Source organism: Anopheles coustani, chromosome 2, assembly GCF_943734705.1.
Source record: "Anopheles coustani chromosome 2, idAnoCousDA_361_x.2, whole genome shotgun sequence".
NCBI lineage: Eukaryota > Metazoa > Arthropoda > Insecta > Diptera > Culicidae > Anopheles > Anopheles coustani.
The window spans coordinates 20,631,219-20,773,221 of NC_071289.1; the positions used below are offsets into that span (position 1 = coordinate 20,631,219).

Below are 142,003 nucleotides of genomic sequence, written 5' to 3' on the forward strand. Positions count from 1 at the left end.
CGATTGAACAGTAAATCGGGAACACGATAACCTCTTTTTCTTTTTTCGTTGCGGGGAGGAAAAAACTTGACACAGCACCACAGCATCGATCGGACGTGGTGTTTATTTTTGGCGCCATTTTCACCGCGCCCAGATGTCGCCTATTGGAAAAACATAATCTCGCAGCAGCACACGTGCGCAAACACGCTATCGCAGTAGGCAGTAAAACACTTGTTTTTTTCAATTTATTTTTTTGTTACGTCGATTCAAGCACTTTGACATTAGTTTGGTGCATTTTCTTTTTATGTATCGTGTATTTGCACCTTGCTAAGAATTTTAAATGGAGTACGAAGCAAACGAGAAGATGCGAATGGATTTCTTCACGGACCATGGAACGCAAACATCACTCGAAGATCATCATCTCACACGCGAAGCTGTAAACACAAACATGCTTACACACCCTTTTCTTTTATTCTCGGTCTAACGAAATGGTTTACTTTCATATGAGCGGAAAAGCGGAAATGAAACAAAGCACGCGGCGTTCGCGGAGACGATAGACTCTTTTGAATTACTCATTCGTTGCTAGTCAGTCACATCCGGCACAGTGACCTTTCGGCGGGGCGCAAGAAAACGTTGCCGGTGGCCACCGTTTTGTTATGCATTTTATTAGTGTCGCTACCGCGGGTCAGCGTTTAACCACACACCTATACGCACACGCATAAATACGACGAAACAGAAAAAAACGCCAAGGAAACGTGCACTGGTCCTTGCGCGGTGCCGGAGGGTGGTGCTTTTACTCTCGATGAACGATCACTTTTTGTAATTTGTTTGTTTGACAACAAAACACATTGCACTCGCTACATCCCGCTCGCGCGCTCGGTGAACCATCGGTCGCTCCGTCTCACTCTTCACCCGCGCACGATGCAACAATCAATTGACGTTTGTTATTGTGCTTTTTTTTGGATGTTTTTTCCCTACCTTTTTCCACCGCACTTTGACATATCGTGTTGTACCTTTTTTAATTTTCCTCATTTCACACCCTCTCGGTGTTTGTTGTTTTTCGCAAGATCGGTGGACCGGAAGAACACACTTTCGTTGCACGTTTTCATCGGGAATTAAAAATATCTCAGGTTCGCACCCGGGTTCTTCAGGCAATATAAACATTTCGCATTCGTCAACGAATTTTCATCCACAGTTGCTGAAGGTTCGTTCCCAACGAAACACAAGGTGAGGATGGAAGAAACTACATGGACGGTAATAAAACAAACTCACGTCCAAGACGGAAAGAGAAGAATTACGAACGACCACAAAACCGCCCTAGAAGAAGAACCACTCTGAAACAAATGTGTGAGGGGGGAGGGATTGAAACGCTGCCCTCATCCCACTTTTCCCTTCGCTTCGTTACACGTGCTTTACGTCCCACCCACCAGCCCCATGACCCGAACACCACCAGCTCACCGACAGGCTTACCGATTCTTCCTCCTTTTCCATGCCGCTCGGCATCTGTGGGACCGCCCGGTTGATAGCAGAGTACTCCGGCAGATCCGGCAGGTCCTCCGCCAGATAGATCGGTACCGGTTTCGACGGATCAAGGGCTCTCGCCCGAAACGAAAGCTTCGACATCTTCGCACGCCGATTTTATTATTCTCCGCGCGGTTCGTCCTCAGTGCTTCTGTGCTCTGTTTTGAAGTTTCGCTTTTAGCCTTCCCGGTTTCCCGGCTGGTGCGGTTGTTTTTTGCCACAGTGTGCTTTGCTTCGGTGTGCTGTTTCTAAAGCCGTGCTTTTCGTTCGCGTCCGCCGACCGGACCGTTTCCCCCTTGCGATGGTTGAGATGAGTCGTTATGTTTTTTTTTTTGTTATGCTTCTGTTATTGCTGCCTTTTGGCCTATTATTGGTCGGCTCTCTTTTTTCCGCCTTTTCATGCAGCATGCGAGATTTCCCGCATTCGTTCTTTCGCACCCGTGTGCGTTTCTATTCTGCCACCCTTTCCAAGCTACTAGGATCTTCTTGGCGGCTCCCTCGGCCTGCTTTGCTTTTCTTCGCCTGCTTTGCGTGGTGAATGAGCTCCCGCCACCGCCGCCGCCGTCGTCGTCGTCGTTCTGATCGTTGTCGTCTTCGTGGACGTGGTTCTTCTTCCCTGTCGTCGGCGTTGGCGCGCTGCTTCTTGCCTTCTCGCTTTCGCCCCGTGCTTGCGCTTCCCGTTTTCCCGGACCCACAGGCACCAGCACCCCTTGGCAAGGAGGCGCAGCGTGGTCCGTCCGAAGAAGGAAGACAATCCGTGCGACGGACCAGGGAAAAGGCTACAGAAAATCACGCACACACCCGAGCATTCGAAGGATCGGCGAGGATGACAGCGTGGATGTGTGCGTGCGAAGGATGGTTGGCGCGCGCACTTCTCGCCCGTGCATGGGACGCGATGCTGCTGGTGAAACAGCTTGGCCCACGACGGCAGGAGGATGGATGTTGTTGAGCACGATGCAGCGCCCTTGGCGGCTCCGAAAAATAAAGGTGGTAATTATTTCGGTGTCACCCGACGCCTAAAAACAAGCTGCTGGGCCGCTTATTGCTTCACAAAATTGCTGGCAGCGGAAAAACGGCGGCGAAAACCACGACGCGCTTCGCTTCGCCTCTCCACCGCCTCGCACGATCTGACAGGCGGAGAGGGCACAAAAACACTCGAGGCGCCCTTTGCCTCCACTGCACACACAACCCTTACTTCCACACTAACGCTGCACCGCTCACGCACACGGCCACCACACTCCCTCTCATTCGCACTCGCGCACCACACTAGCGCTCTTTTTTCCCTTTACTAGCCTTTTCTTTCACACTCGTTTGGCACTATGCTGAACGCGCGTGTTTCGATACTGCTGCCCTCTCGCTCGTGCGCGCGCAATCCCGGGCAATAATAACGACGACGTTCGACGGCAGCAGCGACGGCGACGTCGACGACGACGAAAACGGTTTGCAATGGCGACGATGACGACGTCGAACTGCGGAGGGAGGGCGACACGAACGGCGGGCCGACGGGGCGTGAGTGAAGAATCTCCCGTGCAAAAGGAGTGAAAAACACGCGAAAATTCCTACTTCCAAGGTCCGCCTGGCGGTCCAACGGGACCGAAAACACAACCCGCAACGCCCTAGTTCATGCCGGTGGCGAAACAGTTCACGCACTCTGTCACAAGAAGGAGAAAACGAATTTGTAACTTTGCCTCCGGAGCGTGGTTACAGAAAGCCATAATGGCGGCTCAAGTCAACTACTGAAAATGAAGCATCTCGATCTGAACCGATTGACGAACCGGTTACCGATTGACGTGTCGTCCGGATGGTGTATACACTGTAAGCACGTGCAACAATGTGCGTGAAAGGTGACTTTTTATATGGCATCTCACGAATCCAACTGCAAACCGGTTGGAAACGGTTCGCGTTTCCACAACTACATTCTCAATTTTGCCCGAATCGGGAAAGGAGTGCGGTCGATGCCGTTCGTTGCGGCGAAATCGTCGATTTGTTTTTTCGTTCTTTTTGATGAGAATTTAAAATCAATTCTTGTAAATTAAATTCACAGGTTTCAGTGTAATACAAGTGCAAATGTATTACAATTTTCGACGGAAAATGACAATGTTTTGCGTTCTTTAATCAAACGCAATACAACAGATACAAGTGTAACTTTTTTTTAATGTGTAACTGTGTAATGTGTACAAGTGTAACTTTTAATTTGACGTCCGCATTTTTCGAATGTGTTTTGTAAGTTTTTTCTAAACTAGAGGAAAATAATATCATTTAACAGATCAATGTGGAAAATTCCGGGTTTCCTGAGTTCTACATTTTTCAACGAAATTGTTCTTCATAGAAATGTATGGAATTGTACAGATCAAGTGGTTCTCAACACTTCATGAAGCTAGTTGACGAACATCATCATAAGTTTTAAGATACCGCTAACTTAAAATGCGATAATAATAAAGTAATCTGTTTTTCATGTTACATTTCCGTATAATAATAATTGGAAGTTTTCAAATTATATTTCGCCCTGAAACGGTAAAATCAAACGTTTCGTCAGGTTTTAGTGTTCTCACTGCACGTCATAAATGACGTCGACCAGGGTCTTGTCTGTTTACACTTCGAATTTAGAGATTTACAAACTTGTTCATTAACAAAAGGCATTCAGTGTAAAACAAGAATAATTTTCAAGTGTTTTTTGTGATAAATCATAACCTTAAACTAATAATTACGACACCATTCAGAAGTTTGAATAAACGGTAATCTTAACGAACCGGTACACCGGTACAACCTGTGTCAAATAAATGGAGAATAAACGTCAAAAATATGATGAAGGTCATTTAAACTGTAATAAGAGGTCAGCCAACCGGGAAAGTTCGAGATTTGACAGAAGTGTTGCTGCTATCTCTTTCCCACACAGGTTTTTTTTTGTGAAGTAGTGATGGGGAAACTGAGTCTCTACTAGGATTCGAATCTTTCGATTCAAATCAATTCTAATATCCGGATCTTCGAATCCGAATCCCAATCATATTGATGAAATTGACCAAACTTACCGATTTTGTATATCATTTGTTAAAGTAACAATTAGACAGTCAATGGTTGAATTGATCCAAAAGCTAAATCGATTGTGCGAATGGTCCCCATGACCATCAGGATCATTATCCCTATCCGCTAATTTCATAAACTAAGAATAACGGAAGAGTCTTTGTTGCACAGAGATATCCGGACCAGACCCTCCCCTGTACGAAAGGACTGACTATCCACGTACAACAGGGAAACAAGTCTCCTAAATCCTTAACGGGCAGTCATGATCAAGAGGTCACTACGCCAAGAAGAAGAAGTAGAAAGAACCACCTCGGCTAAATGAGTTTTGGTTGGGTAGAACAACTCGGATAATCGACATTCTACTGTATTTCTTTGTAAAAAATAGAACAGAATTTTTCTAAAGCCTAACTTACAAATCGCGCAAAAAACTCAATCTATTCAATACGTCCAATAATCCATTCTACCTTGCGTTCGATTTGAGTAAACTAAAATCAATTACATTGTCCCTAGATCGACTCGTTAAGTGACTAATTCGATTCAAATCATTGTGAGTCGATTCAAAAAGAATAGGAACAAGTCTGAATCGAATCAAATCAAGTCCCAAACAAATCAAATCTGATTCGAATTTATAATTTTATTCAAACAACACGAACAATCTAGTCCTTTTTGGGAACATGCAGACTAACAGATTTACCCGAGTTTGTTCCAAGAAGAGTAGCATTTATTATGTTTCAAAAACAATTATGACAGCGTTATCATTCAAATTGAATCCATCGTGCGTCACTGAAACAGTGAAGCAAGTCCTTTTGATGTTTTTCCACACTTTCCCTGCGGACACTTTATCGCGGAACGAACATGTTTGATGCTCTGATAACATTTTTCACAAATAGCGCCTCAGACATGGCTGATATCATGTATTTAAAGCTAGACAGGTAAGTAAACTGGTGCTTTGCGTCCATTACAATATATCTAACGTATTTGAGATATTCAATTGGCCCATATGAGCTGTTTTATTCACAGGTTCAGGGTTTTCATGACCCACCACTAGCTCACTTTTTTCGCCGCTCGTTTTTGCCGGGAAACGGCGAATTCTCTCCCGAATTTTGAGAAATCCGGGCGAAATATGCTCACGACCTCTGCGCACCGGGTCTTGTTCTAGCAAATGACCTCTAAACGCTGAACCGGTAAACCGGTTCGGGCGAAACGTTGTTTCTGTACACTCACGCGACACAGTGCGCGAGAGGAAATTGTCCTCTCTTCTCTCGACAAGAGCTGGTAGAAGCTACTTTACTCGCAGGTCAGTCCGGTTTTTGTCGTTCGTGGTGCAAGTTGTGTAAATATTTTCGAAATGGTCAGAAAACTGTAAACTTTGTGTTGGCGTTAGGAATTCAGCTGAACGGCGAAGACGTCCCGAAACTCGACACAGAAACGGCGGTAGGTGTGTGCAGAGCAGTGAAGAAAATGTAGTTTCTCGTTGGAAATGCGCTTTGCTGTGGCGTTAGTGTTTATTTCAGCGTTGCAACAACGCCACCACCAGAATTCGGCGATTGCGAGTCTCAGCGAGTTTTCCATTTTCCCAAATATAGCGTGCATTATCCGTTGCCAGTATTGCATTTTGAGAAAACTCACCTCCGCATCTCGTCAAATTCGGCTTCAGTTTCCATCTTATTCCTCATTTTAATACAAATGATTGAAATTTTCTTCGTAGATTTTGACAAGTAAATTTATAAATCCTAGGTAACCAGCTATCTTTCGTATTCACTTTTTCTCCCTCTCCGGCTTACGAATTTCGAGTGATTCCGGGACATTCGAGAGCATGTGTGTGTGCGCGAGCGTGCGTGTGTTATTTTATGTTGAAGATTCTTCAGTGACGGAAGAATCCTGGTGTGTTTTGGTCGATGCTTCGAGCATCGGAGTTTCACTTCAACTGCACCGAGAAAAGTTCAATGAAAACCGATCCCTCTCTCGGAAATTATGTATTGCGGTGCCTTCTTTGCGCCTGTGTATGTGATAATTGTTGGTGTGCTGCTCGGGCGAGGTCGTGTGCATCTTTCTGAAGATATTGTACACGGCATGCCCAATTTTAGAAGAACATGATTGTTCTCCACCAACACTCCAATACATCCCTTGAAAACCCATCAGTATCCTTTTGTAAATGATCGCAAAACTAACAATCCTACATCTTAGTAGACTGGAATATCAAGAGATCTAATCATAACTTCCTATTTTCAGCATCCGCGGTGTGTGAATCCAGTGCATTTGGTTAAATTCCGTGATATTTGGTAAAAAGTTTGGAATTTTATTTTCTCCGTGTTGTGCATTTTGTGAGTGATGTTTGCCAATGTGGGAGCGTGAAGAAAACCCCAACGAAACAACAACAACAACAAATTATCCTGGGTGGGTCCGCCTCTGCATCCATCGAAGGTGACGGGGGCGGTGTGTGGAATGCGGCGCGAGTGAAGCGAGTGTCACGGGGGGGGAAAAAGGGAAAACGTGAAAATTTGTGTCCATCCTACTCCGTGGTGTGGCTCGCGGATTGTGCGTGTTGGTGCGAAAGCGGGCAGCGGGAAAATCTGCCGCCTACTCTCTTGGGAAAAGTGCTTGTCGGATTTCAGATGTCTGGATATTTTTAGCGCGCATGGAGTGAACGAAAGCATTTCCGCGCACCGAAAATAGTTTAGTTCGCGAATATTTTTGCTACCCACCCACCTCGTCAAGTGGAACACTCCATCGTTCAAGAGGCGATCTCTTTGGCGAAGAGGATTAGCAAGCAACCAGCTGGATCAGAAAAGGTAAGTGGTCTCGAGATTAGATTCGCCCTTTTAACGGTACGATTGTTGTGGTGGTACGACACTAACAACAGATGTTCGTTGATCGTCCTTTCGGGCGAATGGCTCTCTTGCAGGTCCTTCATACGTGACTCCATTGAATGCTTTTCTCTATTTTCCATACACTGAGAACGAGCCTCATCTTCCTCTCTTCTTTGGGAAAATGCTCGCAACCGCGGATCCTGCGGCACCAATACATGCTTGGCCCGTTCGGGTCAAAGGTTACCGCTTCGGTCGTCAGCATACTTGCCGAGGAATTCGGCACCGTTCTCTTTGAACGTGCAATTTTCCTTGTTTTGGGAAAAATATTTTGAATCTCCTCCAATTTGACCCGAAGCAAATCCAAGCCGTTCAAAATGTATCAAAACAATGTTCGATTGAAGTTCAACCACACACGCACACGCAACTGAAGCAACCATTAATCAGACAATCATAAAACTCCAGTTGACCTCATTCGAGACCGATTGATCTCCTAATCTACCGCCCGTTTCCATGCTTCGAGGAATTAGCTCTTTACCGCATAAGCAACCATCAATCATGAAATTCTTCGATCATGTATTATGCTGCCCCTCCTGGAAATTACCCCCCGGCTCGGCTTTCCCTATCAGCCGTTGAAGAAGGACGAAGCAATCACTCTAATTTATTGCTTCCAAGCAACCAAGAGCCTTTCCTTTCTGGACCGCAATTGGTAAAATCCGATTCCGGTTCTATCACCGGTGACACACTTGCATGGCATGAACGGGAAAAAACATTGGCAGAAATGGGACACCAAGCGGAAGGCACAAATCCTTTTTGGTCCGATAACCTTTGACACATCTTGTGCCTCCCGGGCTATGTCTTGTCTTGTCTTGGGATGTTGTCGTCCACGATTCGCTTATCACTCGCTAAGAAGTGTGAATTGAGGGGCTAATTGGGGTGGAATTTGTCTGCCAAGGGGTGGTCTACCACCAAGGGTAACTTTCAGGCTTCGGAAAAGTCGTCCTGGTTGGTTTTGAAACTGTGTTGTTCCCTACTCTTAATTTTTTAATACTTTCTGTTTCACCTCTCTACGTTTGAGATTAATATACAGCTATTTGTATTGCTAAGATAATTTTATATAATAATAATAACTGTTACCCATATATGTAGATTTCTCCATTTAATGTTGTTGAAAATGGTAGTATGTTTTTGTAAGTGATAAAAATTATGATTTTATCTAGAAATTAAAAAATCACACGAACTTTTTTGCTGAAGCACAATTTTTGCTGTTGTTTTATCTTCACTTTTTTCAAAGTGTTTTTTTCGGCTTTCGAATTTGTTATCAAACGGTATTGTTTGCACTTGTTTGTTTTCGTCTAAAGTTGAAGTAAAATCATGTACGAACAAAACAAAATATCTTTTTTTTTATGTTTGTTATTTCAAACTCTCAAGTCGTGGAACAATTTTCGTGATCATCCCATAATTCAACCTTCACATGAATGCAAAAATGCTTTCCAAGGTTGGGAAATTGCTTGACTCAAGCTTTGCACCCCTCTGCAGTTTGATGGAAGATAATTTTTGAGTCTAAATATTTTGGATGAGTAAATTCCTTTTGCTGCTACCGCAAACTTGTGAGATATTTATTTACCATTTGTTCCTGTCTCGGCTGGAGTCCATCGCACCAAAACGCTAATTAGTTGCTCAACAAACACACACACACACCAGGCCGAACAGGTGAGCAATTAACGTGACTAATTAGTTCGACGGGGGCACGCGATTCGCATAGAGTGGCCAAGACCGGGAGGAAAGCAAAAATAAATTTGCTTCACGAAAGTCCGATGCCGTAAAAGCTGCCCCAAGCAGCTTTGTGCTGCGGGAGAAATATTATTAAAATCCAGTTCTGCACCGTTTGTTTGTTTTTTTTTTCTCTCTTTCATTTCATTCCACAGTACGGAAGCTGATAGGAAGCTCCAGGGTTTCGGAACATATAAAAAGGAAAGAATCCGGATTGCAAAACCCGTCCTGAAAATTCCCCCATGCAATTCAATAACGTATTACGAGCGTATTATCGAACGCGCGCAATATCGACGGATTTTTTGCGTTTTCTGCAAGTCAGTCCGCCGCACGCTGTTGAATAAGGGGATTGCATAAGGAAATAATTGCTGGATAAGTTATGGTAATGATCGTTACCCTTTGCTGCTCATTTGACCAGCAGAGCTTCGGAGGATGCACCGATTGGGAGCAGGATGTATCTTTACCTTTGCCGAAGCGTTCGAGGCTGTTTAACGGAAGCACTTTGAATACCATCGCCCCCGGTTGGCCTTTTAAAAATGGTCGCAATGAAAAGACAAATACCTCTATAAAATGTGCAGAAAGATGAGCAATTTAATATCTTTTAATGGAGGGCCTTTTCTCCCCACCCGCTTGGGTTGGGTCGGTCTTGGCGCTTCCGTGTCCGGCTTAACCCGTCGATCGCGAAGGCAAAACGGAGTAAAAGACGACTGCCCTGACGCCTTTTTGCCTGCGCATTATTGCGCCAACCTGCGCGTAATTAAATAGTGTCCACCGCGTGCGGCCCGGGGTCTTCTATCTATCCCGTCCGCGATAGGGGCCCCGAACGAAGCGTTGGGCACGTCCGAGCTGCGGGGCACGGCGCAGCACGAGAGCATAATAATCATCCACCACCCCACAACTTTTCACCTTCCCCCAGCAAAGACTGGACACTCACGACCCACGGCGTCCACGACGACGACGACGACGCCCGGTGCTGGCGATTTATTTCCGCGACAAAAGCATTTATTATGGTGACATTTTTCCCGACTTTGGTGCGGATGCGTGTGCTCGAAAGGCATTTGCGATTCGCTTTCCCGAGCCTTGGTGGTGCTTCTCCCAAGAATAAGTTCCGTTTGGATGGAAGGGCGATTTCGTTGGCATTTCTCGTGGGCCGCGAAAAGAATCGATGCCTATGTCGAGCTTATTACAATCTGGACTGGGCTTTCTTGTTGCGTCCCCCTCCCTTAACCAACCACCTCGCAGTAGGTATGGAAAAATAGCTAAGTAAGTCCCTCGTCTTTTCCACCGCCCACAACCCACCTGGCAAATGCGAATAGCGATGATTATTATTAATGGGTTTGCAATTTTGCTGCTATCTTCGCTGCACTTAGCCTTTCCTTCTACGGCGGGGCAATTGCTGTGTTATTTTTTTTTTCATTTAATTTAATTTTTATCATCCAGCCCAGAATGCGCTCAGAATGGGCACGTGATTTAAAAGATTCCTGTTCAAATTGATTTCCCTGTGGGAAGTTATCTTGGCAACACATTTTCTGCCATTCCTACCAGCCCGTTGTTTAATGACGGCTATTCCCATGGGGTTAAAGTTGGGAAGGAAAGCTTACGCTTGGCTTTTTAGTGACTGTGATGCGTTAAATATTGTTGATGCACCTGGATGTCATAACGATCATCCATCATATCCCGGCGGAACAAAAGTGAAAGGTGCTAAAAGCTTATTGCATCTGTCTAGGGGTTGTTTATGTATACGTTGGATATTGGGATTTTGGAACAGTTTGAAACTTCTATTTATTGAAAATTTCCTCCCGTTTTCCCGTTGGTTTTACTTTTCATTTTCTTACGGATGCGAATGCCCGGCTTGCACGTTGCTCGGATGCATATGACGACATCCGCTCCACACGCACATTGCCGTCACAAAACGGACATGTTTCCTTGGCATGGCGACGTGCTCCCTATACCCCCGGGGGTTCGTGAGCGTCGTGTGTGTATGTAATTTTTTTTGTTAGTGCCCACGGCTTGCACCGGTTCGATTATGCAACGCCAGCAGCGTAGGGTTTTTTTGTTTTGGGGAGGGTCGTTTTGTTTTAAATATTGCTACTGGTTGTGCGTTACATTGCATCCGCCGTTGCATCGAGGTAACTGGAGAGCGGAGTGTTGTGGTGTATGCAAATTGTGCGTAACAATGGAAAGTGCATCCCTCGAAATATGGGGAGAGGCTCGTAACGAATCATTCGATCGCAAGCTCGCAAGGTGAAAGCGAACGGCTCGAAATGATCTGCGGGAGCTGGATGCAAATTTGTCGAAAGTTGTGCAAGATAGTTTGCAACCGAAATGAGCGGGAAGTTGGCAAGAAACGCTCCCATCTGTACAGTGTTACGAAGCGATAGAGCCGACGCAAAACCACCACTCAGCCAACCTAATTGGTACTTGAGCGATGATGTCGATTCGGTCGGGGAGAGTGTGTGGACCCTTTATCAGTCGGACAGGGCAGAAGGCTGTCCAGCGTCCGTGTCAAGTGGGGGTTTAACTTCTTTTTAACCAGCAACCCAGCCCCGAGTGACGTGTGCAAAAAGGTGCATCTTTCTCCTATTGCCGGTTTGCTGTACGAGTTGGCACGAGTTGCAGAATCTGCAACATGTTTTCCTCCCGGACACCACCAAGGTGCTCGCCAAGGTTTCTAACGAGTACTCCACTGGGAGGACATGACGAATGGGTTCGTTGGAGGAAGAGGAATACCGAGAACCCACCACCGAGCCAGATGTCTTCGGCCTACGTAATTTGCAGTCCCATCGCTTGACAGTGTGCTGGAGAAACCTGCCAGCTCTGGACTCCGGAAGCGACAGAGCGAGTACCCTTGGCAAAGGGTTATTGATGGCCATAGGACACAGCTTCTTTCTGCGAACCCTGCGCCGTCTTGTTACCGTTACTTCAGATGTACGGAACATGCTGCAATCGCAATGGTATCTGCATTATGTCATTTTGAAATATTTGTCAGTCGTTGATTTATACTGCAAATCGTATCGTATCGGAGAACACCTGACCAGCACTCGGGAGCAGGTGAGGACTAATATCTAGTGAAGTTCGTACTGAGTAATAATGAGTGATTGAGTTGAATCTTACTACTGAATGATTGATTTAAATCCTAACGAATAATTTCTGTCGCTCCTTTATGATTCGAATCTCAGAAGTGTGAATGAGTGAGTCAAAGAGTTGACGACTTGCAACTATAGAGATTCGAATCCCAAGTAAGCATTCGAATTCCAAATAAGGATTCGAAACACAAAAGTGAGTAAAAGAGTTGATTCGAAGCTCTAATAGCGATTAGAATCCCAAACTGGGACTTAATATACGAACGAACGATACGAATGTATGAGCACACATACAGTTTGGGATTCGTATCCCTATTTAAAATTCGAATTCCAGTTAGGGATTCGACTCTGTGATGGCGACTAGCAACTCTTTTACTCACTATTGGGATTCGAATCCTTATTTGGGACTCGAATCTCTATCACGACTAGCAACTCTTCTACTCACTGATTCACTCTTTTGGGATTTGAGTCCCTATTAAGCATTCAAATCTTCTCGACGACTAATAAATCATTTTACACGATTAAAATCACAAAAAGTGACTTTATGTTTCGAATCATCGTGATGATTAGTCACTCTGATTAAAATCTTTGAAAATATTTGTTATACTCATCACTACTAATATCGATGCAGCATGTGGAGGAATTTCATGTGGGACTTAATCGTACGTTTGATTTAAATACCACTTTTGTAGGGAAAAAAAACCTTGAAAGCATGAAATACCCTCGACGGCTTACATAATTTGACTAATTCTAAACGGTCTTGATGCCCATTTGAACGCCGATTATATTCATCCTTGTTGAATCGGTGCCGCTTAAGTTTTCGGCACAAGATTTATTGGAAAAGTCCGGCTGGGTGCTCAAGTGCTGCCTTGTTGTACATTCTTTTCTTCACACTTTATTAGCTGACATTTTCCGGCGATTAGAAATCGTTTTGTGGATAAATTTTGAATCAAGAATCTCCTCGTACCGAATTGTCGTTCGTTTGCGTGGCGTGCCCTTCATAAATTCAACTAATCGAAAGGTTTCACCGGCAACACGTCCCCATTCTCGGCCATATATCGATGTCTGCTACCGAGGTCTGGCTGTTGGACCATTAGATCGCTGGCCAAGAGCGGAGGTTCAACACCACCAACGACCCGGCCGACGGTGAGAGAAAACATAAATAAATAAACGCTGCATAAAACAAAGCACTGTTGGGTTTGTTCCCCGTGTGTTCACGGTCGAACGGTCTGTTTCTTCGCCTCGAAACCGAACAGCAGCAGCAGAAGCATCAGGGACCGAACCTGGTTGAAAGCTGAGAAAAAATAACCTACACCTAGGCCGCCGCCATCGCTGATAGGATCTACGATGATTTTGACCCCTTTTTTTTAACTCCTCGATGCTGTGCACCACGAGCCAACAACCTCCCAGCATCTGCATCTTCCGCCCGTTCGCATAAGCATATTCTGATTCTCGATCGTTTTTTTTTTTTGGTTTTGTTTTCCGTCCTCGTCTATGTTGTTATTTTTTCCCCTCGAGCGGCGAGTTCTCAACCTCACACCGGTGTGGTGTGCTGAAAAATGGTTCGGTTTTTTTCCTGTGTTTTCCCGTTGTCTACGATGTTGTTGCGCCTACCTATATGCTGTTGCGGCATCAGTTTTTTGGGAGAGTTTTATGTTGCATGGGACCAGGGCGGCCAGTTTGCCTGAAACTAATAATAATAATAAAAGAAACAACTACATCCTTCCCCGATGAAAGATGATCCCTACGAATTTCGGGGTTCAGTAGGGTTTTTTCCGTTCCCCACCGCACCCTTTCGTGTGTGCTGTTTGGGTAATGTTGATATAAATTTGTACCGCTTGAATTGAAACCCTTTAGTTTTCCTCCTCGCACAGTGCACCTTGAGCCGGTGGTTCCTCCAAGCCAAGGGCTCAGGACAGGCGATTCCAAATACCACCGAAGCAACGAACGTAACGTGAAGCTGTTGAATTGAATTCTCACTCGATCAGTGTCGGAAAATTATCTCCCATCGTTCCGTCAGCCAGCGGATTTTTCCGCGCCAAGGTGACACCGTGTTTTAAGATACGAATCGATGGATGGATGGATGGGTCGATGTGTCGTAGGAATGGCAATAAAGATAAAGACGCGACGATCCTTCGGAGTATCATTGACAGCTTAAGAATTTGATATCGTTCGATCGTTTGTGGTGTGTGTCAATTTCTTGGGGTGACAGTCGATGTCTTACGTGGGAGAGGAGGAGGGGGTTTCAGGGATTAATGTATCGAAAGGAACGCATCTGCACCAGGGAGTTCAACGAAACACAGGCCAACTCCATTTTGATTCGCATCCATCGATTCGCGAATGGTGTAAATGTGCATAGTGATCTGTCGTTTCCCCCCGGTTTGCTAAACGAGGAGCTTTTAAGCGGATTTGCATGTCGCTGGCGAGATGGTTGATACTGCGATGGTGCACCCTCGAGAGGCCAGAGTTAAGCGCAATTTAGCCTCATTGCCATTGGAAATCCTTAGCCTCGGGTTTCGTGGTCCATCAGCGTTCTACACAACAAGAGAGGTCCACGCCTTCAATGCACTTGATTGAGTCCAAGTTGGCAGTCGGTACGTCGAATTTATTAATTCCGTTGCGTCATCCTCCCCACTCGGATCGTCCTCTCTTCAATGAAAACTGTCTTCCATGCTGGTCGTCTCTCGTTTGGGCGGATCACAGACTTCGGTGCGTGTCTGTTCATTTAATCAAGCAGCTCGATCGAGTCTTCCTCGCAGCTCGGTGGGTAGAGATCCTGCTGAGAGGGAAGCCAACCCCATCCCCGGATGAGCATCACCTTTCGATCGTGTAGCGGGCGTTAATGAGCTCGGTTAGATGCAGCTCACGTCAACGGCGTCATCAATCCCGCCGGGCGTCTTTATGCTAATATCGAGCTAATATGCGCGTGTGCCGATCGTTCGGAGATCGTTCTCGTTGTCTGTGGCTGCCTGTGGATTTTATATTTTTGAATAAAACTGATCGTATACACACAGACAGCGGTGGGTGGGGTGTGATGCTGCTCATAATGCAAAAAAAATATCACTCCTTGGAAGATCTCTAATCTGCCAGCTCCCTTTCTCATCCTATTTATGTGAAGCGAGGTTGTGCCTTTTCCGTCGTGGTGGATGTTTGAGACGAAAAATTAATTCAATGTTAGCCCAAGTTCACGATCATCACGAAAAAGGCAAATGTGTGGCGTGAGTAGAAGCAGTGGGTAGACATATTTTAATTCAGACACATGCCCCTCCACCTGCCACCCGCGTTCGTTTGGTGCTTTTTTTTCAGTGTGTTATTCACCCGTTTCACGAGATCACCACCCATACAATGTCGCTTCTTTCCGCACGCTTCCCTCGCGGCCACCACTTATCATTACCATGACCTAAAACTATTAGACAAATCGCGATGCGAACATGTTTGGGTTTTTATTCTGCGACTGATGGTATTTTTTTTTTGTATCCGTGTGTTTGTGTTTGTTTGCTTCCTAGGTTTAGAAGACTTGTTTCGATCGCGTGCATGACTCCCGGGACGTGGAAGATCAGGAGGTTCGGGTGTTGGTAGCATTGCGGACCAATTATGTACATGAGCGCAACTTGTAGGAAAAATCGAAAGCCATAACCATAAAATTGGACAAAATATGACTAAACAAACCACCCGTCGCAATGCTTCTCGCCCTCTCCGGACCTGCGAGCGAGTTTCGTTCCTGCATAACTATCAACTGGGTCTCTCGCCCAGACATCGAGACAAACGATGCTGCCTTTCTTTGGCCTCGAAAGTTTGCTCGGCCACGGAATAAACCGGCGTGCGGCGATGACTGAAAACGCGAGGCCTTTTCGAAAAGTTGGTGCTGCCGATCGTAAATTCAGTTTGCTCGGTAAACACGCAATAGTTAAACGTTGTTTTCCCGGTTGTGTGCTGCTTCTCCTCCGTTTGGTTGTTCGACCAAGTTCAAGTTTGTCGCCGCAGTAGCAAAACTAATGGAGCGGTTATGTGATAACTTTCGTCAGTGGAAACCTGACTCTGCTCAATGTTGCTTGCGAGATGTTGTGGTTAATTCGAGATTCGGTCTATTTGGTTTCAACGTGTTCAATTCGATCCTACCGACAAATCGTTGGGCGAGAGAGGAACGGGTTCGAGGAAGCGAACATAAACGAACGTAACATTCATTGCGTGACAATGTAGTGAAGAAACGGGAATAGAACGCACCATCAACGCACCCGCACCGTGCGTCTTCCGATCCGACGCCCGTGAAAACAATTAGCGAAAGGATAATGTATGTTCACGCAAAAATATGCGCTTCTAAAACGTTCGGCACCTCGCGCTCGCGGGGGACCTCCAAGGGTCGATAAATCTTGGTGTAATTTAGTGGGCACAAGGCTTGAAATAGGCGAAGGTAGGCGTATAGCAACCTGCCGCTGAAGAGGAGGAGAAGCAGTTTTGGCGTCACTAATGAGTCCGGTGAGGGTTTATCGTTCGGCAATTAGCAGCATGCTATTTCTTCCCATTTTTGGGTCGCCGTGTTCTAAAGGTTGTTTTAGGCCGTCGACAAAATTGTAACTCATAGTCTTCAGGGCTTATCCCCCTATACGCACCTGCGGAAAGGTGCTTAGAAGCGAAAAGGGAAAAATCGCGAAGCAAAATTGAAGTTAATTAAGACACTCTCGGGCATGGTCAAGTGAACATCCTGAGTCAGTTTTTCGTTTTTTGACGTCAATTGATTATTTTCCGTTCTTCACGTAAAGAACGATTAGACGAATTGAAAGCATTCCAAACAGGCGAGTTTTATGAGGTGTGTGCACAATAAAATCAACCAAAAATATGGTTTAATAAATTATGAATACCTCTGGATAGTTTGGTTTGAAAAATTTGCTCACTTGTTCTTGGTATCGATTTGATACTAACATTTGATTGGTTATTTGATTTCCCCATACCTTGCACCTTTTGGTAGAGGTTTGAGTGATGGGCGTCTAATTTGTGTTCAATTTGATGCTCGAAAGTCTCAAGCATAATTAAAGCGTATTACCCAGTCGTCCAGCCGATCGCGGGATCGCACTTGAAATGAGTAGGATAATTAACGCCGATTACGCGCCGGTTATGTTTTAATGCGCTGGAATAAAATTAGCATGATGATTAATTTTCACCCCGCGGCTACTGGGAAGCAAACTGAAGATACATAGTCTCAAATTATCTCTGCCAGACTGAAATTACTCGCCGATAGTAGGTAGGTAGGTAGGTATGTTTTTCCTACCACCCGCCAGCTAAAACCCCCCGAAGGGGCTCAGGCTTCTCCGGCGTGGAGGTGTTTTTATGGCCACGAATTCTGACCGGCCGTGTAGCCCGCTCCCAGCGGGCATTCCAGCAGGTTGCAGGTGCTCGCGAATGTTGTGCTGTGTGCGTAAAGTTTCGCGGTGTGGAAGCGGTTGGTGGAGAAATGTTTGGAGCGGAGTGTGGTCTGGCAGGGTGTGGAGCGCGATGGATTACGAAATACCAAGCACATGCTTTTCGTTTTCCTTACCAGTTTGGCGAAGAAATCCGTAACAAGTTCCGTAGGTTGCTGGGGAGGTTTGAAATTAAATGTCTTCGGTCGTAACATTACGCTCATTATTAGGGAAATGAATTTGTGTTTAAATATCTGTGTAAAACAGAGTTTCTGTTGAAATAAACGATTCGCTTATGGTTGTGCTTCTACTCCAGATTTCCCACAAAAAGGGATCGAGTAAAGCCATAAAACATCCAACCATGTCCAGTTTTGCTTGGATGCAAAGTTTTCGCTAATTTCAGCAACAAAAACCGTCAACAAAGCGAAGAACAAATTCGTGTGACGGTCTTGTTTCGCGTCCCATTTCCCAATCCAACCGAAACCCGGAGCCAGAAAGTATGTTTCATGAAATGAAAAGGAATGGCGGTCTCGGGACGATCGTCGTCCTGGTGAGGATGTACTTGAGGCATCTTCAAATTCTCCCTCAAGGATGAAATGTAGGTCACCCCACACAAGCAGACCCGGAAGGGTTGGGTTGTGGTTTTTGGCATGCTGAGGAGAGGGATTAGCTGGCAAAGTTTTTCCCGCGTCGAAAATGTGGCTTCGCCCATGGTTTGAAGATGTTCGGTGTCCTTTCGGTTTTTGGTGTGTGTATTTTGGTCCGCGCAAAGTTTGCACAACTCCTCGGGGCGTTCCCGCGGATGACGTCATGGTTTATGTTGTGCAGATCAAATCCGCGAAAAGGTTCTTCTCGAATTGATTTTAAAGTATGACCATAACTAAATTGAACCAAGGAAAGCGCGCTACTGTAGCGCCTCTAGCGGCGTCAGCCAGAAACTAATATTTTTAGTAGAATCAGTAAATAGTAACAATGAAGTTGTGAAAGTTTCAGACCTGTACTATTTTTTTTCGCGAAATGCCGAATAATGGAAATTGATCGACCGAAAATAGCTCCGCACAAATCACTGGAGCGCCGGTGGACAGATTGACAAGGCCTGGAATCCATAATAAAAGCAAAGAAAAATTAAAAGTATTTTTCTTTTGCACAGTTATACATAAGGTTAGTTTTAAAAATAGGTTTTTACTATTTACATGTTCCCTGTTCCTATAAACTCACATGAAGTATTTTGCTGATTTTTCGACCTGCCATTATTCCAAGGTGGTCTTGGAGTGGTACTGGACCAATAAGATCCACTTGGTACCAAAACCAAATTTCCCAGAGTTTCACCCCATCGAAAAACTCTGGGCAATCACAAAACTTCATTTTAGACGAAGTGTTGGAACAGTTAGAGATGTTCTTGGCAAGAAGAAGTGAACGGACGTTGCGAAAACGGTGTCCCTTTCCACGATACGAGCGCTAATGCAGGAACCAAAACACATAATACGTGAATTTATAAGAACAGTGAACACTAGAATACTAAAAACCTATTTTTATAACAATCGTTATGCATAATTGTACAAAAGAAAAATACTTGTCATTTTTATTGTTTTTTTTTTATGGGTTCCCGGCTTATTTAATTTGCTCAATTGCCTTGGTTTTCCAGTTATTTGTGCGGAGCTATTTTTGGTCGATCAATTTCCATTATACGGCATTTAGCGAAAAAAAATAGTACAGGTCTGAAACTTTCACAACTTCATTGTTATTGTTTACTAATACTACTAAAAATATTAGTTTCCGGCTGACGCCACTAGAGGCGCCACAGTAGCGCGCTTTCTTTGGTTCAATTTAGTTATGGTCATACTTTACAACACATTTTGTTCATTAGATCTTACAATCGTTTAATTGTTTTTCATTACTTCGAGGTTCAAGTGATGATTTACATACATTTTATATTGAAAAGGTTTCTTCTGGTTGGATAAAGTATCTTGCATAATTCTCCTAAATGTTGCTATATTTTTGCGTTCGAGTGCACGCCGTCGAAATTTGCGAACTTGTTGAACCCCTGCCTTCTTCCACCGGTTTGCTCATGGCGTTTTTGAAACTACCGAAACACACGTTGTCTAGCTGCAGCAAAAACATCGCGTGCTTCAGAGTTCATTCGCGCGTCTCCGTGGTGCGCATTGGCGCGTTACGCATCGCTGCCTCCTCTCAGGTCGTTCGCACGCCTAGAACAACGGTGGCAGTGTACTTGGGTGTTTGTGTGTGTGCACGTCTGTGTGCAGGGAAATTACTCATCGTCGGTACGGTTGGGTCGGTACGTGGTTTTTATCACCAGTATTCCATCGGGACGTTGAAATCCCTCGAAGGGGGTTAAATGTTTTTCGGAGCCAACTTTTGAATCGCTAGCTACCAATTCTGGAAGCCTAAGAAAACTTACCGACGTATGTGCTATTTATCGCTTGCTGGCGTTTTTGTTCAGGACATTTAATTCCTTACAGTCCGCAGTCCAGAAGCACAATGGAAGTCCGCGTTGTTGCGCGTTACGGACTGTTGAGTTTGTTATTGGGTTTTTTGTGGTTTGGTTGATTGTCCTATCGCCGATTCGATTGTTTTATGCAAAGCCCGTGTATTATTGTCGTCGCCATACGAAAGAAAATGTGGAAAACTAGCAGTAAACAAGAAATCGGACGAATGGGGACTTTGGAATACTTCTTGTACCATGGGAAATCTTGTTTTAAAATCTGTGGTTTTAAGTTGTTCGATAAGCTGGTCGCTTTCTAGCGATTGCTGTTTTTTTTATAAACGTGTTGTTTCTCTGTTATTGTGTGAACAAAAACACCGTTTTTCTGTTGAATAACGTGAGTTACATTTCACTTCGTGACCAGATATACACGGCACCATCCGCAGCATGTGGTCATAAAGTAAATAAGTTATCTGGAAAGGGTTGCGTTATCGTTTACCTGCATCATCTACCTAAGTTTTTTGCCGATAACCACAGCACTTCCATTTGATTTTCCAATACACTGCGTCCCAAAATGATAGCCTCACCCAGTTTTTTCGCTCATATGCTATTTTAAATGATCGCAAGGTAAAATAAACGACAGAAACATATTCCTTAATCTAAAATAAATGTGTTTCACTTCTGATTTATCAGAAAAAAAAAATAAATTATAACATTTTGGTCAAAAATTTAAAAAATGGAGTGTCCCATAATGATAGCCTCACTTCAAAAATCATTCAAGTTAACAAAGCAACCCAGTTCCTAGCTACGTTATCAGTTGCCAAAAGTAATTTTTAAGTTCTCTTACTTTAATTTGTAATTTAATTTGAATATTGGAAGCAGAAAACAACTCTACGAACGAGAAAAAAGTCAAATTGATGCTTATCGCTTTAATGGCAAGTCAAATCATGAAATTGTTGTGCTAATAAATAGATTCACAAACGTCATTAACGATTATGTAAAAGATTCCAGTTAATATGGGCTTCAGAAGTCTCCTGGTCGTCTTCAAAATCTTTCCTCGCGTGATAATCGGAGGATTTTTTAAGTTGCTTTCAATGCAACCAAAGGTTGCCATAGGACAAAAAACGATTTCTGGTTGAATGTGCACAAAAATGGTGTGTTGCGAGCTTTGAATTCATGTTCTGATATTGTAAGAGAGTCCATGAAGAAAGTTTCTGGCCTCAAACTTCATCAAAAAGTCGCTAGATTGGAGTTTGCTACAGAACATATGACATGGAAGAATGAGTGGAGAAACGTAAGTTGTCACTTTATAGTCTTGTTCAAATTTTAAATTATTAATTCATGTTAGGTGGATTATATTGATGAAAAAAAGTTAAATATTGATGGATCGGATGGTTACATCCATTACCGGCGAGATTTAAGACGATAGCACGATTTTTCTACCGTCGCAATTTTGAAGGTGAATCAGTCATAATTTGGGCTGCGTTCAGCGGTCTTAGTAGAAGTAAATTGGCCATTATACCAACACGTATGAACAGCGATATGTTTATCGACATCCTGGACAATAATTTAAAGCCTTATCTGGAAAATCACAACACTCAACAGCTCATTTTTTAGCAAGAAAATGCTGCCGTGCACGCAAGCAAGACAACAAGAACTCACCATGCACGATCTAGTATCGAAACAATGTCTTAGCCAGCCGTTTCCCCAGACCTTAATCCAATAGAGAATGTTTGTGGAAGGCTAGTTCAAGAGATTTATGAAGATGGGAGACATTACGAGACCCTAAAGGACCTTAAACTTGCTATCCGAAATGCTTGGCGTTCCTTATCAGTAAATACGTTAGAAAAATTATCGGAGAGCATACCATCAAGCATTTTCCAAGCATAAATCGTAATGGAGAACCAACTGATAACTAAATCATGGCTTTTTAATCCATTTATGCTATTTTTGTTGATAATTCGATCAAAATCCTAAGTGAGGCTATCATTTTGGGACACCACTGATTTTAGTTTTTTGGACCGAAAGGGATTGTTCATTCGTTTTTTTCAACAATATTTACGCAAAGTAGTCGTTTTATACTTACAAATATTTGTGAATTTTTTGGAAAAATTTATATGATCGGTATTCGCCCTGCACAGAAAAAACTAGGTGAGGCTATCATTTTGGGACGCAGTGTAGAAACATCCAGAGGTTTAAATTAGGCATAAACAACGCCCAACTGGTCCCACGCGCGCCGTTTAATCCCTTCCCGGTCATCAATGGCCTGATAAGCTGTTATCAGCATCTAATCAGGCTACCAAACGCCTACCGTTATCGGCAAATATAATTTAGCGAACTGTTTGTTGTACGAGATAAGGTACGAACCTCGTATTTCAACCGGTCTTGTTAGTCACTGGTATTAAAAATAGCAAAAAATGAACGTACCTTCACTCCTCCATTAACCACTCCGCTGTCATGTGATATTGACCTTCGGTGGTTTGATGCATAACTGGCGCGTCGAAACTTCGTCATGGGTATTTCTATGAGTCTATGAGACGCTCACCTACACCACCGGTACCTCTCGCATTTTGCCATTTGCTAATCGCACGAAAATCGATTGGTGGAATTATGGCGATGAGTCATGGAAAAACACTTGCCTCATACGAAGCCTTGATCAGGTTAGATTTATTGCTGTAGCCTTGGACTAAAAATATAGAAGGACCAAAACATGGAATTAAATGTTATTTTAATAGTTACACAGACAGGGTATGAGGTACGTTGCAGTCGAAATTGCAACATCAACCACTATTGTTGCTATCGGTATAAATAATTTATGCTTGCACCTTACCTAAAACAGCATAATGGTTGCCCGATGCAAGCGGACATGTTCGTGTTCCCTTCGGAAAGGGTTCTTCCATCCAACCCCATTTTGGTGTTGTGGTGTCGCACAGCATTGCTATCAGCGAGACAGGTTCCACCGACAGCTGAAGGTTTTGGAAGTGGACATGTGCAAGCAACACCCGTCACCTCCACCCGAACTGTTGATTGAATAGGTGCCGTGGTTATGTTGTGGCATGGTCTTCCAAACCCCGTCATTGGTTGGTTGGCACAACCTTTGTCGACTAGAACCCGACCAAATTGGACAGTTTGTGGTAGTGTTAGGGGTTTGGGAAAACGTTAATATCTACCAGCAATCAAGTGTGGGGTCCTAAGCGGATGGTTTTTCCATCCGCAGAAGGTTTGGTGCATACTTTTTTTCACCACCAACCGACGACATTTTAGTGATAGGAGGGTCGCCACTTCCGGGGTGAACAAACCTTAGGAAGGTAGGCATTTTGTTTTTACCATCGGAAGGGAAAAGGGTAGAACCGCGCCACGCGGACCTATGTTGACCTCAAATTGGGTCAGCGTGAGCATTAGCTCACCGGCAGCGTGGTATGTAGCATGCGACGGATGAAACTAAGCTGTCGCGACGAGGTACATCTATTATGGGCCAACTCTACGTGGGTTAGAGCGTAGCCAAACAGTTGGTTGGAGTATGGTAGATGTTCAATACCGATCCGTTGTTTGTTCGAGCATCCACTTATTTCGTGATCTGGGGCAAATGTCTATGCGAAATGTCTCCCCCCCCCCCATATACTCTTCAGTCAGCCCACGCGAAGCGACGGTACAGTTCGACGTCGTTCCGATCCTCCAATCCGGTGAGATCCGATCGATCGGTCGGATGATTCACATTGATGTCGATGGTCGATGGTGGGTTTGGCTTCGCATGTTGCGGGTGAGTTTCGTTCACCCGCGTCACATTACTCAAAGCGAGAAGCGATGTTGACCAAACGCGTATGTCCAACGCTCGTAATGTTGGTAAATACCGCAGCACGTGGCCTCAGCCCTCTCGGAACGTTCGACGCTACCCGCATATCGCATAACGTGTGCCCCGCCAAACCAATGGCACCCCCTCGTCACGCCGGTCGCTTGTTGTGTCACACCCCATCTTGTGGGTTGGTGAACACTGTCAGCCCTTGTTGGTGGGTTCGACCTCGCCCCCCGGTGTCAGGGCGAGACAACGGTGAACTGATTTGATTACTTCCCAAATTAGCATATTAATACGCCCGGACACACATAGCCACTGGCCCGTGGGGAGTACGCCAGCATACACACACACAGGGGAGCTGTGAAAAATGACCGAGTGCAACGCATTTGTGGAACCGGTTCCGGTCATCCGAACCGTTCCACAGCTCGTGGTCGGGGAAACCTATGGAAATGCCGGAGCCGGAAGACGGACGGAGGGCGGATGCTCACCTGCGAGACGCTGTAGCAGCACCTACAGCGCCATTAGTGGCCGGATTTCGAGGTTTACCAGTCAGGGTCAACCGGATTCCGGTCGGGAGGAACTCAATAGTTTAGGCAAGTGTTGACTACGACACTCATACGTCTTTTGTAGGATCATCCGATAGCCTTTTGGATCGCCATTAATTCGACAGACAACTTAAACAACTCCCAGTTTGGGCCAGAATCTACCATATTCCGTTCGTGCACATTCGTGGGGCTAAGGTTAACGATGTTTTCCCTCCTCCCAGGGTCACTCAGGCCCAAATTTGGATGGAAGAGCAACAGACACAGAGTAGAGTAACTTATGCGGGTTCGCTACCGACGCCACTCTCGGGAGGTGTTGTGTTAGCGACGTTTAATCGAGATAGTGATTGCGTCAAATTGGTTTCGACTTCGAAAGGTAGACAATGATCCAGTTCGAGCACGGCGCAGTACCTTACGCTGGACACGTGATACAATGGGGGGCATAGATAATCAATTTTCCGGTAGATCATGAGCGTATCGTATGCAACTCGTAGGGAACTTACTGGAGTTAGGAGTAGCCAGAGAGATGGAAACAATACTTACCAATCGTGGCAGTGAAACGTAAGGGATGCCCATAGAAGGTCGGAGATTGTTGTGAGACTGGGCTATAAAACTAAGTTCCTAAATCATCCGACATCGGTCCGTTACATGCGAGCCTATAATTATGAGGTTAAGTAGTTTCCCGGTATGGAGGTATATATGTACATATATTTTCGTTTGCCTGCACATGTGTGGCGTACCTTTCGGCACGTTTTTAAAGAGCATCTTTTAGGTCGAACCAATTTTGTGGATCACTTTCTACGCGGTCCCGCCGCGTGTTGCGCTCCTTTCAGCCCATCATCGAATGGAGGTCTGCAGACAATGATTGATTTTCCTTCCAGCACTAATCTCCGTACTATACAGCCCTATCGGCGCCCGGCCTTCGTCTTCAAAGTTGTTTTTTTCTCATTGTGCCAAAATGGCAAAAAAAAACTACGGAAGCCTAGGAAACAACACCACTACTGCCTATTATCACTCCGGAAAAGCTGCCTTTAATTTGCGTTACCCACTTGTGTTATTTCGCCACTCGCCGGAAAAGAAGACCTCGGCTTCAAGTGGTTTCTTCTGCACTTTGCCGTCTTTTGGCCACCTGAACACCTCGTTACCAGCCATTAAACACGCCGTTCAGTGGTGGCCTAGTTTTCCCCTGGGAGGTGCCCGGACAAGTCCTGGACTGCTTTCCTTTTCGAGCCGGGACGTCACCGGAACAGATATAGAGAAGAAGTGTTTCAACTAGCTCCAAACCTAACGATCCGGTTGTGTGTTGTTTGGTTCATGGTTTGGCGCATCCAGCGTGGAAAACACTTTACCCACTGCCAGCAACAAAATCTTTGGTGGTTTAAAGCTGACGAATGTGTTCGCTCGCGCTATAAACGTCAATTTGGTTCGGCATCGGTCGTTGATGTGTGCGAAGGCTTAAATTTACCTTCAAATTGGTGGACCGCCCCGAACCTCCCACCAACAAACGGTTTTGTGCGCGGTTTCACTTAGTAGTTCGCCCGCCTAGCCGATTTCTGACGGTTGGTTCCACGGTCAAGTGGTGTTTTGGAGCCGGTTTTCAAGTGTCTGTGTGTCTGTGCGCTTTCGATAGCTCCTCGGGTTTGTTTGAAGAGGTTGTCCATGGAGCGAGTCGGTGGGAAGATGCTTAAAATTGAAAGCCCTCTTCGCACGCGAGAAATGATGGTTTCGGTTGAGACAAGGATCATCGGGACCTGCTTAGCACGTCCGCCGGAACTGGGGCAAAAGCATGATGCACCACTTTCCGCGGTGGCGTGTAGGATTTTGCGTGGTCTTTAAAAATAAAAAGCCTCTCCTCTCTAGGTAAGAGGTAAGCTCAGAACTAAATAGGTCATCAAACAGGGCTCGCTTAATCGAATGGCACTTCAGTATGGGAACGGGCGGAAAGTATCAACTTTAGTTGAATTTGTTTACCTTTGCTGTTGTCGACTCGGTCACCGAATTCGGTGGGAAGCAACAGGTTATTTGTTTTTCAGTTTACCTGAGAGCCATCGTAAGATTCAAGAACAGAAATTATACCTCATTAGCGAACGTAAAAGCTATTATTTGTCATTCTCCCCTTGCGAGTAAATCCGGGCAAAGTGTGTTATTATGTTGTTTCTGCACAACCGCTTTTCTTTTCTTTTCTTTTCGGGGGTTCTATTCATCCCGTGGCGCTCTCCTACGCACCCGGTTCTTGGCTTCTTCGGGGCTTATATTTCTTTGCCTCGCGGCGGGGATTTTCTTGAGCGCGGCTCGAAACCCCGAACTCCGACGATGATGATGGTGATGTCAAAATAACTGTGTTACCTCGCGTATTTCCGAAAAAGGTAACCTGCTTTCTGGTTGCGCCGCACGTTGCTGCACGTGCTTATTAGCGAATAAAACATTGATGGTGGTGGTGGTGGTGGGCGTTTCACCACATCTACCTGCTGCAACGTGCTTGCCTGATTGTAGGTGCTAAGAAACGTGTTATGAAATTCATATTTCACTGTGCTAAAAGTGAATAATTATTTTTGGAAAGTGTGTCATATTGTCGAAATTATTGGTCCCTACACTAAAACATGTTAAATGGCTCGTAAATCACATCACAATTTTCAATATCTTGTATTATCGATCGTACGGATAAGCCAACCGAGAACGTTGAAATGGATACCTAAGACTTTCTCCAATGATCGTTTCCGGAAGACATGAACAAAGGAAAAAGACACCATTGATTGGTAAGAAAACCCTGACGAGTACTAACGATGACGCCCGCATTAATGGCTCGCTGTTAGCAGTAATGTTGCAGTCGTCGTCTGCGTCGAAGAATACACTAACTTCATCACGTTTGGATGCGAAACGCGTTCGCGTAGAAATGGGACGCGCCGTTTTTTGCGCGAACAAAATGGAAGATGAAAAGTGAACCTTACCAAAAGCTGCTGGGCACTCACACGCAGCGTCGTTAAAGACGGCTCCGGGAAGCAAAGGAGTCAAAGTATTATTAATCGCCCTTTGGGGGAATAAAAGCGTGTCAGGAAGCGGGAATATTGGTGTTGGGAGAGGAGGCCCGGGAAAGGGATTGATTTAAGCGCGTTTGTTCCTGTGGCTGCAAATCCGATTATGGCGTTACTAACTGTTCTTTTTTTGCAATCGCTTTCTGTCCTTTCTTTCTCTCCCGCAGGTAATTCGATGCACGATGGGGCTTTTCACTCGCATCTCACACCGCGGGATACGACGGGAAGTGAATTTAAAATCATCATAAATACATGACGGAACCGAATGGCAAGCGCGCACTCGAGCGGTGTTCGCGATTGTGTTGACGCCAAAAAATCCCGGATAAAGACGACGGGTTGCGCGGGTGTATGGGGCTGTGTAAGTGTGAATTTATACATATTTTATGTAAATCTGCAATCAATTATCCATTAGTCACAACGTTGTCGTTCGGGAAATGGCTTGGTGAGAAATTACTGTGTTGTTAACCTACGTTAGAAGGCGTCGAACTTTAAGGCACCGTTTTATGAGCAATTATGATGTCAGAACTGTTTCTAACTACTGTTATTAAGATCTTAATGATCGATAAATGGTTTAAAATAAAAACTATACCTAGTTTGATAAGATTTAGTTATAATGGATACGTTTTTTGGAGCTCCTTTTAGTAAAAAAGAATCCAAATGTGCTTTGATATACACATGAACTTGCCCTGTTCATGCTTTGCTTCATGTACTTGGCCAATTGTTGGCCGGGAAATTCTCCCTACCAATCGTTCAGCCATTTAACCCAACGTCCACGCTGGTAAAATATTCGGTATTTTTTAAATTGGCTACCATTTTATTGCCGACCGCTCTTGCGCAATCGAAGCGAATCCTCGCTCTTCACTAATGCTCCACCATTACGATTCCACGGGAATCTGCTGATGATGAGCCTATTCCAGCCTTTTCGCCCAAGAAACCCGGGTCGCTGCAATCGCGCGCGGGGATGATGATAATCACACTAAAAGCATTATAATTGTGCGCACCACCACCTCCCTCCCCACTTCCACACGGGTCCTTCGGGCTCGAGCGTTGGGAAATTTATTATAACTTATTTTTGTTTTAGCTTAACGTGAACGGGTTTCGGGTTGATCGCGGTGCAGACAACGGGAGCGTGGCGATCGGGAAATGGGAAGAAAAATATTATTCGCACTTCCGGTTCGGGTCGCTTCCGTCGAATTAATTGCGATGGGGGGGAAGATTGCGATTAAGTGGTGGCCAGTTTCCAATGGTTCCTTTGGAGAGTAGTATTCGCCCGGACTTCGTTTATTGAACGCAGAGAACGGCGTGAAACCCTTTCCATTTTGTTTTCCGCAATCTTTTCTTTTCTGGTTCACCCGACGGCGGCGTGAGAGGAAACCAGAAATGTTCACACCGATAACGTGTGTTGTTAGTGTAAAAGTTATTTGAAACGGGGCAGAATTTGTCTAGCGGTATTCGGAGAAACCCCCATTGGGATGTATTTTATTATTCGATCGCTTCACATCAAAACTGCATCAATTATCGTTCTGATGCATTTTATTTATTCTTTTTTCTTGTGTTCCACTTTCTTGCGTGTAACAAGTGCGTTTCTTCTAACTGTGAAAAAAAGGAACATTTCTTTCGTTATCTTATTTATGTAAACACTTTATAAGATAAAGCGAGCCACGAGCGGATGTGTGTTTACTTTAATGAATAATCGAATTAAACTTTCCATTCCTGTCAGTTTCGTTTCGTTCATGTTTCGTAAAAGGTGCACCCGTTTCATTCCATTATTTATCAGCAAAAACAAAACCCAGCAGCGGCCGGGGCCAAATCGCTCCGTGTGTGTCGGTTTAATGAATTGGAGGGTTGTAAGAAGATCAACCAACGTCTTACACGCCGCTGTTACATGCCATGTTTAGCATAACTTTCTCCCATGTTGTACAAAATGTTTATTAACACAGAGGTGCACCGGGCGTCCGCAAACACTGTTCTGTATCTCGTGTACGCTTTAAATACGCTTTGCTACCGGAGCACCCGACGTGGCGGGGGAAGAGTATGTGGGGACCGCGGGGTAAGCAGCGGATCGAATTGGACGCAGCTTAAAACAAGCACACTCCGGTTGGGCCTCATGATGGGCCGCGTGACGGGCAAACTAATTGGTTTCCTTCGCTGTGGCGTGAGCCCGGGCCAAAGAAAAGGCCACACCGGAGTTAAACGGCGAGGATTGATCGGAGGCTTACTTTTCTTCGATTTTTCCTGCGTTGGGTAGCAAGGTTTGTGTGCTTGCAGTGTGCTTTTCCGGCGAGGCGCAGGGGCTCAAATCAATCCCAATGCTGAACGTAGCGATGGCTCGGCGTGTCCCGAGGCAGTCAATTCGAATCCCACCTCTCGAGCTCTCTAGCTGCACGTAAGTACGTTCCAGTAATGACTGTAAGGCATTGAGAGATGTAGGAGATTCTGAAGTTGGTTAGGTGTACTTGGGAACTACTTTAACGCCGTCTGACTTTTAAAACCATCCCTCGGTTACAATACCAAGTAAGTTAGGGTGGAACCTAGATCACTCTGGTTGCCTCTAGGAGTTTTTCCTCGCCAGTGACCAATAATCGTTTTCTCCATAACAAGGCCCACCCCAAGTCCCATTGGAAGGAGTGGCGTGGAAAAGCTAGGGACGGTCGACCGAACGTTTGTAATAAATGTCATTGAAGGTAATTTTCTTCGGCAATGACTGCGCACCCTTCAAGACCTTTGGCATTTTGTTTAAATGTTGGTTCCTAATGGGGTAGGTGGAACCATCGTTTTGGAGGAAGTTTTTGTCTTCCCCTGCTCCCTATCTCCCCCTGTCGGACTACAAATCGTTTTTCACGCATGGTTGCGATCGTGGCAATTAAAACTCATCGCAACGGGAGAGGATGCGATTAAGAACTCGTAGAAAGAGGAATCAAATGTAGGTTCCTACAGTTTGTTCGCGTAAAATAAACCCTCTACAGCAGATTTCAAAGCGACCATCGTAAAGGGCTATGGCAACTTCATCTTAATTCGGAACCGGACTAGTGGCACTCGACTCCCTACCACCATAACCAGTTTCGTTATCTTTCAAGGCAACATGAGACACAACCGACTGACATTCAAAAACTGCAGATAAAATAAATCCAAACGATCGAATCAGTATCCCGTGGTGCAGCGTGGGGAAATCGCTATGATGCAACCACATTTGGTGGCGTTGGATAACCCAACGCCCGAACCTGTTTCACGTGTGGATTCCGTTAGTTCTGATGCGGTTGCGTTTCGAAATGGGGGACAGCTCATTTCTGGATAAAAGGTCCGGCTCGATAGAATCGAAATCCACGATAGCTCGAGCGCGGCTGCTCGCCTATGCAAATGCAAAACTCACTTATCGTTTGCCGGCTAACGGCGCATGAGAGCGCAGTTCCATACCCGGTTCCAGCTGGTACTGACCCGCCACCGGGGTTTGGATGTGTGGCAAGCTGCTGCGTCCAGTGGCTTGAAGATATGATGTTTGATCTTTCCCACCCAAGTCCGACGGCGGATCCTGGACCTTAGCAACACAAAAAGGGCCTGTCCAGTCTCGGGCTCGTGAGTACCTGGTACTACAGCATTTATCCATTCGTCGAGCCATCCGTCTATCAATCCATCATCTCCTTCACATTCTGGCTGGCATTCATTCATTCATTCATGAAGCGCGGCATCGCCGGTGGCAGAAAAAGTATACGGGATTTGACGTACGGGAAAAGGAACTGCTCGCTCAGCAACCCGCAGGTCTTCCACGGCCCACACTTTTCTTGCGGAGCGGAACCATTTCTTCAGGCGGTCGGTCTTCAGACTGCTGCGTACCATCGCTTTTTTCCCTTTTTTAAGATTGTTTGCACAGTTTGCATCTTTTATGCGAAGCTCTCCCAATTGACGGGAAAATGGGGGGCCGGGTGTGGCGAGAGCCGAGGCCCTGTTCCAACCCGTCCATCCCCCCGAGCCAAGCGTGCGACGACAGGCGGCGAGTTGCTGTCGTCGTCGTCGTCATTTTCGTCGTTGTTGACTTCAGGAGAATGCAGCAAGCCACCGTTTCTGTTGGGTATGCCGTTGTTCACTCGCTTCTTCTCCTCCATCTCCTCCTAGCCCCCCCGGTTAGTGATGTTGATCTTGACGGGGTCTACCCTTAAGTACGCATTATGCGGAACACTTTTGCGGAAGTCACGGTAGCGCTTGTACACGTTCGTTTCACGCGGAGATCGCTTCATTTCTACGGACAGCTTTAAGATTTGTCTGCTCTAAAGTGAACCAGGTGCGACACGGTGGACAGAAGGTTGGGAGTGATAGAGAGAGAGCTTTCAGCATACATATCCATAATCCTGCCGTTTGCAGATGTTTATCATTGCTGCATCCCACCGGTATGAAACACTCCAGACGACGTACCGTTTTGTCGTGACTAAGGTGCTTAGCTAAACACTAGTTGTTGGGATGAGAATAGTGCTGTAGATTTGTGCAAACTCGTTTTGTGCGATGTATTAGAGGTATCAAATTCTTCGGGATCGGTTTAGAACAGTTTCGATTCAGAAGGTAACTTCCCGACCATAACCACATCCCACGGTAGGTTTCACGTCAGAGTACCCATGGTGAAATAATTGTTCTTAATATGGAGTATCGATTTCCAAATCACTTCTTGTTGCAAGATCTTTGCCTGGTGGTGTTCATTTCCACTACACTGCACCTGTCTGTGCGGCCCTTTCGATCGCCACCAGCGTTAGTTGGTGGTTATCTTAAGCTCTTGTTTTTTCCTTTTGAATTTAGTTTAATTTGCTGTTGCAACACACAGCGACCGACAGCTCACCGCAAAGTATCGATGAAATTGATATCAAACAACAGTGGGTAGCTAATGGTAGTAGTAGCTGTCGTCTTGGTCTCGCCTTCGCTGATAGGTCGCAAAGCAACCGGTTGCGGTTTTCGTCTAAGTGACTAGACACCGGGTAGCGATTTCATCAATCGATTCGCATTACGACGGTGTTGACTACTGACTCATTCCCATGGGGATTCCACGCCGTCCGTCGACGTCCGCTTGATGTCGGAATGTTCTGTGATCTTGCGTGATGCGTGGTATACTATTCTGGCACGATCTGAGCAAGACTGGCTTGGAATTTAATTCGAAAGTGAGTCTATTTCGTAGCTACACTCACTCGGGGAGGGAGAAAAACCTATTAACCATCGTAACAACACCTGCTTCATACGATTTGTCAACTAAGTTGCGGTACACGCCACAGGCATCGTACTCTGTAAAGCCGCCCGGAGCATTACAGCGGCGCTGGTCACGTTGACGATAATTGTTATTGAAAGCTCCATTGCATTTACGCCACACCGGCCTGACGAGGCGGATTAACGAAGGCCTCCAAACCGCAAATAGAACGTTGATGCTCGCATACTATATTGGGTGTGTGTGCTTGTGGCGGGATCGCTATACTTGTATTGACCCCTTGGGGAAAGAGATCCAAGATCTGCGCAAAACATTCGCATCAGCATAAACCTGGACCGCATATGCGCTATTACGCTCGGAGTAAATGTCCGGCTGGATAGGCCAACTTCACGCCGGGACAAACGAAAGCGCACTTTACCCGGCACACAGAACTCCTGGCCATCGAGACCGCGACGTGTTCGCATTTGGTGCATTATAAATATGAAACATTACACCCGAAAGGTCGCACCGTTGGAGATCGGTTTTCCAAGATCAAGTAGCTTGCCAACTGAACGCTGCCGCCTCGCGATAGTCTTATTGTGTGTGGATGCACGTAGGTGTGTGCCATATGAAGGCCACTCCCGTCTGTTCGGTTGTTTTGTTTGCCCTGCGAGTCCGGCCTTTTACGAGGTTCGACACCACTCGATGCGTTAAGGTTTTTGGTTAGGTGTGAGATTTCTTTAACCTTCCCTGAAACTCCCGTCAGCTGTACTAAACTGTTTTGCAATGTGCACGATGCATCGAAGGGATTGTGAAGCGTTTCCTGCCGTGGTGCAAACGTGCACATTATGTATGCCATGAACCTCCTCCCTGTTTGGCGTGGTGGAGTCATGTTGTCTACACTCGCAGCCGCCTCTTCTGGTTCACCGGAGTTGCGCAAAATGTAGAACACGTCGCAGTTTACGGCCTGCGGTTGTGTTGTGGTTTATTGATGCCACGGAACTACTTGCGTTCTCTAACCTCTCCAGCGCCGCTACAATGTGTCGATCAGTCAACGTCTTGCGCTGCCACCCCAGACGTCGTTCAGTCTAGCGTTGCAGAGGAAGATCCAACGTTCGATCTTTGGGTGGTTGCAATCGATGCGGCGATAGCTGTAGCTGAACGCCTTTATGAACTCTGCTGCACCCAGTTCCAAATCTCTCCACAAGAGTATGCCCACCTATCGACACTAATGGGTCGCTGTTATGGAAGGAACCCATCTCGTTCCTCGAGTGGGCCTCAAGTTCCGCGTGCATACATGTTCTCGATTCGTGTTTCCGCTTGAACCCGGACCGCTACATCATGCTGGAGTAGCTCATCGATATGTCAACACCGACGATCCGCGCTATAGATGTCGCCGCGTGGGTACTCGTGGTGATGTTTTGGGAGCAACAGAAGGCGGTAGTGGATATATCACACACGAGCACTCGTAGTTCCCTCTTCGGCGCTGCCTAATGGACCGTTTCAATTGTTCGTCGATGGTCCTGTCTTTCGTCAACCACTTGAGCGCGTTTATTTAACACAGTGGGTGTTGTCAACGGACGTGATACTTTGTCTCTTCTTCGCGGTTTACCATCCTCCCCGCATGTTGCATATTTATTTAGCTCCATTTTGCACTGTATCTACCGTACGATTTGGTTCACCACATGGTCGATTAAGAGCTCGGTGTTACGGTTCGATGGTGTGTACTAAAAATAAGTTCGGATTACTCTCGTCGTACTCGGGGTCGATTATGTAACGGAAAAATTCATCACTGTCATAAAAATGTCTCAAAAATCGTCCACTGTGGTAGTACTGTTTGTTTAAATTTAATTCACTTTTGATTCGCTCACAAAATTCCCATTCGCTCGTTGTTACATCCTCGCGCCATGTGTTTCGTCATGTGGCATTCGGGTGGTGTTGCGAATCAACAGCACGGTGACACTTTGCCGGTGTTGATTCAGGGTTTTCCCCCTTGTTTCGCTAAAATTTCCCCGTTACGAAGTCTGGCGAGTTGTCTCCCACGGATTCAGGGTTACCAACTCTGTATGGGTGTTGTGTCTTTTGTGCCGCTTCACTTAGCGCTGACAACAAGGAGTACACAAAAAAACCCTTCTTGATAAATGATCGAGGAAAAAATGGGTAAGCGTAACGGAAAGAAAAGTAAAAAGAACGCGCCAGGATCCCGTAATTGGAAACCATCTGTTGCTGCTTCCGATGTTCTCTGGCATAAAGTTTTCAAGCTCCTCTGGTGGCAAACGCAGCGCAGCACAGCGTTGTTTATGCTCCGGCGAGTTTTCGTGAGGTTTCGGCTTGTTATGATCCGTTTTGGGCATGAAAAGACGCCAGATGAGAGATAAAAAAGAAACACACACTCTCGAAAGCAAAAGTCCCAATCGCAAGGAAGCTGACAAGCGGTAGTCGGAGGGAAGAAATTTAATAAAACGTACACGTATAATAAATAAATAAATAAATTCGTGTGGGATAAAACCGCAAAGTGTGGGACCGAAATCAAAACGTCCACATACAGGCTGTACGAATAAAATTGTTCCTACTTGTGCTGCTGTACCTCCACTTCGGTGAGCTCTCACTGTCGGTTGCTCCCGTCCATCTGTCTGTCCGTCTGTCAAGATGGGGGCAGCAAGAACAGCAAGCATGTTGCAGGCAGGAAAGCATAACCAAGCGAAGACGGCCAAGCGAAGGGTCAAGAAGAAATGCTCCCTTTTCGGTTCCTTCGCAGTTCATGTCCCCGTGTGTGGTGAGGTGTGTCCATGTTGGCTGGCTTTTCCGTTGCACTTTCATTGGCCCCCTTTTTTCCTTCGTTTTTGCTGTTTGATAAAGTCAAAAAGTGTACGCAAATAAAACGCACATTTTAAACACACTTTCACGGTGCTTGAGAAAATTATGGGACTACATCGGCGTGCGGGAACAGTTTTGTCAACTGGAAAATGTGGAACAACCGAGCACCGAGGCCTCATGATTTATCAGGCCTCCGGATCGCGCGACAGAGTCATCATGGGTTTGTGCTGCATTGTGATGGATGAAAAATTGATTCTAATTAAGATAGCGCACTGAACGCTCGTGGAATATGGTTAGCGGGAGGAAGGAAGGAACTTCGTTCTAAATTATCGTTCCACCCATCAAAACCACCACCATCATCCGTGTGCATCGCTCGTGAAGAGCGTTTTATTTTTTGTGTGCTCTTCGTCGGAGTCACAGCTGGATCTGACAACATATTTATCCAAATAACACTTTATCTAACGGTGCATCGCGATGTTCGCAGCTAATGTGCAGCCATATTTCGTTGCAAATGGCATTGTTTCTGCTGTTATGGTGTTAGCTGATCTGATAAATTTAAATCCGCTTCATTGCGGAACCTAATGAAGTTGTTGCTTATACTCCAGGACACCTGCTGGCGACTTTACCAGCGTATGACGAATAAAGTACAAATAATTCATGGTACAAATAATGGCGTATGAACATCAATCAACTGTTTGCCTCTCTTGCTCTTAGTGTTAACTTCTCGATATCATACTCGTGTTTTGATAGCTCTAATTGCTCACGGTCCGCTTTTCTCCCATGTACGTTCATAAACCGTCTTCGCAAACGTCACGTAATATTTCACACTTTCTTCTAGCGTGCATTGATGGATATCAGCGTTCAGTGTACGAAAGGAAGAGACCGGGGTGGAAAGAAAAGCGCCACAGTGGAAATGAAATTTTTCATCGAAATCGAATTCTCGTTCGACACCGTAGGCATTTCCTCGTTTGCTGGCGTACATGTTTTCGCGGCTCGCGATGTAAATCCGACCCGATACCACCCCTTCCCTCCCTACTCCTGTGGGTGAAATGGAAAACACGGGCAAGTGATGAGTAATGTTCAGATGCTATTCCACTTTCGTTTCATTTCGCCTCGGTTGTTCGACGCGAGCTTACACACTCCCCTTCCCCTCGCACGATCATTTGCCTCCTCCTCCGCTTGCACTTTTCTGCTCATTTGCAAACGTAACCCATTAGCACACACCAATCGTCCGTTAACGTCGGCGATCGGCAAAAAGTGTTGTGCTTGTTGTGTGTTGAAATCATGCTTCTTCTCTCCGTGCTTGGTTGTTTTGACTCGAAGAAGACGCATATCTTGCAAGCATGTGTTTATGGCCATCGCCATTCCATTGCCGAGGAAAAGTGATCACTTTCGAACCGATCGCGGCAAAATTGTGCGTTAGGTTTTAATCTCGGTCGGGAGCAGTCGGGATATCGGGAAGGACATTCCTGTGAAACTGCACTGAACCTGGTGCTTGCGAAGTGGAAGGGGTTGATGGACAGTGGACAGCCGGTGCTTGCAGTTTTCTTGGATCTAAAGCGGGCATTTGAAACAATATCGAGACCCTTGTTGCTCACAACACTTCGACGATTCGGTATTGAGGGGAAGGAACTCAGTTGGTTCAGCGATTATCTGACAGGTAGAACCCAGAGGACAATTTTCAAAAAATCTGTTTCAGATCCCATTGAAAACACCCTTGGGGTTCCACAAGGAAGTGTTCTTGGACCAATTTTGTTTATCATGTATATAAATGACATGAAGCAGGTCTTACGTTCCTGCGAGATAAATCTTTTTGCTGATGACACAGTAATATTTATATCGCGAAAGGACGTGAAACAGGCAGAGTCCCTTTTAAATGCAGACTTGGTGGCTCTGGATGGCTGGTTGAAATACAAGAAACTCGCATTAAACATTAGTAAAACACACTACATGGTGATGTCGAGGAGGGAGTGGATCGGCCAGCTTTCCATTGCCATCAACACGGAACCAATTGACCGAGTCTCCCAGGTGAAATATTTGGGAGTCATTCTTGACGACGGACTTACATTCAGTGCACATATTGATGGGGTCATCGCTAAGGTGGCAAAGAAGTGTGGGGTGATAAGTAGACTGGGGAACAACCTAAATTTTTTTGGGAAAGTTCACCTCTACAAATCCATTATCTCACCACATTTTGATTTTTGTCCATCAATATTGTTCCTCGGCAATCGGACACAGCTCAAAAGGTTGCAAAAAGTGCAAAATAGGGTAATGAGGTTAGTGTTGTGTTGTAGTCGGTACACGCCGTCTGCTGTTATGCTGGATGTTCTGCAATGGATGTCGGTAGAGCAGCGGATAGTGTATCAGACTATGATACTAATATTCAAACTCCTGAGGGGCTTGTTACCGGGGTACCTTGGAGAAAGAGTAGTTAGGGGTTCTGACGTTCACCGGTACAACACTCGAAGGGCTCATGATCCTAGAACGTCGAACTTTTCAACAGTATTTGCCAGAAATTCTTTGTTTTGTAAAGGTATACAATGGTATAACAGCATGCCTAGAGAGATTGCCGAGGCTGCAAACGTTCGCGAGTTCAAGCGCTTGTGTGCCGTGTACGTTAAGCAGGTTGTTAAGTAGCACCCAGTAGAATGTGCAATGTCTCGTAGTTGTCTATTGTGAAAATTTAATGTTTGTAAGCATCGCACTTGTCATCACGATCTCACAGATGATGATGATGAGATTTTTGTTTTGCAAATTTAAATGTAAATAAAAAAAAAATGGAACAACATATCTTTGAGACACGCGCGCGTAAAAGTGGAAATTTGAAGTTGATCTTTCTGTAGGAACTGCATCAGTCGCTCTTGTGCAATCACGTGGCAGGCGCCTCGAATTCATCCATTGATGATATTTTCGACGTGACCAACTGTTTCGCGGATAAGGTTTGCTTAATTTGCCAATCCTGGAAAGTGGTAACTCCCCTCCATATGTTGGATAAGGGAGATACCGGCTACACGAATAGGAGAGAGCATTTTTTGGCCGTGCACTCCGGAGAGCGGTTCCACGACTCCTGTCTTATGGAAGCTGTGCTAACCGCTGTACGCAAGGAAAAGAGAGCTGACTGGTCTTTTTCGTGAAGGGTCACTTTGATCCCACCACTTCGTGATTTGCCTTGGATATTGCTTACAAATATCTTATGATAACTCCGCCATTCTCAAACCTGTGTTGGGGTAAGAGGTGGGACTCATCATCATCATCATCATCATCATCATCATCATCTCGCACGCATGTGTGGTGTGACTAGGAAATGACTACGTTCCAACGAACGACGAACGAACGATAAGCAGTTTGCTTGACTCGTAAAGAGGGTCAATGTACGTTGCAGTTCGAAGAAATACAACCGATTGAAAAATGTATATGCACGAAAACATGTTTTTGTAAGTTTTTTTTTATTTATGTATTACTTCCCTGATTATAATGCCCCATTTATTTAATCTTTTATTAAACATTAAGTTGCGCAATATTTTTCACTTATTTGATTAACTGATTCATATATTTTTATATTGTTTATTAAGGGGGTGAATACAGATGTGACCAATTATGCGCCTTCTTGCCAGTTGGAAAGTGGTTCGTGGACGCACTTCATCATGATGCGAGTCATATTTTTTACCAACCCCCGTCCCCAAAAGGCACCTCACGTCAACGGATGCAACGTGTTTGGGTCGTAAAAATTATGCACCATGATTTGGCAACCATCGTCATCTCGCACATCTTTTCCACCCGCCAGAATGGGCCAAACAAGGCAAAACGCGACCAGGGTGGCGTGGGTTGGGAGGGAGGGATCCTTCAATCATTCCGAATAACACGTTGCTGGTGGATGCTGGATCATCTCGTGCCCCGTCCGGCTAATTGGATAGGGGAACCAAATTTGAGAAAATCACGTCCCCGGCGCGCAGTTCGTCCTTCGTTCCCGTGATGCGTGTCCGATCATATTTTACGACCGGCCTCTGCTTCGGTGCGTTCCGAGTGCGAGCGCCCTGGCCACGCATCTCTTAACTCGATTGTGTTTTACAAGACGAGGCAACCCCGTGGTCCAACTGGCAAGCGGCCGTTTTGTTCCTCCTGACAGGCAGAACACTCCGGAACGATTTATTGCAAACCCCCGCAACCGATGGACGAATGGAAGGAGGGTGGTATGGCCAGGAGAAAGGGAATGCAGTCCAGATCTTACGATGCATGCGTAAACAAGCCGATGACGAGGCCCACGCTTGGGGTTTGTCTTCCCTTCCCGGGACAAAACGGCCATAAAAACGCAGAATTTCCTGAAGATCCCAACTCCAACGCTTTCGCCGAACGTCATTCATAATTTTCATCGGTCGCCCGAGCTGTCATTTTTCAGCGATTTTCTTGGAACTCGCCTCATAAAATGCGTACGGGTTTTACCCTTCTGCATACTGATCGATGCCACGATTCGGTCTCACGGCGACGGCCTGTGAAGAGAATCTCATCCATAGTGCATTTTTATGTGCCTCCTAAGATGCATTCCTTTTTTTCCTTGTAGAAACCCCTGGTAACATGGTTGAATTTGTGTCACTCGGCCTGGGATCGATTTTATTTGACCGACTTCGGTGGCAAAGTGGTACGATCCGCCACTCTACTAATCCTGTAAAAAATATATATGCTCCTCTTGCACATGAATGGCAGAAAAGTGAAAGATGTCTGATGCGAAAGAATGCGGTGGTTTTAAGCCTCGTAAGAGCTCAAAGCTCAAAGAAGTGGAGAAGTTGGACATCGATGCATATGTTAAAGGGCTATCAACTTCCGTTACCCTTCGCATGCATGTTCAGGTTCAGTTTTTGCCCTATGGTGACACCCGGTGCTCAACAGGTTTTTAAGACGATCGTTACCCTTTAATTATGCAACGCATGTACTTCACATCCGCACAGCGTCTTAACGTTTTTCTTTATTCTTTTTTTCATGAATTTTCTCAACTTACGATGAAAATTATGCCTATTTTTAAACCATCCGTAAACACGAAATAAACCAAAAATGAATTTCGAAATGAATGAAATTTCGAAACCATAGAATGAATTTTAAATAGATAATTTGACTGTCCGATTGTTTTTATTTAAATAAAAATTAAACAATGAGGGTATTATGATTGGGAGCGCGGAAACGATAAACTTCTCGACGCTGGCCCATACAAAAGGTAAACAACACTTTGAAAAAAGCGAAAAAATGGCTGGGCGTCTCGACGATCCAAAACGACGCCACCTGCGTGTCGAGACGATGCGCGGATACGAAACGACGCGCGTCGTTATCGTCGAGCAGTTTCAAGCACCTCCTGGTCGATGGATCTCTATAGACCGTATGTGTCCGAAGCATATGTGGGTTCTATGGATCTTGGTATTTACCTAGAACATGATAATTCAGGATACACTTTTCATATCAACGTTGTGTTTAGACAAGTCACTTTGATTTATTTAGCCATTTAGCCATAGTATAAAACACACCAATAACTCGATCGTTTTGAAAATTGATTAAAAATCAAAGTGCTCGAAACTTGTTGAAAACTATATATTTATATACCTTGAAATACTTGTATAAATAACCAGGTTGCTATTCGAGCAAATATGCGGAAACTTTCGAGCAATAACGCGGAACTGGATCATAATACCCTCAAAATTTCGTTACAAGCTAACAGAAAAGCGCGTTCCAACGGTTACTTAACAGCCGTTATGAATATTATTCAACACTTACCAATAAATTATTGCTCCACTTAAATGTAGGTCAGCTTAAAGCGCATCTTTGGCTCAATAATTCTGGCTCATTTGATTTGTTGATCCGTTGCAGCATCGATCGTTACGAAACATTATCAACGCGTTGCTTTCGGTGCCCTTTCCCGCTTGTTTTGGTTGGCAGTAGCGGATTTAAACAATCACAGCAGCTAACCACACATCATCAATCATCATTACAAACCAGTTTCGCTGTGTGATCGTAAAACCGCCAGATAACGAACGAAATTTCATCAATAGAAATCAGATTAATGCCATAAAAGCGGTTAATATTTGCTCGAGAGAAGTAAAATGTAAATTTACGTGGCGTTAACATTTCACAATTCGTAATCAATGTGTTGGGAACGTGCGGGAAACTAAATATTGATCATTTGCTTGTGTGGAAATGGGAAGACACAGATTTGTTTTACCCAATCCAATAAGCCAATGATCGTGTGATCGATGGTAGACGCAGACCTTCGAATCAACCTCGTGATATTTACTTCATCTGCTTTTAAAAAACGAGTTACACGACACGGCGTTTGCACTGCACTTGACGTCTCCCATTCCTGTTGTGAAAATGGTTAACATAATCGTCTAACATACCATCGATTTGTCAACTACTCACCGGTCGCGTGTGCAATTATTGATTCTACTGTCGATTTCTTCATCGATGCTAAATGCGTGCACATACGCCACGTTTAATGTCGTCGTGCCCGAGTGTTTGCGTAGTGATTTTTCACGCTCGACTCCGGTGGACGAAAAATGTGCATCGGACATAACACGTGTCGGCGTCGAGTTTACGTGAAGAAACTGACCAGATAATGACGGATATACATTGTATCTTTTATTATCTCATCGTTGTAACGCACGCCGAACGAACATTTGTGCTGTGGATTATTATTTATCCTCGTAGGGGTTTAACAACCAACCTTTTACTACGCTCGTGTTGATACTTTGTCCGGTAAAGTATGTTGCTTTCGCATCCGCGAACCCTCAATTCATTCACCCACACCCTGAAAACCTCTCCGAACAGACACTCTCAAGTGAAAGGCCATTCGACATGTCAAACCGACCAGCATATCCGCTATCCGGCGTGCCTTGTAAGCTGCGTGTTGCAACTAATTAAGACGTTGGAAATGCGTTAATTTATTGAAACGGCCGACCGTCCTGGCGCGTCGCAAAAGCGGATGATTTGTGTTGAAGTTGGAGGATGGCTCACGAGTCCCGCGGGAGTCATTAGAAGTGAGGAGTGGCGGTATGTTACGAGTGACAAATGTTGGTCAACGCCTATGCGGAAAACGGACAAAACACACAAGCACACACACGCCCCGGATTGTTGTTTGTGGACGGATTTGTCGACGAGCGCCAAAATTCGAACAGAGTTTCGAAGGGAATTTTGTGGATTCTGCCATGAAGCTGTCATAATTACGTCGCATGGTTTACGAGAGGAGGTCATTTGTGGAGCACGGGCTTTATGGTCCACAATTTACGGGATAGTTTGACATGTTCTTGGAAGTAAACAAGTGATGATTGACAGATATTTTTAACGAAACATAAAATCCAATTTTTTAGCAGTGTCTGCAATTAGTTAGTATCAAGGCTTTGATGTTGGCGATGTTTCTATAATACAAATAAAAAGCTCAATCTTACTCATTTCTTCCAAGAACCTTTCCACTTACATTGTAAAGTGTTTTGTCCGTTTAGTCATCACTCAGAGAGTTCACGTCGGGAGATAGAACGATGGTCACTAATCTTTTGTTGCGCATCAAACTGGAGTTGGACAGAGGCTGCACAAGAACTCGTCTCATCGTTCGTTCCCTTTTCCTCTCATTTCGGTTTTCCAAACCGATGTCGAACCAAACCCAGCCAAAGCTGCGCCACCCTGCATCTGATTCTGGATGCACATGAGAATTATTAGTTTGACCTACATACTCCACGATTCCCCTAGAGCTCGCCGCGTTATGTTCTGCCCCTCAGGCAACTTCCTATCTCCTGCTCCCGGATTTCGTTTTCCCTTCGGTTCGATTATATTATTGCGATGTGAGCTAGCAGTGGCCCATCACCGACCGTTGCCCGCGCTGATCCCATGATTGCCCATGAGTTCGTCTGAAGGCGGTTGATGATGGCGATGATGCCACTTTGTGCTGGGTCCTTAATGCGTTTACTGTCAGCGTGCCTCGTGTGACGCATCTCTGGGTAGGTTTTGCGCGGGCATATGTTAATGCTCCTGCTGCCGCAAACGATCGTCGACCAGCGGATCTTGCGGATGCGCAAAACGGCGGCTACGGCGACGACGACGACGTCGACAACGATCGCTTATGATGGGGGATCGACATTGCTTTGGGTCGCCCTCATGGCCGAGTTCAAGGGATGATGATGTGTGTCGATCGTGTGCTCTGAATCGTGCGTTTGATCGCCCCTATGCAAATGGTTGGCGATGGAGGAAGATTATGGAGGTGGAGTACAGATCCGTTATTGTTCGATCTTATTCCACTGTTGTTTTATTAAATTTTTCGTACAACTTCTTCAACAACAAAATTTAATATAGTTTCGATAAAGAATGATTATTAAATTTGTGGTTGCATAAAGTGGCATTCCCGAAATCGTGCTACTGCGGTGTGTGAAGATGGGCTCAATTAATAGCGATGTCACGAAGCTGACTCCGGCCACTTTCCCAGCAACGAAATCATCGACGCCCCAACCGCCTCCCTTCAAGCATTCGGAAGAAACATGACGTCGTGAAAAGGTCAGCTAATGGGCGACCAATCTCGATGCACGTGACTTGTGTGATGCTCATTTTTCAAATCGGCATCGTGCTAACACCACCACAGGGACGTCGACGAAGCGAAGAAGGCAAGCTCTACCTCGCAGCAAACAAGGTCGAAGGGTATTGGTCTTACACTTGGTCGACTCGAAACCGCGCGGAAAGAAGGTGCACATATGCACGCACGAGCACAACGGAGAACGTCTTCTTCCATCGTCGCCCTCGGCGGGTCGTGCATTTGTCGAGCTGAGGGCAGGAAAATATGTGCGAAAGGTTAATCGGGATAAAACGTTGAGCAGCAACGGTTCGAAGAGCGTGCGAATAATAATCGATGCGCATCTTTTGAGCCATTGACGCTGGCACTTTTCTTCCTGCTGAATTCGCTTCCGTGTGCAGCTGCAGGAGGAACGCGACTGAAGGATTTCTGGCCTATAAAGTGATGCGAGATACATTGGAGGTGGGATTTTCCCTTCCTTATTGCTTGCCTCTTAATTCTTGAGCCAAATACTTATGTAAAATGTGTGACATGATTCATTTTGTCCAACCTGCCATACGCCCTCCTATTTGAGCATGGAGCACAAAAGTATGTTGCACCAATCCAATTATCTGAAGCCGATACTACCGATCGAAGGCGTGAAGTGTTTGCTCTAATCAACGGTAAAAGTGGGCTTCACTTGTTTCCCTTTGCACACGCCATGATGTTCCCGCATGCCTTCTTTCCCCCCAACCGTTTCGCGTTCACTACGTTGACCCTCGCCACCTCCTGCATACCACAGCTCGCAGCTTGAACAACACTCCACGACCATTCGAAACGCGATTGAACGATCGATCTGTCGAAATATCCCACCGAAAGCAAGGCGCACCTCTTCGTCGTCCCCGGGGGACGCGGTTCGCGTCTTTATCGGCCACTTTCATCGTCACGATTTTCACGTTCTTGGCCACCCCCTCCTGCGGGTGCACCCCTCGGGGCCCCAGCCAGTGGTCTTAAGGATTGGATAGAAGAAAGGGAAAAAAACAACAACATCCGTTTCAATGGCCGAACCGTTGTCCTATTTATTTACTTTAGTTTCTTTCATTTCTTATGCTGCGCACCGTCGAGTGGCCTCCTATCGGCAAGGCAAACGTTTCGTTTGCGCCCATTCCAGGGGCTCGCGCTCCCGCCACACTATGCACACCGTGGTCGTGGTAGCCTCGCCTTAGTTTTTCCGCAACCTAACTACTACCAGGTGCCCGGTGTCGTGTGCACTGTTATCTTATGCTCTTTCTCTTTCCACGCTACTGGTGGCTCTCGAAGCATAATCGAATGCGATTCGAATGCGGAAGTGCTCGAATGTTGTAGCACTTTTTTTTCGGGTCTTTGCTTTCCTTTGCGGTTCTCGATTCAACTCGTACACACGCGAGATGGAACGAGGCGGCTTCTGGCTGCCTGGCTTTACGTGCGTGCCCTAATGCCGGCTTAATATGGGAAAACAAATTCCACCCGAATCAATCCTATTTTTCGTGTGGTGTTGTGCCGTAAAATAAGGTCGATTTGAGCGTTTCTCAAAGCAAATGGAACTCTCCACCTGCAGAAACATTGAAACCCGAGTTTTCTTTAATAACTTGCCAGTGCAACAGCTGCTGTTGTTGCTGCTGCAAAAAGCTTAAATTGTTTAATTTCACGCTTTTTTATATCTAACCGATTTAGTTCTGAGCACCGTTGCGAGAGCAAGCTGGAAAAGAAAATGGAACAACCTGGAAAAATCTCCCCTTCTAGGGTTGGGTTTGCGAAAGAGAGGTTGTGCTGATTGAAAAAGCGCTATAACGCAAATTAATTTTATTGTATCGAACTGATTTTTTGAAGCACGTGAAGGCTTTTTTCGATGCGCGGGGAAAAAGGTGTACGTGAAGAAGGTAGATCGTTGGCAGATTCAACGGTTTGTACCTCCAGATGTGAAGAAAAAAGAACGCTTCACTCTGCGAGTGTTCACAAAACCGTAACTAATAGTGATCCGAGAGGTTGAAACCGCCGGCTTCTTTTCAACTGATGCGGTTTAACCTTTCAATTTTTAAAATAAAAGGATGCTGAAAAAACGATCCTCCTCTCGAGGTACAAGAGTGATTTCACTTTCACAATCGTTTATGTGTGTTTTATGCACAGGGCCGCCCGCCATTTCCCACCCCGTCGTCCTGCGTCTTGCGATGGTGGGCAAGGAAGATAATCTGTGTTTTTTTTCGCACATGAAGATCTGCCCATTCGGTCGAAAATGAAGCAGAAGCAATTGTTCCATTCGGTACGCCTTCGCGGTTTGCCGAAACACACACTGACCCGGCTGACTGACTGACCGTAATAGGCGTAAAAAGCCCGTCACGGATCGTGAAACTTCTTCGACGGTTTCGGATCTCGGGTCTCGGGAGGAAAGGCTAAGAAAAAAGAGGTGAAAGGGCTACTCTAGGGCTACCATTATTTTGGTGCACGGCTCGAAACAATCGCTGCCGGTCGGAGTTTTAAATCGGCCCGATTCTGTTGGCCCCTGTAGAAAGGAGACCCTGACTCCGATACGGATGGTTAAGAGCGGAGCGAGCGGGGCGTTAAAAGTAAGAGTTGCCACATTTCTTTGTGCATGTAGTATGGAAAAAGTGGCCAGCACTCTTTGGACGTCCATCCGTCGGCTGGCGGAACGAATATCTTTCGGTGCCAACCCGCACGACACGCGCATTACGCCAATCTTATTTCCTCCGTGAAGTTTATGCTGGGGTTTGGCTTGTTTTTTTGTTTTTTTCGGTGATCATTTTGCTTCGTTTTTGCACCGTCGAGGAAGTTGCGTAAAGATGCCACGCATTTTCTTCCAAACGATTGGCTAGCGACGCTGGTGTCCAGGAAGACGGAAAGATCTTCCACCGAAGTACATCCATCCGTAGGTCTTCAAGATCACGGCATGTTCGCTGGGCGGGCGAGTCTCTTGGTGTGAAGTCTTCGGTGCGCAACGGCGTTCCTTCCAAACCGATGCAGACAGACGTGTTTGGTTTCAGATTTGCAGCAAATCCGAAAATCCGGCGTTCCTCTACCGGAACCTCCCGGAAGAGACGACCCCCCAGGGACGGACTAGAGGGTTTCGTGGCGGATTCTGTCGATATTTTTAGCGTCTTTCGGTTGACTTGAATTCGCTAAAACGGTTGCGCTTTGGGGCAACCTTGGTGGCGCGGCGTGTGACTTCCGTTTACAGTGCAAGATTGAATACAGATGTTGAATTTGAATTTTGCCTTGAATATTCGTACGTTAAAACATTTCTGTATTGCGTTCTACGTCACGATGAAATGTTCCGCTTTCTTTTCCTCCGCCAGCACTCCCCAACAACCTCACTGTAAACGATTAACATTAGCGATGTTTGACTAACGGTTTAAACACACAACCGGTTGGAGAGGGATACCAAACCAAACACTTAAAATTCGGCGATGCTGCCATTTGTTGTGCCAACTTGTGGGACCCATTCGCATTAAATTATAGTGCCACACCTCGTCCCCCCCTGGCATGTGTACACTTTCCGTTGCACAAAGAAAATAGCACACGGGGGAAAGAACGATTGCTTCCTCCGCGGAGGTGGTTGTTTGGCTCATTGTAATTCTTAACGACAGACCAAGCAAGCCAGCAAGCAAGCACACCGTGAAAGTACACACCCAAGTCGCCTCGTTTACATCTTCCTTCCCGGACCTTCTGCCCGCTTCTACTCCCCCCTTTGTTGGGGCCCGTGAGGCAGACGTGAAAACTATCTCTTCTGTGTTCCAGATTTTATTTTTACGAATCAGAACACGACGCCGTGGTTGGAAGGCGCCCGGTGGTAAGGTGTTTACCGCCCGGCAAACGCCAGCATATTACATTATACTTTCGCCCAGTCGCCGGCACGGAAATAGGTCGCCGCCGGAGTCTCGGTTGGGGGCGTTTTGCAGGCGAAACGGCGAAGTCGACAAGCGAACGCTTCCGCGTACCGAATAGTTTTCCTTTTCGGCGGGACGATGCGAGGATGTTGGGGCGGGTGCACCTTCTTGTTGTCGGCTGCGTTCGGCCCTGGAGGCGGTGAATTTTCTTCAATAATAATAGGTGGATTCCTTGGGTTACTTTCTCTATTTATTTAGACGCAGTCCCCGCGTGGTGCGTCGTTTGCGAAGGAGGAAACCACATCTTATTTTTATTGCAAAGAATACTGGTAGGAAGGTGTTCCGTGTGCCCCAAATGAAAGTAACAACAGACACTTTGCGTGAAAAATGTGTGCAATTTATCACACGAAACTGTTTACGACGTTGAGTGTGGGGGTTCGTTTCAGCTGCTGGTTTGATTTATTGTCAACTATTTTCATTACTATCTCTCCCATTCCATGTCACTAATCCGTTTCTTTTCTCCCGATTTTCTTTACAGGTAAATATGGTTTACTTCTCATTGACACGCTGCAGTACATGTGTAAGTTTAAATTTGTTTGCGATTGTAAAACATGTTCGGGTGCGATTTGTGCCATAAAACGTGGCAGGTCGATTTGTTGCGAAGAAATTGTTTTATAACTCAAGCAACCAGGAAGCTAGAGAAGCTAAACTATGCCCGTTTGCTGTTTGGTACGGTACCATGGCCTGTAAGGGCAGAACAACAATGGGAAGCATAATTACTCAATCATTACAACCTGCTGCTACGGCCAATTCTGGCGCACGGTACCGTTTCCTGGCCGACAGCACCATCACCATTATTATTGTCTTAGGCACGCCCGGTTCTATCAGATACACTTGTTTGATAAATCATGCTCAATTTATTCCATCTTCTCCGCGTGCAACACGTGCCGTGGTAGGAGGACGAAGGGAAGACGAGCACGATACGAGGCAGACTAAAAACTTTCCTCGAAAAAAAAAAACACTCGAAAATGGATCTCCTTTAACAGTAAATCGGTACCAAATAGTTTAGCTTTTTCTTTATCGTAAACCGCTAATCGTTTCGCTCATTTTCGATGTACCACAACGACGTGGGCCTACACACACACACACATATGAAGGCACACATGGTACTGCTGGAAAGGGTTTTGATGGTCAGTATTTTCCCCCCATTTTCTTTTTATGCTCCGTTCGGTAGGTTCGCCTGCTCGTCGTAGTTGATGTGTGTGATGATCATATTTTGCGATAAATATTTAGTTGAAAAATCCGCTACCGAGAGTCGGTGGTCCGGGGGCAGGAAAGGTTCGCCTTTTCGGGCGCTGGTCAGAAGAAAAGAACGAAAAGAGGAGAAAAAGAGTTGTAAAGCTGTCTGCGGAAGCGCTCCCTGCGTGATGTCCGCGGAGGGCCGAAGATTAAATAGCAGCACCATTAACGGTATCATGATTATCTTCCACTCCCGATGTTCCTCTCCTTTATCAAAATCCACCTCAAGGGCAGGTGAGGAATTCGATGTTGTGTGTGTTGTTTGTCAGTTGCTTTCGGTTTTCAATCGTTTACCTTTTGATTGTACTTTCCCGGGATCGATCGACTATCGGCGAGAAAGATTCGGTTTTCATCCGGCCCGCGGACATTCCTCACCCGGCAACTGTAAAAGGCAACCGGCGCTCGAAAGATCACCTCAAGACGATAACAGGATCGAGACAATCGATCGGGGGGGCTTTTCTTCCTTTCATCGTGTTGCGTGTTTGTAAAACGGTTTAAACGGTTGGCCACCACGTGATGGCCGAGGGGGGCAAAGTTCCGAATTAGTTCGACTCGAAGGAAACCATCGCGACGTTGAAGCTCGACGCAATCGCTCCCGAACCACAGATCTACTTATTATGCAACCGGGGAGGGTGTTTACAGACATGTAGACACCAAAGTGTTGGGCTGCGCTTGAGGTGATTTTTTTTTTTTTTTTTTTTTTTTTTTTTTTTTATTTAAGAGATTTTGCGCCTTAACGGCGACATTCATCTCTATCTTAAATTAAAGTTACATATTAGGGAAATGTTTGGAATCATGGGATAGTTTAAGGAAAGGAATGGGTGGGGAGGGGAACAATATTGCCTTAATTTAAATTTAAGACTAGGTTTGTACGCTTGAGGTGAATTTCCTCTTTTTCACTCTCTCCACCTTGTCCACCGAATGCAACTGGGTGGGTCTGGTCTGCATTGCATGTGTTCGATTACGTCTGTAATGAACGCTCGATCATTTTTTTTTTGTTGTTGTTTACAAAATTCCGCGACCCGTCATAAAACAAACCCCCCTCCTTACCGGCGGGCGGAAGTGCATGTTGAAGCGAAGAAGGATAAAACACGCCCCGCTGTGTGGCCATTGATCGTGTTGCGTCCGTCCGCTGGCCGTCAATAAAATAATGCACCCAGGGACGCACGACGAGGACGAAGTATGGTGGTAGTGCTTTTGGCAATTTCTGGTGCTTTCTTTTGCCTTCTGTCTTGTGACTTTGGGCGGGCTGAGGTAAAAAACAAGGTGGAACTGCTTACGCGACGCCACACGGGAGTTCCTTTTCGACAACATGGAAGCAATAAATGAAACGCCATCATGCCGTGGGTTACCCACTCTTTCGCCGGCTCCGGCTGCTTGGGTGAAATGGCAAAAGGAAAGAAACTACGCCGCCGTGGACGTCGATGTCATACCATCGACGCGTGGGCCACCGATGGAGGGAAAAGGCACGCGGAAAGGAAAACATGTGCGCGCATGGCTGCGCCGTGAAGTATGTGTATGTTTTCGATTTGAAAAGAAAAATGTTTCCTCTTTCAATTTTGTATCACGACCGTCACGCAGGGTTGTTCGATATGAGGCTCAGGTTTATTGTTTGAGCTGACAACGCGATGACAGTTAAAAACGTATATTTGTAGTGTAAAATTTTTCAATCCATAAAATATCCCTTTCTTTATGTGTTAAATAATTTAACGCAATTTTCCACTATAAACACAAACAGTAAACTAGCACCTTCTGTTGCCTTCTCGACAATCCTTCTTGGCTTGTATCTTTTTTCTTTCTTCTCAACGACCGCTCTGAAATTTCATCCCGAGTTATGCGCTAATATTAATTCATCAAGCTTAATCAACAGTAAAATTATGTTGTTTCGACTGATTGTTGGTGGCGGCAGAAAAAAAAAAAAAAAAGTCAATGCCGGGATAAAGCCGTCCACAGGGATTTGTGTACGCGGCATCGTTGTCTGTCGTGTCTCGCAATTGCTCAACGTTGCTTCACCCTGACCCTCGCGACTCTTTTCTTTCTTGCAAGAATTGCGGCTTTCTTTATTCGTCTGGTTTGCACACCGATAGAGACGATGGGAGAACTCTAATAGGAAAATATAATAAGCAACCACCGGGGGGGGAACAAGAAAACAAACCTCGCTTTCGCTCAGAATCCGCCGAGATCCGCGACGGTTTATCTAACTACCGTTCACCAGAGGGCAAAATGGCGCTAGGTTTCGGTTTTGTTTTTTTTTTTTGCCGTTATCGTCAACCGCCTTTCTGTCCCCCAACGTGCGCGAGAACCGAGCGAAAGCCGGCGTGGTTGTGCGATCGCGAAAAGTTGAGCTAAAGCAAGTCGGTTCGGTTCAACACGGGGTGAAAGCGGTACCAAAAACAGATAACCTATTTCCGGTGTCCCAGACGACGTATGACTTAAGCGTAAGAGCCGGTTCGTCGCATCAAGCAAAGGCAAGCAACCTCTACTCAATTTCTCAGTTAAGGCTCAGTATAATTTTGCTTTGTGTTTTATCTGGTTTATGATACGATACGTGATTCGTGTGGTGGGAAAAAGGTTTTATACTATTTGGAATGTTAGTACCAAAGTATTGGAATTTACCACGTATTTAAATTAATTATTATTAAAAGAATATTGAATGCTAAGTACGATACGTTCAGGTATCTGTTGCCGATTATTGATGGCTACGTGTTACTCACTTCAAACACAACTGAAATCTTGAAAAATCTTCAAAATGATACATTCATAATGCTTGAAGAAAACCAACCCGAAAGGTGGATCCTTAAGAGACATTCTCAAGAAAAGATCTGTTTGATGTAAATCCTTCGCCGAATTGCGTGCTTCATCATCGTGTGTGTGGTTGCCAGATTACGGTCAATTTGTTTTTCGAAAACATCTATTTTATCAACCCCGGCCGAGGTGCATGATTAACGGCCCTTTGCGCTGGAACGGAAAGTAAATAATAAATTACTTCATAACATCCTCTCGGCCGAGTGGCCACTTAATTTACTTAAATTATTCGCTTATCTCGCCCGGGGAACTCGCGCACATACTGTGGCTGTCCACCTCGCCCGACCGTTCGGTGACGTGGCTGTAAATTGAAAATTATAAGCAAGGAAAAAGGAACGAAATTAATTAATGAATGACACGGCATGATCGAGCCCGAACGGCTCTTTCTCTTTGCGTTTTTGTTTTTTGTCGTGAGGATCAAGTTTAACGTGCCCTGTAACGACGCCAAGGCCTGGCGGTTGGCCCCCATTTCTGGCCTGACCCGTGGACATGGCGCGTGCGTGGGCAGCTTTTCTTCAATATGTGTGTGTGTGTGTTGCCAGAGGGTTGCCGTTTATATAAAACGCGATGACATCGCGACATCGACAGCATATATGAGACTCGGTGATGTGTGTGCCTGTAGGGCAGGATTAATTTAAATTTCACCAGTTACGTCAACCTTTTTCCAATGGTTAGAAAGCCTCCCCTTGGGCGAGGGTGTTTTGTAATGGGCGAGGTTTATTTATTTCTTTGCTTGGGCTTTGGGGCTTTCGCTAGCGTAAGGTGTTAAACCCTTTTGACCTATTGGTGGAAAGTTGACTTATTTCTGGTCGCTTCCAAAAGGTCAAGCATTCGCCGTTTCTCTCGACGCATGGAAAACTATAAAAAAGAGGTATCGTAAATATAACCTAAAGCATATGTGAAGAAGTATTTTATTATGCACTAAATTATGCTTTACTGCAACGAAACCTCGCCACATCTGCCAACGGGGAAAAACAATCCGCCGGTGGGTCGCTTTCAGATGAAAACATAACCGGGCAACCTTCTAGGGGTAGGCAAATTATTGTCTTCCTGTTTCGCAAATGAACACAACCGAATCGAGCAGCTCGTTGATTGATCCTTATGCTGCTTCACACAAGTGGAGACCAGGCGCCCCCTCCTAGTCCCGGCTTCCCTTGATGGAGTTCTTTGAACTTTTCGACGTCTCTTTCTTCCTGAAATCACTCATCGATGCCGACACACATGATGCCATGGCCTTCCCGATGCTGCGAGGTCGCCAGTGTGGTGCGGATATCCATCCGAGTAGGTTGTTAAGGAAACAAATAGAAACACATAAAACAAAACACACACACACACACGCACACAACTCTCTCGGTGATCAATTGCCAACGACTGTTGCGAATTCTTCGGTCAGGTGAGGTGGAACTTCGAGATAGCAAAGAAAAAGGGATACATAAAATACCATAAGAAAACAAACAAATTGACCCAACAAAATCGATCGCGCCGATCGGAACAAAACCTTCACTTTTCTTGCTTGTTATGTTTAAGTGGACGTTGGGGTTTTTTTTCTGTCGAGATAAAAAGCGAACCCCACGATAAAGCTGTGTCTCACGGCGGTACACGAGGTTCGTTGTATTTCGAGATATCACACTCACGGAAGAAAAGTTGCGAATGAGCAATAAAAAGAGGCTCACCAAACCACCTTCAACATAACCTTACGGTTAACATCCTCTGTGTTTCCTTAAATTTTACCCCCTTGCGGCTTGATCCGCGATCAGGTTTCTTCTTCATTCATGCGAACATTTGGACGTTCCGTAAAGTTTGGTGACTTGTGAAAATTGAAGGCCAACAAGAGGGATTACAAAAAAAAGAAACGAAAAAGAAAATACATGGTTACCCTCTTCCTGGTGGAAATAAAAACCCACCTTACCGGTAAATTAGAGTCGCTAGAGACAATCGCTGGGTCGGTTTCCGCTTCTTTTTCTAGCCGCAACCAAAAGGCACTGCTGCTTGACCCTAAAAATAGAGACCTTCGACATAAATCTGCGATCGCTGAGAGTCACTCGTGTCTCGTGTTTTTATCGGTGTTTGTGCGTTGAATCATGATTGTTTTCTTCTTCTCGATACGAAGACTTGTTGATGGCGGTGTCGAATAAACGAGCAAAAATTACCCCCGTCTCGCAGGTGTGATTGACACGTGTTGACCCCTAACGATGTACGGCTGAGATCGTGATCATGTTTGCTTCTCCGTATTCGAATCGATCGTTTAAATGTTATTGATTCTAATGAACAAATAGTCATGTCATTCAAAGGGAAAGATACACGAATGTATCACTCGAGCGCTCCGTCATCTGAGCAACAAAACAAGCATCAACAGTCGTTTCTGCTTAACAGTAAGATCTCTATCATCTTACGATACTTTGCAGCTGGGTCACGGATTGGTTGTTTCGTGCGATCGATTCTTTTCTCCCGCTTCGAGTATTTGCATGGTGCCGCTTGCGTTCTTAAGAGTAGCACACAAATAACCTGCCAACCCAGACAACGACGACGATGACGAGGAAAAAAGATAACCATCTCGCGCGCGACGCAACAAACGGGCCAATCGCATGTTTTGCCGATTTTTACGATTGTAAATATTTATATGAGCTGAGAAGTGAAAATAAACCGTTCTTTTCCACGTCCACGCTTGCTTGCTTGCTTGCGTTCCGTTTTGCAACGTGTTTGGCATCGAACGATTTTTCACTCCTCATTTTGCGAGCGTTAGGTGTGTACAACCCCCCGAACGGTACACCGACGACGTTATGCTTCTGCAGTTCTTGTTGATTCGTGTGATTCATCATCGTCTTCTCCGGGGTGAGAAGAAAAAAACACACACACACGCCCTCCCGTGTAAGAGAGAGAATGGGGCGGGATGATGGGAGGTAATAATCACATCATAATAATGGGACGAAGATTTGTTTGTACAAAACGGTGGCCGCCTTAGAACGGGAGTTGTGTGTGTGTTTTTCTCTTGCATTATTCGTCTGGGAGGTAAGCAAGGTGACAGATTGAGCAATTAATTTTGAGTCATAGGAGTGAGCCACCGTTTGTTTCGGGAAATTATTTATTTATTCACTTTTTTCTGTGCTTTGTGTAAGTTATGAGAAAAAAGGATGACGTTTTTATTATTCAAACAGCGCTTTTTTGAGATAGTTGTGTGTTCACATTAGCATCATAAAAGTGGTCTTTTTTCTATAGTTTTAAGCTAGTAAATAATACAAAAAAAGGTAGATTATTCACACACCAGTCAGAGATCATTTTTACACCTTTGAAGAATTTGCTCTTTCACACCTGGCTTCGCGTTTGGTGCAAACATGCGAAATAGACTGCATTCACGTGGGAAACACACACCTCCCAAATGGAGCACATGTTGCATCCGTTCGTGCATTCGTTCTTGGGCGGTCAACGATCGACAAAAAAAAACCGGGTGTCCCAACAGACACACCAACCGAGGTCGAAGAATGGTGATGTGTTTATTTTAAAGTTAAATCGTTGTCGTTTAAAACCGTTCCGGCCCGCTCCGTGGCAGCGAAACGAAACGGCACGGGGCCGGCCACTATTTTATGCTGGGTTTACGGTGTGGCCGCCTGCATTTCCCACACCGACGAGGGAAATAGCAGCCCAACCGACCGCAACAGCGTGCCGATGTAACGCGCCAGCAGCGGAGAAGACACAACAAATGGTACAGCCGATCGACCGAATGGATTCGCAATGCATCTGCATCTGCATTTGTTATGTTCATTAGATAGAAGTGAAGAGGGTCGGGGCCAGCGTCTGGTGGTAGAGGTGAAGACCGAAACCCCGGAGCAGGTTGAGAAGGGTAGAGGTTTCGGGACACAACAACACCATGCGTGCATTCGTGGAATTCTCTTGCGTGTCCGGTCGACGGCGATGGTTGCTGCATCCGTCCTCCGACGTATTCGTGTTTTATATCTTTTTCCTCCCGTTTTCGTTTTGTTTTAGCACGGAACAGTATGGCGTTTGCATGTGCACTCAATGAGAAGAGTGCATTCAATCGTCCGAAAACGGCATATGCCGACTCCGCCGATGGAATGCACTTCAATCCGCCCGGGGGTGCATCGGGTGGAACGGCGGGTCAGACGCGCGCACGACGTGAAAATGGAACGATTTTCTTGCTTTTCTATTCTCGCGAGGCGCGAAACTTCCTTCCCTTCCCTTTCGCTTGCGAATTGCGAGCTGCTTTTGCGCCGCTCTGGATGATCTTGGATCCGCTTTCGTTTTCTTTTCCCTCGATGGACCATTTTCCCTTCTTTTCCCTATTCAGTACGGGTGGCAGGCCAAGGTGGGGAAACTGTTCCTACTGCTGACCGAATGGAGAGGTTGTAATAACGAAAAAAAAAATAACTCCAGCTTTCACTATCGAATCTTGTTCGAACGAGCGAAGGGCGGGAGTGAAACACGTCTGCCGGGAAACATGTGGGAGCATAGGAAAAAAGAAAAACCATCCTCCATCAGTCCCTACCATTCGATTGCTACCGACTTTTATTGTTGACTTTTTCGCTCCATGTGCCATCTCCTCCCCCCTCTCCCCCTCTGCCCACCGTTCCACTCCGGTGAAGGTGGAAAATCAATCATCGTACAATTATGGAGTGATTTTTTCCGCCCGGCCACCGTTTGCCACCTAACGTGTTCGATTTTTTTTTAAATCTTCGTACACGCTTCTTACTCATTGTCTTTGCGCCACGCGGATTTACACGCGGCACGGGAGCCGGTCCGGGCAGACGGTCATCTGTTTTTGTGGAAAAGAAGTAGATTAAAAATGGCGACTTAGTGAAAGTGGCGAGCAAGATGCGAGTAAGAAATTGACCAAAGCTGTAGGTAAAAAAAAAGATTTATCTCGGAAGCCATGAAATTCATACAGAAGGCAAAAGAAGAACTTCTTGTTTCAAATGTTTGCTTTGCATGAGGTTCAGTTTCTTAAAGAAATACCTTATTATTGTAGAAGACAACGAGATCAAGGGAACACTGGTTCACGAACCTGGTGGTTTTGAACTTGAAATGCTACACAAAGGTAAACCTCGGGGGAACAAAGGCAAACGGTGAGACGGTTCGACGTTGGACGTCGGAATTTTCTCATCCGTCCATCAAACCTCCAACAGTGCGGAGTGTTACAAAAAGCGAAAGGCAAGCATCGCAAACGGCGCGTTAAGTGAAATGATGCAGGCTGGATGGAATAATTCCTGCACTGGTCAGCGTCACCATCAGCGCCTTTTCTCCGCTCCCCTGCACAAGATTTTCCAGCATCTTCACGAAAAAAAAAACTCCCAGTAATCATGCTTCAGTTTTCATCGGATCGGCAGACCGGATCCAATCGAGAGCGAAATCCGAAAGCACAAACAAACGAATCGAGACGGAACGAAATGGAGCTTCCATTCCGGAGTCGGAAAAGCCGGACCGGAAAACACGCACCCCCTCGGTTGGTCAGTGTGTGGCTCCCGCCTTCCCCACGCGCGCATCATTTATTGTCGCTGTCAAGATGCTCCACAAGCTCCCCACGCTCCGTTGCGTTGCTTCTTGGTCCGTTCCCGGGCGAAAGCGGCACCGTGCGTTTCCAAGACGGGGTGCATTTTTCCTGCCCATCCGAATGACCAACGGATGGACGCGGACGAATTGGCAACAAAAGGAAAAAATAAACACACGAGCGAGGGAAGAGGGAAAGAGAGAGATCGTCGTCGGTGATCCTGCTGCCTCTATGTAGCTGAAGATGATGATGACGATGATCAGCGTCATTATTATTATGGTTTAATTGCTCTTCTCCCCTCGGACTTTCTTTCGTGGTCACTTCTTTCCCTTTCGATGGTGAAAATTTTATTAGAGAAACCAACGATCGGTCAGACTATTATAAAGACACACACACACACACGCACACGGGCTTTCCTCCCGCTCGGTGTTAAATCGTGATTTGCACCGACCCGCGACGTGAGGCAGAGGATTAGCAATGAAAGGAAAATCGTACCTCCGCCGGTCGGCTTTCTATCGCCATCTGCGCAGGAAGAGCGTGCAGCATAATGTGTTATGTGGACGCCGGAATGGTTGTATTGAGTGTTGTTTTAGTTTGTTTTCTTTTTGTGTGTTTGACCATCCGAAGATGAGCCGCTCGAAATGGATCTTGCAGTATCGAGGAACAACAACGCGGTTTGGGAGCAAATCAGCGTGCAAAAGTGGTGTGTGTGTGTTTGCGGGAGGAGGTGATAAAACCTCACCTTTTTATCGGTGGTTTCCTTTCCCTCGTTTCCTCCACCCCATCCGTACCCCGTCAATTGGTGGCGAAAGGTGACCAAACAATCGAAAGTTTTTCCCGCTGCCACCGGTCGGTCGGTCGGTGTGTCGTCGTTTAGACAAGTGGAAAAGTAATTAGAAAATGTAGAAAGTTCAATTAAGTGGCGAGATGCGCCACGGTTTGTGCCACTCGCCGGTTGGGTATTCCGATTGAGTTTTATTAAACATCGAAGCGATCATGTTTTACACTCGAGTCACGACTAACGGGTTTTTTTCTTCAATTTTTCCATTCCGTTCCTTTTCGAAGGCATTACATTTTCGGGATGTGGTAGAAGTCGGCGAATGGTGAAATTTCACTTTGTAGCTTCAAAGCTCTTTTATAAATGTTTAATCCACAATCAATCTATTATAGATTAAATTTACTTTCTTTGATTAGGTTTTATTGATTTTTCCATTTGCAGAAAGGAGAGTTTTCATCGAAAACACATTCTGACTTTTTTACCACAATCGACGTTTCCTTTTCTATGCTTATCAAGATGCTTGTTCTTGATACTCCGTCGCACTTGCTGCGGGGAATTATCAAGCCCATTTCGATTTCATCGAACCCCTTGCCATCATTAGCCTTAGCTTCATCAATTTTACGCCACCAACTTGATTGGCTCGATTTCCACCGGCAGGACGGTGCGTGCGCGGATTCGATGCTGGTCGGATAGGCGAAATTATGTTCCGATCCGAGTGGATACATAATTTGTTTTCACTTCACCCGGCCCCATCTGCCCATCGCGATGACTGACGGCTGTTGCAATTAAAATAGCACGCCGTGTTTGCTCGATACACACACGCACATTATTCAGCCTTCGCCGTCGAGAATTCTACTGTGTTCCGGCTCGTGCAATAAATACGCATGCCTTTAAGCGAAAGTGTACTGGTACTTCCCTCCGGTTCGGTGTGGTATGCCCAGATGATGTACCACGCAATGAGGCATACGTATGTTTGTTGAAAGGCGATTCCAATATGTTGTTTCGGTTTGTTTGCCTTAGTCCTTGCCTCAGCAGCAACATGTTTCCAGTGCCTCGGGAAACGCAAAGCCACCAAGCAGTGAAAAAAAACGAGGAAGCGTAACTTTTCTTCACTCTTTGCTATCTGATTTCGACACAAGGGCAAAATGGTTGCATGCACTAGAGTGGATAGTTTTTCACAAGAACAATAATCTTTGCCGAATGGTTTATGGGTCTCTGGCGCCGAATCGAAACTTCCGCCCGGCTTTCGAAGATAGAACCGCGCACACTAATGTTGCTCGCGATGAAAGGCACAAATTAGCGTTAATTCAGCGGTATCGTACATCCATGGGTTTCCTAATGGTCGGACCGACGATTCTTGGCGAAAGCTACGGTGGGTATCTTCAACCTAGCCTCCCCAAGGGGGCATAGCCGGGCGAATTATCCGCTTGCTCGTGGGCCGTGGCGAATATAAAGAATTTTGTTTCACTTAGCTCGTTCTCGCCATTCGGTTCTGGTCAGAATGTGCAAACGAAGTGTGGTTTTCATGTTGTTTAATTTTCATGGAAAATCATGTATGAACCGCCCGTAGTAGTTCAATAATCCTATGTATGCTTGTAATTGTGTTACATCTTTTGGTACTGATGCATTTATAATCGCTTGAATCTTCTTTGAATCGGGATGTATGCCGCTACCCGATATCGTATGCCCTAAGTATTCGATACTGTTTTTATAAAAGCATGACTTGCTCATATTTATGTGCACATTGTGCTTTTCTAATTGACACAATACCGCGTTTATATTGTTTTGACATTCAGGCGCATTATTTCCTCCTACCAAAATATCATCTATGTACGCGAGCCCTGGCGTTCCACATAGTATTTGATCAATTATTCCTTGAAATATTGCTGGAGCCGAATGAATACCAAATGGCATTCTCGTGTACTTATAAAGACCTTTGTGTGTGTTTATAGTACAAATTTCTTGCGACGCTTCTGATAATGACACTTGTAAGTATGCACCTGATAAATCTATCTTACAAAATATTTTCCATTGCGATATCTTGGCAAAAATATCGTCCACGCTCGGCAAGGGGTAATGTTCAATGGATAAACTTTTATTTAAAACCGCTTTTCCGTCTAAGCAAATTCTGACGCTGCCATCTTTTTTGTGTACCACCACTATAGGACTTGCCCACAGTGAGAAACGCGTTGGTACTAACACACCGGTTTTGACTAAGCTTTCCAAAGCTTCTTCTACTTTGTCCTGTACTGAGTAGGGTACTGAATACGCTTTGTGAAAAATAGGTACGACACCATTTTTCAACACTAAATTCGCCTCATAACCACTTATTGTTTCATTTCCGGCTCCGGTCATAATTTTCGCAAACCTTGCCTCAATTTCCTTTTCTGCATCTGATTTGATGCTATTGATTCTGAATACCTCTCTCCATTTTGGAAATATAATGTCTAAACCATCTCTTCCCAACAAGGGACACACATCTCTCTCAGTTGATATTACTACTAATACCAATTTACACTTTTTCCCTGAGATAGGAATTGATACATCAACCTTTATGCTTCCTAAAGGCTTCACTGACTGGCCTGAAGCTGATATAAATGACTCCTTTACTTGGTCTAGCTTTACGCTACTAAATACTTTGTTATACGTTTTCTCACTAATGACGCTAACGCACGCACCGCAATCGATTTCAAACATTAGTTTTTTACTTTCGTAATTCAACTGAATTACCTCCGACGAATTACCCATGGTTAAGTTCTTAATCTCCATTTTTCGTACATAACCTTTACGACCATTGTCGTATTTTTTATCTTTCGCTCTTCGACAAACTGTCGACACGTGCCCAGTTTTGCCACAGGTGAAACACTTCCACATGCGCGCTGGACAACTTTCGGGGTCGTGATCCTTACCGCACCGATAACAGGCTGACCGTTGGCTTCGATGCTGATACACTTGGCGCTGCTTTGCCGATGAGCCCGATGCGCCTTTTGTATTGAGGCTCGCCACTGTATTTGCAGACTCACTCATCTTGGCATTTTCTGCTTTTGCTGTCTCCCACGATCGCGCTACTTCGCACACTTCTACAAATTTCATTTTAGGCTCCGTTAACAGCCTTTTACGTAGCTCCTGGTCGTTGATTCCCGCTACAAACTGGTCTCGTAGTGCGTCGTTTAAAAAATCGCCAAATTCACATGACTGCGCCGACGATTTTAGCCCAATGATGTACTCTGCTACTGATTGTTCTGCTGTCTGCTTGCACTTCCGGAACTGATATCGTTCTGCCACAATATTCACACTTGGCTTGAAGTGATTTTCTAACAGTTTCACTAATTCATCAAATGTCTTTTCTCTGGCATCGTCTGGAGCGCACAACTTGACGGCTACCGAATATAATGACGCTCCCGCCATTGTCACAAAGATAGGAACCTTTTTCTCGTTCGGTACATCATTTGCCGAAAAGAACATTTCTATACGATGGACATATTCAGTGAAACTGTCGCCTAGTACGTAAGGCTCTATGCTTCCGATTGTAAAACTCATTTTTACTTCTTTTTTAAACTCGAACTTTTTTACTTTTTCCTCGTCGCCAATTTGTTCTGTCTTTTGTGGATGCGTGCTCATGCTTTGAGGGCTTGGTTAAGACTACTTTATTCGTACGAAAATACTTAGATTCTAAATACAAATACCCTTACACTATCATATTATTTTGTACATTATACATACACTACAAGCACAATAATTTGCCTAAGTACAAAACGATGAAACGTTGAACATTAACTTATTTAGTGTAAAACATGTTATGCATTCGCATTCGGAAATGTTCTAAAACTTTTAAACTTGCAAACAAATTGCTTGATTTTCCGAAAATCTCGGTAGAGAAACTTGATTGCTTATTCATACCATTTATTCACTGTTTGGTGATACAAACTTCATCTCTTCTTTCTAACGAAGTGGTCCTTGAACGCATGATATTAGGCTCAATCAAACAAAACCTCCCATCGACCATCAGTTCGCTCTCTCACACTCGACCATCGATAAAATAAAGTGTGCCGAAACTTTGTAAATAACCCCGTTGGATTGGCTGGCTGGCATGAATGCTAGGTTAAATCAATAAGGTCGCACGTTAACCTGATTAGTGAAGGGTTTTCGGACCAAACAAACTCGGCTGAAGAGCAACAGCACAACTGCATCGAAAACCGCAGCGGGGGTGGTTCTGTATCCATGCTTTTCTCCGGGAAAACAGCAGGTTGCAGCAAAGTGGTTGGAACTGGCAAAAGTAAAATAAACGCAAAGGGAACTATGTTGCAGTCTTCGCGTCAGTAACATCAACAGCAGGCGGGTGTGTCTTAAGCAACCCGTAGACGTTGCGAACTTGTACGTGCGAACAATTTGACAACCTGGCATTGCCTATGTTAAAGAAAGGAAAGGAAGATTTCCTCTTATATCTTCCTTTCCTTTCCTTTACATAGGCAATGCCTGGTTGTCAAATTGTTCGCGCGTACAAGTTCGCAACGTCTACGGGTTGCTTTAGGTTTGGTGTTCTTCGCTTCACCTTCATCACACCCGCATGAGGCAGTCGGTCGGGAAATTTAGATTATTTTCACTGTGTCCATTGGGGCAGTGGTCGGGCCGCCCGGAGCCGTCTCCGGGTTTGGTTCATGGTTTCGATTGGCCTAATAAAGCGATTGAAACAATAATCAAAGGGCAAGACCTTCGGTGGTTTCGAGCAGGAGTCGGCGAAAAGAAGTCGTGTCTGTGTTTGGATGTCCAGTATTCCCTGCTGGTGTTCGAGCGAGCCCGTTGGACTCCCGCGAGGAACCTCTTCAGATGTGTGTTGCCTTTCCACTTTATCTTAATAGTCGCTCAAATCGATGCGCGGCAACACTTCAAATGGTATCACGGGGCGGCTGCAAAGATGTCTACGATGTGTACAAAGTGAGTCCATGATAGCCACTCATGCTGCGGTGTTTAGTTCTTAAATGATGAAACATCATCGACATCAACTTATTTGAATCATCGGGCACAAGAAACGTTCATACACTTTCTCGTATGAATTCTCAATTCATATCAATTCTCAATAATCTCAATTCTGGTATTTGGGAAAATACTCAGTAAGATATGTGGAACCCAGTTCATTTCTTTTTGGTCGTGATATGTTTCTCTTTTATAGACGAGTTTCGAATAGTGGTCTAACATTGCGAAACATTTCTTACAATCTCTGCCTCCCAACTCAGCTAAAGTGTTTGTACAACGTGTGTTTATCGTTGCACGATCCCACGTGCTTCTCAACCCGTAGCGTTTCGTGTGTGTGAGTCTGTGTGTGTGTGTTTCTCCTAAAGTATGCCATATTTATTTCCACTGCTCGCGCAGAGCAATCCTCGAGTCAGTGTTTCAATTTCAAAATATTTAGACTAGCATTTTTTCCACACGATTTTTCGGAATTTTCATTTGACCGTTTTTTTCCATTCTTCTCTCCTTTTCCACCAGGTAAGCACGGAAGCTGCATTTTTCAACGTTGACGTGTTTACTCCCGACCGGCCATTGTACATGATAAAGGGGGGGAAAACAATGTAACACCACAATCAACATTTATGGCAACACACACAGACGCTCACGTTTGATGAAAACGAATGTGCGAAAGTTGTGTTTTCGAAGGATTTCTGCTGGAATGTTGCCGATGCTAAATGTTTTCCAATTTCGCACACGCTTGTGAACTAATGTGGTGTGATTTTGAAACTGCGCTGTTTGAGTGATGAAAGTATGAAAATGATTAATTATCCTCTTAAACTTGTATACTTAAAACCCCCATTTGAAAATGTTTATAGGTGAACATGGCAGTATATGCCTTCCTCAAGTAAACTGCGTCCACTTTGAAGCAATAAACATGGAGCTCGTTTAAATTGACTATATTCATAAATGTTCTATAAATTGGAACGTTTTATAAAAATTACATTTAAAATTCAAATGATTCGTAATTTTGAGTGCGCTTTTAGTCGACACCGAAAAATATATTCACGCCTCGGTATTACTGGATGCAAATCAATCTCCCACCGGAGCCGAAAGGATAATGGAAACGTAAACGGAAAGCCGTACCGAAAAAAAAACCCGGCCGTGCGAGATGATGTGCGTTTTCCGTCCCCTCCGTCAACCAACCATTGGCACCCAATTTTCCAACCGCCGCCCGTGCGCTTCCTCAATCTATCATCTAGAATAAATTTAACACTCCACCCTTCGCGCGATTTCCGTTGTGGCGAAAAGTGTATATGCTCCGCGACGCGAGTCGACGCTCCGGAAAATAATCCCCCACGGGCCACGGGAGATTTTCCAGACAGTCTAGAGTCGTCAATTTTACGACCTGCACTGGCTGCGGGATGGCTTGGCTGTAATATGGATGAATGAACGTTGTGATCGCTGTTTTTTTTTTTGCTTGCACTTTTGGTAAACTGGAAACTACCCTTGCGAGTTTCATGCTGCTGTTTGCGTTTCTTCCTGACTCAACGAGGGAAATATTATGACGGAGCTACGAAACGAATTTCGGACGGATCAATAATGCGCTGTCTGTTTATAATTCTCGTATCGTGTAATTTCAGACAGTGAACTCACGAAGCAAGGGACACATTTAAGATCGTATCTATTTTATGAAGGAAACTTCTCCGTCTTCAGCAGCCAAAAAGGGGTTTGACTTGACAATGGACTACTGGTGGAAGAATAAAACTATCGATCCCGCAGTAGCGTCTCCATAATTCTGTCGCCTTCCAGTCGGCGAGTCGAAAGAATGCTATGGCGATGGCGACGTAGTCGGCGATGGTATCAACCGCTACGCCGTTGATGATGATGATGTAATAAATGGCATCGGCGCGAGGCGCCTCTGCTTGCAGGAGCGCTCGTAATTGTGGACCGAAAGCCATTGTCGTCATCGGATTTGTCACAAAAATTAATGTTGCCGAAAGCGGAAGCCGAGTTAGGCAGGTCCAGCTAGACGGGGTTGTAATTGGAAGTTTAAGTTTTACTGTAGCTTGATGTGGTATGTTTTGATGGTTTAATTTTCATTTCTTCTTATATGAGCTCGTTAAGTTGGCCTCGAAATATCAATCTGCTGTCCACTTGCATCCTGGCGGGAAATTTGGAGAAACGTGCCCACTGCCACGCGAGACTTCCGCCCGAATGCTCAAGGCTTTTATTTTTGGGCTTGGCCATTAGAACAGCACGATGGTCACATCCTTCCCATGGTAAACATAAACGCATTTAACGAAATTTATCACTCGAGGCGCCACGTCGGTTGTCCCGCTTTCGACCGAGTCGGACAGTTGGCTGATAGGCCACTACACTACGACGATGAGGACGACATCACGCTTTTCCCTAACGCTGGCCAACGGTAGCCAAGTGAGGATAAGGAACTTTTTCGCGATAAAACAGCAGTGCTCCTACGGCGACGTCGTATTGGCGCAGTCCAGCACGGATACCACGAACCGGAACGACATGGGCAAGAATTTTAATATTGCGGTCCCCTCCCGGTCGGAAATGGAATCACGCTTTCGCATTGAAAAAATTCATTCGGTTTATGGAGGGACGCACGTTTTTTTTGTATAGTGCTTTCTAATCTATTCCCTACCTTTGGTGTTGTCATCGTTCGGCTGATAAATTATGTCATCACAGTGACTGACGTATGCCAAAGCATTCCTGTTCGTTCTTCCTTTGCATAACCGTTCTGGTTTTAGTTTGTCTTTCCGCCGGAGAGAATGAAACGGCCATGGTCCATTATTGGATATTCCGTTCGACTGCACCGTAGATTGAATTAAAGCAGGATGTGGAAACGGAAGCGGAAACTTGTGCCGAAAGTGGGAAATGGATTTTCGAAAGATTAATTTTTATTACCGTGCACAGGCAAATGTCGCCGTTCATCCACTTCTGCTTTACGGATTGGCAGCGCCAATTTATGACTTGTTAATAACATTAGTCTGGTTCCGCTAACGACCGTCTAGAAAAAATGGCGGTGTTTATAAACTTTCGACATTAAAAAAAAAAACAATCCCCCTTGACCCCAACGCGCCCGACGAGTCGTTCAATTTCTCATCGGGATGGTTTCCAGCCAATCTTACAAGCAAAAGTGTGAGTGAAAGTGAACTTGCCTGACGATGAAGTGCGCAAATTGCCACCGTTCGCTTTACCACCTTTTCGGGAACACTTTTCCTTTTCGTCGACACCACACCGTCGGGCACAAATCGTCTATTTAACCCCGCAACGGACGCGGCGGCCGCACGAGATAAGCCGATGATTGGCCGCCGAATCTCTGATCGTAAAACGATCGCACGGAATCGGGCGAACGACGGCCAAGTGGTCTGTTGTTTGTCGGTGATGATGTACTTTCGATTTTTAACTCGAACGCGCGCCTGTGCCACCGATAATCCGGCTAATCTTACCCAGTGCGCTTCACCGCTTTACCTTTCACCGTTTTCGAGCGCAATCTCTCTCTTTCTCCGCAAAATTTGTTTTTTCCAATAATGGATACCATCGCAATTCGCGACTATCCAGTGCGCTACGGAAAGGGGAATTGTTTCTGGCTTGGCAACCCCGCTATGCCTGTTTGTCTAATGCTAGCCATTTGATCAATTTTTACGCTCACTTGGTGTCACGGTGGTTTCATTTTTTATTTTCCACCGTTACTTTACCCCTTTTCGCCACGGAATCTTTAATAGCTGTGTTTATCGATCGGTTTTTACGAACCAGCCAATGAGCTAGGCATTATCTTAAACGACTAAAACTAATGCTGTTCAAGCAACTGCGGGAAACCGCTAGGTTCCGCGTTTGAGAGGAATACTTTTGCCTGGAAAATGGTAGTCGAGGTGTGAAAGATGATATTTTTATTTCATTCTTAGAGTTCCGTTTAATAACCTCAACGAATGCCAGCTAAGATTCACGGTCGTAAAGTGAAGTTAAACAAAGTTTGAAATGTTATTTCTCCCTTTATGGCGGCTTTATTACTCTGTTTGTCGACAACGGTATGATAAATTGCACCTGCTCAGAAAGCACACCCGGAGGCATTGGGCAGCGATAAGCTATCAGCAAACTGTTTAATGCACCCATTTCATTGTGTCGCTGTTTATTGCCCCGCGGAAATCGACTGGCGAAGTGAGATTAATGTCTCATTATCGGAAGGGGGAAAGTATGACATATGAATGCGATAAACTTTGGGGATGGGTTTGAGGGAAAATTACCCTCGACCTGGCCTTCGGAGCCGGTCAGTGGATGGGTTATTGACTCACTTGAAGGGATTGTATTTTTTCTAGCACTGTTTGCCATTAGAGACTCCGGCACTCTTCTCGCGCTGCCCAAGGTTGTCGAGTGTGTCCCACGTGCTGGCGCAACGTCGTCGTTGGTCCTGGCCGGTCTCGAAAGCCACGTGAATAGAAGTGCCTCTACTCATCCATCCCTCCGTACGTACGTGCGCAATGTTGTGTGCGCCTCAAGCCATGAGTTGGCCATTTTGTGATCGGGAACGGACACAACTTGACAAAGGGATGGGCAAGGGCAGAAGAGGCAAGAGACCTGCATCCTCTCCATGCACGAGCGGAGGTGAAAGAGTGTCCTGTTGTATCGTACCAAAATAAACCCTCGAGGTCAAGTTCAGCACACAATGCGGCCGTGCACTGCCTCTCGAGATGCCAGCATTTTCTTTTTCCCTGAAAGTGTCATACGGGGCAGCACAAAGCATGAATAATCATCATGTTTGCTTGGCGATGATTATCATTTATTTGTGCTCTTCTGCTTCACCGCATCTCGCGCGCTGCATCCCTTTATTCAGGTTCCTTTTGCCTTCCGTTTGCTTTTGTTGGGCCAAACCTCCTCCTGCCGTCGCCATTTTTTCGACTTTAAGTTTTGTACGTTCCCTTTTTCTCACATTTCATACGTTTTTTTAAGTCCATGAAGAAAGCTGCTAACAAGCTTAATCGTGTGTTGAGTGCTTCTTTTTCACTTTTGTTCACCCTTCATGACCTGCTCATGAGCATGAGAAAGAAAATATATATGGAACCAGGAATATTGATGAGTTCCTGAGAAATCAAAACAAGATGACAATCCCTCCTATACCGGGTGGCCGCTTTCGAGAGGATTTTTCAAGCCGTTTTCGGCATTCAACGAGTATCCCAATGTTTTTTCTATTCCTGTTTATGTAAGGTGTATTGATAGAAAAAGTAAATCAAATTATCTTCTTATTTGATTATCCCTCATTGATTCGTCTACTTGCTGGAATGCATTGTTATTCCTTTTAGCTTAGCATATCCGATTTGAGCAAGGATTACGATGCAATTCTGAAAAACTTCCAAACACAATGGATTACTTTCCTTTTTCAACCCTCCGGATATGCGATATCTTTTGGCCACTTGTTTAGGCCACGTGTTCTTATCCCCCGTGCCACGTCTTTGTCAAATAAAGGTTTCCCTCAAAAAATATCCTGCGGGAATATGTTTACTTTTACGCAAGGAAATCGTTCTGGTGTCTGTGGATCGTTTTTTTAGAACCCTACCAAGCGGTAGTCTTTCCTCCGAATTGACAGTAAAGTTCTCTCGTTAGAGTGGTGGTGAATTATTCGTTGTGGGTGGTTGAAGTGTGTAAACATCCTACTTCTTCTTGGTCGGTTCTTGCAAGACGCCCGGTAAAGCACTCTAATCAAACTCTCCCTGAATCACCCTCGGAGTTGGCCAAACACCTTTGTGTGCGCCAATAAAGCCCTAGAAGGTACCCAACCGTCGGTGTGATTGCGAGGCAAGGGAAGAATAAACTTTTAAATAAAACTGCACCACGATGCGAATCGCCCGGGCAGCAGAAGGTAATCTGACCGAGGGGTGCGTTTGTTGGAGTCGTGCAAACAAACGAACGATTAAATATGCATTAAATCACTTCACGTGCTGCGCGTTTCACAAGGGGACGTAAAAAACCACCTTCCGTGGCTTGGAGGCATCCGGCGGTTAGTCCTGGTGCTGGCATGAGCCAGTTCTGTACCAAGAAACCGCTCCGTAGGCGGGTTGCCGTTTAATGCCACCGTCCAAATATGGGGTTCGATACAGGCGGCTTGGAGGAGCTAACGTCGGGATGATCTTCTTTGCGGAACAGCGATTATTCGCGGAAGAGCAACGGCCTTCTCCCTGTCGTACGGTCGTGTTTTCTTAGAGGGACGAGAATTAAAGCGGAGATAAAACGGGGTAAACCCGAAAAAAATGCCTCGGGAGGGCGGCGTCAGGCAACCTTCACCCAGCGGGAAGTCGCCACCCTGTCTGCCTCGAGTGCCGGACGACTGCTGCGGCCTCGAACGGATCTTCCGAAATACCCTTTCCGGTGGCAGTAACTCTGAAGCACAAAACCTCCCGTCCTTCATCTTTCCAGCCACATAAAGAGTAGAGTATCATACCAACGAGCGTCATGATGCTGAGTCCTTGTGTTTTCTGTACTCCGTTTTTCGTGCTCCCAGCTCCGAATACTCCGAAGAAGCTGAGAAGGGTGTACGAAAGTGTCGTTGCTGTGCAAACGATAGGATCCAATTTGCAACCGGTAGCCTGCGGTGGAACCGGGCGGTTACGTGGCGGCCGTGGCGCATGTAACGCTGTGTGAGTGCGCGTGTCTGCTGGTCTCTGGTCCATTATGAAGTCAAGCGCCCCGCGGAAGGACTTCCGAAAATGTCTGCCGGAAAGCAAAACGCCTTAATTGCTCCCTGTGAAGTCTGGGCCTTTTTCCCCTGTCGGTCCGTTATCTAAACCGGGGCCGCCAGGTCTTTGCGATTTGTGTAGCAGTTTTGCACTTCTGAAACGATGCAGAAGTCATCACAGACGGGTCCGCTGAAGGAGACTCCAGGGAGACGATTGTTTTTGCTAGCAGTCATGTTTTTTTCACATGCCCTTCGTTTTATTTACATTCTACACAGTCGAAAGGATAAGAATGAGAAATTAAAAGCCAGTTTCATGGCTCCTCATGGATGTTGCTCTTTTAATTTTCCGATTTCATTTTAAGGCGCACGTCAACTTATCGAGCCGCCGCTTCTCGTTCGAGGAATCTTATACATACCCCTTTTGCAAGTTTATCATCGGTGTTTGCGTACGTCATGCAAAACAGCAGGGTATTAATCGGATTAACATATTTATAAGTATTAATTAAATGTCTGCTCTCCAGCGATATCGGGCGTTCTCGGTGCACATGTCCTGCGTAATAAAATGAGATTCTTCTTTGATTTACTGTTTTAAATATTAAGCAAGAGAGCCGAAGACTTTAGACAAGTTTTTCTGTGTTCCGGAACTCCTTGATGTTATCGAACACAGGTTGCCGTTAGAATGTTTAATTTCGATAAATTTGTTAGATGCTATCATGGTACGTAAATTCACATAATTAGTTTCGAAGCTGCGTTGTTTGAATTTAATTAGCGTTCTTGTTAGCTTGACACGGTGTGCTTTTCCCTTTGGTTAGGTTGATGATCGGAAACAGGTTTTCGATGAGCACCACCCAACCTCTCGCGGACGAACCGATCGAGATGAGTTTTAATAATCGAATAATCGACGTCGTCACTGTCGGTCGTAGTAAATCATCGCCATTAACACATGCATTCGGATTCAGCGCCCACCTTGGGCAAACTTGGGCGTAGAGCTGTAGCTCGTCAACACACCATTAGAACCAGTCCGACGACATTCCGACGATGAAACCTTCAACCGGCCCATGTCTCCAGTTGGTAGACACACATTCTGGGGCTTGGGAACGAAATGAAAATGAAATCAATGCCTGCCGCCTGTCGGTGGTGCGTCGTCTCCTACCGACACCGACCTTGCCATTGGTGGTAGTCTCCGCGCGAGAAGCTACCAATCCTTTCCACCACCCTTATGCTGACTCGACGTGCAGCCATCGCTTGACGATACTTTATGTACCCGGGGGCTTCGGCTCGGTTCCACTTGGGTGCACGACCCGAGACCGAAACCATCCGAAGAAAGCGCCACCAAATCGTTGGGTTTCCCTCACCCCCCAGATCTCTGGCGTCACGAAAGGACGGCACTGTTCTTCGCACAGTCACCATTCCACAGTTCGGCTACAGTTACTCACAAGGTCCGGTGCGGAGAAAATCGATACGGGAAAAGTATTACGGTTGGAGCTCTCTAACCTCTAAATCAGATCTCCCCCCGCTGGAGCGGAGACAGGCAGAATTAGAAGTTACTGTCCTGTGTGGGTTGTTTGTGAACGGCTCCTCAATATCTCCACTCTGAACGCCTCAGATTTGTTGGAAAAAGTCAGTACGTCTGCGACAACGGTTGTGATTTAGGGCTGCCTAAGTGTGCATGTACGTGTCTCTGTGTGCTTTTGATGGAGGGTGCCCATTGGCCAATGGCTTAGTGTGGCGTCCCTTCAGCGTTCGACGTTTTTGTTTGATTTTCCCTTTCGGGAGTTGGTCAGCAAATGAGTTAATTGAATTATAGCAGGAGTGGACTATTTTCGGGCCCGGGATGTCCCAATAGGTGTGGACCATTAGTGGTATCAATTAATGAAATTCGAGAACGTTTGGGAGCTCTGACGCAAGTGCCCGAGAACGAGGATTATAGAGTCGGATCTTTTTTATGGAATCGTAAGTTTATAGATACGAGCAACGAAATCTTTCTGTGAGTCAACAAAAGAGTTTAACATATTATTCGATACACCAACACAATTGGACTTGTTTATCGATCTCTTATCTAATTTATACTTTGCGTAACCAAATTAGATTGACAGATCGCCATTCCTGATAGCTCGTCTTGCATCATGGCCTTACTGTTTGGCATTGACAAAGTATCAAACTTGGAACGTTTTGATTGCTCCGCCAAAACCAACCAGTACCCCTTTTTTGTTGATCTTTGGAGTTTAAAAAATCTTCACCCAAATGTGGTCAACAGTTGGCTTTGGCACTGCAATGAATATGGAAGACTGTCTCCGCTTCCGAAACAGCGTAGGTCACGCGATCCGTATCACTCGCACGCCGCATGGAACCGATCCGGATGGATGTGTTTTGCATGTGCGTCTTGCCCGCACGCCGCCAGCCTGGCTAGCAACGCATGAAATGTACGCCATTTTACGCGGGGACATATTTGGATTTGGTCGATGGTGTGCGCCATTTGTAAAACCTATCACGTCTCGTCGTGCAGTGATGCCGCAGATATTGCGCACCACAAAACGGTGCGATGGGCTAGGACGACTCGCAGTAGTCGCTCTAGTAGGTCCGTCAAGTTGTGCGTTGTGGATATGGTCGTTTAGGGAGTCTGCTGTGGCAGGTTTAGAATCACTAATTGGTCATGCCTCAGTATAGCCGAGGGTGAGTTGAGTAGAAAAACATCGAAACCATTCCGAGTGTTATTAAATGCGCTATCGGGATCTCACTGCAGCTTGGTGACAAATTATTCGACATATTTCTCTGACACATCGCTGCTATTAAGGCAACGCCACGGTTGTAGTCCGTATAATAATCGACGCTTAGACTTGTAACCCCCGCTTGCAGTCGTCTACTGCATCCCTTGATCAGCGACCGCTTTTCCATCACTCCCACGTTGACTCACAGGTTTAAATGCCGCACACATTCCTACCAAACGTCGACGGTCCCGAACCGTTCGACGGCTTATCCAATCAGGTGTGCAATCCATGTACAAGCTATTGCGTTCCATCACTAGCCCGTGCAACGTGGATGAACTAATTCTTTCATATCCCGACCGACGATTTCCCGCCCCGGCGTCCTGTCGCGCGCGCGCCCGGATTTATGATGATTGACGGATAAGACGGGTCAATTTCAACGATGACTGATAGGTTTACGCGCGCCTGCCTGCCTGCGGGGCCAGAGCTGGCTTCCATGTTGGCTGTTCAACCGATGGCCAATTGTTGTGTCATAAACGACGGCCCGATTGCCCTTAAATGGGCGACTCACTTACTCCATGCCGCATGGTCGTGTAGTAGGAACCCCAACGTCACACATGGAGCATAAGAGACGGTGGTACTACCGGCGCCGCTCGAGGGAAGGGTTTTGAGAAAACTTTAACGTTTAAGATGCCGGGAGCACAGAGGTAGGTCGTTATGGTTCGTAGTCAAAGCCAAAGAACTATTAAATTAGCCGCCCTCTTTTTCAACGGCCACCGACTAGAGTGTGAAGCTGCCCAAGATTGGGTTGTGAAACTGGGTCAATTTATTTAATCGATAGAAAGGGAGAGAAAATTCAGAGTCAGAAGAACTTGCAATAAATATCCAATTGGTGACGGAACCACCGAGCCCGGAAGGATGCCATCGGAGAACTCGTATCGATTGGCAATGCAAATCAGTGCATTTATTATGCACCCAACATGAGAGGAGAGCACACTCGAACAAAACTCGTGGAATGGAATTGCGAATCGAAAGCATTTCAAGGATGTGTGTTTCACGCCAACCAGGTGTTGCCAATTATTTTGGAGCGGTTTTATGCGGAAGCATCCTTGCATTCGTTCTATAAAAGTGAACGCTTGCATTGGTGCTGCAAAGAAGGCAACTTTTCTGCTCCAGAAGAGTTTAATTTCATTGACTGTCGTTGCTTCCGATTATCCAACACCAAAGGGAAACCTCATCCGTTCTCTTTTGCCGGTAGATAAGAAGCGTTCCACCACCCCTCTGGCCATCGCTAAAACCAACCGGATGAGGTGACAGCAGCACGCATTGTGATATTGAAATGGAATATTAAAAATCCTGCCCTCTGCACTCGTGCACTTTGCCGTGAAGCCTTCCAACGCCGTTGCATCGGTGAATGAAAAGCATTTGTGGCTTCTTCCTGTCTTTTCAGCGGCGCGGCATGGCGGCAAATAACAATATCATTTTAAATGCGAATCATTGCCTGCTGCACCGGGGGGTGAAATGTACCCTTGGATGGTGCACGGGAGTATGCTGTGCATTATATGCAACGCATCGGCAGGGTATAACGTGCACATGCACATGCATTAGCATAAAATTCTCGGCTGCAATTCAGAGTCTCTTGGTTCGATCGTGGCACGCATTCTGCACCATTACACTTCCGTTCCATCTTTCACTACGACCATTGATCCGAGGCGATGCATTTCTAAGGCATTTTGGTTGGTTAGCGAAAAAGTTCTTATTCCATTCTCCAGCCAAAGTCGTTCGATATTTCTGTTGTCTTTTGTTTCAATTCCACGCAAGATTTATCCTGGAGTTGCTGGTGCATGGAACGAACGCATACGTACGTGCATCGAAGCGTTTCCGATTTTCCCGGAGAATCGTACGCTCGAGTGTCGTTATAGCCGCTCGTGAGCGAAGGAGATGGAGAGTAATTGCATTTAAATTTAGCATTTCCTGTTTCAAAACAAAAATGGAAAAATCCCTAGACGCCGAAAGACAAGTCGTCGAGAATCTTTGGAGAATCCATTTTGTAGCGGGATGGGAAAGGAACAAGTGCACAATACACCAACGAGACGCAAACGATGCATGGCACGGCTACGGGTGACGTAGACAGCCGATTGATTGATTTCCAAACGAGAATTTTGTATGTTTTTATATGTAGTTCTCATCGTTTTCCTTTTCTCCTTTCTTTTCTCTTTCTCACACACACAGGAACAATAAGCGTACGCACTTATGGACACGGGAATGCATGGTTGCGAAGGGAAGATGCCACCGGTGCAGACACGCTGGCAGCAGTAGTGCGGACATTGAAGCGGATGTTTTCCGCCACAACATTACTCGTTTGGCCGATGACGAAATGAAGACGATGTGCGCAACGGAAACGGCTGGAACGAAGCCGACGAGGAAGACGCTCCAGTACACGACTCCCTCCAGACACGGTGCTAGAGCAATCGCCCGCAGCTAAAGGCCACCTTCCCTGGAGACGTCTGTATTGAGCCCCTTCACATTTCCCGCCTCCGACAGGCGCGGGAATCTTTTCTGTGCTCCCACCCTTGTTCCACGCACACTCCAGCCAACCTTTGACACGGGGCGAGTGCACTTTCCGGTGAGGAAAAACAAGACGAGCATTAAAGGCCTCCAAAAAGAACTGCCAACCATCATGAGTCAGATCATGCGGAAGGAGTCGTCAATCGGTGCGAGCGCGAGTGGACATCGGCACCGTTCGATCGACATCGGGGCGGGAAGCGCTGGTACCGGAAGCGAGTCGTCGATCATGGAGCTCCACCGGAACAACCCGAGCGGGCCGCCACCCCGCTCGGCACCGCCCATTACCGGCCGTATGCCGATGATTGAGAAGCCACGCACCATCAGCGACAGCGAGTCGGAGATCAACTACGATCTGTTCAACACGAGCGTTAACTCGGACAGCGGGTCGGCGATCATGAACGCGTCCCAGATCTCGAACACCTCCACCGACTCGACGCACATCAAGAGTGCCAACCTGATGCGCTCGCAGAACGGTTCCGGGGTAAGCAGCGGGATTTCCTCGTCACAGAGGGGCAGTAGATCCTTGTAAAACATGACAATCCGTTTAATGATTACCACCGTAGAGACCACCGAGCAACACTTTTCCACCCCTACTCGTTACATCATTGAACAAGTATTGCTTTCCAAGAGCATCCCTTTTTCTGTTCGACCCTCGATCCTTTGCCCTCGTCCTTTTACCGTCCCGAACGTGGGTGTGGGTGTATGTGTGTTATAATCCATGCATAATTTACTATCACAGCGACGGCTGCTCTTAATTCAATTATGATGCACTGTTGAAAGCGATGTACCCTCCCTCGATGGCCCGCACCGTATCCAAAGCAAAAGCGGCGGCAGCACCGTTGATTAAACAGCCCGAAGGGATTTTTCCATCGGACCCAAGTTGAAACCATTTTAATTACTTGCCCAGCCCGAAGAGTGTCCGCCGTGTTTGCTTAAATCCTTGCTCGCCCGGGCTTTGAATGAAGCGTTCTCAACCCCCTATCCCAGTTTCGGATCTCAATTGGAAGTGATTTCTAACGAGTTGCGTCCCGCTTTAGGGAACGCAGGGGAAGGCCATGAGGAGGGGGGAAATGGAGAGGAAGCAACGCATCGTTGACAGTAATATGTAAATGTGGAGGGACGTCTTTCCGCGGGCAGTGGTTTTTTTAAGCCCACAATTTATGATTTAAAAACCGATTTTCGATGAGGTTCCCAATTCCGCTTCGGTTGAATCGTGCATACTAATATTTTTTCATTAAACGTTATTGACTTTTGATGTGTGAAGGGGTCGATTATTATCTCGAGTATTATCTTTTCAAGGGCCTTCTCAGCCTTTTGTACAGAACCATGTATTGAGTTGTATAAACTGACTTTTTAAAGTTATTTTTGTGAAATGATTGGTTTAGTTAACCATGGTTTCCTTTGGTCGAATTCTTAAACATACTACCAATCAAATAAACTCACTGGTACAAAACCATGAAATGTACTTAATAAGGTTGTTGCTCACATGAATTGATGAAGTCATTTCTATAAAAACGAATAAATTACCCACGGTGAAGATTATCCCTTGACATATTAGGTTTAAATGTGCTCATGTTATCGGAGGCAATTTAAATATTCCGAATGGCCGTTCCCCAGGGAATTAGAAAACAAATTGTGCACCTTCCCATCGACATCCCATCCCATCCTAGCCTAGTTTTACGTCCCTAGTTAGTTCCCTATTCCCTAAGATTAAACCATGGCACGACCCGGCACGTTGATTGAGCTCGCTAGACATCAAATCATCTCATTTGCGTTATCATCTCACGCTTTCGTTCCAGTCCTGTCGCTTCCCGAAGCTAGAAGAATGCGCCCACTTCCATTACGAGCGCGTACAGCTCGGCAATCTGTCCGTACAGCTCGAGGGGGACGAGCAGCGGAGCGACTCGCAGCTCGGCCTAGCCTCCGACCTCAGCACCTCCCAGACCAACTCGCTAGTGGTGGCCCCGTTCGGCGCGAGGGGTGTTAGTAATGTGTGGTTTATCATTCGCGTGACCGCCGGCCGCTCGGACCCGTTCATGATCAAGCGCTCGTACGAGAACATGTGCTTCCTGGACGAGATGCTGCACCGGTGCGTGTACGATCGGCGTGTGAGCGAGCTGGAGAACCTGCGCGACGTAGCGACGCTGCTGGCGGAGGGCGGCGAACGGGTGCCGGATGAGCAGCAGCAGCTGGAGAAGCTGGTCGGGGCGTACCTGGCGCGCCTCTCGATGATCGCCTCGGATGCGATGACCTGCGGACCGGTGCTGACGTGGCTGCAGATCGACAACAAGGGGCGCCGGTTGCCGGTTGCCGATGAGCAGACGATGCGGTGCATCAACACGCCGGCGGTCGGAGCGGCCTATGGGGTGCGTCGGTACGTGGCCCAAGCGTGCGACGAGATTTCCATCGAGGTGGGCGACATGATCTCCGTGATCGACATGCCGAGCCCGGCCGAGTCGATTTGGTGGCGCGGCAAGAAGAGCCACCTGCAGAAGAACCAATACGAGGTGGGCTTCTTCCCGCAGAGCTGCGTGGCCACGATCGGTGATAAGGTACCGAGGCATATGCCCTTCCCGGCCCCGCTCGTCGGTTCACTGGCAGTGTCTCCGACGAAACCGGTCCTGCGGAAGCACGGCAAGCTGATTGCGTTCTTCCGCAGCTTCATCCTTTCGCGACCTTCGAGGCGCCGGCTGAAGCAGAGCGGCATCTACAAGGAGCGCGTGTTCTCGTGCGACCTTGGCGAACACCTGCTGAACAGTGGCCAGGATATCCCGATGGTGCTGAAGTGTTGCGCGGAGTTCATCGAGGAGTATGGCATCGTGGACGGTATCTATCGGCTCTCCGGTATCACCTCCAACATTCAGAAGCTTCGTCGCGCGTTTGACGAAGAGCGCATTCCGGACCTGACACATCCGGACATCCGGCAGGACATTCACGCGGTCAGCTCGCTGCTAAAGATGTACTTCCGCGAGCTACCGAACCCGCTCTGCACGTACCAACTGTACGATCACTTTGTCGATGCGATCCAAACGCGTCCGGAAGCACCGACCGATCTGAAGTTACGCCTCATCCGGCAGACGGTGCAGAAGCTGCCCCCTCCGCACTACCGCACGCTGAAGTACCTGGCGACACATCTGTTCAAGATAGCGCGCCACTCGGCCAACACCGGCATGACGGAGCGTAACATTGCGATCGTGTGGGCACCGAATCTGCTCCGCAGCCCGGCGCTGGAATCGGGCGGAGTGGCCGCACTGCGCGGAGTCGGTGTGCAAGCGGTCGTGACCGAGTACTTGATCAGCAACTGCGAGCAAATCTTCGACGACACGGCCGACGACTTCGGCAGTCACTACGTGGAGTCGCAGCCGAACTCGCTGAGTGATAGCAACAGTGTGCAGAACTATGGTGCTGGAGGAATTGGAACCGGAATCGGCGAACCGTCAGATCTTTCACTCTCGATGGAACGTCCGAAAAGCTTGAGCGTCGGGGGAGCGAAGCTGCTCAGCCTTGAGGAGGCACGCATTCGACGGAACGTTATGGACCAGAGCGAGAAGATTCCGATACCGGGACAAATCGGCAACAACACGTCGACGCACATCGGATCGTACATCGAGGTGGGAGGTGGCCCGTCCAGCCTGCCGGACAAGTATCACACGGTGCTACCGGTACCTAGGTAAGACAGAGAGAATCTCCCCATCAACTAGTTAGGTATTACCAGTGCCTTTACTTTCACTATCTTTTACAGAAGCTGGAACAAACGAAAATCGCATTCCTCGTGGAAGTCTATCTTCACCCGACAGCCACGACAGTCGAACAGTAACAGCGACATCAAGGGAGGTATGGCTTCAACGGCGGACAAGGGTGCCCCGATGGCCCCACCACCACTGCCCTCGAACGGTACGTGCCCGAGCTTGGCAGAAGCGGACGGGAAAGATGCGGACGATCATCGCCATAGTGTCAGTATTAAGGAAAGCTCCAGCGGTTTGCTGGACAAGATGGCAAAAAGTAAGTGTGATTCTGAAGCGTTGTGTATCTCCCCGAATAGAGTGGAATGAATAATGTAATGCTTTTATTTCTAGGTCTTATCTTTGCCTCCGGTCTTGATCTATTCGATGGTAAAAATTTAGCCATTGACAACAATTGCGTACGGTCGAATTCGGTCGATAGCTTAAGGACTGCGGGCCACAGTCGGTCTGTTTCGCACGATTCGTACTTCGATCTACTACAATCACCGATACGCGCCGGTACTGGTAATGGAACGGTCAGTGGTGGTGGTGTTGTAACCTGCCCTTCGCGCGAGCTGTCCGAATTGGGGCTAAATTTTGATCGTGAAGAACCGGAGATGAGAATATTATCCGAAAGCGAGAGTCTCGTGAGCAGCCCAAAGGTTGCCAAGGAGGTGGTAAGTAGTTGAAGAAAAAAGGTATATTGTCGAATGATCTCGTGGAATTTATATATGTTTTATCTTCTTCCTCAGTCCGTTCGACGTACATTAAGAGCCCGGCCGGAAGATTACATCGGTAGCGGTAACAGCGTGAATCCTAGCCCGAAGAAACAGCCAAGGCTCAATATTCCCAACTCTACGGCGCAGCAGTCGGAAGCGAACAGTGGCAAGCAGTGGCAAAATAGTACCATGATCACCTCGTCCAACATCGATGCTCTTGGGCAGGACGACGAAAGCCTCTGCAAACGCTACAAACTGGAGGACCAGCTAAGCGACATCCAGTTCATCGACTGCAATACACCCGAGCATACGGCCGGTGGGATGAACGGAGGCGGGGCCGGCAGTGGTTCAACCACGTCCAGCACGATGGTAAACACCATCTTCACCAGTGCCCAGGTGCACAAACCACCGCAACTGGACGATTCCGCCGACGAGCAGGAACACGATGGCGAGGAAACGGCTACGGTTGAACTGGTTGGCTTGAGGAACTCGTATCCTGGACCTCAGTATGCGGCGTACGGTAAAACGTACGATTCGTCGCCAATCAGGGAGACCCGCTTCAGCTACCCCGGTACCGGCCAGTCGGCCGGAAAGGGCAAGGACAAGACAACCGGCGGCACGAAAGTTCAATCGATGAACGTTGACGAACACGCCCAACAGTCGGCGGCCTCGGAAGCATCGGTCTTGAAGAAAAACGAAAGTTCGCTATACGAGAGGTAAATATAGTGCAGCAGAACTGCAATACAGCAGTTGTTTTGCCATTCACCATTCGCTACATAGAAAAATCCACCTTTAAGAAGAGAGGCGCGGAGAAGTCTTTGGAAATCATGCGGGGTTTTGGTGCTCTGGGATACTCTACGCCATGTTTCCTTCCATCTTTTCTGTACAAGTGATCACTCTCTATCCTGGCATGTGTTTAGCTTACTCTCTTATACCGTTTCTATTAAAAATCATTCCGTTTTAGTACAGGGATGTCAAACACACAGGGAAGGGTAAATGCCACAGGCAAAAATCGCATCATAAAAAAATCACCTGACCGCTTTTTACAGTTTTCACGAGAACACAGGGCTATCGGTTTTTGTGTGCTTTTTGATCGTGTGCTATTGTCATCGCTTATTTTGTTGCCGTCCCGATATTTTTATCTCAAAATTTATGGAAAATAATTTATGTTTTCTTTTTAGAATCACTTATGTACATAAACAAACTAGACTCTATAAACGAACTACGATTGTGCTAACGAAACCTGGTTTTATTGAACCATGAATCGCTACATTTAAAAATTGCGTACTAATGATGCCCTCTTATAGGAATTAAGTTTCCTTCTAGGTGTTCTCGCAGTGACTTTCAAGACATAGCCAGTTCGGTAGACTGTCGTAACGTAAGAAAACAGTTGATCTAGTTACTAACCGTTTGGGAGAGATTTAATTTCCATTGAATTGCGGACGGTTTGACATCCCCGGACTGAAAGTTTCTACATTTCTCTACTCCACTTTTCTTAGTTGTGGCGTTACGTTGACCCTTCCGTTATTCCCTCTCTCGACTCTACCGCCCCATTCTTTTTTGTTTTGCAGTTTTCTGCTTTCCTCCGGTCAATCGAAACCTCCGAAATATCCTGGCCGTTACAGCTACCACCAGCCTGCCGCAACGGCCGAAGTCCGGAACGGAGGTGCCGGTGGTGGCGTTGGCACTAGTGGAGGTGCTGATGGCCTCTCTGTTGCCAGTACGGATCCGTCATCCGTGCCACGTAGCTGTTCGGAGAATGTACTTCGCCGAACGGTTCCCGAACTGTTTCCCAATCCTCACCACCATCACCATCATCACCATCATCATCATCAGCAGCAACAGCCGCAGCAAACCCATCCCCATCACCATCATCATCATCACCATCAAAGCTCGAAGCAGATGACGGCATCGTCGGCATCATCCACGAAGCTTACCGGGGCCGGCACCCCTCAGTCACCTCCTGTTCCGAGTCCATGCTACTCGTTGCTGATCGGATCGACCAGCTCCGACACGACGAGCACCAGCAACGCCAACACACCAGTATACGACGAGATGGACATTGCAGGCGCAATCGCCGAGCACCTCGAAAAGCAGCAGCAGAATGCCAAAGATACCCCCACGTCGGTCGAGGATTCTTCCACCCATCCGCCATCCGTCACCAAAAGCAAGAAGGCTGGGCACGATTTGAAAGCACTGAAACGGGAACTTTCGCTTGACCTGAGCGGAACGTCCAAGTTGACCGGATCGACGAACTTCACCTCCGACAATACGACCACCAACACCACCAACACTAGTCAGTCGTTGACGCCGAGTGACTTCGGCTACCAGAACCTAAACCCGGACCTCTCACCGAACGGTGCTGTTGGTGTTGGGACGACCGAGCCTGCTACTGCTCCGGTAGAGATGGCCACCTTCGGCCAGAAAGCCAAACCGGGTACTCCGATCAAAGCGACGATAAACATCACATACAACGTGCGTTCACCGGTGCGCAAGGAACAAGAGGGCAATCTATTCCGATCGACCCCGACGACGCCGGAGAAGAAACCGGAAACACCGTTGGAGTTGATCGCGGAGGAAGAGTATCAGCGCGAGCGACGCAGTATCTATGAGAATGTGCTCGTGCCGGAGATCACCCCGGACGGTGAGCTGCGGCAAAAAGAGGAGCAAGCGCTGCAAGAGGATATATCGCCCGCCTCAAAGCGTCTGCTGGAGACAAACTTTGACGAGACGATGGTGTACGAGCAGGTAAAATTCCTCAAAAATGTCGTTTCGGAAGTGAACAGCCTAGTGCAGAGCGAAACGACGGCGGCCACCTCCGACGAGGACACGGCGCCATTACGGCGCATCGTACCTGATGTGGGCTCCCCGCGAAAAGCACCGAAAGAGGCAGCCTCTACGGAAGAGGAGGATGGCATTAATAACAACCACGATCGTGCCACCAGCAGTGACTTGTTGGTGGAAGTGGCTCCGATGGCCGTTGCAACCGAGGAGGAAAGCGACGACGTGCCAATGTCGGACGTGAACGAGGACAGTCTCGAGTTCGACAACACGGACTTATCGCTGTACGAAAATGTGGAGCTGCGGAAGAAACCTTCCTACCCGGTGTATGAAAACATCGAGCAGCAGAAACAGCAGCGCCGTCGGCAGCGTATCGCGGAAGATGGTGAAACACATTCGGCTCCAATCATCAACACCTGCACCAACCCTATGGACACGTTGAAGTCCACGCTAACGGATGACGAATTTTCTTCGCTGTGCGCGGACCGGAGCGATCTGGACAATGAGATGGAGTATCGGATCGAAATCCCACCGAAGATCGAACTCAAAGCGTCTCCCTCTGTTGGGCCCCACGAGGACATCGTAGTTAGTGTGAAGCAACTGGCGACAAAGTTTGAAACGAGTCCGGTGGACGTGACGCCTCCGTTCGATTTCGGTGCGAACCGCACTCAAAACCACCACTTCCGATCGTCACTGAACAATGGCAACTATGGGAACGATCGGGTTACCATCCGAAACAAGCCCGCCAATGCGTCCTCCGGTGTGCCGGGAAGTGGTCGTGGTGCTGGAAAGGAGGACCATCGAAATGCTTTCGCCAGCTTCACGCGCAGTCTGGATGAGAATGCGTTCGTACGGGAGTTTGGCAGTGGCCGTCGGTTGGAAGACGGTGGTGGTGGTGGAGGTGGTGGAATAGCGGTAGACGGATTCAACAAGAGCATCCAACAGATCCCGGAGGTGGAAAAGAACATTCTTAACGAGAACAACCCGAACCGGCGGAAGTCACTGGAACTTTCGTCCGGCGCGGCCCGGCCGCGGAGTCTAAATCAACCAAAGAAATTGCCCCCACTCGTTGGTGGTGGTGGTGGTGGTGGTGCCCCAATCCCGACCGGAGTGGAGAATGTCGAGGTCAACGGTGCCAATGAGTGTGTGCTCGACGGAGTCGGGAAACCGTCGGCCGAATGTTGCCGTGCGAAAACGACGGGAATGCCAGGAGGAATCGGTTCCATGGCAACAGGGCCCGCGGGGGGACATATGAAGTTAGATCTCTCGATGAAAATTGAAGACACCAAAGAGGCGCGTGCGTACAACGTGCGCATTACACCGACGACCGAGAACCGGATATCGCTCGTGCAGTACAACTACGCCGAGGACGGTAACCAGGGCAACCAGCAGGACGCCTCCTCACCGAACGAGAACGCCTCCAACAATACCGCCGGAACACCGGTACTGATTCGTGCACTCGGTCGGAAAGGTGGCGACCTTGGATCCGATGATGATCGGAACAGTATTTCGGGCCTGAAAATGCTCGGCAGCTGCAAGCTGGATCGTTCGCGGATCGAGAAGATCAAGGAAGAGCGACGGCATCAGCTCAGCGAGAAGTATCGCTCGGAGTCGTTCAAGGGCGAACGGGACTACGGTGGGGGTGGAAATGGTAAGCTAAAATCAAAATCCAAATCTGAACTCCGTGAGTTCAAAGAGGGTGACCTGGTGGCCGACCGGGCGGAGAAGAAGTACGACTCGCTACGTTTCCGTTCCAAATCGCGCGCCGAGCTGCTCTCGTCCGATGGTCCATTCAAAATGGAAGCGACCCCAACGGCGGGTATGCTCGGTTCGGTATCCCTTACGGCAGTCAACAATCAGCAGCAACCCGGCTTACGTCCGGCCGTGACCTCCCGTACGCGCCGTATCAGTGACGAAAAGAATCAAAACGATATTCCGGCTGTGACCACCACCACCAACATTACCACACCGACGGTAGCAGGAACTACTGCCGCCGCAGGCCCCATTAGTGACGCCTCGATATCGCAAGTATGCGACAATAAATTCGAGTTGAAAACACGCCAAAAGTTTGACGTCAAGCGAAGCAGCATGGACTATCCGGCGGGCTCACAGGAGAAGGACGGCAACGCACCGCCACCACCGCGGGAGCGACACAGCTTCAACAATGGTGGAAAGAGCGTGATCGTCACACGAAGCAATTCCTCTAGCGGCGCCGCACAGTAAGTAGAGCCAACAGTTTTCTATCTTGTCGCCACCCCCTTGTCTAACTGATGGTGGCCAACATCCGCCGATGGCCACTAACAACACACCAGCACATTGGCGCGCACGGCACACAATCTTACTCCTTTCCCCTCTACTCAAGAGCTGTGAATGTAGGAATGACACCCAGTAAAGCAGCGTGTTATTACTTCATTAGGGTAGGACCTCTCTATGTGTCTCACAATTTTTCTTCTATTTTGTGTGTTTCTTTGTTAACTTGTTCCTGTTTTTGTTATTTGTTATTTAATCTTATTGTGTGCTGTGTTATGTCTTGTTTCCTTGCGCTTTTTGCACTTGCACCTTCTTCTTAGAAGATCTATTTGATCCATCTAGATTGTTTCTTACATACATTTGTCTTGATTTCCATTTGTCTTGATTTCTGTTTTTGCTAAATTTGTTTATCAAAAAACAAGCTTTTCCGCATTTAGTGAATTCTGAACCCATTTACAAAATACAAAATAACAATTCTATTTTCTTTTTTCTAAATGATATGGGGTTGTGGCATGCAATTTACATCCTGTTTGAATACAACATTGTGCAATCGCACGCAAGCGAGCAACATTGCACGCAATACATCGCACTCAAGCTTACAAGATTTGGATTGCAGTTGCATCATTGAAATAACCGTTTTTCTTTTCAACAGCGTGCACACGTTTTCTAAATATATTTTACTCAACTACCCCACATCGACTCGTTATGAAGAACTTTCTCTTAGAACTTTTTTCCTCTTATCATGCTGTGCGTGTTTTTTGCAGGCGCGATCGCTGTTCACCGCCAATCTCCATCAAGGACGTAGCAGCAATGTTCGAATCCCGATCGCAACAGAACCAATCTTAACCGCAACAAACGGGTGACCAACGAGCATGCGGCCCCCATAATGCACTACTGATTATACACCTTCGCCCGCGGAGCAGGACGGGCGGATTCCAAATCGACTATTTATTGCAATACTCTACTTACTTCCCCGGTGTTTACAAGTTGCACAGAGATTTGTAAAAGGGACAGCCACTACTACCCCTGTACCTCAGGCGTCCTATGCACCAGTATCGGCCGTGCATCGGAGAAAATCGGAAAACTACGCAATTGATTCGAGTAGTTAAAAGTTCGTATCGACCGTTTCATGTTAGACTCTTGTGTGCTTTTCGCCGAATTCAACCAGAAAGTGGCCAAAACTAGGAAACCAACTGAATTTGAAACTTTTTACTCTTATACTGTTCCAACATTTTTTGAACGGCGTACTGGGATCAGGTTAGATAAAATTAAATTGCATCAGTCCTATATTACTACACTACATATAACGCCCAGAAGAGCAAAAAACTACTTCAAACCCTATATGATAGTACGGTGGCTTTTGCTGGAACGGTACGAATGACAGTCATACTGCTAAAGATAATTGACGCTTGGAGCTTAATACGAAAAAATGCACCCCTTTCTGTGGTGCAGTGGCTCGATTGCGTTGCCTTTAAGTTAATGCGAGCCCATGGACATAGTGAAAGTGTGCTGTAAATATATATTTTATATTATTCTTATTATACGTATATGCCACGTGAGTGCAGTGATTAACACCACGTGCATGCAGCAAGATACATTATTTCATTGAACGTAGCATATAAGTTCGCCTTTTTGTCGGCTAAGAAACAAGCAAAGCATTTTCGAAAATAATCGACATTTTCGAAAGCATCGATGTTTTTTGTTTTGTGCAAATGAAAATGTGTGCAGTTTTTTTTTTCCTCTATTGAGATAAGTACATGACGTGTTGGTTTTATTGTTTTATCTTTTTCGTTTGCGAATTTCTTTACTGACTTTTATAAAATTGAGTTTGGTATGAAACATATTTACGTACAGCTGCGCGACGTTAATTTTGTATAGTTATTGACGGGAGAAAAAGAAGGGTTATTAGTTTGAATGACTTTCATTGTTGGTAGTCCATGTTTGTAATTCGGTTAGAACATTATTGCATTCGGAAAACGATAATTTACTTCGTTGAAAAGAGCAAATTTAAATGATTACGTTGGCGTTCTGTTACGATTACTTTTAGAAATGATGTGCTATTTTCTTTGTAAATGTTCCACAGGCAATTTCATCCAGGTGTAGGAATTACAATGTTCGTATAAGAGAGAAAGTAAAAGGAAAACTAAAAGCAACATATAAGATTTCAAGTGTTAAAGGACGGGATATAGGAGCAAGCCGGAATCGTAAGAGGGTGTGCGAGTTTGCGAGAGACAATAAGCATTAAAACGAGGGAAAAATAGTAGCGAGGCGAATCCATAAATCGATCGGAGTATTTTCCGCACGGCCAGCGGAACAGAAATAACTGCTCCGAGCGGTAGCTCGTTCATGACTTTTAAATCCTCTTCCAATGAATTTGTAATTTGTTCGAAGTTCCACAATTTTGTAAAGATATTTTGTAAGACCATTGATACGTTCTGTGTTCCAATATTGAACGGGGGCGATTGTGAGCTTGTAGTTGAATGGCTTTGTAAGATTAGTATAAGAATTTTACAGATCGAAAAAAACAGTAGCTTCCTACATTAACCGCGCTCCTATTGCCAGCTACAGTCTCAGCAGTTTTGCACTACCATTCTCTCTATCTTCCATTTCTAAATCCGAGTCCGATTCTTTCCCGACGTAGTTCCGTCTTTTTCGCTAACATTGATTTCATCTTCGACTGCTTTAAACATCACACTGGTTATAGAATTTCTCTTTCTCGCTTGTAATGTAAATAAGTGTCGCTGGAGGAAGAACTGATATTATGTGCAGTATGCTGCAAGATAGAAACGCTACGGAAACCCTTTCCCCCCCTTATTAATCCCGATATTTATGTCCAACATTCGCTATAGCAGATTGAAACAAACCGCGCCAACAACGCATTGTGCTTCTTAGAATACGTATTAAACATAGTTTTCCCGCCCCTTAATAGTATAACTACTGAATTCCCGCGGACATAAGTAACACAAGACTAATCCAATAGAATAATTGCTTGAATAAAATCGAACATATATGTTTGCATAGCGTTAGAAGCGCGTAGAATCTTATTCAACACTGAGGAACTGAAAGTATGCTATGGAACAACGCAGAAAAACAAACACACTTGGCTACACACTAATTGATTTTAACGAACTGATATTTAAAATAAAAAGCCCCCCCAGAATATAGACAAATGAAAATATGAGAGTTAAAACATATTTATAACACACGCGCGTGCGTGTGACGATCGTGTTTCTTACGGTGGCATTCCCTAACACCGATCAATTCGTGCTGATTTATGCTACTCCTCTTACGTACGTGGTTCTTGTCTGCTCTCTCTTAGGACTATTGTTTTGCAATCGATCATCTTCGGAACCGATTTCCAGGGCAAAGGAATAGATGATAGAATGGAGTATTTGCTAACTTCGCGAAAAGAAACGTTGATAACAGTGGGATGGTGTAAAATTAGTAAAAACCTAGAAGAGTGTTCCAAGGCAGGGACGGAAACGTAGAATGCGTAACCAGACGGAGAGTTGGCAAGACGTTGGGAAATTAAACAATAGTTAAACGTTTGCTTTTTTCTCGGCGGCATATTTTCAAAAGTACGCCCAACAAACAAAACACCTTTTGCAAGAGTTATAAATAAAGAAGTAAATTGATTGAAATTTGCTGCAATACGTCTATGCAACAGTCCGAAATGTTCGTTTAAAATTGTCTTTCCAACCCCTTCTCTACTTCGCCATTTTTAGGTTCATGATTGAATTAATATACACCGAATTTTCATACCGGAACCTAATTAAGATGCATCGCCATGAGTCTACCGATCCTTATCCAGTTTCATTACCTGTTTTCGTACGTTCATTCCAAAAATGAACGACAAGTCTCTATCGTCTTCTCCATCTGTTAGGGTAACAATTAAATTTCATCACGCCTCTTCCACTCCGCGCGACTCGATAAAGGTCGATCCGATAAGATTCTTATCCTGCCTTAAAACACAGCCCGACCGTTGACTGCGTTTAGTAAAAGTTTTTAAATTTCATTCCAACCCACCGCTGGGGAAGATGATATTTAATACATTTAAACCTCTCCCACCCGATCTTGCAGCCTTATTCTTCCCGCACATCAAACATTTTCCCTGCACCTTCACCGGACGAAAAATCTCTATCGATGATGATCCGGCGGCACGATCGAAATTATGGGTTTTTCCTCCTTTTTCGCACATAAAGTCGTCCATCCCGGGGGTTAATCATATTATTATGTTTCATTTTGTACCGTAACGTCTGCCGCAACTCCCCCTTTACATCCTCGCGCTTCTTCGATGCTGTATGATTTTGAGAAAATTCCATCCAAAGTGTGTTCCATAAACAGACCGACGTGCGCGCACACACACACGCACCCTCCTCATGCGCTACCAGCACAAGCCGGAGATTAAATCAATTATTTTCCGTAATCATCGTTGGCTTTGTGCTTGAAAAGCGTGTCCCATCCCGAGCTGAAGGGATGCAGCTGCGATTTACGCGTGCCGATTGACTTCTTGGTATACGCTATGGGGAAGTGAATTAAAAAACTGATTTCCACAAAAGATTGGACTCGACTAGATAGAATTGTAAACTTTGTTTCGTAAATTTGGGATTCAAAAACAAGAATCATGTGACACTTTCTGTGAAAATGTAGCATTTAGAGATTTGTTTAATCCGTTCTCTTAAATCCTTTAATATTATTTAAAACGTGCACTATTGGGGTTGCGGTTTTGCTCAAAAAATGTAAGCATCCCATGCAGTAATATTTTCACACTTTTCAACGACAATGAATCCTTGCTAATCACCTGCACGACCCCGCAAAATCCACATGGTCGTCAAATCTCTTCTCTTTCTTCATCAGCAGAAACGGCCGTCACTCAAACGGTGCAATCGTGTCCACAGCTCGGGTGACAGGTTGTTATTATATTTTATACTTCCTTAATCGGTCACCATCCATCCAAAATAATGAACCTGCCACCCCCATTTCGTGTCCTTTTCTTTCCCTTCCATCCGCTCTTAAGTAGCGCCACGTGGCCCAGCGTCATCCTCCGGTAGGCGGTGACGTTTCCCAGCAGCCGAGGCACCGGGAATCTTTTTCAAGACACACACACATACACCAGCCCACGTAGATGTAACTCTGATTTCCTTACTTCGGGAGAGCCGTTTCCCTTCTTTTTATTGTCCTCCCTTGCCGCCACGTGAACCTAATTTCAATCAATTAGTCTGTTTACATGACGTTTATCGGTCGGGTATCGGGTCGATGGAGCGAACGATTGCCCGCTGGGAAAAGGCGGTGAACTTCCGGCGGCGCTCCTGCGGGGATGCGGTGGTTTCCTGCCACTCCAGTTTTTTTCCCACTTTCCCAACACCGGGAAACTAAAAGTCGTCGCCTCACCGTTGTTGGTTGCATCAAGTGTGCGTTGCGTCTTTTTTGTAAGCCGTGCAACCGCGTTGGGTTGCTTTTTAAGATCAAATTTCATTCGCTAAGGATTTTCGGATTCTTCTTTCCTCACTTACGGCCCCGGCTTTACCTCCTCGAGTGGAGGAAACAGTTTCCGTTTTCGTTCCGGGGAATATGCTTTTTTATCGTCTTCCCGCCCTTGCACACGGCACCGTAACCGGACACGTATGTTGCGCCATTGTCGGTTAATTATGCGGATTATTGTGCGCTAATTTTCGGTTGATTTTTATTTTTCTTTCCCGCCTGCGCCTGTAGACTGCCGGGGTTTGCATGTTTTTGCAATCCTCATGTTTCTGCTGAAAAACGTGTGCCCTATGCTCGATTGGAACGATGTTGAACGAGAGGTCTTCTGGGGTTTTGGGGTTGGTTTTGCCAACAATTGCAAACGAAGAACTTTTTTACTCTCACGCTCACACTCCACTTTTCGGTATCGAACCCGGCGATGTGAGTTAGTTTTGTTGATAGCGAATGCTGGTGTGTTAAATGGGAAAAATGTGAACTTTTGATCGACGTGCTTTGAATACGAAAAGATGCTAATGGTCATGCATTGTAAAAATTCAATATTTCTTTGATGATATGGAAATATGGTTTTAGAAAAAATCTAGTTGATATTTGCGTTTGATAACTTGTAAATTATTAGTTGAAGCATAATAAAATAAGGAAATTTATTTGGAGTCGCTTAATCAATTTCTTTAACGCTTAATTGGGTTTAATTTCCAATTAGAGACTGTTGATCAAGAAAATTGAAAGTTTGTCACGTGTTATTGCAATCATCTAATTTGTTTCTATTCACTTAATAGGACCCCTTCGATGGCATAGGATGAGCTGTCGAAAAATTGATCCATTTCGACTCCTCTACATACATCGCCAAGCGAAAACATGTGTTCAAAACAACTTATCCATTCTCCCGGCATTCTTATATCTACTGCTTTCCCCGGGGAAAGTATTGTATCGAAATAATTACATTTCACCACAACACCGCAACGGACCATCATTCCTCCGGGGACCATTATCAGTTCATTCTGTTGCTAAATTCTCCATTAAAACGCACTAACAAGCCCTTGATTGATTGGATGCTCCGGGTTTTCCTCCGCAAGCCGAAAGAACGTAAAAGATGGCGAATGGAAACAACAACAGCGGATACATTTCCGCTTACCACAAAAGAACATCTCGTTTGGTTGGATCGGAATGGAGCGAAAGATACTCTCGATGACTCTCATCCTTCTGCTCGGTGACTTTTCTTTGAGGATGATATCTCTTAAAAAGTGTGTCCTGGCCGTTCGTTCTTATACCGCGTTTTTTTTTTCGAGTGTATGTTTTACGAACACCAAAATCTCAACCACAAGAAGGAACAAAGGGCATCGCTTTGAGTTGATTTTTCCTGCCCATTCAGTTTTTGACGCCTTCGCCCCTCAGTGGGTTTTCCCACTTGGCATATTGGCAATGTACCAAGGGAGAAGGAAAAGAGAAGAGAGAGATGAAGGAAAAGGAAGCACCCTTTTGGAAGAGCCTTTTGTGCTGAGCGCTAACTAGGTGGAACTGCCTTCCGTTCCCGCGCGATTAAGAGGGTTATTGTTGTGTTATTATTAAATCAGCTTCCGTGCCGTGCCTTATCCGATCAACTTGTAATGTGCGCCATTTTTCCGGCAATCTGTGCTCGGCCCTTGATGGAATTGATTGGTGTGAAGGATTCTCATCCGGTTCACGTTTTCATATCTGTACCTAAGCATTGAGTTGTTTAAAATAATGTTCAATATAAAGTGTTTTAAAATGTTCTCTTGGTTTGTACTTCAAAGATTCTTCATTCCATCGATTCTTTTAAATAATGCTCTTTACCATTTTCACCCAGATGTCGAAAGAGATAATTAAAATCATATCATCGCCGCATGAAACCATTCCCGTTCAGCATCCAAATGGTCGCATCATTGAGTAATTCATCCATCATACCTATCTTTTTGATCTCCTCGAGTGACAACAGAACAACTCCTACCACCGAAAGACATAAACAGAACATGGCACTGAGGTGAGGGCGAATTAAGGCACCTTTACAGTCGTGCAAAACGGAGAAAAAGCATGGCACGCAAAAAAGGTGCGAAAAAACGGCGGGGATTCAATTCTTTGCCGGGCGAAGTGTCTGAGGGCTATTATTCAACGCCGCGGGAACAAAAACTAATATTAAAGGGATTATTCCGAACTCCGGAAAGGGTTGCATCCGGGGTTTTGCTTGGTCTGGATCATGTCGTGTGTTCCCATGGCAATGGCAACCACCCTGTGCTAGTGTTGATCCTGTCCAATATGCTATTTTCGTATGTTTCTTTCATTTTAACCAATCATGCGGAGGTTTTACACAAGGAATGGTTAAAGAGATCAAAATCAAAACCCACTGTTTGTTGTTGCACAGCACAAATACACAACAATAATAAAGACCACCATCCGAATGATAGTATTGTTTCTCGGAAAAAGACATCTAAGAGGCCGGTCAATTTCCCTGCAATTGGTACATTAAGCAGTAATACTCATTTTTCACTTCACTGTAGGTTCCATTACTTCTGTAAAAACATTCCAGCCATTCTTTCTCGGAAAGAAGAGCCCCCAGCGATAAAACATTTCGTACATGTGTTTGATGCTTGTAATCGATATAGCAGTGGAGAATATTTTAGTATTGTCGGTTAATTACCATTGATCGTTTAATTAAGATATTCGTCAGGCCGATAAGCTTCGAATAAGATTTTAATATACTTCTTGGAAAATAGATGTTTTTCATTGCTTTTGTAAGACAATGGGAGCCAATTTGTATTTCTTATTTAATTGGTTTTATTACACCTATATGTTGATGTCTACATGTTTGAAAACTATCACATCTGATTGTACTTTGTATCCTTCCAATCGAAACTCACTTTTCTTCAAACGTATCATTGCACTTCCCCCTCATTTTTCCCTCGCTGTTGTCCCCTGTTTCAAATCCATCCGATGCGGATGTGAAACACTTAATTACGATTTTATAGATCGTATCTGAAAGTAATAACAATATTTACATGTCCAACCGGTTCCGGTCCCTGATCGGCATTATTATGCCCGCCGTCACACACACCCATCAGCTCTTCCCTCTCCACAGGGTCCGATGTAGTCCGCTCTCCGGGAGAATCCTGCTTATTATCACGATCTCGGTAATTTTTGGCTCACGCCCGAAAGTCAAATCGCGACCGAGCCTAAAAATAAGCACTTCCTGGATTTTCTTGTCACCGTTTTTATCCCTCCTTCTCTCTCTTTCTCTCTTCTCTTTTCACTCAACATCATCCCATACCTCCTCTTCGTGTGTCGGGCGTTTTTCCATGAGCCAGTTTTCCTTCCAAATCGACCCCTAAAAGTCACAGTACAACCCACCGTTCGGTGCGTCTGAGTGCGTCACCATAAATCCAATCAATTTTCCGCTCTATTCGGTGGCATTTACCGCCGTTCCGCTCGTGCCCGTCGACCTGTCTGCTGAACATGTACAAACGACTACCGACGTGCATTTGCCGTTACCAGCTCTCAGACCTTTACCATTTTCCACATTCAGCGAGAACAGTTGAAAAAGTAGGAATAAAAAAAGGTTATCTAAATTGACAATCTCTCACGGTGCGCGGATGAGGGAGGATTCCCGTCAGTTCTCCGATAGGTTCCTTTTTGCGAAAAGGGACACCCAAAACATTAGTGAAGTGTCCTTTTGAAGATATCGATGGTTAACGCAGGGCGTGATTGCACCCGTACGAACCCGTTTCAGAAGGTGGGAAAATGGAAACCAGTGTTCGTTATGGAAATGCAAGCGAAAATGTGATGCGTGGCTCCAGTTCGAATTTTCATATCAAAATATATTTAAAGTAAAAATAAATTACAGATTTATTCATTAAGTATAAAAGTCGCTAAAATTTCAAATTCGGAGAATTCAAGAACCATTCGTAACATTGTGTAATTTATCTAGGCAGAAATGCTAAAAAATACATAATGAATAACTTTCTGTTTTTTTTCTTCTAAAGTTCACGCGCCAGGTCACGCTGCACAGCACGCCTGCCTATTTAATTATTTTTGATTCCAACGAGTGATAACGCGGCATCAGTAAATGTTTTATTCTGAAGCATCACCTCCTTTTCCTTTCTTTTTCATGCACCTAGCGATTGCTTTGATAATACTGTTTAAAATCTCAGTAATTACGCTACGATCCTTTCGCTGAGAAACCCCTCGACACGTTTAATGTGCACGAGCCGTTGACATTTAGTGCTGACAGTTATAATGGGACGGGTTTAATAATAAACTGCAACCCTGTTCCGTTCACATTTCTGCCCTAACCGCCGGAGCGGCCGTCTTTGCAAAAGGTAGTTGACCGGTGTTGGGGTAGGTTGTTATGGACCTTCCTCTTTTTCCGCTGTCTTTCTCCAGCTGGTTCCATCTCGTACAAATCGTTCCAGTAATTACTGCATTTCTAACCCACAGGTTTCAGCGCTTCTTCCTCGAGGAAATGTGCAATAAAATGCATAATAAACTGGTCCACCAGTTCTCGTTTTCTCTTGTGTACTTCAAACAAAAGAACCATGGACGAGGAGAGTCCGTGTTGGTAGGGATAAAGGGCATCAGCCGACGCAAGGGTGGTTTATTTATGCTTTTTCTTGAGGATGTCGTCACCAATTCATTGTCACGAGTGCGTTTTTCTTCAAGAAACAAAAAACAACCCAACTTTACAATACTGTATATCTCATTATTCTATAATTCTTGGAAATATTAATCTTGCTACGTACTTTTGCGTTATGATACTGTGCTTATTTCTTTCATTTTGCATGCTCTTATCTACTTTACCCATCAAGTTGACACCAAACTTTTTGTTTGATGATATTTATTTCCCACAACATCGTATTGCACTATGACCGTGCCAAACATGGCCTCCATAGAAGAAACACTTGAGGACACTTGGAGGTGCTAATTTTTTGCTTTTCCCTCTTTGAATACAGTCATGTGTAAACATGCTGGCGGTGTTTGCCATCTAAAGGATGTATTGTACCTTCCACGATCGTTACCGAGTCCGTTTTCGTGTACGTGACTCATATCGTCGAAAATCAACACCAATGAATTACTTAAAGACTTTCTGCCAGGATACGTGATGAGAACCGAATTTCTAGTTGGTTAAAATAAATCAGCTCCTAAACTCTCACGGATATTTTATTTCATATTCAACTGAGAGCTGGAGACACTATGAACGATAATAATTGCCATCGTGTTACATACACTGCTCCAATAAAGACAGTACACAGCAGGCTAAAACAGAAACAAAGTCAGTTTGCTTTGTGAAGAACAGTTATTAAAATAAAAGTAAAAATGAGTAATTGTTTTTTACACTGTCCTCTTCATTTTGATGCACATTTAGACGCGATACGAGTTTGGGCTCCCGAGATATGCTCAAAAATATGCCTGAAGACGCACCAAAAAAGTGACTACACACCACAATGTTTCGTCATTGGAGGTTGTTTGGGATTTTATGACACAAAATGTGAACGATTTAATCATTCATACTCATTGGTTGGACTAATCGTAGCAGAGCGATGTCGTTATGTTTGTCGCTGAGATTGTAGTCCTCGTAAATTGTGTAACGCTCTGCAGAAATGTCCTGTGGCTCCGCAGCACAATGCGAAGCACAATATATTTGAAACAGCTTTCTGTTTTCTCCAAGCCGTACCCTCCCATTCGCACGTCTGCTCTGTAAAACGAGGGATCCGTAAGATTCTTGGCTTTTTTTTCTCAAATAGTAATCTCAATTATTGGGACTTAAAGTCTTTCAGTACTCACATATCTTCATACCATACACAGTGCGCGGCCATCAACACGTATCGTTCGTTTATTACCAAATATTGCCACCCAAGGAAATGCCATCCAAGGGGGGCAGTTTTCATTTGTGAGAATGAAAATCTTATTTTCCCACAAACCTTTGGATTGAGACGATCTGGATCCTTTCCTGTTCCATCATATTTAGATTACTATTTGCAAAATGGTGTTCTATGACTACAACCACCTAACAGGTAGTCATCGTTAATAATGACTAGGCAACACCGATCGCATCTATTGTTTGAAGTAAATGTAAATGGTCTGTTTTGAAAAATCTGTTAGTGCGATGTTTTCTTTGTGTATTTGGATAACATTAAACCGCAAAAAGGATCCACTATACAGAGCTCAACATTTGCTGTACTAACTTCCATAAACATGGTGCACAAACTAAATAGCTCCTGGAAATAGCAATGCCTTAAAGGCATAGAGGCACTAGAATCGTTCGGTTCACGCATTGTTCCGTCTCACAGTGTTCATTCGATTGATCGAGATGTAACATGTGTAACAGTAACACGTTTGCTTTTTAATTGTTCATCATTTTGCCACGCCTCGATCATTTTATCACGCTTCTTCTCAACTCTTGCGTTTCTCGTTCTTCAATGCAATCAAATCAACTTTAGTTCAACTGGATTCCAAAAGCAACCGGAAAGAATGGCTAACTGTTTTTTTTTTAAATTATCGTCTGCTTTTACCAAATGTCGACAGATAAGCACTTCTACCAGTCTTGGAAAAAAGGGGTTATTTCAGAGGTCAGAAGCTTTATCCGTCGAAGATTTGCAATTATGCAAATTTCCACTTCGTTGATGATAAATTATGCTTTATGCTGAAGGTTTCTGAATAACCGGCTCATAACGGAAAAGTCGTAAAAACTCGCATTTGCATCGTGATGACAGTAGATACTGAAATTTATAACAATTAGTGTAGAAATATTGTGATCGTATCCATAAATGGAGACGCCTGGTAAATGGTATCGAACCAGCCTAAATGGTATCGAACCGGCGGCCTTTCTAAATTCGTGCTATTTGATGATGATCCTTTTCTGGTAATTTAACTTAGTTCTACTAAAAAGATGTAATTATTTATGAATAAAGATATCTCAATTGAGATAACGTTTTATTACGAAATTAATAACGATAAGGGTATGAACATAGTGATATGATATGTAAATGGAGACGCCTGGTGTATGATTTTGAGCAGGTCTTTTTGTAGCTCGATTACTTCAATAATAAATAAGAATGTTTGTCTATTCATTTTCAAAACTGTTACAAAAGCAGTTTTCTTTGTAGCAAGCCTTTTTTAAACCCAAGCCTTTCCAGTTTAATTATCTACTAGAATAAAAATAAATCATAATAATAACATCAAAAAGAAAACTACTGAAAGAAATGCTTTTCAAATAATCGATCTTTTTAAAATGTATTATCAACCTTCATATGTCTGTCTATTTAGCAGCCATAGAAATTAGTCCCGCTAATTTAAAAAACACGATTCATGTTGAATTGACGTAGTGCTCTCATGAAAATATACCTAGTGTAGGGTACAATATTGGTATAAAAATATGGAATGAGCATGTTTTCTAGTTAATTTTCAAAATTCACGTATGCAATTAAATGTTATTGTAATTTGTTTTTTTTGTGATTTTCTTTTTAGTTCTTTGAAAAAGATTCACGTTTTAGGATTTGTGAACGATTTACTAACATCACCCAGAATAAAATGTGGTTAGGTGAGTTAAAATTTAAATTTAGCTATGCTTCGTTCCCCAAGTTGATACTACGCGTGGCCATAAAGTTTAATAATGTGCCCAATCAGTAGATGATTTGTGGTGGAAGGCTCTTAAACGAATTACCCGCCACCTCGTGGCCATCGAAGCACCTCCCAGGACGTTCGCGTAAGTGGAACAGCTGCCACACACGTACGTGAATTTGAGAACGACGCGCTACATCTGTGGAATAGCCAGGAATGAAGAGGTCGGCAGGCAGAATGAAGGCGCAGTAAAGTGCCAAGGCAAACGTCATCACGCTCGTCCTCGACATCATCGTCCCTGATGGTTGTCGCATGCCATATCTTCATCAAATATAATTGGAACTAATGAGCGTCAGAATGTTTTCTCCTCCATTACTCTACGCTGCCCCACAGCCGATTCCCGGCTTCCGTTTATCCGCTTTGAACGCTCTCCCACCTTCTTACGGTCTACAGACGTTGGTATGGGTGAATGTATGCGAGTGGTCGTTTCATGGAGAACGTGATGACAAATTTTATCCGTCTCCAGCAGGCCGAATCTAGGATAACGATGCGCACGCCTAGTAGACACCGCGTTGCAGTCACTGCAGAAAGAAAAATCAATTTCTCCCAAACCACGCCGTCCATCTTTCGCTTGTTCATGGCTGCCTTGGCTTTTTTTCTTTCTTTTCTGTTTTGCTCGTTCGCAATCATTTGGTTCGCGTGCGCACATATTACTCCGTTAATCGGATGGTGATTGATATGTACGGTCCGAATATGTAACTTGCGCGGATTATGTACCAAGACCATCCGTAGCTCCGCCCATCGAATCATCAAATAGTGAGTTAGAGCGGGCAGAGTGCATTTCTGCGTGGTGTCGTTTATAGCTTAAGTAATTGTCCTTTTTTCGGGTGATAAAAAAAGAATTTGTTCGAATTGCGATTAGCTTAAACTGAAATTGTTAAACAAAATACTGAAAAAAATAGGTTCAAGATAAAGACGTTTTGTTTTTATTGCGATTATACCGTTCAAATTCCTCTATTACATAGTATCTCGAGACGAGTGTTCCGTCAATTGTTTGCCCGTATTCACCCGTTGACTAGAGCTTAGTTTACGTTTTTACATTGCGTCAAGTTTTGTGATGTAGAAAACCATTGTAAGGAAAATGATGTAAAATGTTTTGTGCCAAATAAGTGATGATTATTAGAATTAATATAGAGCTCACTCCTACTTTCTATGTATTCACTGCTGGCTACTCGCATGAAGACCCGCATTAACGAAACTCTTAATGAAGGGTCTCAATATAATTTGCAATAAATATTCCTATTCATTGAATCACTTTCAACTTGTGTGAGGAGAATCGTCACCAAACGTAAAATCCCTACGAATATATGCTCTGTATGGTTTATCGTGTGCGTAAATTTAAGATATTATTTTGCTCCTCTTTTTTAAACAATTGACAAGACATTGCACACCATCCAACCGGCCGAGAGAGAACCTTCACGTTAGATAGCCTTGATCGTCTCCAACAATGTCAACATCGCTGCAATCGGTGTCGCTCTCGTTCATCAGATCGTCCTCATCGTCGGAGGACCCATCGTTGCCCGGTATGCGCTGTAGGCCCGGTGGTGCAAAAGGATGCCCCAGATGATGATGGCCAGGATGCTGGGACGGATGATGGTGAGGCTGATGATGATGCGCCTGATGATGATGGTGATTATGATTCGCATGCTGCTGGTGTTGGAAAGGATGCGGCATTGAGCCTCCCCCCGCACTCGGTGGCGAGGTGGGCATTGGGGGAACCCCACCGTTCATGGCCGCCGCTGCCGCTGCCGCCGCCGCCGCCGCCGCTGCAGCCGCCGCGGAACGTTTCACCAGGCTAAAGGACGAATGCATCGATCCGCCAGTGGTTAACGATTTCAGCATCGAACCGTTGGCGTTTCCGGCGGACGTCGACGGGGCTGAAGGGGGTGGTTTGGGATGGCCCTTGGCACCGTAGGCCGCGAAGCCATTTTTGTCCCCCGTGGTAGATGGGGTTCCTCCCGCCGACGATGCGGAGGACGTCGATGAAGCGGAGGAAGAAGTTGAGGAAGACGATGAGCCGGAAGACGAAGCGGAAGTGGGAGGACCGTGCAGCCGACTGGATGCGGTGGACGACGAGTTGCTGCTTCCTGTGCCGCTGCTGGTTCCAATTCCGCTCGATCCGCTCGTTTCTGTCAATAATGAAATTAAATAATATATTTAACAAAAATCAAAGCTTAAGAGTAATATATTTCGAATGTTGAGGAATTTTATTTTAAAGTTTACATTATAGAGGACCGAAATTGATAATTGTGCAAAAATAGAATGTTTAGTTATTTGGTTTCAAATGAACACATCTCTGCACAACTACGTTAATTTTACCATCCAGATTTATTTAAGTTAACTCATTTATCAAGTGTCTTTCATTAACACTTTACTTTATCATATAAATAGCATTCTAACGAGATCCAAGGTTAACTTTTGCGGAACCCATGTTCACATGACATCCAAAATTCCTTTCTTTCACTCACAAGATAACAAAATTCCACGGCACATTGCGCTAATAAAATGACGAGGATTTGGGGCACGACAAGCACCAACACATTCGATTGTCCATGCTTGATACAGACAATAGATTTCGATATAAAAGATGCATACCAGCCCCATTGTTGCTGGCATTCAGCGAAATCCACTTGAAAGCTATCCAACTAGTTCAAGAGCTCCCACATCCGGTGGAGCTTAGCAACGTCACATAACATAAGAGACCCGAATGTAGTTCAGCAACCACCCATGGCCTCCTAACATGGTGAAGTAGAATTTTCACTCGTCAATGGAAAATACATACTTCGACGTGAATAATAAAAGGAAAAATTGAAAGCACTCAGGGTGGAAAAGTGGAAATTCCCCTTCACTAGATAAATGGTTGGTTTGAAGAATTAATAAAACATGCAAAATGGACCCCGGACCCGCACAAAGTAAATTGTCCGTGCTTCTTCAAAAGAAGCAAGAAACTTCGTAACTTCTTAAAAGGTTTTCCCGTCCCAACAGAGAGGATCAAAAAACGGCGCTCTTTCTTGTGAACTAATCTAAGGGTGTTGCAATTGTCCTTCGCTTCCAAAATGGCTGCCGTCGGAAAACCGTTCGGGTTACCGGGGGGTTCGTAATTGAGTTTGCTCCGATCTCCACCCTTCTTAATGGTGGTTTCACTTGCCTTTCACTTCCACGCAACCATAGAGGCTTGTCCGTGCCGTTTTATTGCCCAAGATGGCTCGAAATTACTTTTCGTGCGTTGCTTGGGTTCGGTGGTTTTCCGGGCGAAGGAAGTTTTCTTGCCTTGAGATGCTTAGTATTCAGAGTTCGTAACCGGAATGGGAAGCCTTTTTCGACCGCCCAATTAATTCAATCACAAGTACTATTCAAGTGGCATCACGCCCCTTTTGGAAGGTTCACCAAATGAACGTTTCAAATTTTCTTAGGTTGGATCCAAACTCACCAGTAGCGTTGACCTCACGGCGTCGTAGCTGCTTCTTGTGCTTCATCCGGCGGTTCTGGAACCAGGTCTTCACTTGGGTCTCGCTGAGCCCGAGAGCCGACGCCAACTCGACACGTTCCGGCGTCGATAAGTAGCTGTCAGCGTGATTATTGTGAAAGTAGAAGAAAGGGAAACAGAAAGCGTTGCATAAACAATGACCATCGGAAAAGTTACGAGCTAATTTCATCAAGCTCATCATGGGGCGTTTCGGAAAACTCACCGTTGCGCCTCGAACCGCTTTTCCAGTCCTGTCAGTTGGGGATCGCTGAACACGGTTCGAGCTTTCCGGCGACGGCAATGCCGCAGGGCGCTCATGCCCATCCCCAGTCCGAGGGCAATGTCAGGACATCCGGCGCCGGGGAAGAGGGGAGATCCGGCAAAAATTCCTACACGTTTTTGGGGAAGAGAGTATCAAAAAAAAATCGTCACACACAACGTTCGATTAAATTAAACGATAAAAAGTGTTTTTTCCCAATCAACACTCAAACAAGGGACGACACCACTTATGGGCCCCGAGGTCAACTTTCCCGAAACTCAATTACCAACCTTGGGAGAGGAAGTACGGGTCGACCGTTTTGTAGCCACTGGCCGACGGTGCCAGGTAGGCCCCGAGCGCCATCTGCAGATAGCCCGGATCGCTGTACGGGTTGGTCGTGTAGAGGACGCCGGCCGACGGTCCGCTGGTGAACTGTACCGGCCCGGACGAGCTGGTCGTTGGTGGGTGCGGAGGCAATGACGGGGGTGGTCCGGGCGGCGGTCCTACGCCAGTCCCCGGCGGTCCGGCAAAACTCAGTTTGTTTGCAAATCTAACGAAAAAGGAAAACAAACGGCGTTTTAGCAATAATTAATTGTGCAGCAAAACTTAAAGATAAGAAAACATAAAACTTTAATAATATAATTATATCAATCAACCGTAAAACATAGTGAAAATAGAATTTAAAACGTATTCTAGAAGGAGTAAAACTAATTACAATAATATAACTTATGAAATAAGATCAGCCGTCAAATCATCAACTCTAACAAATTAAATGAATTAGATATACTGGATTCTTGAAAAAAAAAACCCCACAAATTCCTTCATTTACTGATAAATTAAAATGATTCTAGATCATTTTTTTATCAAAATGAATTAAAAAATAATGTAAAAGCATGCAAAACCCACTCAAAGCTTTTAGTTACACAAAAGCATTTTGTATTCCGATATCAATAGATGAGGCAACGAATGACCAGATATTTAGTTTTCTAACAAATTTTTAAAAATAATTTTACCAGCAAATTTGCAATAAAGCTGATCGATATTAATAAATTAAAAACATATCTATTACTTTGGGAAGTACTTGTTTTAACATCATATCATGGATAATAAACAAATGATCTTCATTTTTAAATTATAACTTTACATCACCTTGTAATATTTTACAAGGCACTGTAAATAACATAAAAACGAAAGAACTATCCTTTCAAATGAGTTTAAACATGTTTCAAGTTAGTTGTTAGAAACACACTCTGTAATTCATTCGGTACAAATGATTTAATCATGAGCTCGTTGCAAAATATAAAGTCACGTTAAAAACAAAAATACTAAAATAGAACAAAAAAAAGAGATTATCAAGGAAGGAATTCAAAGTCAAAGAAAATGGTTTCTTCGAGCTCACCTTTCTCCGTGCAGCACCTTCCGGTATTCATCATCTGAAATTTTCATCCCACCACCACTACCACCGCTACTACCACTATCACCAATCGCATTACTTCGCAAATTGGCATCACAATGTTTGCTGTTATTGTTGTTGTTAGTGTGATTATGACTACTGCCGATATTGTTGGGATTATTGTTACTGCTATTCGAATTGCTATGTTTACTGTGATTGTTTCCACTTGCGTGCACACGCTCACCACCACTTACACCGTTTATCCCGTTCGGGCCCTTGCTCCGGTCATTGGAGTGATTGCGTGCCACTTCCGGAACAAGTTCGGGCGATCCTCCGCCGGACTCCCGGTCGGAAACGTCCCCTGCGGATCCGGGTCTGGATGTGGGCGAGCGGTCGCCGATTTCACTCGCTCCGGTCCGCTCCTTGCCGGATCGGGAGCAAGAACTCGCCGACCGATTATCAGGTTGGGCGGGCGTCGCCTGCGAGCCACCATTTTGGAAGAGAATGTCCTCGATCGAGAAGGGTGTCTTGGCGGAGATAGCTGTCGCGGTGGGCGATTTGCACTGCGAAACAATTGTGGCCCCACCACTAATGTCCTTCGGGCCGTAGGTTCCGGTGGTGCCGTTGCCGCCGGCATGAAGATGGGCCTGTACCGACGCCATCCGTTGGTCGGTTGTACACATTCAAACTCACAAACCGCACTCCGGAAGCAAACGATTTTCACGCTCCAACGGAAAACCCGTCAATTGAAATATCCTTATCCACGCGGAGAGCACACTTATTCCATGGTCAACCTTTCACATGAACCTTCAGCACAATTCTGACCAAAGGATCCTAGTTCCCGAGTCTCTCAGCGTTTCGACTGTGCATCCTTCTGCGACCGTATCACACCGACGACTGACGACTGCAGGAAGGCGCAACGACAGATCCTTACAGTCGAGGGCGACGATGTTGGAAGCAGTGCTTTCCATTGTGTCCGTGTCCTATGTAGCATCATTATGTACAACAGGGGTTCCGACCAACCCCCTTCGCTTGCGAAGTGATTTCTACGGTGTATGTTTGGCGCGGAACGGAGGAAGTCCTTAGCCAACTCGTCGCTTGTTTCGTATTTTCCCTCCCCCAGCATCCACTTGTTTCACATAGAACGGATGTTTTGCTTCCATTTTACATATTTTCCCCTAATGGAAATACCCACGGCGCGCTCGTTTTCCACCCTCTACCAACCGTGGACCATCAAGCTCGAATCCGATGACGAACAAATTGTCTGCTAAATTGTGGCAAAATTATCTTTTATCATTCCCACTCGCCGTTCCTCTCCGGGGAACGGCCATATTGCCAATTAGTGGGCTCCCCGGGCCTGGCATCCAACGGCTCCCTTCCAGCAAGCGTCCAATGATGGGGTGACCTCTCGGCAACCCCCATGGCAACCCGAGGCCCGCCGGCAGTTCGGAATGTGCCGCGTGCGGCATCGAACCATTGTGCATGCCCGCCGGAGGTCAACATTTTATTGGCGCAATTTTGCAAAGATTATTGCCATACTGATTACGGTTGTGGCAAATATGTTACGGTAGCGAGCGAGCGAGGGCGCCAGCCTGATTTTCCCGACGCAGGGTGGCTAATATTGAAACTTTATTAATTACCTCTCATTACAATTAACTGTAGGCTCGGTTCGGTAATTTATAGTCGAGAAAGTTTATTAGTTAACCGGTCTCTGTACATCATTCATTGGCGAGCAGGGATTTTTTTGCTGATGCTCTTTTAAAGTTTTAACGGGATTTGAATCTTTTATAGCTTGACTATCTTATTTTTGGTAAAATCTTGTGGTTATAGTTATAAATATTGCAATCGCCAATTGTTAATGACTATTTTCAAATAAAAATTCAACTGTTTCAATATCGCCTTCGAATTGCTCGAAATGCGAAACTTCTTTTTTAATCCCGAAATTTCACATTTACCTTTAGTAATGATTCATTGTGCATTTTCATAAATTCCATTCAACGTGCATGTAATTCTTAAGGCTTGAGATTCAAAGGTAACATGGTCGGCCCAAACCTCAAACCAACGGTCGAATCGGTTGCCGTAGCAAGGCACAATTATTCGTCAATTAGTGGTTGGTAATGTACGGCATACCGTTGCAAAATTGTGCATTCTCGCGATAGGACGCATCTGTCTGCGGTTTGTTCGCTCCGAGGAAGCTTCTGGGAACATTTTAATAAACGCCATATAACCGCTACACTCAAATGAATCAATATTCAACATGGAAAAGGAGCTAGACCAGTGTGATAGTTAAATGAAAGAGTATGTTGGTTTCGAACAAAGCTTTCTACAAACATGAATAAAACAGTAATTACTGAAAGGTTCTATCGTAGGTTGAAACATGGTGGGCTTTATTTTTCTCTATACAAAAATTAGCCCAAATTAAACGACTGGATTACACGTATGAAATTATTCAAGTAGGTAATGACTGCATCATTTGGCCCGGCCCGTCGTTTGAAACTCTGCCCGTGCCGACACCCGTGCCTATGCGAAGGTGAGAATGAATCATTCTGGAAGCTGGGGAAATTTTAAAACACATTGCTCAAGTTAATGTAATTTTGGCTGGTGATGGCTGCAAACTACCTGTTTATCACAAGCGTCCTCCTTCCATGTTTACCGTGCTGGTTGCTTGACGAGGTCGTCCTCATTTTATGCACTTGTTTACTAACTTCCGCCTCCGCTATTTGGTTCCACTCGGTGAAGTGGTTCAGTGATTGAAAGTTATAAGCGAACCCATAATGTAAGGAACTGTTACGAACGAAGCTCCGCAGGCGTACCGGTTGGTCCTTTTGTACTAGAGGAGAGACCGGGGGTAAATTCCGCCTCAATCAAGCGACGAAACGGAAGTGCTTCTTCACATTGAACGTGATTTCGATGGTCCACGCTTCGGTAGCTGCAAGAAGAGAAAGAAGGAAAACAACAGCCCAGGGATGGGGCAACAAAGATCCCGTCTAATGGTACAGAAACGAGACTAGATGAAACCCGTAATGTTTCATTTTCACATTAAATCCAACCAAACGTGAAAATGTACTATATACACGCGAGCACATAAGAGTGCCTGCCAGAGGGTTGGTTAGGGCGGGGGATTGATATGGTCGCGAGCCACAAATTTGTTAGAAAAAAACAGCTTGATCTAAGGCAGGAAAACCAATTACAGGGTAAACGAGGGTATCTATATAGAGTTTTAGGTAACCTACGCAACACGCTTGCTCAGGCCACGCCTTTAATACGGGGTAAATAAATAAGGGGAAAAACTATACCTTCGATATCCATACCAGATGTCCTTTCACGCATGTGCAGAAGAACACGCGCTATGCGTTATGTACATATTGGTGGAAAACATCGAAGCAGCCGTCTCGGTTTTATACGTGCAGCAGTACCAGTTATGCAACGTGGGGGTATAGCTCAGTGGTAGAGCATTCGACTGCAGATCGAGAGGTCCCCGGTTCAAACCCGGGTGCCCCCTCAGGTGACACTTTTTTCTTGTTGTATTTTAGCAACAGAGCTTTTCCATACAGTAGTGGCGTTATTTTCTCTTTTTCTTTTCTATCAAACTCTCAAGAAACTTTTCAAAACTCTACACTTTGCTAAGAAAGCTATTAGTTAATAAACATCGCCAAGAAAAAAGAGAGGTTCCACCGAGATTTGAACTCGGATCGCAGGATTCAAAGTCCTGAGTGCTAACCGTTACACCATGGAACCGTCGGTTGAAAGCAGGCCACAATTCTGTTTTGCTTTTACTGCCTTGCTATACTATCTCTTTTTATCATCATCATCTAACGCACACATACATGACACGGTAACTTTCAACCGTCATGATGTGCGTGTTGGCAAAAACTGACAGTTCCCAGGGATTGGGATTCAGTAGATCCATTTGCACGCGTCGGACGCCAATGATTCCAAGTGAATTGTGCCAGAGAAGTGAAAATATCATCTAATTCGCTACTAAAGGCCAAAAGTAAGTGTTTACCTGATGAATTAACGTGAGATAATTGTGTTTTAAAGTGAAAACATGTTAAACAAAGTGGCGCTAAAATGGTAACCATACAGAGCGTACCTCGTATAATCGCTCTGGAGTTACGTTGCCACCACCAATCTTGCTTGCTCGCTTGCTTGCTTTCTTGGAGTGATTCGTTAAAGCTGTTCGATAATGTTAGCAAACAACAGTCGAAGAGCTCAATATGATCCGAGAGCTGGATGATTCTCAATACGACACTGTTCTGGCATGCAATTTGTGTTGAATAATGTGTAATTTGTTGCTACTACCTCACAGTTGATAACCGAAATCTGACTTCTTCTTGCAGAACACAATGGAAACGTTGGAAGTAGAACCCGCCCATACAAGCCCCGAGAAATCCGACAGACGAACAAGCACCGTGTGGGATCACTTTACGCTGTTATCCGACAAACGAGCACAATGTAACGATTGCAATAAGGTTCTGGCGTACAATCGAACCACGTTCAACTTGAAAAGGCATTTTCTTAGCAAGCATCCTGATATTCAAATGGGAGACGATATTTTAGATGATGATGAAGCAAACGATTTTGCGGGGATAATTAAAGAAGAAGAGCAGGTTTTCGAGGAGGAGTCCGATCAGGAACGTCCGGCTGATGACGTTGCAAAGAGAGGCCCTTACCGCTCCAGCGCGATATGGAGTCATTTTAAGAAATTATCGGGGAATCTTAAAAAGTGCCTGCACTGCAATCTCGTCATAGCGAGCCAAAACACGAGTAACATGAGAAGGCATGTAGTCCGTATCCATCCGGGCGTCGACCTGGGGCCACGAATCAAGAGGGCAAGGCTAAATAACAGTGGTACAAAAACTCCAAAACCTAAAAAAAGCATCCTTTGGAAACACTTTTCGAGGGACGTGGCGAGAAATAAAGCCTCATGTTTGCATTGCGGTGATCGGCTCACGTTCTCCGGATGTGAGATAAGCAACTTGAGAAGACATCTGTTTCGCAAACATCCAGGGGAAGTGTATAACGATGCGCCGGAGAACAACGGCAATGCAAAAACTGAAGATTCCGACTCGGACTATTTCCCTAGTGGCGAGCGTCCCAATACACGTTTGAAACGGTCAGCTGCGGAGTTTTCCTCTAACGAAGCGGATTCGCGTGATGCCGGATCGCCGGTACTAAAAGATGAGTTGATCGAAGAATCCAACGTAGATTTTGTGAGCGTTCAAGATCCAAAGAACTTCTCGGTAAGTACAAACATACAAATAGCATCAATAAAACCATCATACAAATTGCTTTATGTTTGCGTATTCCAGAATCTGGCCGATCCTTTGAATGCCTTATCGAACTCACAAAATCAGTATGAAGAACAGACACGGGGATTACGAGTGAGGGTTAGCAAGAATCGCTCATCAACGGGCAGAAGCCCTCGAGAGAGCAATCAGGCCTCGTTTGATCAGTTTGAGAAAAATCGAACGTTTTTCGGTGACAACGACTTGAACGATGATAATTTCAAAGCAACAGTGCATGCAACGAACGTTGTACTGCAGCTTCAGAGTTTGGATAGTCGCCAAAGGATCATCGCAGAGAAGCTAATGTCGGATGTCTTGTACCATGCCAAATTGAAAAATCTAACGGAAAAATCGATGGTTCTGGTGCATGTAGGAACATTTGAGGACGCGGCGTTGTAAGCCTTCAACCCGACGTGACGCATCGACGATGTAATGTAATGTAGATTTGTAACAATGTGTGTAAGGCATTGAAACACCTTTTCCGATACACGGTTTTATACCGAAACACACCAACACAAATGTCAGACGTGGTTATGTGTGTGTGCGTGTGTTGATTAGCTTGTAGGTTTTCATGTAATAAATTGGAACGGACATTTTGAGATCATAATTCCACAATAAAAAACCATTGTGAGTCTTTTAATTACTTTTCTTTATACACTGTATTAAATGCAATATTATAAATGGGAGAAATGCTAGCTGAATGTATAAAAATCATCGGAAACCCATAGTGGCTAGCGTAGCTGGCATAGCGTCGACAACCGTGCGCATTAACCAACACAACTATAGAGAATGATGTGAAGTGGTTGGCACCTCCGTTCGCTTGCAGCTTGTTCCATTTTGAAAGAATCATAGGTTTTAGCTTGGACACCGTAAAGAGCGGACATAGTTCAGTGAAATTGAAAATAACTCGATGAGTTAGTGCCCGAAAGAATATCACTAGGTAAGATTGAGGAGTGGATATTATGATCAGCGTACGAAGATGTTGTTTTCATCCCCAACCGTGTTCATATTTCGTGATGAAATCTATATTTCACTACTGTACAGCTGCGTGATGACGCTTCTTTCCCCTCCGCCACGATACGTTTCGATGAAATTAGCGTTGCCCTCCATTAATTGGTGCGTTTAATGCCCGAAAATAGAACAACTTCGCGGGTGTCACGAATTCCAGCACCGACGGAAATGCGGTACCCGCGACTTTTGCCCGGATTGGAAAATCCGGGCAGTTGTTCGAGTCGGATCGAACCTATCAGGTGTTCCTTGAAATCCGTTCGGTGAAAATGAGACGTTCCGGACTACGAGTCCGTCATCTTGGATTGTGTTGAATCAACATACGATGCGATCAACAGTGATTGTTTTTGTTTTGAAATTTTTCCTACCATGCAACACTCTATGAGTAGGTTTACTGATGAGAATTTGGTTTAAAAAAAATAAAAATGTCTTCTATTGGTAGTGGGTAAAGCCCGTAAAACCTTAATCAATAAATAAATGAATAAAATAAATGGTAGTTGTGGTACATTGTGTCATTCGTTTTGTTTTTTATTTGATCAGAACATCAAGTGGAACTTTGCAACTCCTTCAGAGATTAGACACCAGCAATGCAGAAGGGAACGAAAATTTACAGTCAAATATGGAACCACTTCCAAATGTTGCCATGCAAAACCAGAGCCCGCTGCTTTCATTGTCAGAAAACTATCACTTGCTTCCGGCACGGAACGTCCAACTGCAAAAGGCATCTGGCGAGAAAGCACCCCAACTTCTATAACGGAAAGGAATACATCAAATTTAATCCGCTCGATGAAGAAACCCTCGACGATGGGGACGACGACGGCGGCAATTACGAGCCTTCGATAAACGATGAGACGTCTCAAAACGAAGAGGAATATACCATCACGGAAATGCAGTTTGTTGATTGTCCGGAGTCGAAAAAAGATGTAAGATGAGAATATTAAAAACTTACAAAACGGTTCAAATTTGTATTTTCTATTTTCTGCTTCGTTTCAGGCCCTCGAAAAAGCCGGATTGAGCAAACAATCTAACGAAATGACGCGGGCGGTTAAGCGCGCCCACGATCAAGGCGCTAAGGAAGAGCTCGACGACTCTCGGGAATCCAAAGCGGAACAAGTAAATGAATCTTTTTTAAGGGGTTTAATGAGTGAAACGGATTTAAGTTTGCAAGGCACCCTTTACGCGACAAACGTTGCTATGCAGCTCGATAATTTGCCAGAATATCAAAGAATCGTAGCGGAAAAGCTGATATCGGATGTAATTTATAATGCTAAGCTGGAAAGTTTGTGCGAAGATTCTATGGTTGTTGTGCGAGTTGGTACCTTTGAGCATGATGCTGGTGAAATGGACTAGCCCTAACCGCATTCCGATGCAGAACTAGCCAGCATTTCTAAACTATTTAAATTTAAATTTTAAACTCAAAATAATGTGCTTCTTTAAATAGTGTCGTATAAAAATCAGTCATATAGGAAAGTTGATGTTTTATTGCAATTATTGAGAATGTGGTTTTCCGAACGCTTAACCTCCGTTGCATTTGAAAACTTCGTTGGTTTGTGAATTGGTTCAATCCATCGTTGATAACCGTTCCGAGCTCCCGAAAGTGTTGGAGGATTATTTGTAGCGAAGTGTTAGGCTAGGAACGGATCGGAACTGGCACCGATCGCTTCAATACCGACCGATAGAGCTCCTCAAATTCATTAGAGAATATTCTGTTAACTGTAAATTATTTGAAATGCTTTCTATCTTTGGGGATAACAATTATGTTTATAATGATTTTAAGCATATAAGAAGGTATGCATAAGGGCCATACATTCATACATCAACATTTGTGTTTTTTAATTGTAGATTTCCATGTCTGTTTTTAAAGAAATTAGGAAGCACTTCAGTAAAGTGTCGCGGTGCAAAACCCGAGTCCGTTGTAACTATTGTACGGTGTACATAGATGTCTCGAAGGACATGGCTACCGTTTGCAAAAAGCATCTGTACAGAGCGCACCCATCCGTTTACAATGGAAAAAACTTTGGAGAGTACCATCCCGACGAAAAACAAATGATACGGGAACGGAAGGCAAAAAAGAGACAAATCCAAGTATGTTCAAGAATGTCCGTCTCTACAACGTTGTGCTAACAGCTTCTTTGTTTCTTTTTTAGAAAATGGCTCGGGACCTCAGGTTGACATCCGACGAAACCTGGAAACATTTCTTAAAATTAGACGGAGCCTGTAGAGCTCGTTGCAACTACTGCCACAACGTTATTTCGTACTCGGAGGGCTCGGCATCAAACTGCAAGCGGCACTTGTATAGGAAGCATGCGCTTATTTTACTGAAAGAACAATCCAAAGATGCCTGCGTAAATGTTGAGGATATTCTGTACGAGGAAGATCTGGATGCCGGCGCTTTCGTTTCGTCATTTAACCCTTCGCTTCCCTCCACTGACGATGACTCGAACGTTAAGGAAGTTCAATTCGTTAAAAATCCATACCTCTCGGAGCCAATTCGAATTGAAGTATGTCGAAAACACGTTTAGTTTTTTTTTCTTTTTAGAAAACGTACGTCATGATCTTACTAGACTTTTGCATTCTCACAGATACAAGGCACGATTTCTCCAAACGACGGACAGGGTGACCACGATGGAAACGAAAACGGGGTCGATTATCAAGAACTTTCGGGTGGCGGTACCCTTGAAGTGATCGAACAGATTATACCAGATGATCCGTATCTATCGGATGACGGGAACTCTAGAGCCGACACGGACAGCAATGTGCAACTTGTTGAATATTATTCATTGCAAGAGCCAGGGGAAGAGGTGAGTAACGAGATGTTTCTTACTATAAGTACCATGGTACGAACTAATTACTCTGCCTTTTTAATTAGGTACTTGAACTAGCAAGATCTGTGAAAAACAGTTCATGCCGAGAGATCAAGGGAGAGTTGGTTTCGTACCAAAAAGGATCCAAGGTTCCGGTGACAAAGAATGTGGCCGGTGGAAATAATCAACGAAGCTCGTTGCAAAACAATTCCCGATCAAGTATGGACGGTATGAAGGCATTCTGCAATGAAAGCAAAGTAGGCGTACGATCGACGGTGTTTGCCACCAACATTGCGCTGGAACTGGAAAGCATGAACCCCCGACAGAAGATTATTGCCGAAAAGTTGATATCGGACGTGCTGTACCATGCCAAGCTCGGTGCCCTCACTGAGCACGCAATGGTGGTAGGCAGATCAGCCGTATTTGACTACGACCATGGGTTCGACAGACAGTTCTGATGTAAATAGTTAGAGATTGTTTTTAACCTTATACCATGATGCAGATGACTTGTTACATGATAATACTTTCGCAATAAGTAGTTAAAAACATACATTATTGATTTTACAGTTAATACTCCAAAAAATCTATTACTTTCTCTCGCAGCCTAACAATGAAGGTACATACTCTCTTTGGTCATCTCATCTTTGGTAATCAAAGTAAAAATATAAATGTTGTACAAAATTACGTAAGAGAGAACATAAATTCCAAATAAATTATGATCAGCAAGGAGATTCCACGGGAAAGGATTTAGAGGGGGAATTGATTGTTTTCGTGTGAAATCTTTGTTTACGAAGCTTGCACGCCGATGCATTCATCTATCAGGGATGCAGCAAAAAGAGCATCAGCTGAGGGGGCACCCGGGTTTGAACCGGGGACCTCTCGATCTGCAGTCGAATGCTCTACCACTGAGCTATACCCCCACCTGCGATTCTGGGAATCATAGCTCAAATAGTAAACCAATCCCGCCACATTTATTGTAATAGATATACCTATTTATGTCAATACATGGTTTAGCAAGTTGTGGTTTTTTACAATATTGTAAAAGTTGCATAAAATTTTAAATAAGTATGCATTTTTATTTATTATTCTACTGTTAAAGTAAATCTTAACAGCAGGCAGTCCTGTAATCCTGTGGCAATTCTTATTCAAACATTTTCATCCCTCAAGCATTACTGTATTGTTCGGCAAACTTTAAAAATATGCAAAAGAAACGTTTTGTCTTACGTGAAAAAAGAAAACTAAATAATACGCGAGAAGTAGCTCGCTCGAAAAAAGAATTGCTCGTGTGAGACCAGGTTCCACCGAGATTTGAACTCGGATCGCAGGATTCAAAGTCCTGAGTGCTAACCATTACACCATGGAACCGTGTGTCAGGAGCGACTCCAAAGCATGTTTTAAGTTGAAGACCATTTTGGGAGCAATGTTTTACTGAATGATAAAAGAACAAAACAAGATTTTGTAGATTTTATTTAAAATAAATGACTTGAATCGGTGGTATAACATAACTCTTTAAAATGTGCCTGCTGTACAAAGAATGTAAGTATATTTCCTTTACTAAGAGTTATCTGGTTGCCAATTACAGTACTGCCATATCGACGGGTTAGCCTCCTAAGGCCAAGATGGTTTTTCTCCGTCCTGCAGCAATCTTCCGTACAGTTTGCTCTTGTCCCGGAATATGGTCATCCGTTCCGTTTCCTTCCTGTCTAGAAACCATCCGACTCCGAAGCCGAGCAGTGGCACCACGCACCACAAGTATTGACCGGTAATTCCAAACACCATGGTTGCAAAATTTTTGGAGATTATTTATAAATGAAGAGTCCTTTTTACCAGCTGCAGCCTGCTTTGTTGAGCCTTCTTCCAACGCCAAGTGTAGTTAAAGTCAGACGTAATTAACCCAATCGCCTAGCGTTGAAAAGAAGCCGACTACTTTGTGAATTGGTTTACCATTAGTAGCTGCAGGAAGGGTTTCGAGTTGACAATAAAATCGTATGAACAGTTCTGAGCATAACTGCAACATAGCAAATGTTACAAAAAAGCAATTAACAAGAGGATAGGTTTAATTTTAATGAAAACATTAATAGCAAAATATCTTTAACCTTGGTGCAACAGGCAGTTTAACGGCATTATTTTCTACAATGGAGTTTTGCATATCTAATGGATATTTTGATTTATAAAGTCATCATAGTTTATAATTCCTTGAAGGTTAACTGACTAATTCTCGAACATTTTTGACCAATTTGAAAATTCGATCACTTTCTGACTTTGACATTTTCGAGTAGTCCAACCTGCAAATGTCGGTACTGCTCAACAAACCTTGGACAAACGTCAAAGTTTGTCAACACACACAGCCTTCAAAACAAAGCCCAAGCTAGTATCGATTTTACAATTTCGGGCCGTAGAAGTGAATCATAATCAGAGATTTTTGACCAACCATGGCGCTGTACGACGATTTGGACACAAAGCATGGCCCGGACAAGGTGGCTGGCTGGTCATCGGGCATAAAACTACTGCAGACTCAGCTGCAGGTGAAGAAGGTCAACCAACCGGCCATCACACCGAAAGCAATAATGAGAAAACCAATGGCTGGCAAGGTAGGAGAAGTTGTTAGATGGCAATATCTTTGATTGATATTAAGGATGTTTGTCTTTTCGTGTACGCCACGTAGATACTCACCCCCGTTGTGTTGAAAGCAAGGAAGGAACCATCCACGGAACAATCGTTTGTGGCCACCGTAGGCAACACCAACAGTGGTGTCGATATTCCAGGTTCCGTGTCGATTGAAACGACGATAAAGCAGGCAAAACCTATTACGATCACGACGACCAACCCGATACCAAATCCCATCAGCTTGGCCGCATCCGATGACTATAGCTGGGACGTGGTGGACGAGTACGATCCGATGTGGCCAAACGAGTACGACAAATTGGTGAAAGATCGAAAGGTCAAGGAACCGCCTATCAAACCGTTGCAGGGTAACTTCGGCAGAAACAGGCGCGAATACAAGCGTTCGTTTGGCATGAGAACGAATAATACACCTACGCCTGGGCTGGGTGCCGCTCCGGAAGAAGAGGGACCGGGAGCGAAAAAGTACAGTGGCTTTGCCGGCCGACCATCGTCTGACGATGAGGAAGAATTCCGTCCCGGACAAAGCCGACCGACTGGAGCGGCCATTGCCCCACCACCGTCCTTACAAGAATCTACCGGTGGCCCTATACCTGAAGGATCAAAGTAAGCATTCCAACCCTTGTGACGATACAGCAATTTGGCATGTCATTCTTATTTGCGAAAATTGTTTTTTTTTTCAGAGTTTCCCAGCTCGCGGCATACGGTGGAAGCTCGGTAGCGGCAAAAATAATGGCAAAATACGGTTTCAAAGACGGACAAGGATTGGGCAAGCAGGAACAAGGCATGGCGGTTGCTCTGCAGGTGGAAAAAACCTCCAAGCGTGGCGGTAGAATTGTGCACGAAAAGGATATTCCGCTGACCGTGACACCCTCCAGTGTCGCGGCCAGTGCAACAGAGACGGCACCCAACATGTCACCGCCGAATGCCGGCCAAACACAGGAACCTTCCATCACCGAGATTATGAAATCTCCCAGCAAAGTGGTATTGCTTCGGGTACGTATAGATAAAACTCTTATTAGTTTGGGACGCAATCGGAGTTGACTCTTTTTCTCCTCACCCGCAGAACATGGTTGGGCCGGGCGATGTGGACGATGAACTCGAACCGGAGGTAAAGGACGAGTGTAACACCAAATACGGTGATGTGGTCACGGTGATAATACACGAAGTTCCTAACGTCGTTCCCGAGGAAGCGGTTCGAATTTTCGTCGAATTTAAACGAATGGAAAGTGCGATCAAGGCGGTAGTTGACCTGAACGGTCGGTTCTTCGGTGGCCGACAGGTGCGGGCCGGTTTCTACAAACAGGACAGGTTCGAAAATATGGACCTTGGCGGGTAACTTTTTATGCGACCGACAAAACTACGCGATGTATGTGTGTGTGTGGGTATCTAGAACTAGTAACAGGAATGTTTCTGTTTGATAAGCAAAAAATCACGCATAACCTATTGGAGTTCCATTACGTGGGTAATTATGGTATGAAAAACAAAAATATAACCCATTCTTTCTCCTAATCAAACACTCGTCTACGGTAGCACCAAGCAATCAAGCGATTATATTCTAGTTTGTGAACATTTTCAGTAGCATTTCCGCTCCCGGCGACATATCTTACGTATTTCGTTAGAGATGAGCAAACGTGTAGAGTTGAGGTAAAGTGTTACGGGACATTCAGAAAGAACACAAACAATTTCGCTAGCTAACAATTGAATGCATGAGGTCATGGTCCGTCCGATAGGTTTGTCTTGCCCTCACGTGTGACTCATAATTTTTGCTCATAAGCTCAAAGCTTCAACCTAACTTTAGCTCATGATTGAGATTTGCTGTAAGCATTTCCAGAAAAAAAGGTAAAAACATGGGAGTTGTGTCTTTGCATTGCTTTAGAAGCATATACATTAATACCGTTATGAGGGAATGGGAATGGAATGTAATTTTGTTTCATGGTCCACCAGGACCATCGAATTCATCAACCTCGTCGGGAGGAGGAGGTGGCGTAGTGGTTGCATCAACAGACGATTCACCGTCGATCGGTACGGTGGAGGATGTGATCACGAGCGGGGAGGTTCCCATGCGAAGCAGGTTCGGAGGTGCGGGTGGCGTATTGCACGCCTCGTAGATGGTTACCCCGTCTTGCCGCGTGACGCGAGTGATGAGTATTTTACAGTAGAAACACTGTTTACTGTTCATCAGATGTTGCATGATGCAGGTTCTAAAAAAAACAACGAAAAACCTCCCTGTTAAAGCTCAACTGCAAATGAAAAATGAACCAACTCAATACTCACTCGCACGACTGATGTTGACAAGGATCGAACGCGGCTGAGTTGGATTTGGCGTAGCAAATGGGACACAGTGAATCCTCCGACAGAATCGTGATCTCAGAGAGCAACGTCTGGCGCAGCTGTAACGTTTCGATTAGTCTCGCAATCTGGCCAACTTCATCCGGCAAAACGTGACTCACATCTAGGAACGAAGCAAATGGAATGGAAAATGCTTAAACCTGTAGGCAAACCAGTGTGTATGTCCTTACAATCGGCCATATTGAATTTAATGATCGGTGGATCAGGTATGATCTCCTTTACGCCAACGGAACCACCACAAACTCCGCTTCCACTCGGACCACCAGCACAGGCACCGGAACCACCTTTACGGAAAGGCGACGGAACTCGCACCTCGTTCGTCAGCGGGTCAATGTGGGCACGCATTTTCGGATCAAAATTGCCCCTCGGTGCCTCGCCGTTCTGGTTCGTGATGGGCGTTTTCACTTCCCCCAGCGCGTACTCCAAGCTAGCGACGTGAAAGCTCGTGTCTGTCAGCAGGAACTTGGAAATGCGAGGAATCTTCGTGATGCACTCCGAAGAACCGCCGCCGGTCCGCTCACCCAGCAGCTCGTGGCGCATCAACGCTAGTAGCATCCCGATGGCGGCACTGATGATGGCAAAGTGTGTCACATTGCTCAGATCGGGCAGACAGAGGTCCATCACGTGCTGGAAGCACCCGGGCGGAACGGTTACCCGCGAAAGCACCTGTATGGCCAGCTGGCAGATGCGGCTGAGAATGATTTCGCCGTTCGCCCGTGTACCGTCCTGCAGCAGACTCGGCGTGATGGTGACGATCATTTCCAGCGCACGCATCAGCGAGACGGTCAGCTCGAAGCACATGGAACAGATTTTCAGCTGCTTCGTTTCAATCACCAACTGTTCGTCGCGTTGCGATATGTTTTGTATCTAAGAGAGAGCAAAAGGAAAACAATTTGTACAATTTTATCATGTGATACGCTTCAACTCGATCCACTTACGTCCTGTAGGATGTGAATGAACTCCGAAAACGCCCAGTTCAGCTGCGAAAGTACCGAGTTCAGGAACGTCGTACAGTACGGTTCGTCCCGGCTGAGCGTTTCGCTGATTAGCCGCTGGAAGTGTTTCGACGGACACGCGGGTGCAATCAGGTGGAGCAGTCCGGTGTGCGAGCCATTTTTCGAACGGCTACGGTACAATCCCAAAGAGCGTACGGCCGTCGCATCCCGGCCCGTCTGCCAAACGCACGGTGGGCGTGATTCCCGATAGGCAAACCCATCCCCGAGCCAGAATCTCAGAAGCAACCAGTTGCTCTGACCCCATGCCCGGTTTTCGTACGGTCGCAGCAGGGCGCGGACGAGTGCCTGCTGATTTTCCGGCGTTGACTGTTCTAGCGCCCGAATGCCCGCCTCGTGGCAGGTCAGAGAACCCAGGGCTTGAATGAGGGCGTCTTTGCAGGATGCCAGAATGACGCGCGGATCGGCCAGATGTTTGGCAAGAAAGTTGGCAGCCGATGCGATCAGTTTGGCATCGCCGGTGAGGTCATGCTGGATGGCAGTGTCGTGGAAGCTAAAGTCCAGCACCGTGTCGAGCAGGATCGGCAGGACGTTGATGTACGTCTCGGGCAGGAACGCGAACAGGATCTCCTCCGAGCTGAAGTTGTGCAAAGTCTCGAAGATGATCCCAAGGAGCCAGCACAACAGACCCCTCCGATGCGTTCCGAGGGCTACCGAGCGATACCAGGCTTGTTTGCGGGCGAGTTCCATCGATCGTTTCTGCAAAAGAACCATTATTTCAGCATCAACAAGCACAACAATCTTCCCTGGGCGTAAACTAACCGCAAAGATACTTTTCCGCTGTCCAAAACGGGCGTCCAGTTCGTGCAGCAGCTCCTCATGCGACAATCGATTGTAGGCCGAGCCCGGCCCTCCATCCGTCCGGGCGCATCGTTTTAGTTCCTCCAAGTTGTGCAGCACCTCGTCACAGTTGCTCTTCGTTTCGAGCAGAATATCCGAAAGGTGCGATATGTTATCGCGCAAATCCGCTATCATCACGACGTACTTGTGCGCTATGGCATTGTAGAAAACCACGCAACAATCGAGCAGTTCACAGACGGCTCGGTACGAGTCCATCGGTCCACAACCGATCGCCCCGGATGTGCATTTTCCCGCAGAGGTTCCCGGAGTAATGCCGGAGGAGTTTTCATCCAACCCTATCGATGCTGGATGCGCTTGATTTGTCTGCTGATGGCGATCCGGACCACTGTTGGCCGCACGGGAGACTAGCGAGTAGGCAGTGTTGGGTCCACCGGACACGAGAAACATGGCCGAATCGAGAAATACGTTGAACGCAGCTAAACATGATGCCATCCCAAAACGTTTAATAAAAACAACCATTTGGGTTATCATCAAAGCGATACTCACCAATTTCACTCCTCAAATCGCTCGGTTGATCGACAGAGGCGACACTGGGATGGTCCGCACCAAGCTTTTCGACCAGCTGTGCCCGAAAATGCTTCCTCAGGTAGGATAGTACACCGCCAATTCGGTCTAGATTGGCGTACTTGAACGTTCCATCGTAGAAAAACTGGCAGTCGATAGCTGGTGGTACGCTTTTACGATCCACTCCGGAACCCCGTTGTACGCACTCTTCCTCCCAGAGGCTTTTGGCAACATCGAGCAACGTGCAGAGGAAGGACAACCCGATGGCTGGCTGTGTTGTTGATGAGTACAAGCCCTATAAATTTGGGGAGAAGTGTATTAGGACGCCCGCTTCCAGGTCATCGCAATCTTTTTAACCCACCCGCATCTCAACGTTATTGTCCATGACGAATTTCCGAACTTTAGCCACAAAGATTCGACGACTGCTCGGGGAGCTGGTCTCATTGCCGTCCCCGTTGTTCATGAGAATTTGTATCAGGTTCTTCTGCAGGGTGTACAGCACCGAAGTGTGCGCTTTTAGGCGCTCGCACGCGGCCAAGTATATCTCCTTCGATCCACCGAGCCCTTCGGTCCAGATGTGATCGTCCGGCAGTAGCTGTTCCAGTGTCGATTCATCCGGTGGCTTCGTGTAGAGGAAAAGGGGCAGGCAGTTCTTCTTGAAAAACTTGTACTCGAGCAGGTACTTCCGCGTCGCCGGATGATTGCAGATGCACGTGAGGATGACGATGATCTTACGCTGCTTTTCGTACTCCAAATCCACCGGCGTTTCCTTGTACGTGTTGGCGAGGAAATTGAGCAACTTCTTCAGGAACAGCTTCATCTCATCCAGCTCCAGGTAGGTCCAGAGGAGGGTGAGAAACGTCCCGAGGGTGGACTCGGGGGCGCCCGGTTGCGTCGGTGCTTCGTTCTTGCCCCCGCTGTTACTTCGCAGCACGCACATGCCCCGGATGTAGCTAAACACCTTGTCCTCTACGACGTACGAGTTGGCCAGCAGTGGGGCGATCCGTTCGATGAGGCATCCAGCCAGAAGCATGTACATCGACTCCGCTGTGACGCACTGGGGTTTGGTGGAGGAACGTTGCTGACCACTAGCGGAAGTTCGACCGTGCTGTGAGATTGTCCCGGATAGGTTGACTAGATATTTTAACAGACAATCCGCTTGGTATAGAGCAATATACGGGGCCTCCTGGAGTGGCCTGTAACGCTCGACATGATGCTTGAAGGGTGATCCACCGAAATTCGCCGTGAGGCTGTCGTTAAACGCCAACGACACGGCGGGATACAAAGCCAACCCGGGCCCCCGTTCAATGTCCCTGAAGGCTTCCCCAAGCGGCGCCCCGTTCCGGTAGTACTCGATGTGTCCCGCATCCATATCAACGCATACGCCGAAAATATCTCCCGATCGCCAGAACGGGCCATACTTCTGCGTGTAAACATGCCAAATACGTTGCTTGCTCCCGTCCAACCCGTAGCTGTATCGGGTGTCACCGACGCCCGTGTCCTGCGTGAACTTGCAATGAGACGAACACCAGCCAATTTGCATAACGCCTTTCGAGCGAAGTTGAACCTGGCAAAGGGAAGGTGAAATGGTGCTTGATTAGCTTATAATTATCCCGTTCGATGTTAATCGGCTAATGGCACACTCCCCCTCACCTCGTACATCCACCGGCCACTGTACACACAACAGTTCGCCTTCACCGTCGAGAAAGCATTCTGGGACTGTAGCGTTAGCTTATCCTTCGAAATGAGTATCGACCCGTCCTCGGTCGCATCGAAGACGGTGCGTCGCGGGCCAAGCCTACCTTCGATCGGTTCGTTCCGCTGCGGGGTGCGGAACTCGTGGTCCCTGAGCTTTTCATCGAGCCACAGCCCGATTTCACCGATGTACCTGTCAACGCAAAAAATAAGGTATCAATTTACCATCGGTTGCCAACAAAGGATACGCCACCCACTCCCCCCGACACACTTACTCCGACAGCACGAACTGGTCCGGCGCGTAGTCCTTCCTTCGCTGATCGATGGCAATTGGGCAGTCGCCATCGAAAATGTTGGCCACGGTGGAGAGGAAATCCATCGCAAAACACTGTTCCCTCGCTCGTGGCTTGCGACGAAATGGTTCGAACTTTCGTTACATTTTCGCAACACTCGAAAAGGACCGCGTTTCTGACAGCTGTGACCGTGCCTACTTCTCTTCACACCCAAGCACGGTTTGCTAGGATGATGAAGACAATGAGCGCATCGCAACCGTCGTGTGATAAGGTGCGTGCGAAAGGATAGACCAAGGATTGTGTGTGTATCGATTTTGTATTGTATACGGTCGCACACTTTGCAGCTGCTCCTCTCGCAGGCCAGGATACGGCTTGTGTGTGTTAGAAAGAGCAAGAAAACGAGGCGTTGTGGTATTGGTTGCCGACGCTAGTTCACAGCTGTTTACGAATCCTGTGCAAACAAGAAAGGGAATACTGACAGGCGCATCATGATTGTGTGCGTTTCGCAAGGAGTCGCCGGGTTGCCAAACGTTCAGAAACTCGGTAAGTCCTTACGAACACCATGTTTAATTTTTTCAAAATAACAACGTTCAATGAGTTTAAAATTTTAAGAACCGATGTGCGTCAAATAACAGCCGAATAGCAGATGAAATTAATGGTTACATTTGGTTTTTTCATTCTTCTGCATACAATATTTATCTACTTTAAAACATCTTTGCACAAGATTTTTCGTTGTTTTATTAAACCCTGAAAAAATACTTACACGTTAATCGGATTATCGGTTGCTTGTTTAACTTTTGCGGGCAATTTCTCAACTCATCGTGACTCAAATGCAATCAAATCGTAATTCATTCGAATTTAATTATTTATTAATCTCAATTTCATACTCTACCAAGTACAGCGCCGGCAGGAGGTGCGGTTCGACCAAAGGTTGACTGTTTGTGAGTGGGAGTGGGTGCTGAGCGTTGGCTGTAAATTACAATTTCATTGCAAGCGACCATAAATCGAACGCCAACGACGAAACGGAATGTGGAACGCTTGGGCCATGGAACACGGGGGCCGGCAGGATTATGGCGGGCAAACCGACTCCCACACCGTCCACGGGTGTTCCAATATGGCTGACGGGGATTGTGCTGTGTTGCGTAGTCCCGGTGAAATCTGGTCTATCTTCGAATGTGGCTTGTGTGACCCCGTGTATGTGTGTGGGTTTAAAGGTTATTCCTCGAGCGCAATGACACCAGCATCGTTTCGGGAGGCAAAACCGCGACCTTTAGGGCGAAGCAATTACGATCCGCGCGGCGATCATTAGGAGGGCACATTATGTACAATTTTCTTCTGATTCTCCTTGTGCTTTTCCGCCTTCAGCCGCAGATCGACGATGCTCGAGTTCTTGTCGTGGGCGACGGTAAACACGGGCAGGGTGGCGGTGGCCGCCGCTAGTCCTTGCCGATACTGGGAAAGTGAGAAAAGGCTCGCCGGTACACTGCCGGAGCTCAGGGCCGCCGCGTACTGCAACGGGAGAAACAATACCAAGCAGTTGAGAACCTCCCTGTAAGGCTCATTCAAGGATTCTGGGGGGAAATGCCGTCGGCTTACCTGATGGGCAGCGGCCGAAATGAACGCCGAATCGAAGGCAGAGAAGGCCGCACCGGGAAAGGGATGGTTGGCCGCAGCGGCAGCTGCAGCCGCCGCCGCCGCTGCCGCCGCTGCTGCTGCCGCTCCGGAAGAGTTGGACGAAGCCGGTGGACCTCCAGGGCCGGTCGAGTGTCCTCCCGGAGGGGCACCCGAGCTGGCTCGCAGCGAAGGAACGTTCACGTACGGTGCTATTCGGCACGGTTCCAGCGGGGTCGTGACGGGTGGACTGTGGCTCGATAGGATGATGCCTGTGGGTGGGAAAGAAGGTCAAGAGGTGTAAGCCAAACTCGAGAATGGTCAGCTGGCGTAAGATTTATGGAAGGATCCGTTTGAATGATAGCCAACTAAATTCAACTTCCTGGGATCATTTCGGTGACCGGTGCCTGGTATTTGGGGATCTGTTTGTTATTCGGGCACATGACTTTCCCGTCTTTGCCATATGCCCAGGCCAGGGGGTGAAAAATGTGATTCAGCAAATTGAAAGAGAACATGTTTCTCGTATCGATTTCACGAGAGGTTTTACTGATCTTAGGAGATTTTGGTTTGTTTTTAGTATTTGAGGTGTTCTGTCTGCATCATAGTTTGGCAGTAAAAATAGACTTCGTTTTTATTTTTAAAGTAAATATTTGCAAAAAAAAAGTAAAATAAACATACTGCGTTGCTTGATAATTTATTTATTTTTCAGTTGTTAGAAAAATAGTTTATATTTGATTTCGACAAGAGACGTCGAGAAAAACGTCGTTTTTACGGAATTACCAACATATTTACCGTATCATGAATTTAAAAATCTATCTCGTGGTACCATTTTCAAGTAAATACTAGAGAAAAACTCTTGTGTCTCCTCGTAGGGTGATCAAGATTGAGGCACACGGCTTTTTTATCGTGTTTTTTACCAACACAAGTGACTGTCTCTTCCAACCCCTCGCTTCCGCCAGCATCAAGCCAGCCCGGCGTTTCCGTTTTATGATCATATCTCGCCCTTAACTTTATCTTTCCACTTGATTTGGATCTACCGGTCCCGGGAAGGGCGGTGGGCCAGGGGGCAGGGCGAAGATTCGGCAAGCTAATTCAATTATGTGATTACAGTTGATGTAATCCCATAAATCCGAGACTACGACTGTCTCGGTGCTCCGTTTCCCCTACGTTGCCACGCCAGCCCGCAACAACACGCAACAGGATATCGGTGTGCAAAAGGATACGAAGATAAGGCTCACCAACCATAAACGAGATAAAGAGAGAAAGAAGAAATGATAAAAAACCTTCCCTCAGTCTCAGCACTGTTTGGTCGTCAGACAGTTTATTAAATTATCATTTCGTGTTGTATTTATTGCCGACTCGGCTGCGGGAGGGCGGTTCCCACACGGGGGAGGGTAAAGGAGCCGGTTGGTGGCTTGATTTGAAAATAAAATCATTCGCATTCGGTCTCGTGGCAAAAGGACGAATAGCAGCGGTAATAATAACATAACATAACATAACATCGCCTTCTAAAAAAGTACCGGTTCGACATCGAGCCGAGATGATCGTGATCCTTTTTTTTTGAGCCCCGGAGTGGTGAAAGTATCCTTCCTGGCAACGGAATTTTTCCAATCTCTCGCCCCCCTTACTCACTCGTCTTATGCACGTCACGTTCGACAGTATTTGTACAACAAAACAAGGTTGGCAACGGGGACGGTTAGTGTTGTTGCCGTGTTGACGTATGATGATGGCCGCAAAGGACGATGTTTCGATGGCGCGGATTTCCGTGATCCGAAGCACGAAATTAAGCACCGCGTGTATCGTGTAGTTCCGCGCGGAAAATGTGCACCTATCCTGTGGTTGCAGGAAAATAGCACCAAAACTGCTGTTGCTTGTGGTTCCGTCGAGCAGGAAGGCCGGGATGTCGAGCAGGAATTCGTTGCAGAACGTGCCGGTGTAATTTGTCAACGTAAAATCAAACAATTTGGGCTTTCAAACGTGTGGCCGACTTATTCGGAAGCGGTGTTCAGCCGACTGTTCCACAACATCAATGAAAGAGGAAGCCCTAGAACAGAAACAAACCCCGGTCGGAATCAAACTCCGGTGGTGGTGCATAATTTGAATTTGCATGTATTATTTCCTCTGCCGGGAAAGCCCGGTGTTTACACTCTGTTTGTCTGCCAATTTGGCTGCGCAAACAAGTGCCCAACGTTCGGATTGCCCCTTCCCACCCAGCGAGGCGGTGTTTGTGTGCATATGTACTCCAGTGTAAAAAAGGGCTAAAGGGAGCGGTTAACTTCTATCCCCGGATCCCCTTCTTCCTCGAGATCACAAAGCCGAACGCTAATTTGTGCCAGTTTTGCTACGTGCTCCTTGGATTCGATTCGATTCCGGCTCGAAACTCGTGTCCTGCACACACCAGGTATACACCGAGGCCGCTGTGCCGACTCATCGGACGTGATGTCGTCGTTGTTTGATTATGGTAACCGTTTAAATAGGAACATACCGGCACCGGTTGTGATGCAGTTCAAAGACAAGCTGTCGACCGCTTCTTCCCTGTGCCTCAATTTATTGTAAGAAGAGTTTAGATTTATCGAAAACTGTACGTTTTTTTTCAAATAAGCGACATTCGAATACTTTAAAATATTGAAGATTTCCAATTTTGTTTCATTTTTCCGCCCTCTATTTCCTATCATAAATTAAATTAAATTTTAAATCAAAATCTTTTTATTTTCTAGAGAGTTTGAATAAGCATTTTCCGGTGCAGATGCTTCTGCGATGCTGAAAGGATTTTTAAACTGAATTGCATTCAATGACAAAGGTTTCATTCCAAGTGCATTACGTTTGCAAAAGATCCAAAAATTCGCGAGCGTTTTGTTACGTTTGGGTAAATCTGAACTTCGCAAATTTGTTGCTCCAAAAGTAAGGGATATTTTCTATCCTTCTTTTACCTCACTTCCGTTGCACACTGCATACATAACGTCTTATACATGCCACATTGGAAAAAAGAAACAACAAAAACTCCCGAACGCAATGAATCTATCCAATTCCATTCCATCTTCGTGTGCCTGCAACGGGTCCCCGGACACTTATTCCCAGAGCAATAAATAACGCCACTCTCGGGAAGTAAATCAAGCCGGGCTGTCCTTTTCTCCGGTGCGGTTTCGGCAAAGCACCGGGAAAACTGTCCTCCCCAGTGTGCCTCTGTGTGTGCGTGTGTACTGTTTCAAGTGTCGTGCGATTTGTTTCGATTGTCTCGTGGTCCGTTCGCTCCTTCACATCCCCTTCCGGCATTCCGTTTGCCCGGCTACACCCAGCATAAGGAAATTCATCGACCGAAGCGAGGCGCAAGCGTGCCTTACCGTTGATGGTGGAAAATCGGATACAAATCAGGGGTTAAACGATTCCATGCAACCGGAGAAAAATAGGGGCCGAACAATAAACGAACACCAGGCGCGAAGAAAAGGGTGCGGGATTTTTTCACTTGTTCCTCCTTTCTTTAGGAGCGGGTGTATTTCTGTATTGGGTTTGGTTGCGAGCCATGTTTATCCGATAATTGAGTGTTTATGCTGTGATTGAAGCGACGAATTCAATAACATTAATTGACTTTAGCACCCCAGCACCAACCCAGGTCGGAGGGGTGGGCACAAACAGTGGCGTTCGGATTTTCATGGCCACATTCCGAACCGGAGCGGGTTCACAAACTTTGGCACCCCTTAGGGATGTTGGGGCATTAGGCGTACAACAAGCGGGCAGCCCGATAAAACACATCCATCACATGGCCGTCGTCTGCTGAACCGGGAGGTGTTGGAAATGGTCAGATGGGTTCCTTTGGAAAACTGCTCCTACGAAAGCGGGTGGTTATAATTTGATTAAATTTGTACAATCTGATTAAAATTCACGCATAACGCAGCGGCTTATGTTCGCCGGCGGTTTACAAGCAATTGCGCTGCGAATGTGTACTTTCGGTGGTTTGTCGGATTTTTCATCGCACCGGTAAGGGAAAAATTACATTATAAAATTAATAAATTAAATTTGAGAACACTTTTCATCAAAGGTTGAATTTTAATGAGCAGTGAAATTACGAATAGTCTGTGTGAATAAATCATACTTCATTTCAAATTATTTTTAATCGAGTGTCCGAGAAGTGAAATTTCAATCGAAAATTCCAGAGTAGCAAAACGTGTCAGTTTTGATAAAGCATATCCACATCGAGACTCAATTTGTTTCAATGGTGTGGCGGAGAATATCGGGAGATGTATGAGCTTTCAATTTGGTTTGAACATTTTCCACAAATTTGGCTGACCATGGCTGATTCTTTCAGCAGGCAAAGAAACAGATGTCTTTATACGTACATAAATATGATTGTTTATGGCACGAGAGTTTTCTTCACAGCAGGAGGAAAAACAAGGGAAAAGGGGTTAAAAATTGCTTTGCACAAAAGAAAATCTTTAAAATCCGGACGCAGCAAAAATTTCTAGGAAAAATCAATACTCAACTGAGGATCTTGTGTTTCTAGAGATGTGCACTGCAAAACGCTCTGATAAATTCCTTTAAATTTAAATATGAATTTATTTTCATTTTCATTCGAACTACGTGTGAACCGTATGTGCCGTATCGAGGGGCATAAACATAAATCAATACAAATTATTTGATCAAATTTAAGCGCATCGTGTTCCTCTCGCCCTCCGGATTCGTTCGTTTCCCTGCGGCTTCGGATCGGTACCATTTCCTATTCAATAAACATTAACTATGCTCGTAAAAAAATCAATAAAAAAAACTCACCCAATCGCCCGAGGCTCGTATCTAACGCCTTTGCACAAATTGAATCATGGCGCTATAGATTTCCGGTTGGTTTTGCGTTTTTAATAAATCTCCAATCGGGCGGAAGGGAAAATTAAAATACAGCTTCCGATATATTATCAACGAGCTGGACTGCCATGGCAGAGGCGTTTGCCATTGGTCGGTGTGGAAAGTAGAGGGCGTTTGAAGGGGCTTATGCACATTTATGCATCTGTGGTGTGGAGGTGAGGCATTGCATTGTCAGGATGCATAATTTATGAGTTCGTTTATGAACGTGTTGTTTGTGTAGTCAAGCGAACGAATGTCTCTCGGGAGCTCGATAAATGGCCAATTAGAAGCTAATGTTTCGAAGTTGGTATCGATAGGTTGGTAAGACACTACATATATACTACTATATTATTACCGCCGCCATTTCGCTCCATCGGAGAATAATTTCAAATGTTTTAAAATCTTCCATGATTTATGAACCCAGAAGCGGATCAATCCATTCCGGGGCCCCAAGCGGTTGGATAATCGGGGCCCTCCAGACATTTCCATTGCTCAAAATGTGTCTATACCTATGGCCAAAATTGGACTTATATTTTACAACAGCTTGCAATCCTTTATACATATTTTCAGCATATAGTCTCCATGATTTTTTATAGGCAAAAATTCTTCACATCTTTTCGTTACTACCCATAACTTCGTCACATATTTTATAGTAAATATTAATTCAAAGAATCTAAAATTAATAAATTTTCGCATTCCTTTTCGCACAATTGGCTTATTTTAAGAAATCAGACGTCAAATCTTCATTATCTGGAATTTAAAATCGACCTCAAATTATTAAATCTTTAATCAATTAAAATCAATTTTAACAGCGATGAGGAAACCATTTTAAAAGGATAACAGTGCATTTTGCTGGTGGACCGTAAATTGCGAGCATTTTAAGTCAAAGGGACATTATTAGATGAGAAAGAAGATTCATGAAAACATATTCTGCCAAGGCTTTAGGTGAAAATTAACAATGGTTAAGCAATATCGAAGTGCATCTGTAATAACTTTTATCAAAGTATGCATAGCACTGCGAGAATCGGAGTGAATAAAATCGGTAGTTACTTTTGCGATCTGAGGATTTCATCACGGGGCCCCCTTAAGCTCGGGGCCCCCCGCGGCCGCTCAGTCCGCTCATAGGTAGATCCGCCTCTGTATGAACCACCACTTTTGAAAATAATAACTTGTACTTACCTTTGTGTAGTTGATTTTCGTGCTTCCTACACTTTGCTCTCCGATTCTGGAACCAAACCTGGTTTTGTGTGTAAAAGAAAAGCAAAATGTTATATAAATACGGTCGTAAACTAACATTACAGAAGGTGTAACATAGACTAGACAACGGTTATGTTTATGAATTATGGCAGATAGTTTCCGATGAGTGGACGAAACTTTCCTTCCAACTCCATGGAAGCAGGAGCAAGAAAGACTACTAGCATCTGGTCGAGCAATGCTGCTTTTTGGAGGTCAAAACAACAAACTTCTTCTTCCCCAAGCCGGTTGCTGAATTAACGAAGAGAAGGAGAAAAATGTGAAACTTTTCCGCACTGACTTTTGCGCCAAAAAATTCAATTAACCCCGCACCCTGGCTACCGGGAGTGTTTCCTTCCCGGTTTCTTCGGTGGTCAACATAAATCTTGACAGCGTCGTATGTCGGGTAAAATCCAAACAAACAGTAACTACAAAGGTTCCACGGAAAGGAAACAAGAAGGGGAAACAAATTATGATTCCCACCGGTCCATAACTCACGGCTAATTTAACGACCATCTTGAGTGAAATTGATACAAATCGGTGCGAATGGTGAAGGGACAAAACGGGGAAAGGAATTGCGCCTGGGAGTTTGCCGTTTAAATGAGAGAGGGAAAACTGTGCATTAACGCACTGCTTCTTGATATCCACTTTAAGAGAAAGGAAATCATACTTAATCCTCAGAAACACTAGATCCATGTAAGGCCAAGAGGTTCCTGCGTTGGTTGTTGTTAGTGCAACGACAATGAAGAAAAACATACAAACACTCATGAAAATGTTCAAAGTCTAGCTATTTCATCACTGGGTCATAAATAACCGTTCGATAATGTTTTTAAAACGGCGCTTCCCAAAATGAAGATAAGAGAGACGAGCACTATACCAAAAGCCTCTTCAATCTCGGCAAGCAAAATCCTAGCAGAATGAAACAAACCACCAGAGTAAGCCTCTGCACAGTGGAGGGAAATCCAATCAATTAGTGGAAAATTAATGTCCGATTGACGCAACGAGCAAATTCGCCAGCTAATGGTGAGCAAATTAATTTAATTAAATGCCACTTTTCGCACACACGACTTTTTTTCTTCTCGGCCGGGAAAGAGGCTGGGAGCATGCCTTTAGTTCTCGAGAGAAGGGGAAAGAGACAAGTGGCTTGGAGATATATCTTAATCGATTAAGCATTAGCCTTCAATCTGCGAACGATGGATCATGATAAGCGAGACCAAAAGAAAATGTGGGGTGACGCAATCGGCTCCGTGGGTTGTTTATTTGTTTTCTTTCCGAGAATTAATGTTTGTTTGAGATCGATCGTAGAAATATGGGTAACTAGCTTGACGCCCCGGCGTTGTGCGGTGAAGAAGGAATTGAGAAAAGAATTATGATTTTAACTAATACTTGAAAGATATGTTTGAATTTAATAGTTACAATAACGACATATTTAAAATTTTTGATATTTCATCAATTTCCCCGCGATGTATAAACCTTAGTGTAACTATGGTAGATACACCTTGACATTTGTTTACATGCTTGTTATGTTTGTGTTAGTAAAACTGAGTTTAAATTGTAAAATTTAGACGATTTTATCAAAAAATAGTGATCAAACAAACCTTCAACAACATCTGCAGTACTTAAACTTAATGTGTGAAAAGTTTCAGAAGCGACGGTTCTATATTGGTCGAGTTTTAGGTGTACATAGAAATCCATACATAAAAAAAAGCTAAAATATGTAGTAGATTAAGAGTAGCCATGCTTCGAGGCTGATTGCGTCAGTTCCGGAAATTGAAGACTTTAACTAGTGTGTTGATTTAAAAATGTAGTTTTAAATTGGATGAACCTATCTTCACCATTGAAAAGTATTTTAGTGCTTCCATTTGAAGTATTTCATTAGAGATGAATTTAATAATAAAAACTCTAATATTTTCAATGAACAATCACCTCAAATGAAATGCAAGATACAGTGGTTTATAGATTTCTAAATTTAACTCATTTGATTATCAAAACTCTTCCTCCATGTGAAAGGTTCTTTTCTTTTAAATCGAACGAAAAAAACACCCAAGTGAAAGGCAAAAAAAGCTGACCAACACATGGCTCGCGAAAATCCGATAATTCAGTTAACTTTACTGCCGTTTAGAGGAGAGCCTTGGAAGGGATCAATGTCGGTCGCATTCAAATCATCATCCAAAAAGAAGGAACGACCCAAAAGCCATAAGCAATCCTTTCAATTTGCCTAAGTGATTTTCGAACACCAACGTCGGAGCTAAAGGCCGGTCGGTCCCTCGAGGGAGGTAGAACAGGTTGTATAAATCGATCGCAAACCGATGAATTTTTATGCGTCAACGCGGACACGGGCTTACCTGCACCCGGGCCTCACTCAGTCCCAACCGCTGGCTCAGCTCTTCCCGCATGAACGCGTCCGGATAGTGCGTTTCCTCGAAGAGCCGCTCGAGTTCGTTCAGCTGCTCCAGCGTGAAGTTGGTCCGCGAGCGGCGCTGCTTGTTGTTGCTGAGCGCCGACAGCGGTCCGTGGCCGTTGGCGCCGTGACCCGGTTCCGGTGGGACCTTTATCCGTTCGTCGGCCGCCGGCGGACCCGTCGTTCCCGGTCGGTCCGCGCTCGAGTCGTCCTGGTCGGGGGTTAGCGTCTCTCGTGGTGTTGGCCGTGGCGTTTCTGTGCCGAAATAGAAAAGCGATGAGCGCGATAATCACCCTTAGTAATACGGGAAAGTAATTGTCGCACTGGAAGAACATTTTCCCTACTGTAAAAATGATTAATGATGTCAACTATCCTAACCCTGTCCACAAATGATCGGCTTTCTTATGGCCATGTTTCGACAAGAATGAGTAACATCATTTTTCACTTTAATTCTCCGCTGTTCCTTTACTATAATCAATCAGAAGAGGGAACACATCCACAAGAACTTAAGGACTTCGATTCATATCAAATACTTTCACAACATAAAAATCTTTCAGCTTTAACAAAATTTCAGCAAAACAAATTTTTCCTCGACCTGTTACATCCAAATTCGTTCAAAGCTTCCTTATCACTCACTTTGGTTCATATATAAACTGGTGCGGAATTTAATCTAACCTTTCAACTTCCTCGTTCTCGAGGGCACCTCAATCACCTCAATCACCTCACCTCACTCACCCCAGAGAGCGCGGGGTGATATAGAAACCGGAAGAAGGAAGAAAATACTAAAGCCACCCCGGGAGGGGTGGAAGATTAAACTCCGACAACGCGTGCTCGACATCCCTTTTCCCCTTTTTTAGCACTCTCTCTCTCTTCCAGATCCGGACGCAAAAAAGGACGAACCGAAGGGCAGCGCAATCTTTTATTCATGATTATTTGTAATGCAATTTATATCAATTTAACACAATAATAGTCTAAAGTTTTTACCACCCGCCAAACACGTAACAACACTGGTAGTAGTGGAGGGCTCGCTTTTCGTTGGACGGCGGGAGGAAAACTTCCCCCGAGGGGGTGCGAAGATGAACTTCCGTCGACCACTGGCGATGAAGTACGGTTATTTTACGCAGAACTTAATAACAGAACTTCGGCGCGTCGTTCAAGTGTGCGCCGAAAGGTACGAAGGCGAAGGTTCTTCCGTGCGATTTTCCACCCCCGTTTCTATCGAGGTTTTCCACGTGTATTTTCCGCCACTTGCGAGAGGCAGTTTCGCGTTATCTTTTTCCACTTACTTTTATTGTTATGTGTTTTGTATGTTTACCAGTCAAAGGAGGGAGGGAAAAAAGAATCAAGCAAAACGGAGCGAGATTGCTTTGAAAAAAGTGAGTGAGAAAAAAGAAACCGCTCGTAGCGCCCTTTTGGGTGGGAAACTATACGACTGACTGGGTTTCCTTTTTACGTTCACCCGCGAAAACTCAACCAGGTTATATTACCTCGGATTGGAAAAAAGCAATCCCCACGGTTGTTTCGGTATTTTCCGGCACTTAAGATTAAGATGCAAATCAGCGTGTGGAAGCTCGATTGAAAATAGAACACTACGGGGTCGCAGACAAACCGTCGTGGTGTTCATCTGGCCAACCGCTTTTCCTTCCTACAGTTCGTGAAACTGGGCGTAATGAGTTTTGCTGCATCGGGAAAATCGTGCGGCGCCAATTGTTTATGCTGCGCCAGCCTCTTGCTGCAGCATGATCACGCTTTGTCGGGATGAATTATGCGTTTCGGAAGCACTTGAATTGTGTGTTGTTTTTTAATTTTAAAATGATAAAGTAGTGCAGGACATATTTTATTGTCGAGCGATGAAATTAAACGTCACTACATGCGGAGCGCGACTAAAATTTTACAACGAAGTGTTTTAATGATGTTAAATATCAAATGAAACCCATTTGACAATGCAAAGGAAACCGTTTTTTTAAAATAAACATTTAAAAGAGTTTAAAAAAATGTTTATTTGACAATTCATACTGTTCCCTGACGAAATGAAATATTTTGAACTGATTGGATTTCATATCTAAGCTATATATAGTTGAGGTGAATGGATCAGAACGCAGCGCGAACCAGAAGAATTTCGTAAAAACATATAAATAATTTTATTTTATTGTAAACATTAACATAATTATATTCCCTATTGAAAGTAAAAATTAATTTGGCATAGTTTAATGTGACATAGCTTAAGTAAGGCTTTCTTCTTACTCTTTCTGCTAACGAGCGGTAAATGGTTAAACAAAAACCTACTTGTGAAACAGTTTATAGTTAATTAAAGCAAACAACATTAGTCCTCAGAACTGATGTTCTTTTTTGTCAACTGATTGCTTTTGCACCATCACCAGAAACTTACAACATTCATCAGCGCAAAAACACCTCGTTGACGACGTTTACTTCGCCCATTTCTGTAAGCTTTCTGTCGAAGAAATTGCTCTCCAATTAGTTGCTCGACGCAGCAGAGAGTTTGCTCATAATCCACGGTGAGATTTCTTCCCCAGACCGAAGGGAAATTGGGGAAGGAAATCTTCAAGAAACAGCCATTTAATTAAGTCATCGTCGTCCTTACGGTACAACCAATTAATTAATTAACACAAACGGGCCCGCTTTGTGCGCCAAAGTCGTGCAAAAGTATCGCGCGTACCTCCTTTGCCCGGATCTGCCGGAGGGCAAAAGGATAAACGCTTACACATTCCCGGTTTCGCCATTAAAAGGCGGCTTACGACGTTCCGACAAATAAATGATCATTCACTCAACCCCTTTCTTAATCCGGTCCCGTCCTCCGCTTTCCAGCTTTGAGCTTGCAAACCCTGCTCGTGGAGGATAATGAAATGTAAATAGGAAACTTGTGGAAGCCGACTAATAAAGGGTGCCGGGTGGTATTTCCATGGCGATAGGAAAAGGGACGCCAGCTATCGCTCGCTCCGTCTCGCCTATGTTCGGTATCAGTTTGATTAACCTCGCCTGCTTGGAATCGTTTACCGCTTCCGGCGAAAAAGGAGGCTTCCTTTGGGATCCCGGCTATTGACGCCATGTTTTCTTCCCAAGCACCTCAGCCTGAGTGCCTCAAGCGAACGACAATTGATGGTGTAAAGTTAAATAAATTGACAGCTTAACATTTAGCGAAAGAACGTTTTCCGCTTTTGTTTCATGCCTTTTTTCCTTCTGACTCCTCGTTCCTTCGCCTGGTTCAAGTTTTAAGTCGTCGAAAACTAATTGATAGACCTTCCCAATCCGGGATTACCAAAAAGGCAATATTTATTACTCCCAATGCAAGCATGATGGTGGGATCAACACCAGCAGACCTATTTTACCCTTTCTTTAAAAAAAATGCTCCTGTTTTGGTGGGGTTAATTTGTTTGATTACTTTCTAATGCGTCCCATAACGGATAAATAAAAGGGACAAAAGATGGCTAAATTACCTGTATCGGATTCACCGTCGGCTAATACTCCCGGGTGGCTCGTCACGGAGGATGGATTCGAATAGTGATGCCCGTTGACGAGATCGACACTTTGTTTGAGCAGCTCCGAGGCGGGTTTGGGGCGGACGACTTGCTGGCCGGCGTGGCCATCGAGTCCGTTGGAAATCTTCGTCTGCTTTGGGTCACTTTCCGCACGCACCAGATTTAAGGCAACGTCTTCTTTTGGATTCTCTGGAATGTTAAGTAATGCGAACGTGTTTTGTTTTCTGTTTATATTTGGTTTTTACAGTGTCATATCAATTAATTGGTTTTTTACATAAGATTATAATTGTTATTTGACAAAACATATTTTACAACAACTCCGAGCTCGTATTAGTAATTACAACAGTTTTGGCAGAAGAGGTTTGTAGTTGAAAAGGTTGAAGAGTTTTTTTATTATTGTAGTTGGAGAGTGGAAAAACTATTAGCACTTAAGAATGATATTTCTGGATGCAATGACCCATATTAACTACGAACCAAAAACAAAGGTTTAACATAAATTTAAAAAAAAACATGAGACTACAAAAAATGCAATGATTAGACACTTTTTTATGTAAAGAGTGTCTAATTTGATAGATTCAGTACACTAAAATATACAAAGGCTTTATTTAATTGATTTCATAGATTTGAAATACAAAGGAAATGTTCAATAAATTGTGTATATTTCAAATCTGCATATGTTTTGTTAGTTTATCAGAAAATTATATTGGTTTGAAATAATCTTTTCATAAACAATTGAATTACAATATATGGTGTTCTAATTCAATTTCTGGAGATTCTATTATTGCCATTGGATACGCCAAATTGTCAAAACAAAATCATTACTAGCCGTTTTGTTTTCACAAAACTATATATTTTTCTACGAAAATAGAACAATTTAGTACAACACGTTTGAATCAAATAACTTGAGTCAAAACAACAGATACAAATACAAATTTTAACTCGACTGAACAAGTCCCCTAAGATTGTCTTCCACCCTCTAGAAGTACACTCAACCACTTACCATCCGTTTTCTCATCCACCAGATCGGCAATGAGCCAATTTCTCGGCACGTGTCTTTTGGTGGTAGTTTTTGTGTGCGTGTTGTTGTGGCCACTGCCGGTGTTGCGTTTGGTTCCGTTAGTACCACTTCCAGGATCGCACGACACAACGCACCGTTCGTCGTGCGTAGGATTTTTATTATTGTCAAACTTACGGATAACACTGATTTCGTTTCGATTCGCGGCGCTACTTTCATTGTTGTTGGTGGTGGTGGCGGTGGACGAACCGGTGAGCAAAAGAAGCGAAGGTCCAACCACCGACACCTGTTCACTAGAAGGCTCACTGGAGGACGTTTCCACCGGGGCCGGATTTACACTAACACTGCTATTACTGTTGCTGCCACTTCCACTGACACTTGTCACAAAGGACGCGGGCGGTTCGATTCCGAGCAGGGACTGGTTGGCCGCCATTGCCGCCGCTATCGACGTGTGCGACAGTTCCGACGGAACACCGACCACATCCACACTTTGCACCACGCTCTCACTCACACCCGACACCCCGTTGCTGTACGAAAGGTCCGTGATCTCGATATCGATCGTTTCCTCGTCCTCATCCGGAACGTTCCGAGGCTGTTCGTGATCAACGGAAGGAGGTCTTCCCTGACCGGCAGTCTGATGGTGTTCTGAGACCCTCCGGTGGGACACTTCGAGCGAATGGGAGTGGATTTCGTCCTCCAGGTCGCCACCCAGGCTGCTGCTGGTGTTGGAGAGGGCATCCGAGTCGGAACCAACCCCTAGACTTCGTCCACCGTATTCGTGGGAGCTGGGGTGGTGGTGGGTAGGTGTAGGACCGGCCGTTGCCGTCATGTTGAGCAAATCCAACACGCGGCTGTTGTTGAAGTCGAACGATTTCGTCACGAAATGAGCCAACTGTTCCATCGTGGTTGCGAGTGACATTAAAGGTAATCCGAAACTAAAGTCCTCCAAGTCGTTGCGAAGGATTTTCGCTGATTTCTGTTTGTTTGAGTTCGTGTGTTCACTTCAGCATCACTGCTTTCGATACGACAGCTCGATCCAGGGCCTGAAAGTCAAAGACGATAAAAGAATCAATCCGATCGATTACTTACGTAAAGAAACTAAATAAAGAACTGCCATAAACAATGATCCCTAAATCGAATTCGGAGTGCCACAACCTTCTCCGACATTCAAACAAACACTCGTATCTAAAAAATCTACTTCGCCCGCCAAGTAGATTGTTCTGGAAATAGAAAAATCGAACCAAATTAAATTATCGCCCGCGCAATAACGTCTGCCGACTGCTCGACTGGTACGGAAAAAGGCAAAGGGGCCACGAACTTTGGACAACGGGCGTCCGCCACTGACCAAGTGTCGACTGGGGAATTGGCATTGGAAGGCCGGACAGGTTTTAGGGAATCGATTTTCGTTTGATTTCGCTTAGCTCAATCCATCATGAGGTATGATTTGGCAGAGGAAAAAGTGTTTCTTAGGTTATGGTCTTTTTATTGATCTGATCATAGAGTACATTTCAATGTCTTACTTATTTTTCATCGGAATAACGATACACAACCCAAAACATGTTGAACAGGTATGAAACTTATTTTTAGTTTGGATACAAAGAATATCATTTCAAATGTTGATTTCGTATTTTAAAATTTTCCTTTCCAACGTTTCTCAGATCAAATTTGCAATCATTTTAAAAGCATCGTAGTTAAAATTTTGTCCTTTTTGTTGCTTTAAGTACTATTTTTTATGCCCGATAGCACTTATTTTAATAATCATACTTACAAGCATATTTGGTGTCTTGGTTGTAATAAATATCCGACCACAACTGTTTTATGATTCAAAACATTTATTTTTCCAACACGCATGCAGTTCCAAACCCATCGTTAACAACTTATCTTCTTTCTTTCTTATCACTTTTCACAAAAACAGAGGGTCATTTTTCACAACGATCGTTTAGAAAACTTTCCCCATGCACTGCGCTAAATCATTATCCTTATGGTTGCACAAAAATGGCTCTAGTTTGTCACTGCACTATTGCTGACAGCTGACCGTGTGCCAGGTTTTCTACGGTGGAAATATTGGCCGGAAAAGTTGCGTTCGTTTCGCCCACCTTTGCACTTTTCGTTGAATTGTTGATAGTTTTCCGCAGGTTTTTCGCATTGACCGTAGCGAACTCTTTCGATTTCGGTAAAATTTTTCTATCCTCGATTTGTATACCAGAATGTTTAATCACAACGTTTTACGCAATTGCAGCGAATGTTCTCAAATGGCACTGGCGGAAGCACAACCGGAACAGGTCCAATCGGGACGACCCGCGAACTGACAATAAACTCCATCCCAAAGTCCACCGGATGCATCTCCGGGCGGGAGCGCTGAAATGTCCTTTGCGAACGTCGTCACACCCTCCCAGGAAGGTCCTGCGCTGGGTGTGTGAGTGAGCAGCAGGTGAAGCCCAGGCACGAGTATGTGCGAGCAGGTCGACAGGCTGTGTCGGAGTGCGTCGTGCATCCTTTTAACACGTTCACCCGATTGCATGTTTGTGCAAAGATTATCGTCGTAATAATAAAAAGTAATCAAATTGAGTGCGGTGTCGTCACCCCGTGGCCGCTGGAAGTCGCCGTAACCCCGCCGTCCTGAGCATCGGCTTCCTTTCTGACAGTTGAAATATGCTGCAAATGGCCCATGAACAGCTTTTGCTCGTTTCGGCGTTCCTTGCGTGCGCTCCATCATCGAGGTACGCAGGCGGAAGTAATGGAAACAACGTGTTTCGGGAGCTCGTAGCCCTTGAACACGCCGTCGATTCCCATTCTTAACGCAGAGACAGTCGTTTTTCGTCTTAATAGAGCGATATTCCATCGATAAAGGGCGACGATTGGATTGAGATGCACCTGAATTGGAGGGGAAGGTTTGGGGCGGAATGTTTTTCGGAACCCTTTCAGTGTCGAATCATGTTGGTGGATAGATTGAGTTAGTGGTAAATTTAATCACCAATGATGGGTTCATTTTCTCCTGGCACAAATCAGTCTTAATTTGACGAACCTTCTCGGTGGTTGATCTCTTAATTAACATATTGTGTTACTATTTTATTCATATGTTGTATAAGTTTATGTAAAGAATTTCACTTATTTTTACTTAATTGGACGGTTAGCATATCAACAAAAGCTTTCTAAGCATTGTCAGAGATTAAAAAGAAAAATAATTGCCATTTGCTGGGCATATTGTAACTCGCATTTCGAAAACAAATCGAAATTCTGCTTACTTATCGGAATGATTTGTACAATACGAAACATGCCAATCGAAACTAAACATGATTTTCTGGAGGAATATTTTCAGCATCCTTGCCAGCATCGATGTGCGGAGTAAAATGATGGCAATGTTTGTTCCTTCAGAAAGTTATGCTATTCTGCGCAATCGCTTCTATGAAATTGACGCCATTACGACCATTCGCTTCGCTTTCGTTTTCATTCTCTCCAGTGAGTGTGGATTGTTCGTTCTCACTCGCCGTTCTCGCCATTGGTTCAATCCGGTGAGGGTGGAGCTAGTACGATCACCCATCTCACTCAATCCACCTGCGCGTGAACAACGAGTGAGACAACCTGTTCTCTGTTATGCTCTTTTCGTGTGAAATGAAACGAATTTGAAACGTTTCACCGTTCCCGTCGATTTCATCCCATCAGGTTAATAGGTTGCTGGCGAGATGGCGTACACGTCTCTTATATCCCTGCGTTTCCTCGAACCTGGCCAAATGCCAGTGATAACAGTGATAATAATCGTCAAATGTTTGCCAATGTCTCTCTGTCCCATCCCACCCTCCGTTCACATCACTTGCGTATCCGTCGTAGAATTAAGGTTAGAGGTTTGCGGTGTGAGGTTAAATGGGGATTTCGGTTTGTTTTTCTTTTCTTTGGTTCGTCTGACTCGGCTTCGACTCCTTTCGAGTGTCAATGACAAAGCGATAGCAATTTGCCCGTGCGTGCGTGCGCCTTGCTCACTCAATTACCTCACCCCAAGATCCACCGCCATCCACCTTTTGCGGGACAAGAAATACTCCAAATGACGAGCGTAAAAAACGGAACTGTAAGAAGGACACCCGAACTGGTGTGGGGCAAATAAAATGTAAAAGATTTGTCCCTAATGGATTTCAAATGCCTTTTATGATTATTGATATTATTATGGGTGTTGGGGAAGAGCAGGGGATTTTTCTTTGGATTTTGTTTTCGAAAGAGAGAAAAACTTCTCGTACATCCGGATTTGGATTTTCACAGTTTTTGAATGGTTAGCAGTCCCATGCCAGGTTTGTTTTACGTACAGGATATTTTATTGACTTCTCTTCAATTGATTTGAGATCCCTTCAATGTTTTCTAGCAATCAATATTGAATAAATTACTAACATAAATTAAAGAGGACTTATTCTTTTGTTATTTTCATTTTAAAAATAACACAAAAACTAAATTGTTCTAAACTCCGATTACAAAGTAGTATAAAAGTCATTTTTCACATTCTTAAAAATGTTTGCTACGAAACCGAACTTATGTTATTAAAATTATCACTTTAGAACATTTGAAACACAGGGCATCTTTGCTTTGAGCCCCATTTTAGCCACAAACATACTCGTACGCTTCTTCGCTCCTAATTTCTAGCTCTTGTCGTGTTGGTTGCCAAAACCGCTATAAACAACAATTACGTTAAAATTCACCAAACCGCCACCAAATTGTTTAATGTACCGAAATAAATTCGCTCACTTGCCGGGCACGTTCTTTCGCCATGTGTCCTATATGCTTCCCAGCGGAAAGTCGCCTTGCATCATGGGTTGCAAAATGGCCCCTCCGGCCTTCCGATGCCACACGCTTAGAACAACCCCAAGCCGAACGCGAATGGCGACTTTTTGGTGCCGTAATTTGCATACGACTAAGGATTAAAATGTACCGAGAGAATTACCATAAATTAGGCCGAGCCTTGTGTCGAGTTTCCGGGCCAGCCGAAAAAGGCCAGCGCCATCCGCCTGGGGTCGAATCCGGGAAACTTGATTAAATGCACACGTACAACACACACACACGTACGAATGACCCCTGTCCCTCAGTCTCTCGTTTAATAGTAGTATTTTTCTTGCAATTATTCGGCCACATTCGCGGCTCCTTTGGGCTGTTTATGGCTGGCGAGCAGCATAAGTGTCGCGCTCTTTCGGCGCTGGAAAGGCCGACGTGCAACATTGGTGCTTTTATGATGAGAGCATAATGTGGTCGATCCGCCTCGCCGGCAGGAGCATTCAATCGAATTAAAATGTTGCAGGCAAATCGAAGGAATAATTTTAGATTATCCGCACGGTCGAACGCTTCGTCGGTTGGTTGTTTTCTCTTGCCATTAAAAAGCACGCGATAGGATATTTTAGACCGTTTCAAAGTACATCAAAATCGTCGAGAATCGTTCGATGTCGTTCCAGGTATTGATAAATGATTTAGTATTTTAATTTTTATAGCTAATTCTTCATGCAGTCGAACTGATGAAAGAATGCTGTAGAATCAAAGTTGTATTTTATTGCAATTGGATGATTAACTCAGCTGGTTTCTGTTGAAAAAATCCAAACGTTTCATTTTTAACGATGTTATGTTGGTTATTGCTCGATGTTATTGCTCTCTGCTACACACAACTGTAACCTTATTCAGAGTTGAAATCCAAGCAAAAAAGGTTGAAAAAGTTTGAAATTATTTTAACATACTACTGCCCCAGTAAAATTTATTGATTCAAAAGCAAAGTCTAATATATTGTTATGAAATTACTTTCCATTACTGAAAAATCCGTAATTCAAACAAATTGTTCTTTTTCTGGTTCTCTTGTGTCCAGCTGAATAGTTTATCTGTGGTGAAGAACCAGCAGTACGCATATCAACATAGTATCAGAGTATTGGAATTTCGGTTATTTTGCCAAGTGAATGCGATTCTTTATCCTTTTGTTTCTAAGATTTATTTTAGGTAACATGCAACCACTTGAAAGCATACTACTTATACAGCTTCTTCTTCTTCTTTTTTGTGTCTGTAAGGCTTTACTCCAGTCCGAATATTGAATCCAGGTTCCAGGACCTTCATAAGCTAATCTGGTGATGTAGATGGTGATGGGGACCGACTATTTAGTCAGCTTGTCCCGACTAACACAGCTTTAATTAAAGATATTTTTGATTGACCAATGAATGAAACCGCAAACAGCCTATTGCTTTCATTCGACTAATTGATTTTTCTAACGTTAAA

At 45.2% G+C, this 142,003-nt stretch overlaps 9 protein-coding genes and 4 non-coding genes across 13 annotated transcripts in view; 5 read left to right on the forward strand and 8 right to left on the reverse strand.

Annotated features, from left to right (window-relative positions):
* LOC131266364 (uncharacterized) overlaps positions 1 to 3,192 on the reverse strand; it is a 13,877-nt gene extending 10,685 nt beyond the window's left edge. The window contains exon 1 of the mRNA XM_058268851.1: positions 1,450 to 3,192. Within this exon, the coding sequence (XP_058124834.1) occupies positions 1,450 to 1,602 (153 nt within the window). The 5' untranslated portion in view covers positions 1,603 to 3,192. The remainder of the gene's footprint in view (positions 1 to 1,449) is intronic.
* Positions 3,193 to 5,832: 2,640 nt separating this feature from the next.
* LOC131262596 (GTPase-activating protein CdGAPr) lies at positions 5,833 to 88,158 on the forward strand. Its single transcript, XM_058264639.1, has 9 exons — positions 5,833 to 5,955; positions 6,754 to 7,313; positions 74,716 to 75,532; positions 76,851 to 78,721; positions 78,794 to 79,053; positions 79,128 to 79,447; positions 79,526 to 80,208; positions 81,064 to 84,492; positions 85,288 to 88,158. Exons 3-9 carry the CDS (start codon positions 75,164 to 75,166, stop codon positions 85,367 to 85,369), a joined length of 7,014 nt encoding a protein of 2,337 aa, XP_058120622.1. The 5' UTR covers positions 5,833 to 5,955; positions 6,754 to 7,313; positions 74,716 to 75,163; the 3' UTR covers positions 85,370 to 88,158.
* A 10,888-nt stretch (positions 88,159 to 99,046) lies between these two features.
* Positions 99,047 to 103,431, reverse strand: LOC131264063 (motor neuron and pancreas homeobox 1). The gene is made up of 5 exons (XM_058266352.1): positions 102,755 to 103,431; positions 101,646 to 101,905; positions 101,320 to 101,485; positions 101,061 to 101,194; positions 99,047 to 99,759 (listed from the first exon to the last, which is right to left on the reverse strand). The coding sequence occupies exons 1-5, from the start codon at positions 103,429 to 103,431 to the stop codon at positions 99,047 to 99,049; spliced, it is 1,950 nt and encodes a 649-aa protein (XP_058122335.1).
* Positions 103,432 to 106,178: 2,747 nt separating this feature from the next.
* Positions 106,179 to 106,250, forward strand: Trnac-gca (transfer RNA cysteine (anticodon GCA)). The gene has a single exon. It is a non-coding gene; the product is annotated as a tRNA-Cys (tRNA).
* A 164-nt stretch (positions 106,251 to 106,414) lies between these two features.
* Positions 106,415 to 106,486, reverse strand: Trnaq-uug (transfer RNA glutamine (anticodon UUG)). The gene has a single exon. It is a non-coding gene; the product is annotated as a tRNA-Gln (tRNA).
* Positions 106,487 to 106,632: 146 nt separating this feature from the next.
* LOC131262474 (uncharacterized) lies at positions 106,633 to 108,670 on the forward strand. Its single transcript, XM_058264484.1, has 3 exons — positions 106,633 to 106,742; positions 107,089 to 107,991; positions 108,061 to 108,670. The coding sequence occupies exons 2-3, from the start codon at positions 107,095 to 107,097 to the stop codon at positions 108,433 to 108,435; spliced, it is 1,272 nt and encodes a 423-aa protein (XP_058120467.1). The 5' UTR covers positions 106,633 to 106,742; positions 107,089 to 107,094; the 3' UTR covers positions 108,436 to 108,670.
* Positions 108,671 to 108,853: 183 nt separating this feature from the next.
* On the forward strand, positions 108,854 to 112,359 carry LOC131262473 (uncharacterized). Its single transcript, XM_058264483.1, has 7 exons — positions 108,854 to 108,976; positions 109,585 to 109,967; positions 110,038 to 110,157; positions 110,887 to 111,129; positions 111,192 to 111,545; positions 111,627 to 111,845; positions 111,914 to 112,359. The coding sequence occupies exons 2-7, from the start codon at positions 109,632 to 109,634 to the stop codon at positions 112,304 to 112,306; spliced, it is 1,665 nt and encodes a 554-aa protein (XP_058120466.1). The 5' UTR covers positions 108,854 to 108,976; positions 109,585 to 109,631; the 3' UTR covers positions 112,307 to 112,359.
* A 337-nt stretch (positions 112,360 to 112,696) lies between these two features.
* Positions 112,697 to 112,768, reverse strand: Trnac-gca (transfer RNA cysteine (anticodon GCA)). The gene has a single exon. It is a non-coding gene; the product is annotated as a tRNA-Cys (tRNA).
* Positions 112,769 to 113,141: 373 nt separating this feature from the next.
* Positions 113,142 to 113,213, reverse strand: Trnaq-uug (transfer RNA glutamine (anticodon UUG)). The gene has a single exon. It is a non-coding gene; the product is annotated as a tRNA-Gln (tRNA).
* Positions 113,214 to 113,456: 243 nt separating this feature from the next.
* LOC131265642 (NADH dehydrogenase [ubiquinone] 1 beta subcomplex subunit 1-like) lies at positions 113,457 to 113,627 on the reverse strand. The gene has a single exon (XM_058267927.1). It carries the CDS (start codon positions 113,625 to 113,627, stop codon positions 113,457 to 113,459), a length of 171 nt encoding a protein of 56 aa, XP_058123910.1.
* A 566-nt stretch (positions 113,628 to 114,193) lies between these two features.
* On the forward strand, positions 114,194 to 116,042 carry LOC131266909 (splicing factor 45). Its single transcript, XM_058269599.1, has 4 exons — positions 114,194 to 114,439; positions 114,514 to 115,076; positions 115,154 to 115,466; positions 115,537 to 116,042. The coding sequence occupies exons 1-4, from the start codon at positions 114,281 to 114,283 to the stop codon at positions 115,807 to 115,809; spliced, it is 1,308 nt and encodes a 435-aa protein (XP_058125582.1). The 5' UTR covers positions 114,194 to 114,280; the 3' UTR covers positions 115,810 to 116,042.
* Positions 115,996 to 121,387, reverse strand: LOC131266908 (E3 ubiquitin-protein ligase RNF123). The gene is made up of 9 exons (XM_058269597.1): positions 121,171 to 121,387; positions 120,854 to 121,088; positions 119,562 to 120,767; positions 119,183 to 119,495; positions 118,598 to 119,112; positions 117,761 to 118,534; positions 116,993 to 117,689; positions 116,748 to 116,925; positions 115,996 to 116,674 (listed from the first exon to the last, which is right to left on the reverse strand). Exons 1-9 carry the CDS (start codon positions 121,272 to 121,274, stop codon positions 116,404 to 116,406), a joined length of 4,293 nt encoding a protein of 1,430 aa, XP_058125580.1. The 5' UTR covers positions 121,275 to 121,387; the 3' UTR covers positions 115,996 to 116,403.
* A 1,106-nt stretch (positions 121,388 to 122,493) lies between these two features.
* Positions 122,494 to 136,676, reverse strand: LOC131264065 (uncharacterized). Its single transcript, XM_058266353.1, has 6 exons — positions 135,761 to 136,676; positions 134,719 to 134,949; positions 131,208 to 131,518; positions 128,809 to 128,866; positions 122,785 to 123,071; positions 122,494 to 122,697 (listed from the first exon to the last, which is right to left on the reverse strand). The coding sequence occupies exons 1-6, from the start codon at positions 136,674 to 136,676 to the stop codon at positions 122,494 to 122,496; spliced, it is 2,007 nt and encodes a 668-aa protein (XP_058122336.1).
* Between the last annotated feature and the right edge of the window lie 5,327 nt (positions 136,677 to 142,003).

Excerpts from the sequence above, each read along its gene's own strand:
- LOC131266908 (XM_058269597.1), bottom strand. The coding sequence starts at position 121,274 with ATGGATTTCCTCTCCACCGTGGCCAACATTTTCGATGGCGACTGCCCA. Across the intron at positions 118,535-118,597 it reads AGCGGAAAAGTATCTTTGCG|AAACGATCGATGGAACTCGC; the intron begins GTTAGTTTACGC and ends GTTCTTTTGCAG. Across the intron at positions 117,690-117,760 it reads TCATTCACATCCTACAGGAC|ATACAAAACATATCGCAACG; the intron begins GTAAGTGGATCG and ends GCTCTCTCTTAG.
- LOC131262596 (XM_058264639.1), top strand. The coding sequence starts at position 75,164 with ATGAGTCAGATCATGCGGAAGGAGTCGTCAATCGGTGCGAGCGCGAGT. Across the intron at positions 75,533-76,850 it reads GCTCGCAGAACGGTTCCGGG|TCCTGTCGCTTCCCGAAGCT; the intron begins GTAAGCAGCGGG and ends CTTTCGTTCCAG. Across the intron at positions 84,493-85,287 it reads TCCTCTAGCGGCGCCGCACA|GCGCGATCGCTGTTCACCGC; the intron begins GTAAGTAGAGCC and ends TGTTTTTTGCAG.
- LOC131262473 (XM_058264483.1), top strand. The coding sequence starts at position 109,632 with ATGCAGAAGGGAACGAAAATTTACAGTCAAATATGGAACCACTTCCAA. Across the intron at positions 110,158-110,886 it reads GGGAATCCAAAGCGGAACAA|ATTTCCATGTCTGTTTTTAA; the intron begins GTAAATGAATCT and ends TTTTAATTGTAG. Across the intron at positions 111,546-111,626 it reads CGGAGCCAATTCGAATTGAA|ATACAAGGCACGATTTCTCC; the intron begins GTATGTCGAAAA and ends GCATTCTCACAG.
- LOC131266909 (XM_058269599.1), top strand. The coding sequence starts at position 114,281 with ATGGCGCTGTACGACGATTTGGACACAAAGCATGGCCCGGACAAGGTG. Across the intron at positions 115,077-115,153 it reads CCTATACCTGAAGGATCAAA|AGTTTCCCAGCTCGCGGCAT; the intron begins GTAAGCATTCCA and ends TTTTTTTTTCAG. Across the intron at positions 115,467-115,536 it reads GCAAAGTGGTATTGCTTCGG|AACATGGTTGGGCCGGGCGA; the intron begins GTACGTATAGAT and ends CCTCACCCGCAG.
- LOC131264063 (XM_058266352.1), bottom strand. The coding sequence starts at position 103,431 with ATGTGTACAACCGACCAACGGATGGCGTCGGTACAGGCCCATCTTCAT. Across the intron at positions 101,906-102,754 it reads AAGGTGCTGCACGGAGAAAG|ATTTGCAAACAAACTGAGTT; the intron begins GTGAGCTCGAAG and ends CTTTTTCGTTAG. Across the intron at positions 99,760-101,060 it reads CCGTGAGGTCAACGCTACTG|AAACGAGCGGATCGAGCGGA; the intron begins GTGAGTTTGGAT and ends CATTATTGACAG.
- LOC131262474 (XM_058264484.1), top strand. The coding sequence starts at position 107,095 with ATGGAAACGTTGGAAGTAGAACCCGCCCATACAAGCCCCGAGAAATCC. Across the intron at positions 107,992-108,060 it reads AAGATCCAAAGAACTTCTCG|AATCTGGCCGATCCTTTGAA; the intron begins GTAAGTACAAAC and ends TGCGTATTCCAG.
- LOC131264065 (XM_058266353.1), bottom strand. The coding sequence starts at position 136,676 with ATGGAACAGTTGGCTCATTTCGTGACGAAATCGTTCGACTTCAACAAC. Across the intron at positions 131,519-134,718 it reads CGACGGTGAATCCGATACAG|AAACGCCACGGCCAACACCA; the intron begins GTAATTTAGCCA and ends ATTTCGGCACAG. Across the intron at positions 122,698-122,784 it reads TTTCGGCCGCTGCCCATCAG|TACGCGGCGGCCCTGAGCTC; the intron begins GTAAGCCGACGG and ends CTCCCGTTGCAG.
- LOC131265642 (XM_058267927.1), bottom strand. The coding sequence starts at position 113,627 with ATGGTGTTTGGAATTACCGGTCAATACTTGTGGTGCGTGGTGCCACTG.